The sequence below is a fragment of the Salarias fasciatus genome, unplaced genomic scaffold (assembly GCF_902148845.1).
Source record: "Salarias fasciatus unplaced genomic scaffold, fSalaFa1.1, whole genome shotgun sequence".
NCBI lineage: Eukaryota > Metazoa > Chordata > Actinopteri > Blenniiformes > Blenniidae > Salarias > Salarias fasciatus.
This window is the reverse complement of record NW_021941241.1, coordinates 54,445-197,066: the sequence shown is the minus strand read 5'-3', so window position 1 is coordinate 197,066 and position 142,622 is coordinate 54,445. Positions and strand designations below refer to the sequence as shown.

The 142,622-nt window shown below is 46.4% G+C and overlaps 7 protein-coding genes across 9 annotated transcripts; 2 read left to right on the top strand and 5 right to left on the bottom strand.

Annotated features, from left to right (window-relative positions):
* The first annotated feature begins 29,323 nt into the window (after positions 1–29,323).
* On the top strand, positions 29,324–31,053 carry LOC115384445 (apoptosis regulator R1-like). Its single transcript, XM_030086721.1, has 2 exons — positions 29,324–29,956; positions 30,922–31,053. The coding sequence occupies exons 1-2, from the start codon at positions 29,474–29,476 to the stop codon at positions 31,051–31,053; spliced, it is 615 nt and encodes a 204-aa protein (XP_029942581.1). The 5' UTR covers positions 29,324–29,473.
* A 613-nt stretch (positions 31,054–31,666) lies between these two features.
* LOC115384447 (tubulin beta-1 chain-like) lies at positions 31,667–34,279 on the bottom strand. Its single transcript, XM_030086722.1, has 4 exons — positions 34,164–34,279; positions 33,154–33,262; positions 32,958–33,068; positions 31,667–32,858 (listed from the first exon to the last, which is right to left on the bottom strand). Exons 1-4 carry the CDS (start codon positions 34,218–34,220, stop codon positions 31,801–31,803), a joined length of 1,335 nt encoding a protein of 444 aa, XP_029942582.1. The 5' UTR covers positions 34,221–34,279; the 3' UTR covers positions 31,667–31,800.
* A 16,302-nt stretch (positions 34,280–50,581) lies between these two features.
* On the bottom strand, positions 50,582–53,535 carry LOC115384448 (tubulin beta-1 chain). The gene is made up of 4 exons (XM_030086723.1): positions 53,421–53,535; positions 52,075–52,183; positions 51,879–51,989; positions 50,582–51,779 (listed from the first exon to the last, which is right to left on the bottom strand). The coding sequence occupies exons 1-4, from the start codon at positions 53,475–53,477 to the stop codon at positions 50,716–50,718; spliced, it is 1,341 nt and encodes a 446-aa protein (XP_029942583.1). The 5' UTR covers positions 53,478–53,535; the 3' UTR covers positions 50,582–50,715.
* A 9,702-nt stretch (positions 53,536–63,237) lies between these two features.
* On the bottom strand, positions 63,238–68,959 carry LOC115384455 (Golgi-associated plant pathogenesis-related protein 1-like). 3 transcript variants are annotated; one of them, XM_030086731.1, is made up of 6 exons: positions 68,848–68,959; positions 68,324–68,341; positions 67,937–68,146; positions 67,372–67,449; positions 67,064–67,207; positions 63,238–64,238 (listed from the first exon to the last, which is right to left on the bottom strand). In XM_030086731.1, the coding sequence occupies exons 2-6, from the start codon at positions 68,328–68,330 to the stop codon at positions 64,063–64,065; spliced, it is 615 nt and encodes a 204-aa protein (XP_029942591.1). In that variant the 5' UTR covers positions 68,331–68,341; positions 68,848–68,959; the 3' UTR covers positions 63,238–64,062. The 3 variants fall into 3 exon arrangements, with proteins under 3 accessions (XP_029942591.1, XP_029942592.1, XP_029942590.1); XM_030086732.1 differs by having other exon boundaries at positions 68,324–68,338; positions 68,848–68,902; XM_030086730.1 differs by lacking the exons at positions 68,324–68,341; positions 68,848–68,959 and adding an exon at positions 68,231–68,323 and having other exon boundaries at positions 67,937–68,183.
* Positions 68,960–70,250: 1,291 nt separating this feature from the next.
* Positions 70,251–71,549, bottom strand: LOC115384444 (uncharacterized). Its single transcript, XM_030086720.1, has 2 exons — positions 71,501–71,549; positions 70,251–71,135 (listed from the first exon to the last, which is right to left on the bottom strand). The coding sequence occupies exon 2, from the start codon at positions 71,124–71,126 to the stop codon at positions 70,251–70,253; it is 876 nt and encodes a 291-aa protein (XP_029942580.1). The 5' UTR covers positions 71,127–71,135; positions 71,501–71,549.
* A 6,112-nt stretch (positions 71,550–77,661) lies between these two features.
* On the bottom strand, positions 77,662–78,706 carry LOC115384454 (uncharacterized). The gene is made up of 2 exons (XM_030086728.1): positions 78,658–78,706; positions 77,662–78,546 (listed from the first exon to the last, which is right to left on the bottom strand). Exon 2 carries the CDS (start codon positions 78,535–78,537, stop codon positions 77,662–77,664), a length of 876 nt encoding a protein of 291 aa, XP_029942588.1. The 5' UTR covers positions 78,538–78,546; positions 78,658–78,706.
* A 9,295-nt stretch (positions 78,707–88,001) lies between these two features.
* LOC115384456 (doublesex- and mab-3-related transcription factor 2-like) lies at positions 88,002–92,636 on the top strand. The gene is made up of 4 exons (XM_030086733.1): positions 88,002–88,104; positions 88,777–89,125; positions 90,540–90,642; positions 90,750–92,636. Exons 2-4 carry the CDS (start codon positions 88,808–88,810, stop codon positions 91,751–91,753), a joined length of 1,425 nt encoding a protein of 474 aa, XP_029942593.1. The 5' UTR covers positions 88,002–88,104; positions 88,777–88,807; the 3' UTR covers positions 91,754–92,636.
* The last annotated feature ends 49,986 nt before the right edge of the window (positions 92,637–142,622 follow it).

Sequence of the window (142,622 nt, the reverse complement as noted above, 5' to 3'; positions counted from 1 at the left end):
ATTCAACCTAAACATACGAGCTCCACCGTGAGCCACCTCCGACTCAGACGCTACGTCACCTCCGGCAGCCTCCCAGGCTGCGGCATGCACAGCGCAGTGTGCGGACAGTTTTTCTGAATTTCTCCCAGGTGAGGTGCGTGAGGATTGTCCATGAATGAGTCCTCGATGCTGCAGTTTGCAGGACAGCTGAGGGGCGTCGGTTCCATGTTGACAAAGTCTGATTTGTGTGTGTTTCAGCCGTGATGTCTTTCATTACTCATGCTCTATATATTCCAAACAAACCAGAGGATTTTTGACTTTGAGGAAAAGGCTCATGCTGAGTGCTGAGAACAGCAGCGCTGCTTCCATCGAGCGGCAGATATAAAAGCAGATGTTTGCTTGTATGGAAATGCCATGGATCATTACTTTGAGCCGTTTTAAGCTCTGAGATGAGCTGATGAACAGAAGCGGCTGGGAGTGAGTGATCCCGGTGAGTTTGTGCTCTCCATGAATGCTGATAGACGGGTCTCGTCCACCCCGAGGCGCCCGGCTCCAAGTAAGTATGTTCTGCTGTAAACCCACCATCTGGCTGTCACTGTTTTCAAAAGCCAAGCATGTCGATTCAATGGCGGCGCGCTGAAAGATGTCTGCGGCGTTTAGCCGCGCTGACAATCCTCCTGAAACCCGCCCGGGCTGCCCAAGCTATTTCTGGCCTGCTCCGCTCCCTGAGCGGCAGGCGGCTGTTCGGTAACAGGGCCACTTCCAACAGCCCGTCTAATTTGTCGTAAAGGGAAAGTGTGTGCTAAACGTTAGCGGTGATTCCTGAATCCACTCGGAGGGCTCTGGGGTGGGCCGGCGTGAAACACGAGACGGCGGCGGAGCGAGCCAGGCGCGTTGCAGCCATAACTCAAGGCCTTCAGCAGGGGAGGAGAGGAGCGTAATGACAAAGAGAGCGACTTTACAACTCCGAGCCTCATTCAGGAATGTCAGTGAGGGGAGGAGGGGGTGAGGAGGAGGAGGAGGAGAGGGAGGGAGGGAGGGGGGATGGGGGGGGGTAGAAAAGTTCTCCTGGCCAATCGGAACGCTTTGAATAATTAAAGTGATCGGCTTAATTAGCTCAATTACGTTAATTTGACCACGGAACACGGCCATATGGTGAAAGGAAACAAAAGAGGGGGGAACTAATTAAAAGTAAAATAATGAGGATTTTAATTAACTGGCTCCCCAGACAGCAGAGCGCAGGGATCAGGAGCCTGCTACCATAATTAAAGTGCTGTAACGCTGGCAACATCTCTCCTCTCTTTCTTATATCTGTGAGGGCTCTATCCATCTAATTAAATCTGTAAATAAATTAGCAACATTGAGGGTTCCTGCTTGACTTAACACTGCCTGCACCCCCCCCCCCCCCCCCCCCCACCCCCGCACAATCCGCCACCTCCCCAATAACACGCTCACCTTACTCCCAGCCTGCCATATGTAGGTTGAGCTGAGGTCTGTCATTAATGGAGAGGATGTTGTGCGTCATGTTTGTGCAGGCCGACACTCCTGTTTTGCTCCCTTTCATGACTCCCGTCTCTTTTTGAAGCTGCGTCTGCAACGGAGGGCCAGTTGATCACTGGGGGCCGGCGGCGGCGGCGGCGGCGTCACCTTCATGTGTTACACGTGTCCGCACTGCAGCCGGCCGCCACAATATGTGCCATCTGTGCTGCCTTTTTTTTTTCTCTCTCTCTCTCTCGCCGGTGATAACATTAAACCTCAGTGTCTGCCTTTTATCCTTCAGCTGCTTGGATGTGTGTTCCTGTAATCACATCACAGTTCTCCGACACAACCTGTTCAGGCATTACATTTCTAATCTTTCCCCAAAATTTATCAGCATTCAGCCTGAAGTTAATTATATCAGATATCAGCCCAACAAAACACCAGCCTAAAGCCCCGTTTACACTACTTGTCAAGGGAAAACGCACAGTTTTTACAGCAACGAGGGAAACGCTGAAAATAATGTAGTTAGCATGAGTTGACAATGTTGCTTGTTCTCATAATGACTTGTTCTCGACTCTAAAACTACCAAGTCCTTTCCACTTGAAGTCACTCCTTATTCATATAAGGTCAGTTTAGGTATAGTCTGGTGTTACTTGGGAATGGAGGATACACCAGGTGAAGGTTACAGTAGCTGACCCCACAGACCTCGTCTTCTGCTGCACCAATGAGGTCTGTCATTAGCTTCAGGATGGACTGTGTATGCGTGATATTATGTGATGACAGACTGTTTAATGCACTTTCTTGACCCTGGTGTGTGTTTCAATGAGTGTAATCAGATTAAACTCTGCATGAGGCGAACCGACCGGTGCCTCATATCTGAAGACTATACAGCAGGAGTACTACCCGGCGGACTGATCCCAAGTCCATCACGAGGGGTCACAAGGTGTGTGTGTGTGTGTGTGTGTGTGTGTGTGTGTGTGTGTGTGTGTGTACACTACAGCCTAGCATGAGTCCTTGCCTGTGCATCAGTCTCTTAAACATCTCAAACAAAAAAGCATTTAAACAATAAAAAAAATAAAACAGTAGGCTGTTAACCTCGTCGTCTAAGCAATGGTAGCTTGTTTCATGCATGACAGAAACTTAACAGCTGCCAGCAGTAGCTAGCAGCTAGCAGCTAGCGATCAGAGTGGCTTTGCGTTCCTAAATGTTAGCATGACTGAGGGGAAATTAGCCAAGACCAACCATTTTCACCCTGAACAGGAGGAGGATTTTTTTTTTTCATTGACTCTCATTCAAAGCCCGTTCGCTTTATCTGAAATGCAGGGTTAGCGTTGGCAAAGAAAAAGAATCTGGAGCGGTATTTTAAAGCGGTACATGCGAGCCACGAGGGGGAATTTCCCTGCGCCGACGCCCTTAAGCGCCACCAAAGTGTTTGAAGGCTCAGTTTGCAGCACGCCAGCCAATCTTCACCAAACCGGAGACCCAGAGTCACGCTGCAGCTACTGCTTCCTACTGCATCAGTTGTGTCCTTGCTAAACACAAGCAGCCATTCTAAGACGCAGTATTGAGAAGGAAGCCTTTCTGGAGGCAGCGAATAGCCTTTTTGATGACTTTAAAAAAATGAAACAGAGATCGTTAAGGCCATAACAGATGTGCAGCTCTACGGAATGGCTGTGAATGTGAAGGAGCAACCAAGGAAGGATATCAAAGCGTGTGAAGTGCTTTTCCCTCCAGTTTGACGAGTCGACCGATGTGGTGGATGTGGCACAGTTGTGTTTTCTTCAGGATGGTTTTTAACAACAAGCGCTGAGGAAGAGCTGCTCACCATCCTGCCATTGAAAGGATACACTGGAGGTGAAGGTATTTTTGTGGCATTGATGAGATTTGTCAGGAAGATGAAACTGCTGATCTCCATTACAGCAGGCTGCACCAGAGGGTTCAGTGCACAGTGCCAAGAAAGTCAATCATTCACACAACTGTTGAATCAGAGGTGAGTCTTTGGCCAGAGTTATGGAGCTGTTGCCTGAAATCAAGGACTTCCTGAAGCTTTCAAAATATATAAGCCAGGGAACCAGCCGTGGCTTTCAGGTTGATCTTTTCTCACTGATCTCACTGGAGAGCTCAATTAATTCAATTTAGAGCTGCAGGGTAAAGATGTAGTCGGCATGATGAGTTCAGTGAAAAAGTTTAAAAACAAGCTCCAGCTGATGTGAAGCCGGCTGCAGCGTGGAAACCTGCACGTCCCTCTCATGCAAGCCGAACCACAACGTCAAGATAAAGGTCTGACGCAGCTTGACTGTGCACGTTATGAGGCGTGTGTTCAGAGCATCTCGTCAGTTCGAGAGGTGTTTCACTGACATTGCATCCATGGAGCCGGTAGCCAGCTATATGTGTTATCCATTTGGTGCAAGTATTGACATTGGTGACACTGCTGCCAAAGTAAAAAATCACTTTTTGACTCGGAAAGCTCTGCTCTTGAAGATGAGGTTCTGACATTGCTCAGAAACACTGAGATGGAAGCCAGATCAACACCCAGAGAGCATGTAGTGCTCCTGAAGCCGCAGGTGGAGGAGACAAGTCCATTTCTGAGAATATGTGCCTTGAACCTGGCTGCTTTCTCACACATGAAAACTTGAAAATCATGAAGTCCAAGTAAAGGTCAACAATGACCGACGACCACCTTGCAACCAGCTCCGACACTCCTAACGACAAGAACCCAGCCTCCTCTTCCCAGTGTCAGGTCTCCCACTGGGAGAGGAAGTGAGCCTGTTTCCAAAGTCAGTCAGTGATGGCTATTGCTCATCATGCAAATCAGTGTGTGTGTTTGTGTGTGTGTGTGTGTGTGTGTGTGTGTGTGTGTGTGTGTGTGTGTGTGTGTGTGAGAGAGAGAGAGCGAGAGAGGGAGAGAGAGAGAGACAGGAGCAGAACAAGAGAGTTTGTGCACTCTGCAAAAGTAGATTGTGGGTCAGGAAGGTTGGCCCCACCTGCTCTACAGTGACATCTTTCTCCAGAATCCGGCACCCGGGCTGTTAATGGACCAGACGATTGGATTGGGTTGATCTTCCAAATGCAGTGTGAGTGGTTTGATCCACATTTCCACCTGTCCATGAGCCACAGTGTCGTCAGGATGCTGCTATCAGAGTGTGAGCATCTTGCACGGCAGCTGTCAGCGTGTGTGTGGGTGTGGGTGGGAATTTGTTTGTCATTGGGTGAATGTAATGGATTATGTGGAGCGGAGCGTCATCTGGATTGTGCTGCATTGGTGAAGTCCATTTTCCACAATCCTCCATCCATCAAGCAGGAGTATGGTATCTTCTTTTTGGTGTTTTGGGTTGGTTTTGAATATGTTATAAAGCAGAGGTCGGCAACTGGCGGTCCGCGCGGTAGCGTCACTTTCCCCAGCAAGTCACATCACGTGATATGCTTTCAATGTAATAGATTACTTTCTGTGCATAATGTCCAAGACCACACCTTCTCCTGTGTTTGCCTTTCAGCTCCTGGCCTTTTCCACTTTCTCCAACTGCACACGACAGCCACAATTAACCTGCAGCACCCCTCTCCTCACCCCGCACCCCCCCGCCTCTGTGAGCTTTTTCATTAAAAAGCATTCAGATTGACAAGAGACTTATTTGCATATTAAATTAACAAGCACTCAAGAGTTCTGAGCGAACTGTTACACTGCCAGCTCCGAGAAAATGAGGAGCGAGGAGCGTTCGACTGTCATTACCCACGGCTGTCAGCGTCGGACACGGTTGAGGAATGGTGTGTTCAGAGATAGACACACACACACACACACACACACACACACACACACACACACACACACACACACACACACACACACACATTGACAGAGAAATGTGACAGAATCAACCAGTGTTTCCCCTTTTTCTATCGCTACTGTCTCAAAAATATCAAAGATTAAAAGTTTTTAGCTCATATTTGCAGTGGTGGCTTGGTGGGCTGGTTAGTTGGTTGGTTGGTTGGAGGGTTGGTTGGGTGGTGGGTTGGTTGGTCGGTAGGTGCATTGATGGGCTGGTTGGTGGATGAGTGAGTTAGTTGGTGGGTTGGTTTGGTTGGTGGGTGGATTTGTTGGTTAATTAATTAGTTAGCTGGTTGGTCGGTTTGTGGGTGGATTTGTTGATTGGTTGGTTGGTTGGTTGGTTGGTTGATTGATTGGTTGGTTGTTTGGGTGGGTGGTGTGTTGGTTGGTGGACTCGTTGGTGGGTAGGTTGGTTGATTGTTGGGTTGATTGGTGGACTGGTTGATGGGCAGGTTGGTAAGTTGGTTGGTGGGTCGATTGTTGGGTTGGTTGGTTGGTTGCTCAGTGAACAAAACAAATAAATCATGTGGATGGATCTTGCCGTAAATTAGCTGTAAAACACTAACAGATGATGGGACACGAGGAGCTGATGTGCTTGTGAATTGTGAAATGTCTGACACCACGGTTCTGTGGAGAACATGGAGAGCCTGCAGTGTGTGGATCCTGCCTACACTGGGCTGCAGAGTCTACCAGATCAGTAGAGTCCTGATGAGTCGTGTGTGACGTCGGTCTGGAAATGCAGCTTCATTAAAGGTGCTGTTAAAAAGTAGCTTATTATAAAAGCTTCATCAAACTTTGGGAGCCTTAAAGTCTGATAAATAGTGAAACTGAATGTATGAGATGAATCTAGCTTCAATTCTCCACCTCACCATCTGTGCGGTTGCGTTCTCCTGTGCCCAAAATCTCTATAGAGCTCTATCCAGAGTTAAAGTTAGCGTAGCAGTGCCTCATTCCCACTTTGCGTAAACTCATTTAGATCCCAATGCTGGCGTAGGAAGTGGAGTACGCCACTTTCAGAGCCTGTTTTGGGCGTAAGCAACGTTTAGAAATGAATCCCCGGGATTACATGGACCTGCTGCTGTGCTATTGGAACAGGAAGGACCCGTCTTCAAACTGTTCCCACAGAGTTTGGAGAATGAAATAGTCCCAAATTTCTCCATCTGCTGAAGCTTTCGGAGTTCTTTCTCTGGAACTGAGGGGCAGAGTCCAACTCGCTAAAATCAAGTCCCGACCAGAATCCAGAATCCTCCTCCACCAAACCTTATTGGCACAATCAGTCCGACAAGAATCAACCTCCAGGAAGCCACTAAACCCAGACTGTCCTTCAGACTGCCAGACAGAGACATGCGATTGGTCCAGGCCTGAGAACTGTCTGCACAGTACGGACTGGGAAAGCAGTGCAATTAAAAAAAACCTCCATAGCTAAATGGGCCTTGTGGGAGTTTACCTGAGAACCAGGTAAAACCAGGTTTAGGTTGAATAATAGAGTGCTGTAATTCTGGTCCTTAGCTCCTTCAACTTGTTGTCAAGAGAATGCATGTTGGCTAGCAGGAGGCTGGGTACCATTCATCTGCTAGCGTGAGCTCTTAGCTTAGCATGGAGTCCTCCCCTCTTGCCTCACTTCCTGCTTGAGGAACTTCCCAGTGGCGCTGTGACTTGTAGCTCCAGTGGTATAAACCCAGTAAACTCAAATGAGCTGCGTAGCTCGGTAATGTCCAACTGTCTGTTTGTCGGCAGTCAGCCGTCCACAACATGCGAAACACGCGAATAATACGAGTAGTACATCCACCAACAAAAGAAGAAAGTCCAGCATTCTCAAGTGGAGCCAGGAAACACATCGGGCACATGAGGCCAAGCTGCTTGACCTGATACACCCGAGGACATGGAAGTGATGAGAACACCTCCAGTCAATGATTTGGAGAGTGAGCAAATACTTTTGGCAATAAAGTCCAGGCAGGTCACGCAGACAGATGTTCTTAATGTCATGGCTGGTGTGTGAATGTTTCCATTTGTTGTGAAGCTTGGAGATGCCCGGTTGCAGCAGTGTGTGTGTGTGTGTGTGTGTGTGTGTGTGTGTGTGTGTGTGTGTGTGTGTGTGTGTGTGTGAGAATCCCACCCTGAGCAGACCCTCCCTGGGGGGTTTTGGGGTCGGCGGCGGCTGCGAGGCGACAGCAGAAGGCTGTTTTTAAAGCGACTGAAGCTCTGCTCTGCACCACTTCTCCCTGAAGCTCTGTGGTGATAGAAAAACACTGCATCAGCTGGATTTCCAGCACGATGGGGAGGATGCTCCTCTTCCTCTCTTCCCCCAGATCTGGAGAGAGTTAATCTGGGGAACTAAAGCTCCGGTTCCCTTCTGTTGTGAGAATCTTCTCCAGTCAGTCTTATTAAATTAGAAATGTTTGCAGTAACGGGGTTTAGAAGGGAAGCTGTTCTTCACAGTTCGGCCTCCTCCGGCTCTGTGCAGTTCGCTGCCAAAAACCTTCCTCGTGGCCGGTCCAGAGAAACTTTGCTTTGGTCTTTGATTGATTGCGATCATCTCTGTGATTGGCATTTTATTATGTTTTCTTTTTATTACTGCTCTCTGTGATTTATAATCTGCTCACTTTGTCACAGCAGTTTTATTACTTTCTCATTCTGGGTGACATTTTGCAACTTTGTCTTTTTAGAAAACTGTTATTTTCCTCTGTAAAGTAAAAGGAAACGAAGCACACGTCCACCATAATGTATGGCACATCACTGTACGGGGCTGGTTTGAATAATGTACCGTTTGTTTCTGCTGTTTCCTGACTGTAAATAAACCCAATCTTCACTATTTGTGAAGAACAGAGGAGAAAGGAAAGATTAAACTGCTAAATTTATCAAATTCATTTCATCGCTTTGTGGGAATCAGATGGTAATCACTGTATTTTAAAACCGGTGTTTGGGCTCCCAGGACGTGAAACTGAACGCCACAAACATCACAATGTGGATACACCTTTTTCCACTGTTCTCCCCTTTTAGACGTGATCATTTTCACATCAGAGCGGTTAAAGTCTGTCTCACCTTCAGGCCTCATTTACACCACATTTCACATGGAAGCACCGTTTTGTGTTTTCCTTTCAGAAAGAATTGTTCATATTGTCCATGCGTCAGTTTGAATTAAATCTCTCATAGTTTCAAACTATTCTACACATTCCCCATCTGGTTTGACCCCACATCGCTCCCTGTACCAGCTGAATCCAGAGACACACCGCTGACTGGGCCTGCGATCGCGAATCGATGGGGCCGACCACGACGGACGTCACGCTGCGCTCAGCAGCTGTTTACTGTGAATCGCCGCTTCCCCCGTGGCTCCTCTCCTCTCCGGCCCCCTGGCCGCCGTCTCCCCGATGAGACTCTTATTTTCCAGGTCTCGCCGCCGAGCATGGCCCTCGTCATTAGAGGAGGAACCGCCAAACTGCTGTCAGATGAGCGTCTGGGGATCGGGCTCCCCTGGTCGTCTTTACGAGGGGAGAGCTGGGAAAGGCCAGGCCCTCATCGACCCCCCGCCCCCCACCGCCAGGTGGAACACACGTGCGTTCATTAGCACCCTGTAATGAAGAGCAGATGCAACAATGCCGCCTCACACACACACACACACACACACACACACACTGGACCAAACACAGCGATGCTGCTGCTAATGCTATGGAAGGTGGCGTTAACGTGTATTTATATGCGTGCGCACATCCACTGGCAGTCATTCACGCAGACAGACTCTCTCACATTAAAATAAATGAAAATACACCCCCGCCCCCTCCAGATGCACACACACATTGACCCATTCACTCCCACCGCAGCGAGGAGGAGGAGGTGGTCTTTCGCAGCTCAAACCTGTGGGCCTCATTTGTCCAATTTAGATGAATGACTGAGAGCATATATCACCCCCCCCCTCCCCCTCCCCTTTCCCCCCACCTCCACGTCAGACTATTTTTATCTGGGAGGAAGTCGGTGCAGGAGGGCAGAAATGCCCCCGAGTCTGTGGACGTGGGTTGAGACGGGCTGAACTTTTCCACAACAAAAGCAGCTGGGAGGGAATGTTTTCTGTGTGGCACAGCCTGCTGATGGTTCCTGTTAGCGCCATGTCAGCGGAGTCTCTTCAAACCCGGAGGTAAATTCTCTTAATCCCCAAACTCTGCAAAAGCCCGTCTCCCGAATATCTACCAGAGCCAATAAATCTAATGGATCTGAGCTTGAAAGCAGCCGAGCATCATCGGTGTTGCATTCAAATGCTCCTGGGATGCTTTCATTTTCTCGGTCGTAAAATGTTTCCCCAAATTTCTGCGGCTTTCAAGTCAGAAAGTGTGAACGAATAAAGATGTCAGAGCCTTTAAAAACACATTATGACTTGTTTACAACGTATGTGGCTTTTAATGAGGATTCTTGTTAAAAAAACAGTTTTTCTAAGTAGAGTTTCAGCTAATCGAAGGAATGCACCAGAGAGCTTACGACAGTGTATTTCTTTCCAAAAGTGAATCTTTTTTTTTTTTTTTTTTTGGTATTTTCACCTTTATGACAGCCAAACATCCTTAAAAAGTCTTTCTGTTCACTGCGACATTCTTCAGCTTCATCAGCCGCTGAGATCTCGGCCACCGTACCTTTTGGCGTCTCCTTTTCCAACCAAGCGAAGAGCTGACAGAGAGTGACTGCATCCTTGATGTCATGGTGTGGAGATATTAGGAGCAGAAACAAAGCATGTTACTGGAGTAAAGTACAGATTGTTCTGAGTTTTTCAAGATTAGAACTTTAAAATGAGCTATTGGGCCATGTTTGCACAACACTTACAAATGAAAATTGGAAACTTTTGTTGAAGATCGAGGGCACAACATTTTTTAAAGCAACTTTTCTGGAACTCTGCTCCTGGTTTTAAGCTCCACAGCTCAGGAGACGGGCATTAAGAACAGTGTCATGACTCCCAGTCCAGATTCTCCTGGTCCTGGTTCTGGTTCCAGTCCAGATTCTCCTGGATTTGGAAGTTTTAGAGTTGACAGTCACCATAACAACAATCCAACTTGGTGTTCTGCCCGTATGAATGTGTGTATCCTCCATTGTTAAGGTTTAGTATATTGTTTTCTGCAGCACGCGTGTGTGATTTCATTATAAAACCAATGAACAGCACCAACTAGTGGCCCAACATGCCAACTACACTGTTTTCAATTCAAACTTCAAAAAGTTTCCACCTGTGAAATTTCAAATCCTGACACTTGGGCTTTTGTTGTTATAAATTTAATATTTTCTATTCAAATATGATAATCAAAAACCTCACATTCAAACTCCAAATCCATGGATTTTCTGAGGGAATTAGCTTGGAGGCTAATAAAACAAAATTGCTAACCCAAAAATGGTGGTAAAAAGTGTGAGCCATCCAGCCATGGTTTAATTCAGTTAACATTTTCTTTCTATGAGACATGAGATTAATCAGCGAGTGTTTGTGTGAGTGTTAAGCATCGTGCTAATCCAGCCGTCAAGCTGAGCTGATTACCGCTGATCTTCTCATTTCACTCTTGAAAAGACAGAACTTTCCCAAAAAGGAGAAACTTTCTTTTTAACGGTAAAAGCTCTTCTGGATTAGACGCCAGCGCTTCACCCTCCAGATCCCTCCTCCAGAGACCCAAACGCCCTGAGAATTCATGCCGAGCAGCCGATACGGCTCAGGTTTTCGTTACATAACAAAGCACGCTAACAACGTCGTTTTCAATGTTTCTGTCGTTGCCGTGTAAACAGACAGGTTTTCAGAGGGTTACTGTGTAAATGTGAAACTTTCCTTAAACGAAAATGCAAAAATGAAGCTTTTTGACTTTCGTCGCTGTCGTGGCCTCACTTTTGAATCAGACTCATGGAAACTAGCGGCGGTGAACACACCTTCTTTACACACATCTGTTTTCCAAACTCGACGGTTGTTTTGTCTCGAATCCACGTGAGTTCTCCAAACCCGACCGCGTCCCGCCACACCACAGGGCCCTGTTTTAAAACTACCATCCCCTTATTGGCCATTAAAGTTAACTCACAACATTCCCAGCCTTGTTCCCTAATTGAGGCCTCTGAACAGGGAGAGCAGGTGGGGTCAGCTCTGCCACGTCGGGCTTTCTGTCAGCGGGGGGGCTGGAGTGGCTACCGCTACCCAAAGAGACAGGAAGGACTACAGAGGATTTCTTCCTTCCTCTGTCACGAATGGAGACCAATCAGGCCCAGTTCACGTGACGTTTACACATTCTGAAGTGTTTTGTGCGTCTGTTTACACGGCAACAGTCCTCAGCCAAAAGGCAAGTTTCTGGAAACAGCTCCCAAGGTGAAACTTTTTGTAAATGCTCCCACTCTATCTCCATGGAAATGGAGGAAAATGCACCTTTTTGAAAATGCTTTGATGCTATCTCCGTGAAACCAGAGGAAAACACAACTTTCTGTAAATGCTCCCACTCCATCTCCGTGAAAAACCAAAGGAAAATGCAACTTTTTGAAAATGCTCAAACTCTCCATGAAAACATGTTCAGTAGATGGATAATAACTTGGCAGCTGTTCTGTCATGAGTTATACAGTCTGTTGTCTCTCTGCTGTCGTCTTTACTTTCTCCTGGGGTCTGCTCTTTCTCTCCTGTATTTTCCTGCTAGCAGGAAGTCCTTTCTTTTTGCCGTTGCCTCATCCGCTCATGTGGAATCGTTGAGTTTGTTCTGAGATCAGTCTGACGGCTCTGCTGTAATTGATGCTATTTGGGTAACTCTTCACGGTTTGTGTAATGGATCAGAAAACGTGACAGTTCTTGTGTTTCCAGTGTGGATTTGAGGCCATGAGAATGGAGGCGCCGCCACAGCAGCCTGCAGGTTCACAGTGAATTTCATAACTCAACACCATCTCATCACCAGGGGACCAGTTAGTAAGCTGACGCTCACTGGTGTGCCGTGATTGCCGAGCAGTAAATCACATTTAGAAATGTGTTTCATTATATAACGAATCAGTGATTGTGTGTGTGTGTGGGCTGAAAATAGAAGCGCGATGAGGGGGGATACCGGCGGACAGCGCGGCACAAGGAAGGAAATCTACGTAGGGTGTAATGACTGATTGTCTGGATTCCTCTGGTTCCAGATTAATGCGACGTTGGTCACATGGTTGGAGAAGTGTTGTCACTCAGATTTAACTCAAGTTCAACAGACTTGTCTGCTCCTCGGTTGGTGGAGTGGTCTGTTCACACCACAATGCTGCTCGGAGCCACTTCAAACACAATGTCTGGAAAACGCTGGGGCTCTGTCACCGTGTAGACAGACAGAGACCACATTTCCTGGACCTGCCTTCTTGGTGACAGTGGAAGCGCTGGAGCTGGTCGAACACACCAACACTGCAGTCAACAGTTCCTCTGCACAACCGCGAGAAGATGGCCAGTAAGAACAGTGGCCCAGTTTACATGGGTTTCTTTTTCAATCCGATTGAAAGGAGTTGTATTAACTGCTGATGAACCAGTGATGTATGGAACCAGACCTCCTCTTTAGGGTCTAGGAGGAGGTCTGGGCTGGACAGGTTCTAGGAGAACAAAATACATTTGATCAATTTAAAATACATATATGAATATGTCCATTTATTATGACCATGTCATACAAGACCAAGATCAAAGGAGACAATTTAAGAAATAGAAATTAACATACAGTATCTTTTTTTGTTCAAGACTGGATAGTTTAGATCGAAAAAAAAAAAAAAAACATGTTTAGCTTCAGTTAAGCAAAGCTTCATTATGTGGCCACTCTGCCTCCTCTTGTGTGCGTTTTCAGTTTATATCTACATTCGATTACAAAGCAAATTGGCTTTGTGTAGCTTTTTCTAGACATTGTTCTTCTGAGAAATGTGTTCTGAATGTAGATATTTTATTTCTGCTACTGACGAAGCAGTAAAATATCTATTGGTTTAAAAGTAATTAGTACTTTGAGTAGTTTTTTTTTAGGAGGGTCATTTGTAGTATTTTTCTAACACCAGTACTTTTACCTGTAATTCTGTACAGTTTAAGCGATGTACCTACCCATGAGTACAAATTTTCAGTTCTCTTTCCACCTCTGGTCAACAGACATCGTTTTCAGAACGCTGTCCTGCAAAATGGGGCGTCAGTCTTGAAGCTGCTTCAACCCGTCACTCCGAGTTGCAGCGTTCTTGATCCCAGACCGCCGGAACGCGGCATCACTCAGAGCCCAGGACTTCAGCAAACCGGCAGGAACCCGGTTTCCTCGCCCACCTCCCATTGTGGTGGCGGTGCAGGTGTGTGGCTGCTGATAAGCAGCACGGCGCCCCGCGGTTCATGGAGGTGAGGCCACGATGAGCTGAGCTCTGCCCTCGACCCCACGCTGGCATTTCAGGCTGAGGAAGGGGGGGCTTCGAGGACCAGGCGCCCAGAGGAGCCGCCGGCGTCACCGGCGCCCACTTCCCCGACATCTGGCCCAGAGTCTCCCGGAGCCCCACGAGGGTCAGGGAAGACCACCATGAACCTCTACAGCCTCCCTCCCCCTGCACACACCTTCCACCGCAGTCTGCTGTGATATCTCTGTCTGAAATGTCAAACCTCAAACACACACTGACATTTCAGCCGCTCTCGTCCTGATCGGCCGTCTGCAGTAGAGCCGGCCGAGCGGCTCCAGCGTCCACCGGGTTCAGATATCCACCATCACACCGGAAATCTGAGCAACGGAGGCCACACTCCTCCACAAAAGGCCATTTTTGACCCATATCTGTTCCAGAAAGGTGAAAATGCCTTTATCAGTGTTTGTTGTTAAGTGGGCTGCACATGACTTCCATTCAACACAAACTAAAGAAGAGTTTAACACAACAGCATCCACACAACACTCCTCTTCTCACTCTTTACTGTGAACTACGGCAACTAGAGATTATATAATCTATTCAAACAGGACAACAGAACAATGCGGTCCTCCTCAGTCTCTTGATTCCCAGTCCATGTTCTCCTGGTCCTGGTTCTGGTCCTGGTCCCAGTCCACATTCTCCTGGTCCTGGTCACAGTAATAACAGTCCACCTTGTGGTCTGTCCATAAGAATGTCCGTGTCTCTGCTGTATTGCTCTCTGCTCCAGGCCCCTCCAGACACACCAACTACTTCATGTTCAGGGTTTCTGCTGTGAGGGTGAAACCTTTGCAAAACGAAAAGTGAAAAGCAATGTGTTTCCACTTGAATCATTGTCGTGTAAATGGGTTAAAAGAGTTCAAAGTTTGCCAGTTTGAGTTTTGTCATCTCTCGCTCTGTCTGCACTGCAGTCAACCTGAGATTCCTCCAGTTGGAGGACGTTTGTAAAGGTGCTGCTAGATAAGAGATCGGCGGCGCACCAATCTGCGGCCTCATCTTCTGCTCTGTTTGCTTACTCTGCTGGTCGTGACCTCGGCGCGAGGGAGGCGGGTTTCTGGGTCCGCTGGGCGGATTTCTCTCCTGTTTCTTGGTAATAAAACTGGCGTGTTTGTCACTGTCTGTTAGGTTTGTAAACCTCGCGCTCTAATGGCCTGTGCAACCGCTCCGCTGCCTCCAGGAGGTTAAGTTGATCTATTTTGGATTTAAGTGGGCTGCTAAATGCCTCTTTGTATGCGTGTGTGCATACGTGCACAGGAGCGTATGCGTGGCTACACACTTCAGTGTGTGTTTTCTATAATTGTGTAAGCCAATGAGGAACTGATAAGCCCAGTGGAGCCAGACGGCAGACACTTGAAGATGTCGGCCTTGATAATAAAGGCAGAGTTTAGAGCAGACGACCCCTCCTGCAGCCTCGTGAAGCGCTGCTCGTTTCTAACCTGCTGTGAACTGTATACACAGTTGCACGAGTCTGAATAAACATTCCTTTGAGAAAGCAGGTAAACAGATTAATCTCATCACTGCCGGGATGCTGGGTGAAGCTGGAGGTGAATCCTGGCCTGCCAGATGTTATCAGGATGCCATTTGTTGTCATAACCACGGCAGTGCGGTGGCGCGGCATTCTTCTGCTCGCACCGGGAAGAAGTACAGCAATGCAAATCTCCATATTGGGTAAGAGGAGCCCGGACACGTGAACGACTGCCGAGCCTCTCGTTCCGGTTGTGGCAGATCAAAGCACAGGGCGGACCGTACTGAAGTGGGCTTATCTGACGGCTGTGGTGTGTGACGGGGGGGTGCAACCATGATCTCAGCGCTCGTTGAGGTCCTGTGTACTCAACATTCCAGGTGAAAACACATCGGGTTTTGCATTTTTGTTACAGAAAAGTTTCAGGTTTAAGTTTTCACGGCAATGGCAGAGACACCGGAAACCATGTAGTTAGCATGCCAGGCCCAGAGGTGGCGCTGAAACCAGACAAACACACACTACACGTCAACAATCGGACATCCGCCAGGACAGACAACCAAGTTGCATTACTGTTACAGTGACTCGACTACAGGCCTGTTTCCACCTGGAGTGAACACACGTTTCGACTGATCAGATCGCAACTGGTGAGCATTAAAGACAAGTGTAAACAGGCACCAAAGTGCTTCCGCTCAAACCGCTTCCCGAGGTGATCTAAGGAAGTGCAAACTCAAGTGGTTAGCCTAAAATTCAACAGACAAGAGAATGCAGTCTACACCAGACCACCAGACCTCGCCACGCCTGATCTGATCCCTCAGAATGCTGATGCCAGGTGGAAACGGGCCCACGGGAGTCACGACACCCTGGAGGCCGCCATTGTTGTTATTGTCTACCATGTGCATGTGCAAAACTGTTTATTATGGCCGTGGAGCGCACGGCCAGGAGCAGAGTTTCTGCCGTTGAGGAGGAGACTGAGCCTGAGCCTTTTCAGAAAAGTTCATTATCAGTGACTCTGAGTATCGTTGTCGTGGAAACGAACACCCAAAACGAAAGAAATGCTTTCCGCTTTCACCTGAAATTGTTGCTGTGTAATCGGGCCGTGACATGAATCCTCCGCAGGAGAAGGTTAAAAGCTAATTGATTGCACGTTGTCAGAGTGCACGGATGGGGCGCGGCGAGCGTGCACGCCTCGTCCCTCACCCCCATCCCTCCTGTCTGTGTTTTTGAACTTGGAGATGAAGCCATCTGCACGGCCCTCTGGAGACACCGGGCTCCCTCGCCTCTCCTCCATTTGCTGCTCCCGCTGTAATGGGAAAATTGTTCTGTCTTTCCGCTCTAGTTGGGATTGGCAGAGCTGATAAGCATTGCAGGGACAATTAGAGGTAGGAGTTTTCATTGAGAGGCTTTCAAATGATGCCGAGCCGTCATTGGTTGCTGATGCCCCCCCCCCCCCCCCCCCGGGATCGACCATTGCTCCTGAACATGATGCCCTCCTCTCAGTGGAGGTGAAGTCCACTGTTCAAGTGTAGAAACAAGCTTCCGATGAGGGTCTTTTATAGTTGTAATTGCATTGATCTGCACAGCGATCACCTCTCGGTCTGTTCTCAGACAATAGACGTGTGCAGCAGCTGGTCGCTCTCCCCTTTTGTTCCTTTTCACGTAGTTCCTCAACAACAAAAAGACCTTTTTTTTTTTTTTTGTTCCGCCAACAAGTCTCGGCTTTGTTTGGGAGTGTATGATGAGCCTGCCATTATCCCAGCAGGCTGCAGCCGCACACAGCTCTGCCTCGCCCAGAGACGGGGACGAATTAGGGAAATATCTGGCTGTGCTGCAGTCCCTCGACTAATTACTGTTAAAAGGTCTGATATGACCGGGAGGCAGCCAGAGACTGGATCTGAAATGTGAAGGTGTGGAAGGGGCTGGGGGCATTGTTTATGAGCTAAGTGAAGTGGACCATCACAGAGGGAGTCAAGCAGAGGCCAAGTAAGTGATGGAGGGAACGATTAGAGGGGGAGTGAAGAGTGGGGGAGGAAGGGCAACATTCCTGCGCAGGACTTGATCTCCCCCTTTTTGGTAACAGGACACTCCTGTCTCTGCACGCCGCCCCAATGCAGCCAGAAGCAGCCGTGCTGCCCTCTGCTTTCACTGGAAGTGTCGACTTTTCACATCTGCCACCAGCTCACGTCGCTCTCCTCCACCGTGACCGCCCAGCATCAAGGCCCGTTGACACGGCGGCGATTTCGAGGGAAAGCCGAAATCTTTTGTTGCGGTTTGATTGTCCGTTTAAAAAAATGGGTCCCAAAGTGGAACTTTTTGAAAACACCCAGTTGTCGTGAAAATGATTCAAAATAATACTTTCTGGAAATGCTCGATGCCTGTCTCTCTTTTGACGGCAGACACACTGCTGCTGTGCACCATGGCCATGTAGTTCTTTCTGCACATGCTCAGTCGATGGACAATAACACTACATTTTCGCCATGTTTGGGCCCGTTAACAGACAGCGGCACTGAAAGACACTGAAAACGCAACTTCTTGGAAGTGTTGTGGCTCTTTCTGTGTGGAAACGGAGAAAACAACTTTTCTGAAGCACTGCTACTGGTCCTGCACACCAAGGCCAACATGCTCAGTAGATGAACAGTAAGAACAATGTTTCCTCCCATCATTCTCAGTGTTTCTGCTGTTGCCGTGGAAACAAACATCATTATCAGAACGTTGCTGTGTAAACATGAACCTTTTTTGGAGCAAAAATGCTAAGACAAAGCGTTTTTTTGCTTTAAATGTGGTAAACAGGGCCTCAGTCCTACACACTCTCACCGCCATTCATCGCACTCGGCCTCAAATTCTCACAACTGGGAGTCCAATTTCCTCGTGCAACCGGGGGGGTCAAGCAGGCATCAAAAAGTCCAACTCAGTGGCCGTCGGGTTTCTGTTGAGCTCAGATAAAAGCTGCAATAATAACAACACGAGGTGAGTCACAGGCGCTCCCTTCACGTCGCACTGCTAATTGGCCATAAACGAGCCCATCTGGTTTGATTTGCCGTCCGTTGAGGCAGCAGGGTAGCAGCTCCCTCCCGGCTCAGCTCCCCGAGCTGCTCGCTCGGTCCTGCGGCCCGGCCGACCGCCGAGACCACCAGAGCTGAACTCATAACGTGAAACTTGAACTAAACCTCTCTGCAGCAGCACATTAAAAAAAAGCTCAAGGTACGGCCTGGCCCCTAAGCCGTTCCTTAATGGCTGCATTATAAATAAAGCCCAGGGCCGAGGCCTTCTTTGAGCTGTTGTCTGCAATGAAGCAGCGTGTGTGTGTGTCTGTGTGTGTGTGTGTGTGTGTGTGTGTGTGGGGGGGGGGGGGTTCCACCAGGTGCTCATGTGGGTGGGGGCTGGTGTGAGTGCATTACACAGGGCCACTTCCATCAAATTACACCAATTTGTTGCAACGTTTGCACAGTTAATCAATAAGCTGATTGAAAAAAAAAAGTGAAGCAACTGAAAACTTTCCCTATGCTTTGGTGTCTGTTTCCATGGTAACGGTGCACGACAACGCAAATTTTCGAAATTCTGAAAACTGCTTTCAGTGTGCCACTTTTAGATAGCAGCCAGACTCTGTCTCTGGAGAGAAGTGGGAAGGACGTCACTTTTTGAAAATGTTCAGGATCTGTCTCCTTGTAGACGTGGGAAACGCTGCCACGTGCACGCGCACCACAGCCGGAGTAAACTGTCCAACAGCGCATGGACAGCAGCAACAGCAGCAACAGCGTTTGCCTGGCATGCAAACTATACAGTTTTCCGAACGTTGCCGTGTAAATGTGAAACTTTTCTGAACCAGAAACAGAAAGAAGTCATATTTTCATTGAAACATGGTGTGAACAGGGCCTCAGATCAGCATTAGCAGGAACAGTCATAGATCCAACATCCTCAGGAACGACTGTGGAGACAGATGTAACTGGAGACAGTAATGGAGCCTAAATCACAAACTTACTGACAGATAAATGATCGTTTGTTACTTTTCAGCTTCCAGGTAACTCACAGTAACAGAGATGAGAGGGACTTCACTGCGACATGCAGGAACAAACTCAAAGTGCAGCTTTCCCACTCTCAGTACCTTCTCCCTTCAACATCTACCACAACAAATAATAAAGTCACACTCCCAAAGTCACAAACTCCATTAACCTTTGCTTAGTTTAAACTCAAATCAGGGTAAATTTGAGCGGTTCCACTCTGTGGGGTCCAGACCTGTTGGCACCACTTCCCCACCTTTAGCATCAGATCAATCGCTGCACATCCTGCAGCCTCTGTTTGTACAGCTTGCCGGCCAACGCTCATACTGATACAATACATAACCTCAAAGCAGAGCAAACTCTGGTGACCTGTCATAACGTGAAGTGGACGCAGCTGGACCATCAAAAAGGTGAACCTGCTGGCTCTGAAGCCACCTCAAAGTCCTGTGATGTGCAAAACCGACGGGATCTTATTGTCTCTGACACACTATCAGAGGTTATCGGTCAGTTGAGCCAGTTTCACTTCACCCTGTGGGGCAAACACAGACCGTTTGGCCCCCATTAACCCCCGTTCTCCTCTGTCCCTCTGCTCCGAGTGCAGAGTTTCTACTACTGGATTACTTCAGTCGAAGGTATGCTGTTTGATCGTGATTTTATGCTAGAAATAAAACTTTGTAATGTAAACTTTGGCAGCAACGTGACCTGTGAGTGCTTTATTCTTCCTGATGGGGAAAAACATTTGACATTTGGACCGCATTTACATGACAGTGATTCCAGTGAAAATCCATTGCTGTGGAGTTTTGTTTCAGAAAATGTTTCAGTATATACAGAAACGTTCTGGAGACAAAGTCTATTTAGCCTTTCAACCCGCTTCCACTGAGGCAGAGTCGGCACATTTTCAAAAAGTTCTATTTTCAGTGACTTTGAGCACCATGAGTTTGTTTTTGGGCCTTTTTTTTTGTTTTTGTTTCTTTTTTGTAAATTTCTATATATTTTAAATGAACAAAAATCCAAAAATCGTCCAGTAAAATGATCTACCTGGTACAAATACTTCCCAAAGACAGTTTTAATGGAATATTGTAACCTGAAGCCAGCGTTAAGGCTCAGCCCTGCTCTTCAGATCTTATCTTAAGTAGGGTCATCCAGGTCAGTGGCTCTCAACCTGAGGTCTTGGCCCCAGGCACCAGAGAGTATGGAGATCATTAAAGATAATTACTCCTTGATTAGAGTAAATTCCTTTTAAAGTAATGGACTTTCTACTGGTGATTGTGAAGAAAAATAGACACTTAATTGGGAAAGTAACTCGTGTTCCTCCTAATGTTCTTCCTTGGCTTGTCCTGTCTAAATAATGTTCACATAGCTGTCTTAGCGATAGAGTTAGCATTAGCATTAGCTGAGCTGTCAGCAGTATGAGGGTCACTTTTAATCAGACTGATTCACTCATTAAACTCTATAATCTGGATGTTAGTGGGAGGAAGATGCTTTATTATCCAGATGTACGTGATTTCACAATGCATTCTGGGCCGTGGTTGCCATTGTTGTGGGCATCAGAGTTTGTGTACATTGCCAAACAGGCTGTGCTACCACACACGCTAAAACATGAGCGAAAAATAGAGGCAGTGAAGAAAACCCCATCGGTGGACCTCACTGAGACAAGCTGGACTCTGCTCTGGAGGCTCGGTACCAGGAAGACATGAGTGAAATTAGAGCATGTTTATTGGACCAGAGATTTAACGCCTGCATTTTGTTTTCACTTTGCTACCTCAATTGCAGTTTTATCTGTAGACATTATTTTCCTTAGTTAGTGTTTTTCTTCTATTTGCTGTTGGCACCTTATTTACACTTTTACTGGAACTTTAACAGGACCAGTGCTCTGCACAACCTCTCTTTTTAAATAAACAAAAGACACTTACAACAAGAAGTGGTCAGACATTATTATTACATGTAAGTAAATTGATCATTTGAAAGCCTGCTGTAAAGTCCAGAGTAGTGTTTGACCTTCTCATCATCCTCACTGTAGAAGACCTCGCCCGCCCTGGCTGCAGAGAGCTCGGCGCCCATGGACTTCCTGTCACCATCCAGACGGCTGCACTCTCTGTAATATAGTTCTGTTGATCACACCTGGCACCTGCGATGTAGTCTGTGTTGCTCCATCTTCATGCACAGCTGGCGCCGGAGGTGCAGGTGTAGCGGCCCCACTGCTCACGGCCGCTACACCCTCCCCGTCCCCTTCTCCGAAAGTGATATCTGTCGTTGACTGCAATGAAATCACAGCCCATGGTTTTGTTCATGGAGCGGTGGCGTGAACGACCGTCGCACTTGTTAAAACAAACGAAGAGCACAGAAGGACGGCGCCGTGCAGGCAGCCGGCACAAACTTTTCAGCTGCCCGCAAATCCCAGCATGCACTGCGGGGTGACATCACCCTCGCCAGCCCTGATGGACAATGACGACGCTTTCCTCCAAAATGTCATGACTCTCTTAGTCCTGGCCCTGATGCCAGCCCAGATTATACTGGCTCTGTGTAAATGCATATCGTTTTCAAAACATTATCATGTAAAGGTGAAACTTTTTGGAAACGGACTCACGGAAGCGACACGTCTTCACCCAGAATGTTGTCGTGTATTTGGAGCTTTGACTGAACCGCGACGTGACGAACCATCTGGAAGCCTTTCAGTCAACACAACACGAGCGCTGCCTTCACGGTGCCGTGCCGTCGCCCGGGCCGGCGTTGTCTTGGAGCAACGAGGTCGGAGAGGGTCGAGAGAAGTAAGTCCAGGTGAGCGAGTGTGACGGGCATTAAAGCGGGAAAATGAGGAGAGCGATTTCAGTCCCATTCATTTGGGTAATCGCTGTAGTGCTGTGGAATGTTTCCACTAATGCATCACTTGCAGGTACCCAACTGACAAAAATAGATTTGTAATCTCATTATCTCCCTGGCAGCTATGCAGGTAAGTGTGTGTGTGTGTGTGTGTGTGTGTGTGTGTGTGTGTGTGTGTGTGTGTGTGTGTGTGTGTGTGTGTGTGTGTGTGTGTGTGTGTAAAACGGAGCTGCGGAGTGTGTGTGACTGTTCATAAATGAGAATAGAGGGAGCGAACAGGAGGGGGTAGACAGACCTGCACCCTCCTTCCCTCCCACCCCCGGCTGCTCTAATTGAGACGAGGCTTTGGTTATATAAACAAGACGTACACCTCAAGTTGAAAATTAAATGTTTGAGGAGCGTTTTGAAAGTGATATATATTCCAGTGGGTGAACGCCGGTGTCAAAGGGGTGAAGATGAAGAGATGGTTATTGGCATGGAGAGTCGCTGTCTCACCTCTCCTCTCCTTCACAGCCTCTGAAGCTCTATTTCTGTACGCTCCAATTGGATCACGCCGCCGCCAATTGTTCTACATCTCAATAGGCTGTTAGCGCGCTAATCTGCCAGCTCCTTGTTATGATTCTTCTTCTTCTTCCTACTTTGTCTCCGTGTTTGGTTGCTAAGCGCTCATTACTGCAGTTTTTTTTGCCGGAGATCAATCGTGGAGTCTCGTACTGCGACGTCTTCCTCGCCGGGGTCTTTTTGAAGCTGGAGTTTCGCTCTAAGTGGTGCGCTGTCGTGTCTTTTCGGCTGCGTGGCTAGCGCCGCTCTTCGCTGCTTTGAGTTTCAGACATGGCAGGAAAGTTGGGAAGTTGAGGAGATGAGTCGGAATCACAAGCAGCAGCGAGCAAGGTTTTTTCCCCGGGTGCAGACACTAAATGTAATTACCCAGATGGTGTGGAGACAGGAAGATGAGCTCTCGTAGGTATTACATCTTCCATTCATCAGGCTTTTAAGGAAACAAGGAATTAATTAAGCAACCGGCGCAAAATGAGAGGGGAGGTACTTTCTGCAGTCTGATGCTCACACGGAGACTTTGATGGAGCTCCCCACCCACAAATTTAGCCGTTTTTTTAAAGAAGTGTCTAATGCCGAGCATTTGTCTCATACTGAGTAGGCCTTTCTGGGTGGAGTTGGCATCTCCACCATTTGACACTGAGACAAAAGAGACAAGAAGTTTCAAGGTCAAACTTTTGTTTTTCTTATGTAAGTTTGATTCATAAAGAGATGGAGGCCGTTTATTCCCGATTACGACAGACCCAGCAATTAAGGAGGAACATTTGAACATAGAGCAGCTTTAATTTGAGATACTGGAGTGAAGCAATGAGAATGCACCAATATTAGCACTGTATCAGGTATCGAATCCAATACTGTATGTAGCTCCCAGCCATGCTACATGCTAAACATGGTTAAAGGCTGATTGATACAGTCATTAACAGCAATTCAGCCCCTCAGTGTGTAGACAGATGCATGCTGTAGACTGGGAGGCTGTTGGAGGTGACGTGGCGTCCACATATGGCCTTCACATATCATTTGCATATGCAGTATGAATTAGGCTTCATGGCATTCAATAAGTACGCAGATCTGTACTCTGTGTCAGCAAGTAACTCAAGGTTAGTCCTCGTACTCGTCCTTTAAAAAGTGCTATTGGAGCATCTCTACGCCTCAAGGTTTCTGTCTGTGTCCACTGATCAGACATACAGGAGGGGGAAAAAATGACAGAAAATGGTGCTTATGCATCAGTAGAAAAGAGTGATACCACTTAACAATGGCCACCTCTGCAGGTACAGCTGCTATCTAAAAAGCCTGCACGGCGTAGCAAAGGGTAAATGGGAGCTGGAGAGTCTGGTGTGAATCGATAAAAGCCATCAAAAACCTGAGGGGTCCCCCAATTTTCCCACAAACCACTCCACCCCCTGGGCAGGGGGGAAACAATGGCGGAGCATCAATACCTGCAATTGGGGAAGGCAGGGCAGGAGACAGCGGGCGAACCGCACAAGTGGGTCACCTCTCCTCCAGACGGCGAACGGGCGCGCGGTCGTTTGCATCAATTCAGTCCGGTGGGAGGCGGAGGACGGGCTGGGAAGAGGTGGTGCCGCGGAGGGGGCGGGCTGTGGAGGCTTTCAGAGCAGGTAGGGACGGACACGCGGGGGGATATAGGTGTTTTCAATTACCCACAAATTCAGAGCAATTTCCTCTCCTTTCTGACCACACCTCCCGCTGTGGGGCTGATGGGAGTCCCGAACAAAGAGGTGTGGGGATCGCGATTGTTTGACTGCGGGTTGGCGGGAGGAGCAGGAGGAGGTCGGTTTTCATCTGTCTGCTTTGTTCAACCTTTCCCTGTCACCTTGCAGCTTTTATTTGAGCCTTCTTCTTCTTCTTCTTGTTTTTTTCTCTCTCTCTCTCTGTGCAGTGGATAGGAACTTCAAAGTGCATTTCAACTTCTGTGCAGATGTTGATAAGAGACTTCCTGAGATACTCTTGTGCTGCAGGAAGATAAGGCACACAAACGGCATTGTTTCCTGCAGCAGGGCTGCCGCCTAAATTTACTCGAGGCAGCCACGTTCTTGAGAAACCAACTCTGCAGCTCTGCTCGTTTTATTAGCGGAGACGCATGGGATTTAATTATAGCTGATCCTTTCTGTGTGTGTGTGTGTGTGTGTGTGTGTGTGTGTGTGTGTGTGTGTGTGTGTGTGTGTGTGTGTGTGTGTGTGTGTGTGTTTTGTCGTGAAGCAACCACATGGTGACTAAAGGCCCAGTTTACACTGCAACAATTTCAAGTGAACACCAAACTTTGAGTGAGTGCTGTTGGTGTGTCTGTTTATGCTCCAGCGGTGCTCAGAGACTCTGAAAACAGAACTTTATGAAGAATCTCTGTCGTCGTGTAAACCAGTGAAAACAACACATTCTGGTCCTTGCACTGGTCCCAGTGCATAATCTCCTGGACTTGGTAGTTTTACAAAAATCTCCATTTCTGGCTACGTTACTCAGATGTTAATACTAAAAGTTGCACATTGAGTAACAATTCACTTAATTTCAGTTTAATTTATGTAACGACACATTTAACACAGTCATTTCTAGGAATTTTTACAGGAAGAAAACCATCAGTTCCACCTGAGTAAACACAAGTTACTGTAGAACTTGTTAATCTGCTGATCATGTTGGGGTGATGCGATAGGAGAGAAAAATACAGGAGACGAGAGAGAGAAGGGGCCACAGGGGAGAGACGAATGTTACTGACATTTGTTCAAAGTGCCACATGGTGATAGCCTCGTAAATCAGACCCGCCCACTCCTCATCCACATTTGGATTTGGAGTTAAGCTTAGTCTGGATAGCAGCCCATTGAAAATTCTTGCAGGGGGTGTCGGTTCCTCCTTTGACTGACAGCGTACTTCAGCCAATCAGCGCTTCAAAACAAATACGTCATCAAAATGCGTTCTCTTTTCTAAGGGTTAGCATTAGCTCATTAGCTCTAGCTTCCCTACATGCAAAGACACGCGAAAAAGTCTTTTCCTGTAAGAAACTCACCAAGCGCAGACTCTTGCTCTTGCTTGATTGTTGTAATATTTGGTATTTTGGCTATAACTTTACTGATTGCAGCTTTCAGACGATGGTGAAAGTTAAAGTTCGTAATCTCCGCTACGCGCAGTGATGGTGTCACTTCCGGTTTACCCACCGGAATTCGCCAAAAAAATTTGAAAACAAAAAGTGGCAACGCTGATTGGCTCGGCCGTTTCACGACCGAGTGAAATCCCCTTCTATGGGCTCCTACCCAGACTGAGCCCAACTCCAAAATCCAAACCCGGATGAGGAGTGGGCGGGGCTAGTTTACAAGGCAAACATGGTGAGTGACAAAGGAAGGAAGCTCAGTGTGGATCCACCAGTCTGAACCTAAAGCAGCGTCACCAGAAAATGGTTCAGAGCCCAGAACCAGCAAATGACATGCAGCTGTGACAATGACATCTTGATGACGTGTGGCCATCAACTGAAAATTCAGGATGCACTGATGCCACTTCTTAAACCGGACAAGTACAAGTAAGAGTATTAACCTTCAGCGAGTTGCCAATACCGAGTACCGATAGCAGTACCTACAGAAGACAGCTGGAGCAGCAGAGTTTGCCCAAAGTTGCTTATTAGTTTAATTGCTCAGCATGTAATTCTGAGCCATGCTACATGCCAAAGGGTTTCAGGCTCACACACCAGTGATGCTACATGCTAAAGGGTTTTTCAGCTCGTACTCCAGTGATGCTACATGCTAACCATGATTGCAGTCTCACTGATGCGGTCATGAACAGCGAGCCCGGCCCCTCGGTACCGCCTGCAGTCACACGGTGACGGAGTGTCTACCAGGAGGCTGTGTGGAGAAGTCAACACATGGACTTCACCTGTCATTTGTGTATGCAGTACAAATTAGGATTTATGGTATTTAATAAGTACCGGTACTCAGTTTAGGCAAGCGGTTAAAGCTTAGTACTCATACTTTTCCAGCAAAACTTGCAATGGAGTACCGGTGCATCCAGCACAAATCCTAATCAGACCCACTGTGATTTATGCATGTAAAACTGTCAGTTTAATCCAGTATTATTTAAGATTCCAGTTTAATAACAGCAGGCAAATGCTAAAGTTAGTGGTCATACCTGCAGCATACTTCTGGCACGTTGCACTAGAAACAACGCTCAGCGCTACAGCACGTTTCCTGTTAACTTGCACCTTCCTTTCATATGTGACCACGTGGAAAGACACAAAAAGCCTTTGCAGGAGACAGGAAATGTCCCCCGCTCGCAGATGTTGCCACACGAGCATATGAGAGGCCTGATAGGAGCCTCTATCATCCATGTCACTTCCTCTGCTCCTGGATCAGCGATGAGGAACAACTAGGTAGTCATTTTACACAGTCACTCAGATAGTGGAGTGTGTGTGTGTGTGTGTGTGTGTGTGTGTGTGTGTGTGTGTGTGTGTGTGTGTGTGTGTGGTTGAGGTTAATTCTGGATGATTAGCCTTATCTTCCCTCCCATGCACATTCACAATGTATGCTGCGCCAGATGGCCGGAGAACAGAGAACAGAGTCACTAATGGCAGCACTTGATCATGTCTTTGCTCCGCTATAAATCAGTATGTTAACAACGAACATAAATACCATACGCCGAGCTTTTGATTGATCCCCATGTGGTGCATAGAGCCGTTTCATAAAAGCAAACACTAAAAGGACAACGTAGACCTATCGTGCCCCAGCGCCAGCCCACAGTCGGCCATATCACAGGGAGTCGGCCACAATTCAACCAGGTTTATCTAAATGTCATGTTTTAGAGGGCCGATTCCCCGGCTCGGAGCCGGGTTCATGTGGGGAGATGGGACTGACCCACATGTGAGGCAATTCTGGAAATGCTGCGATGCTCAAGTTCAGTGAAAACAAGTGGTTATGAGTTTAAATGCAAACAGGAGCAATCAGATTCCACATGAGCACACAAACACACGCACGCACGCTCACAGTCTTGTATTTCTATCCTTGTGGGGACCGTCCATTGACTCCCATTCATGTCTAGCCCCTAACCCTGACCCTTACCCTAACCCTAACCTACACCACAACAAAGCCTAACCCTAAAGAAATGTTTTTGCACTTTTACTTTTTTCAGTAACAACAACATGGTCAAGAAAACACTGTTTCTCCTACTTAGGACCGGAAAAAGGTCCCCACAAGGCACGTCGTTCCACGTTTTGCTATCCTTGTGGGGACATTTGGCCCCAACAAGGATAGAAATACAAGAACGCGCGCGCGCACACACACACACACACACACAGACACACACACACACACACACACACACACACACACACACACACACACACACACACACACACACACGCGCTTTGGCGATACATCAGTGCTCCCATGTGGTGAGACACAGGCCCAGTCACACTGTTCAAGAGGAAATTCTTTGTAGAGTCTGATGGGGTTTTGTTGTTGTTGACACACACACGCACACACACACACAGAGACACACACACACACACACACACACACACACACACACACAGACAGTGTGTTTACACAGTTACTTTAAAAAATTCACAGCATACATTAGGGCAGATTTAAGTGCGGACGCTTGCTTTTAATTTCTTTAGAAAATGAATGGCTGTAAAGGGCTATTTCTATAAGCATGGGTTTTAGAGTAGAGTAGAGTGTTACTTTATTAATCACGAAATTGTGATGTTACAGCAGCTTTGGAAAAAACCACACAAAAAAGTATATATATATATATATATATATATATATATATATATATATATATATATATATATATATATATATATATATATATATATATGTATATATAGGTAGAGAGAAAGAGAGAGAGTAAACGAAGGACATGCGGAATGTTAGGATGTTAGGTTAGGACTGCTATCCAGAAAAATGGACCTAAGTAGCATAGAGCTGTGAGTTTCCTCTCTATCAGCCAGGAGAGAGTTATTGTTCAGAGTGATGGCCTGTGGCAGGAATGACTTCCTGTATCTGGCCTTGTGACAGCGGAGCTGTAACAGTCTTTTTGTAAGGTCATTTGAATTTGTTAAGAGACTAAACATTAAAACGGTCTGTTTTTGCTTTGTGGAATACAGTCTATCAAATGTTCAGGAAATTTAGGGACAATAAGGGAGATTAGAAAGAAAATCACTTAAAATTTGGTGTGAACTCACAAACGGTAGCCAAGCGGTTTGGGTCCTGTTTCAAGTGAAAGCCACACACACACACACACACACACACTGCAGAGAACAATACAGTATACACACACTGAGCATGTGCAGAAGAAGTGTTTACTACGGCTGGTGTGCAGAGCCAGGAATGGAGTTAAAATCGTCTACCAGGAGGAGGAGTCAGAGCGTTTCCAGAAAGTGTCGTATTGGCCGGTCTGCATGATGACGGAGCCGGAGTGTTTTCCAGAAATTGTGTCTTCAGTGGCTCCCAGCACGATGGTCTCGTAACCAGACCTAAAACTCTGCAGAAGTTTGGCGTTTTCACTTGAAATCTGCTCTTAGTGACAGCGCTCCAAATTTAAGGCACAATAATAAAATGCCTTCACCTCTGTGGAAATAACCTTTTGTCGCTATAGAAAAGCTGAAGCCGGTGAGGTGCATGGCGCTGGGCGCCCTCAGCAGTGATTCCCAGGATTATCGGCGCTGTGTGGTCAAACCTGCCTCTGAGCCTGCTCCGTCCTCTTTATTTAGATTGGGCTGCCTGTGTTGGAATGGGGATGTGTGTCAGGACAGCTATGATTATGCATATGAGGTTGGAGATCAGTGTCAGTTTCCAACAAGAGCTCTATATTTAGGTGTGGAGAGGACTGAGTGACCCACTCCGGCTGCAGCACACACACTCCGCCGAGCGTCTTTCACCGGAGGACGTGAGTCACTTCTTTCCTGCTGCAGTTGTGTTTATTTGGTCTTCTGTGTGCTGAGAGGGTTGGAAGCGTCTTCGGAGCCGTCATGAGCAGAACGCAGCTCGCTCCGTAGAGACGTGGCAGTCAGAGGCGGCCATGTGTCAGTCGGAGGAGGCCGAGGCCAGCCTGGGCCTGAACAGTCCCGACCCGCTGGTGAGAGAGGCTTTCTTCATGGCCCACGACTACATCGACTACGTGACCACGGGGGGGGCGGGCGGCAGCGCGGGGGCCGCTCCCTCGGCCGGCGCTGCCGCCCTGAGGCACGCCGGAGACCAGCTCCTCACCCGCTTCCCCATCTTCTTCCGGCGCTGGCCTCGCGTCTTCCGGGACGTGACGGAGCGCACGGCCTGCCCCGTGCTGGTGGGCATCCTGGACGAGCACTTCTTCCCGCCCGTCCACGGGAGGCGGCGCAGAGACCTGGCCTGGAGCGCCGTGCTGTCCGTGTACGTCCTGGCCGGGCAGATGGCTCTGCACTGCCACCAGAGGGGCATGCTGCCGGTGCTGCCCCAGCTCAAGGAGTGTGTGGGGGGCTACGTGGAGAGGGTCATCTGCCCTGAGATACGGGACAAGGGAGGCTGGGTGAGTGAGGAGCCACACAGAGGATACGCTCTGCTCTGCAAACCCTGAAATCCCACTCCACGCCAACTTCTCAGTCCATTGAATGGTCAGGGTGAGGTCCAGTTGTCCCCTTAGATCTGGGCTGGACGGTCCCGCCGGATCAACCCAGGTGTCGCTGGTTCTTCTGAAGTGTGGGGGGATGAACAGAGCTTCAAGCACAATGCACACATTAGTATTTTGCTTTCTTCTTTTCAAGCAACTCAGTTTTTAAAACATACCTTCAACATGTTTCAGCAAAATGTGTCAAAGGTGTGTCGGTTGGTGTATATCCTACAAATCTAGTTACTTTGTCAGTGTAGAAATTTACAAGAACTGATTAATTTTGGTTTCCAAACAATTCTGAGTGAAAGTTTTAGTCTGTAATTTGACAGAATTTGCCCTCCTGTCACTCTAAGTTACCCCACAGACCTTACTTTCTACCTGCCGGTGGTCCGGCTGATCCTCAGGGGTCTCAAACTCTGGGCCTCCAGGGCTGGTGTCCTCCGAGTTGCAGCGCAACTGACTGCAACTACGGCTCGTTACTGGGCTTTTTTACAAGCTTCACAAAGATGTCGACATCAGCTGAAGCAGGGAGAGAGCTGAAACAGGAGACTGAGCCTGGAGGAGTCCAGTCTGAGACCAAACCACTCTCCACCTCCTGGCATTGCCATCAAAAGCCAACAAATCAATGAACTGTGTTTTTGACCCATACCTATACCGTCGACAGTTGAAATTGCTGAACAAAGTTCTTCTATACTTTGATGAAAAGGATGTCATCATTTACCTGAAATGATCCAATTAAGGACATTTGAATTGATCAGAAAGTCCTGTAAACGGGGCCTGGATGCCGCTCAGTTCTCCCTGAAGTTCTGTAGAGTCAAACCGCGGCCCGGAGCTGCAGGCCGGAGCTTTCTAACGGGGAACGTTTGCCTGGTTGTTCTCCACAGAGCGGGTTCGTGTCACGTTTCGGGCCAAAGCCGGACCTGGAGGTCCAGGTGAAGAAGGTGTGCTGCTGGACCCTGCTGGTGCTCACCATCAGCATCCTCACCTACTCCCTGTGGAAGAGGAGGATGTGTTAGGAAACACTGCCTCCTGCTGGAGCTCCACAGCACTGCACCCTGCAGTCAGTCCACGGGTCAGATGGAGGAACGTGGAGCCATTGAAGGCTTTCCAGCAGTCACGTGCTGCTGAGAACTGATGCGATTTCAGCTGTGAGAACTTTGATCTGATATTAGAGATGAACCTGCTCCCAGGTTAATGAGCTGTACTGACGGTGTGCGTATTCAGAGGGTTACAGAGTACACTGACCAGGCTCAGCTCTGATGCTTCGTTTTCGTTACTGCCACCGGAGCCTTATTTCTGTCACTGAGATGTTTCAGTCCTGTGAAGCCTGGTTCTGCAGGTTTCTTCCACTTCACCGTCACTCCTGTTGCCTCCTGTGGAACAGCTGGTTTGTCTCTCTACGGAACCTTCAAGCTTTTCATCAGGGACTCTGAAAATGTGTCTGTTCAATTGAAATAACTTGCTCTGATTTGAAGTTACATTATGTACAGCTGTAAAAAGGGAGAAAACTGAAAAATGTGCCGATACTATTGTGAAAAAACGAATTAAAGTGAAGATGAAGAAGAGACATGTTTGGAACCAGAGCATCATTCGTACAGAGCCAATATGAAGACTCCAAGCAGGAAGAAATAAGCTTCATAACTTTTATTCAACAAACAAACTTAACCAAAGACACTTGAACAGAACAGGCCGTCCAAACACTTAAACCAGAACAGTGGAGACCGGCGAACACACAGGCCTTCAGTCCATTTTGAGCGGAGCCCTTAAGCCAGCTCCTCGTCGCCCTCGTCGAACTCGCCCTCCTCCTCTGCGGTGGCGTCCTGGTACTGCTGGTACTCGGACACCAAGTCGTTCATGTTACTCTCGGCCTCAGTGAACTCCATCTCATCCATTCCCTCGCCGGTGTACCAGTGCAGGAAAGCCTTGCGCCTGAACATGGCGGTGAACTGCTCGGAGATGCGCTTGAAGAGCTCCTGGATGGCGGTGCTGTTGCCGATGAAGGTGGCGGCCATCTTGAGGCCTCTGGGCGGGATGTCGCACACGGCCGTCTTCACGTTGTTGGGGATCCACTCCACAAAGTAGCTGCTATTCTTGTTCTGGACATTGAGCATCTGCTCGTCCACCTCCTTCATGGACATCCTTCCTCGGAAGATGGCGGCCACGGTGAGGTAGCGGCCGTGACGGGGGTCGCAGGCGGCCATCATGTTCTTGGCGTCGAACATCTGCTGTGTGAGTTCGGGCACGGTGAGGGAGCGGTACTGCTGGCTGCCTCTGCTGGTGAGGGGAGCGAAGCCGGGCATGAAGAAGTGCAGACGGGGGAAGGGCACCATGTTCACCGCCAGCTTGCGCAGGTCGGCGTTGAGCTGGCCGGGGAAGCGCAGGCAGGTGGTGACGCCGCTCATGGTGGCCGAGACCAGGTGGTTGAGGTCTCCGTATGAGGGGGTGGTGAGCTTGAGGGTGCGGAAGCAGATGTCGTAGAGCGCCTCGTTGTCGATGCAGTAGGTCTCGTCCGTGTTCTCCACCAGCTGGTGGACCGACAGCGTGGCGTTGTAGGGCTCCACCACCGTGTCTGACACTTTGGGGGAAGGAACCACGCTGAAGGTGTTCATGATGCGGTCGGGGTATTCTTCGCGGATCTTGCTGATGAGGAGAGTACCCATTCCGGACCCCGTGCCGCCACCCAGGGAGTGTGTGAGCTGGAAACCCTGCAGGCAGTCGCAGCTCTCCGCCTCCTTCCTCACCACATCCAGGACCGAGTCCACCAGCTCGGCTCCCTCAGTGTAGTGACCTTTGGCCCAGTTATTGCCAGCACCACTCTGGCCTGGAGAACAGAAACAAGCGTTACAACACTGGAGCTTATCGGTTCTAACAATTAGTAAAAATAAATAAAGAACAGGGATGAGAACATTTCATTACCCACCAAAGACAAAGTTGTCAGGCCTGAAGACTTGGCCGAAGGGACCAGACCTCACAGAGTCCATGGTACCTGGCTCCAGATCCACAAGCACGGCACGGGGAACATATTTACCACCTGATGGAGAAAAGACAAATGTAAGGCAAGGAAAGACTAAGCTCATGATAAACGAGAGACTCATTAAGTCTTGAGATTCAATTACCGGAGGCTTCGTTGTAGTAGACATTGATCCTGTCCAGCTGCAGGTCACTGTCTCCATGGTAGGTCCCAGTGGGGTCAATGCCGTGCTCGTCACTGATGACCTCCCAGAACTGCAAAGCACAACAAAACACAATCAGTCGACTGACTTTGAGGCTGCAGTCCACATATAAACCCACACACACCTCCATCCACACCAGTGGATATTAACCCTTTACTGGACTGACGGTATTGATCCGACTTCTTTAATTAACACTGACGTTACTTTCCCGCCGTTGGGGGTTCTGGGCGCGCGCCCCCCGGCATCTTATTGGCTGCTCGGTGTTTGAATTGGAAAATTCCTGCCCCGTGACTAACCGCCCTCCCCGGACAGAAGCCGGCCTGCCGGCAGACGAGGCCGCAATGAAAGAAAAAAGGAAGACGAAGGCTCAAACTACGGTGATTCACGTTTGAATGACATAAAACAAAAACTAAAGCACACGGTAATCCATGCCACGTATTAGGACTAAATTAAATTTGACACTGGCATCTTGGCTTCATGAATATATATATGAGTGTGTGTGTGTGTGTGTGTGTGTGTGTGTGTGTGTGTGTATGTATATACACACACACTAAGATTCAAATCACTTGCCAGGAGAAAAACGATTTTGTCAGAACTGTTAGAAACCGTGAGAACACTTCCCTCCAGATTACATCTAGTTAATAAAGCGAACCATCAAACACTGACCTGATTGGGTAAAGAAATAGATTATTGAACATTGAAATAATAGATTTAACTGATGTTAATTCAAATAACCTTTGACATGTTTCTCTTGTAAACGCGCTCAAGTGTTGATGGACCGCTCAGATTAACGGATAGCGGAACTATAGTAAAGTAGGACACGGTGATCGTCTCAAGGTGTGGCGTCTCCCATGCAGGGAGCACAAAGCGCCGGCTTCAGCAGCAGCCGACTCGATATTCTCAATGAAAAAACTCCAACCAGCCTCCTCGGCGAAGAGCGAGTATTTACTAACCTTCGCGCCGATCTGATTGCCACACTGGCCGGCTTGCAGATGAACGATTTCCCTCATAACTTTTGGAAGATGTTGCCGCTTAGTAAATGAAAAACAACAGTCTGCTATCAGAAATGGTGACTCACATCCCGCAACTTCAGCATTTATAGGCCAGAATTGAAGTCCCGCCCCCTCCCTTCTCATATTCTGATTGGCTATAGGGTGCAAGGGGCGGTGACTGACGTAGATCTCGACCAATCATTTGCACAAACACTCGTCCACAATTGGCTGAATCAAAGTGTCAATCGATGCCTCGATCTCGTAACTAAAGTAATGATGGCGGAGCTGAAGTGCGATGCTCATGACAAGAGCCTTCATTTTGCAGCGCCGCTCCTGAACTGTTTCACCTCACTGTTCTCACGACCAGATGAACATTTCTCCTCATTTTGAGAGCGACCTTTGATTTCTGCTCGCAGTAAAGCGTCAGGAGCAGCGAGTTCCTCCTTAATCCCGGTCCACGTGGCGGACTAACGGGACTCAGTGGTGCAGTGGAGGAGAGGTTTCTCTGCTGGGGAAAAAGAAAAGGCCACAGCAGTGATTTACAGTCATGTGTCTCACTGGAACTTTAATTCCAGCAGCTCATTTCACAGTCATTAGGCCTTAGTTGGTGGTTTGAAAAGCTGATTAAATGGCTTTAAAACCTTTACAAGCTCTTTCTTATGAATGAGTGATTCTGATGAAATGTTTAACAATGAGGAGCACTGATTCAATTCAACTTGATCTCTGTACCATCAAATACAACACAGTCATTAAAAAAAAAAAAAAACATTTAAAGAGGATTTGACCGATAGTCGAACCTCAGATCCAGGAGGAACAATGCGGTTTTCGTCCTGGCCGTGGAACACTGGACCAGCTCTATACCCTCCATAGGGTGCTCGAGGGTTCGTGGGAGTTTACCCAACCAGTCCACATGTGTTTTGTGGACTTAGAAAAGGCGTTCGACCGTGTCCCTCGTAGTGTCTTGTGGGGGGTGCTTTGGAATACGGAGTCCGGGGTCCCTTGTCAAGGGTTGTCCGGTCGTTGTATGACCGGAGCAGGAGTTTGGTTCGCATTGCCGGCAGTAAGTCGGACCTGTTCCCAGTTCATGTTGGACTCCGGCAGGGCTGCCCTTTGTCACCGGTTCTGTTCAAAATCTTCATGGACAGAATGTCTAGGTGAAGCCAGGGGCTGGAGGGGGTCCAGTTTGGGGACCACAGGACTTCATCTTTGCTTTTTGCAGTTTTGCAGATGATGGTATCCTGTTGGCTTCATTGAACCCAGACCTACAGCATGCACTGGGGCGGTTCGCAACCGAGTGTGAAGCGACAGGGATGATGATTGGCACCTCCATCCAGCACCTCGATTTACCGGTCAATCTATATTCCCACCCTCACCTATGGTCATGAGCTTTGGGTTATGACCGAAAGGACAAGATCCCGGATACAAGCGGCTGAAATGAGCTTCCTCCATAGGGTGGCTGGGCGCTCCCTTAGAGATAGGGTGAGGAGCTCAGTCACTAGGAAGGAGCTCGGAGTAGAGCCGCTACTCCTCCACATGGAGAAGAGCCAGCTGAGGAGACTCGGGCACCTCTTTTGGATGCCTCCTGGACGCCTCCCTGGGGAGATGTTCCAGGCATGTCCCACCGGGAGGAGAAACCGGGGAAGACCCAGGACACACTGGAGAGACTATGTCTCTCGGCTGGCCTGGGAACGCCTTAGGATCCTCCCAGAGGAGCTGGAGGAAGAGTCTGGGGACAGGGAAATCTGGGCATCTCTGCTTAGACTGCTGCCCCCGCGATCCGGCCCCGGATAAGCGGTGGAATATGGATGGATCATTAAAAGATTATGGCAATAACAACCAGAATGTCATGATAAAATTAAAATACAATAACATTAATTCTAACCATGGTGATTGTGACGAACAGGCCATTCGTCACTGGTGACATGCATTGCACTTTGCACAGAGACACTTTTTCTCTCACTCACTTAGCACTTTAATGCACACAGCACTTTTAAGAAAGCTAATTTGCACATAAGGAAATACATTGCACAAAGATTGTCATTTTAAATTATTTATTTATTTATTTATTGAAAGGTTGTTTGTCTGTGGGTCTGGTCGGGTGTGGCGGCAGGCCTGCAAATCAAATATATGACAAATCAAATTGGGTTATGTGCAATATATGTGCCTGTTTTAAATTGGCCTTTCTTTTAGGTGTGGACGTACATGCAGTGAGTGTGAGAGGGTGTTGGGTGTGTGAGTGTGGAGTGAAGTGTGTGCATGATTTTTACTCACCTTCTGCTCTTGTGTCCAGGAGTGGTGTAGGGCCAAAAGATTCCCTGGGGGATGGATGCCACTAAAGAAGGTTCCGAGCTGGATCAAGACTGGAAATGGGTGGGGGGTGGTTGCACAGATTTTGGATACAGTTTAGGATTTCATGCATTTATTTGGATCGTTGGTTTGGTTTATTCTTAAGTATGGGTTTTGTTTTCTTTAGGTTATTATTATGAGTTTTGTAGTGGAGGATTTTAACATAGTTTTAGTGAACTAATATTATGTTTTACACCTCTTGGAGTTTTATGGTTTTACCCTGTTAGGCTAAGTGTATTTAAGGGTCCAAAGACACTCAGTCATCAGTTTGTTGTGGTTGTTGTGGCTGCTGCTGGGGAAGCCTAGCTCCTTGAAACTCCGCCGATGCACCTTTTTGCACTTTATATATTTTGCACAATAAATGAAAAGGATGTGGACCACTCAACCTTGGACTCATCTCCTCTTCGTGCTCACTGTTTTTACGCCGCTCACGTCACACTGCTTACAGTGATGATAATATATATACAAGGCAATAATGATTATCTTAATCATACAATGATAATATCAGTAACAATCAAATACAGAACAAATCCTTAAACCAATTCTCTCAGTAAAAATCTCAGTCAGCCTGAAAAGTTTGAGTTCATTTTGTTCTATTTGTGCCTGTGTGTCCTTCATGTCTGATATTAAAAAAAACATGGAATAGAAGTTGAAAACAGATCGATTTATGATCACTTTTATGGTGAAACATCATTCCTCAAAGTGCTGTGGAAGCGAGGTCCATCCCTGCAAGCTGGCCGCCATGCAGGCACATTGGCTCCAATCCACAGCAGGTGAATGAGGCGTCTACATATATGACGTCTGTGGGTGAAACATCGTTCCCAGGTGGATGTCGACATGACAATCAGGCTTTCCCAGCAGCCTTTGAGACCTCTGAGCATTACCACTGGCCTTTATGTAAGCTTCCACTGCAGTAAAAATGTATTCCATACATTTTCATGGAGATTAATCCTTGTTGTGAACTTGTGAAGTTCATTCAATCCAAGCATTTCTATTTGATATTTTCTCTGCCTGAGCTCAGGTCTTTCAAACGTCATCTTATACAGCGACTGTATGTAGGTCGGTCTCATAGTTTCTGCTGTGCTGCATTGTAATGTGACACATAAAGGGCTTCTCTGTATGTTTCATGACAGAGTTAAGTGACAGAGGATGAGTCAGGATGAGGAGAAATGCAGACCGTCTCCCTTCTCTGCTGTGCTGTGGTGTTTTTCTTGACTGGAATTTGTTAAGTAGGAGGCATGCAGGTGGGATGGGCCCACAGGGTCCAGCTCTGGCACCCCCACACTGTAATCTGGTCTAATGGCTTTACTCTTTCAGTGTCTGATGAGTGAGAAGCTGTGAAGTGTGAACATATAGAGCTATGAGTACTGACCTTTAGCTACTTGCTGATATTGAGTATTCAAATAACTACATATTAAATGCCATAAAGCTTAATTTACACTCCATGTTCAAATGCTGCTGAATTCATTTTAATTCAGAATAAAAGTTTCATTTGGAATTAGGTGTCGTGGTGGTGGGGTGTGGTTGGAGCTGAGCTGTGGAGGAGAGGTCATGAAGCAGACCTCAGGAAAGCCGTGGGGAACAGGTAAGGACGGACACATGTGATCACTAATCATTGATTCTCCTTTCCCTTCTCTCCCAGTCAGATGCAGAGCGTGTGTCTCAGTACAGAGGGGCCGGAGCGTTCTCAGGCCCTTATGATAGTAATTTTACCATTCAAACAATACCTCATCCTACCATCAAACAACACACTAATACCCCTTTCCCACTGACCAAAAAAACCCGTTTAAACCCGCTAAATCATGGCAGTGGGAAAAGGTTTGACCCGGGATTTCGACCCAGGTCGTTCACCCGGTAAATTCCTGGGTCAGCTTTCTACCGGCTTTTAGTGGGAGGGACACATCCGGGAACTTACATGATGACGTCGAAGCAGCGCGGCTAAGTTAACGCGCTAGTTGTTGTTTCTGGACACAGCGTGAGATTTCCTTCGTCAACATGACCCAGCAGTGGCAAGATAGCGAGACCAGAGAGCTTCCCCTGGTCCGTGGGGAAAAGGAGATTCGTCTACAGGTAATAGGGACTGTTTTCCGCTGCATTGTTTACTTTCGTTTTGCTCCATTGCGCTAATGATGTCATCAACGTGGGACACCATCAGTGCGGGAAAACGCAGCGACGCGTCTCGCCGGAAGGAGGTGAGACGCGGGTCTGCAGGCGGTGGGAAAGGCGTCTAAAAAGGCGATAGTTAGCGGGTCGCAGACACGGGTCGACCCGCTAGTTGCAGTGGGAAAGGGGTATAATGCTCACTTTTATTGAGCCAAGCAAACCTATATGCCTCAGAAAGCAGAAGAAAGTCACAAACCCGTTCACCAACGTGTTCTGAAGAACAAATACACATAAGCACGCACGCACAAATACAAATGCAGCCTGACAGATGTCAGTCTCCGAGCGTCCGCTGTCCATGGTGCTGAAAGCTCATATAAAAACTCACTGGCTAAATCTGTACCATTTTTGATACAGCTTAAATATAAAATGAACACATCTGGTCTAAAATTACACAATCTATTCAGATAGATAGACACAGCTATCTATATCTTTTGGAATTCACGTATATTAGAAAAAAAAAAGACTCGGGGTCTCTTATAATTGAGAGCAACACAAAGCACATTCAAATAGGCAGGTGTTTAAGACCACAGCATTCTGATAAAGATAATATTTTTGAAGGTTTCACTGACTCACCAATGGCTCCGGTGATAGGTTTTGGGTAGTACCGCTAGCGGCTAGCATAGTGTTTAGCATACTGTTTAACTTCCTTCCAAAGAGTTCAGATCAAGTGTAAAGAAAAACCTTGTTCATGCCGCACAGCCAATCAGCGCTGGCTTACAGCTCTGATGCATTCATGGACAGTCGTAATGTAAGAATTGGCAAATTGGAGCCCACACTCAAATGTGTATACCTTCTCACACAGACTGCACATTTTATTATAATAATTAATTCACGATTAAATGTGAACACATCATATGAAATGGGGCCCTATGACCTTGTGGGCCCTGGGAGGACCGCCCCCTTGCCACCACTCTGACTCCGCTACAGCTCCCAGTAGCTGGCAGGGTTTATAAGGATCAGCTGCTCCCGGTGGGGGCGGCTGAGTTCCTGGACACCAGCGGGTCTGTAAACTGGTGAACAATAAACAGCTGGAACGACAATGAGCTCAGCGAGAGAAAGAGTTCTTTACAGGTGTTTTCAAAGCAGAATTAAGTTTTATTTAGAATTAAGGAGGAATTGAAAGTCCCATGTAAACCCACCCATTGAGAGATAAATCTTTTCAAAATGGCTTTGAAGGCCCCAGTATTTGTTTATCTGAGGTTCCATCAATGAGATAACTTGGCTGCACCCTGTGACTTGATGGATGCATCAATATTTATTCATAGTGCACTTTTCATATTACAAAAACAACACAAAGTGCATTACAATATTGAAACAAAACTCAATACATGATGAAATAAAAACAGCCACACCTTCACCACAATTTCTCTCTCTCTCTCTCTCTCTCTCTCTCTCTCTCTCTCTCTCTCTCTCTCTCTCTCTCTCTCTCTCTCTCTCTCTCTCTCTCTCTCTCTCTCTCTCTCTCTCTCTCTCTCTCTCTCTCTCTCTCTCTCTCTCTCTCTCTCTCTCTCTCTCCCTCCCTCCCTCCCTCCCTCCCTCCCTCCCCAAGGATCTCCTTCTGAGGACTCCTGTATTGATCCACCTGCTTCAAGTTTAGCAAAATTGAGTTGATTCAAATAATTAATCTGTCTATTCTATTCTTTTCTCTCTTTCTGTCACCTCACCCCAACTGGTATAGCAGAAAGCCGCCACCTCTGAGCCTGGTTCTGTGGGTTTCTTTCTTTGAAAAGAGAGTTTTTCCTTTCCACTGTCACTTATGCTTGTTGATGTGGATCTGTTGGGTTTTCTCTCTAAAAGCAACCTTGAAATCACTGTGTGGTATTTGGGATTACATAAATAAAGCTGAATTGAATTGAATCGAATCAATGAGGTACAGGTAAAATCACAGCAGGAGTGCTCTGCAAAATATCTATAAAATTTGCAGCCATGACAAAGCTTTTCCCACAGTGTGCTTTCCAGTCTCTGAGCCAGGGCCGCTTCCCATGACTCAGCATCTGTTGGAGCACTGCAGCATTCGGCACTCAGCCTCCAGCAGCCACATCAATATTACAGAGAGGAAACAGATGCTGCCAGAACAGACACACCCACAGAGGCTGCAGCGCTCTAACATGGTTACAGCTGAAAGCACTGAGGAAATCTGATCTCCAAGTATGACTGCACCGGAAAAAACAAGAAGGAAACATAATTCTGGATGCAGAAAGGAATTCAAGAGAAAGACCAGAAGCAGACAGTCAACTTTAAAGAATCATCAAGTAAATGCTAATTAATGGAGAATTTATCTCATGAACTCCCTCTAGAACTGCCAGCTTAACGTGGTGGGGGAGTTTGAGTGCCTGCATGATCCCAGGAGCTATGCTGCCGGGGGGCTTTATGCTTCCTGGTAGGGTCTCCCATAGCAAACAAGTCCGGGGTGATGGGCCAGACTGAGAGCAGTTCGAAAGCCCCTATGCATAGAAAATGAACAAAGGTAGTTACGTCGCCCGGTATGACGGAGCTGGGGCCCCACCCTGGAGCTAGGCCTGGGGTTGAGGCTCGTAAGTGAGCACCTGTTGGCTGGGCCTTCGCCCATGGGGCCCGGCCAGGCTCAGGCTGAAGGAGCGACGTGGGCCTGACCTCCGATGGGCTCACCACCCACCAAGGGAATCGCAGGGGCCGGGTGCAATGTGGACTGGGTGGCAGCCGACGGCAGGGTGCCCGGCAACCCGATCCCCAGACACAGAGACTAGGTCTAGAGACATGGAATGTCACCTCATTGGTGAGGAAGGAGCCCGAGTTTGTGAGGGAGGTTCAGAGATACCGGCTAGATATAGTTGGGGTCACCTCCACACATAGCCTGGACTCTGGAACCCAACCTCTCGAGAAGGGCTGGACTCTCCACTTCTCTGGCGTTGCCCGCGATGAAAGGCGGTGGGCTGGTGTGGGTTTGCTTACAGCCCCACAGCTCAGCCGCCATGTGTTGGAGTTTACCCCAATGAATGAGAGGGTCATGTCCCTGCGCCTTCGGGTCGGGGACAGGTGCCTCGCTGTTGTTTCGGCTTATGGGCTGAACAGCAGTGCAGAGTACCTAGCCTTCTTGGAGTCCCTGGAAGGGGTGCTGGACAGCGCTCCGACTGGGGACTCCATTGTTCTACTGGGGGACTTCAACGCTCACGTGGGCAGTGACAGTGAGACCTGGAGGGGGGTGATTGGATCGCACGGCCTCCCTGATCTGAACCCGAGTGGTGTTTTGTTACTGGACTTCTGTGCTAGTCACAGTTTGTCTATAACGAACACCATGTTCGAGCACAGGGGTGTCCATAAGTGCACTTGGCACCAGGACACCCTAGGTCGGAGGTCGATGATCGACTTTGTTGTCATGTCATCTGATCTCTGACCTTGTGTTTTGAACACTCAGGTGAAGAGAGGAGCACAGCTGTCGACCGATCACCACCTGGTGGTGAGTTGGATCCGCTGGCGGATGTGGCCAGGTCGAGTGGTTTTTACATAATAAATTATAATTACTTTAAATAACACTATAAAGTTGCTAAAATTGGAGACTTTTATATTTACAACGCCAGCTGGTAGAGACCAGCGTCCCCAAGGTTATCCTGCATATATAAAAGGCCGCAGATTCGTTAGACTGATGGACCGGAAACAGATATCAAAATAGACTTTGCTTTATTTAATTTTAGCATTCATTTATGATACAAATATTTTCCTTTTAAAAGATGAATTTCCATTCACACACTCATCCATTCAATTAAAATAAAGTTACAAAATGGAACCTGCATGCCTGGAAACTAAACTGCATTTAAAGCTAGGGTCGACGATCTTGGAAAACTAGCATGTAGCACGAATGTAGCATCTCCCCAAGGCTCCGCCCAGCTCCCACCCCATTGGAGGAACTCTTGTTGGGAGCGAACGCACTGGACGCGGAAGTGCCGCGCACGGAAGCGCCACGCGCACAGAGTTTGTGATCGCTTTCAATGTTATTAACCTTTCTGACTGCCCGCACACAACGCGCATAGGAGCGCAGTGCGCCCGCTCCGCTTCGTTCTATTTTTCACGCTAGCCACGAGCGCTGAGAGCGCCTTGGCAATGCGCCCGTGCTCTGAACCAGGGCCAGTGCACGCCATTGAAATGAACGCGCAGGGGGCTGGTAGAACGGCGAAGGGATTTGATTGGTTTCTTAAAGGAGCACAGCGCAGTTTGCTCGTTTTAAGCGAAACACCGACCCCTGCAGGCCTTAGGCGTAACTGTAGCTTAGTGAAAAGCTCGTGTCTGTGGCTTGTCCCCATGTACATGCACAGAAGAGGGGAACTCCTTCCTCGCTCTTTTAGCAGCGCTCGAGTAAAATGTAAGTTTCTTTTGCCTGGTGGGGTCTGTGCTGGAGCTGTGGCAGTGCTCGAAGCCGGTCTTTTCTTACTTTCTGGAAGCTCCAGCCTCAGTACTGCTCAGTTGTTGCTGCTAAGCGTCTGGCGGAGTAATGGCGGACAAATCGAAACTTAGGATTACCAGGCCAGCGGGAGCGTGCATTACGTCAAGCTCAGAGCGATTCGTACCCGAATCACTCATATTGCTGTGCCTTTAGTGCCCTGCACAGGAAAATAGGAGCGACTGCAATCTTGCAAAAATAGCTCTTGCTGCCCGTCAGGCAAAAGTGAAAACGTGTGTGGGTGTGAATAATTGATAATTTAATATTTAAAACTGCGCTGTGCCCCTTTAAGAGCGGTCCGCACAGTACGATTGGTCGGAGTTTTTACATGCCTGTGGCCGCTACAGTAGTCTGATTTTTTCCGCACCTTTTTCCGTCCACATAATGTATTGACTTCTCCCAGGGGGCAAGGAGCATTTCACTCAGTATGTCAAAAAATGCTTTTGGACAACATCGTCTACCCTAGCTTTAAATGTGGCCTCCTAAAGCAGCAGCAGCAGCAGCATAAAGGAGGAAACCCAAATGGCAGCAGCGGAAACCAGTCACGTGGAAGGAAAAGGCCCGTCTCTGCGACCCTAAAATATTATAATTGGAATTTAGTTTGAGCCTAATTTGATTAATTAAGATGGGGAGGTATATTGGACTTACCCAGAACCTCTAGGGCAAATCTCGCCGGATCCGCAGTGGCGGATGAATTGCCACACGACATAGGGATCTACACAGCAAACCGTGTTAGATCCCAAAATATTACTGAATTTAGAATGGAAGCACAGAAACCCATACTCACAGAACAGGTGCGCTGATGCTCGTGAGAGAACAGGAAGGGAGCAGTCAATATTAACTGCAGCGGCGCCTACGAACATGCACGGATTAGAAACGAGGCGAGTATTTTATGAATGAAGCGCCGATAGTAATCACTCACCCCGCCAGAGACAGCGTTCAGATCACCAACCGCGCGAACACAAGAACAGTGGAGAAGCAAGTTTAACTTGTCTTTAGCTGAACCGAGGGTTTCTTGGCAGCTTCTGTGCTCGCTGCAGCACTGCTTGAACTGACAAATGCCAGAGAGAGAGACGCGCAGGTGAGTTGAGTCTGCAATTAAAACTCCCGTGTGGCGCGAGGTGCTGCCCAGCGTGTGCACGTGCATGCAAGTGTGCATGCATGTGAGAGTGCACGCCTGTGCACCACTACACGGAGGAGGAAACCTGACAGACTTAGCAGACCCAAACGTGTTTTGAGGGTCTGCTGGGAATGTCTGGTGGAACCCTCTGTCACCATGGTTTTCAACTCCCACCTCCAGGAGAGCTTCTCTCATGTCCCGAGGGAGGCTGGGGACATTGAGTCCGAGTGGACCATGTTCTTCACCTCCATTGTCGAAGCAGCTGCTTGAAGCTGTGGTCGTAAGGTCTCCGCTGCCTGTCATGGCGGCAACCCCCTAACCCAGTGTTGGACACCGGAAGTAAGGGCCGCCGTCAAGCTGAAGAAGGAGTCCTATCGCGCCTTGTTGGCTCGTGGGACTCCCAAAGCAGCTGACAGGTACCAGCAGGCTAAGTGAACTGCAGCCCCAGTGGTCATGGAGGCAAAAACTCAGGTCTGGGAGGAGTTCGGGGAGGCCATGGAGGAGTACTACCGGTTGGCCTCAAAGGAATTCTGGCAAATCGTCTGGCGCCTCAGGAGGAGAAAGTAGGTCTCCGCCAACACTGTTTACAGTGGAGGTGGAGAGCTCCTGACCTCAACCGGGGATATTGTTGGACAGTGGAAGGAATACTTCGAGGACCTCCTCAATCCTGTCGCCACACCTTGCGTTGAGGAAGGAGAGGCCGAGGTCTCAGAGGCGGACTCATCCATTGCCCGAGCTAAAGTCACCAAGGTGGTTGGTAAGCTCCTCGGTTGCAAGGCGCCGGGGGTGGATGAGATTTGCCCTGAGTAGCTTAAGGCTCTGGATGTGCAGGGACTGCCTTGGTTGACACGTCACTGTAACATTGCGTGGCGGTCGGGGATGGTGCCTCTGGATTGGCAGACCAGGGTGGTGGTCCCCTTGTGTAAAAAGGGGGACCGGAGGATGTGCTCCAACTATAGGGGGATCACACTCCTCAGCCTCCCTGGGAAAGTCTATTCCAGGGTACTGGACAGGAGGATTCGACGGATAGTTAAACCTTGGATCCGGGAGGAACAATGCGGTTTTCGTCCTATTCGTGGAACACTGGACCAGCTCTATACCCTCCATAGGGTGCTCGAGGGTTCGTGGGAGTTTACCCAACCAGTCCACATGTGTTTTGTGGATTTAGAGAAGGCATTCGACCGCGTCCCTCGTGGTGTCTTGTGGGGGGGGGGGTGCTCCAGGAATACGGAGCCCCTTGCTAAGGGCCGTCCGGTCTCTGTATGACCAAAGCAGGAGCCTGGTTCGCATTGCCGGCAGTAAGTCGGACCTGTTCCCGGTGCATGTTGGACTCCAGCAGGGCTGCCCTTTGTCACCGGTTCTGTTCATAATTTTTATGGACAGAATTTCTAGGTGCAGCCAGGGGCCGGAGGGGGTGCGGTTTGGTAACCACAGGATTTCATCTCTGCTTTTTGCAGATGATGTTGTCCTGTTGGCTTCATCGAACCCAGACCTGCAGCATGCACTGGGGCAGTCGCAGCCGAGTGTGAAACGACAGGGATGAGGATCAGCACCTCCAAATCCGAGGCCATGGTCCTCGACCAGAAGAAGGTGGTCTTCCCTCTCCAGGTCGGTGGAGACCCTGGCCCAAGTGGAGGAGTTTAAGTACCTTGGGGTCTTGTTCATGAGTGGGGGGAAGATGGAGCATGAGATTGACAGGTGATCGTCCAGGTGCAGCGTCTGCAGTGATGCAGTCGTATCAGTCTGTTGCAGTGAAGAGGGAGCTGAGCCGAAAGGCGAAGCTCTTGATTTACCGGTCAATCTACGTTCCCACTCTCCATCTATGGTCATGAGCTTTGGGTCATGACCGAAAGGACAAGACCCCAGATAGAAGCGGCTGAAATGAGTTTCCTTCGTAGGGTGGCTGGGCGCTCCCTTAGAGATAGGGTGAGGAGCTCAGTCACCAGGGAGGAGCTCGGAGTAGAGCCGTTACTCCTCCACATCGAGAGGAACCAGTTGAGGTGGCTTGGGCACCTCTTTAGGATGCCTCCTGGACGCCTCCCTGAGGAGGTGTTCCGGGCATGTCCCACCTGGAGGAGACCCCGGGGAAGACCCAGGACATGCTGGAGAGACTGTCTCCCAGCTGGCTGGGAACGCCTTGGGATCCTCCCAGAAGAGCTGGAGGAAGAGTCTGGGCACAGGGAAGTCTGGGCATCCATGCTGAGACTGCTGCCCCTGCGACCTGGCGCCGGATAAGCGGTAGAAAATGGATGGATGGATTATCTCATGATCTGTGGAAAATAATTGTCCAAAAAAATAATCCTGTAGTACTTCAAATGTGCTGCTTTTCTCTTCCTTTAAAGATGGTCTTAGATATCTTACCTAGTCATTCTGCAATCCTGTCATGAACCTCCAGCCTTTGCATCAAGGCCATATCACCTCCAACAGCCTGACAGTCTACAGTACACACAGCACAGTGTGTAGCATCTACACTACAGTTCACACACTGCAGTGTGTGAACTGTAGTCTGTAGACTGAGCTCACTGTGAATGAGTGTATCTGTCAGACTTTAGCCATGTTTAGCATGTGACATCACTGGTGTGTGAGGAATTTCTTTTTGTCCCAATCAACAGCTCTGCGTATCGTTTTCTTCACTTGTCTGCCTGAATCCAGCTGCTTTCTATTCCCTGGTCGACTGAACTGGTTCTGCGTGTAGCTGAGATAAAGAAGGCTTTATCGGCAGGAAAACAGGCCAGAAGTTATCAGTGTCATATATCTGACAGCAGCTGAAACAATGATTTAGATGAAACCTTTTCTTCTCTTTTATCAATAAAATTCAGTTCATATGAAAATCAAACTTTCAAAAAGACATTTTACTCAGATTAAGGATTGAAAAGTAACCTCACCCAGAATATCACCAATTCTGACACTGTGGTTTGGTCTATTCAACTACAGGACGTATCTCTAACGATTAGCTTTAGTTTGAACATTAATTAGTTGAAACTGTTCATGTTCCATTTGATAGACACTTCGTCTGTGAGACTCAATCAATGTGAGACTTAATTTTTCTCACTGTAAGAGCAACAATTCCTATGTAATAATAACAATGGTGCAGCAACAGTCGTCTGTGTGTGTGTGTGTGTGTGTGGGGGGGGGGGGGCTCACTGTTGAATGAATCAGAAGGAAAAGCAACTTTGGGGTTGGACAGGTGTTTGATGAGAACAGCTGAGTTCATGTACAGAATGTCTGCAGAGATCCACTGATTCACTCTGAGATCAGGTTACTGACTCGCCCCTGTTGAAGCTTTCGGCCTCTCACACAACTACACACACACACACACACACACACACACACACACACACACACACACACACACACACACACTAGGCTGCAGTCCTCTGAGGCCACAGACAGAACCCATCAAAGTGTGTCAGGACAAAGTGTTGTCTGTTTGCAGGTTCCACCCTGAGCAGGCTTTGTAAAAGTCCGTGAGAAACACAACGCTCAGCTCAGCTCAGCTGGCAAACCAGCTCAATGAATAAGAAAATATACGTCTGAACAGATAGCAGATTAAGGTCACATTTACATTACGTTTATAAGTGAAAATGGAAAACTTTAGTAGTTTTGTGTGTCTGTTGACAGTAATGCTGCTCAGAGCCACTGACATTAATTTAGGGACACCTCCCAAGGTGGAAGTTTTTGAAAATTGTCCAACTCTTTCTCTGTAGGAAAACACAGATCAGAGATTTTATCATGGCAGTGGAGAAGCAGGAGACCGAGACGGAGGTGAGGCAATAAGCCAAACAGAATATGAGACAGGAAATCAGACAGGAGATGAGGCTGGACGCCAAGCAGGACATGAGGCAGGAACTCAGAGAGGATGTTAGGCAGGAAGTGAGACCATAGATATGTATATAAAGGCGAGACGTCTCACTCACACCCCTGGCCAATGAAGGCGAACATCTGCACCTGGCGGCCATCTTGCTCCAGGCAGCTGGCTCATTCAGAACTATGTGTTCTTCCACTTTAACAACTCCAACTTGATCATTTTTCTTCCGATCAAACGGCTTGGTTTGTTATAAACTTCAGAGATGTAGTTATGAAACTGCATACTGAATAATTACAACTAAAGAGCTCCATTCACAAGCACAAGTATTTATGTTAAATGAAAATATAGGCAACAAAACTCAGGTATAGAATAAAAACTTGAGATATTATGTTTTGTATATATATTCAAAATGTATGAATATCCCTAAGATAATAAAATGATGTGAATGAACATGTTTAGTTAAAAAAGTAGTAATTCAATCATATTTGTAACATTTCTATTTTTACTGTATAATGCATTTTTTCTCAAGATACCCATCATTGTCTTTCACAAATTGTTCATAAAAGTAACATGAATTCCATTTGAAGTCCTCTGAGTAACTTGATAAATTATTTATTTGCCCAATGCAATATTTAACTTTACACATTCACAGAGCATGGAGTGACAGTGAACTTCAAATGAACACAAACTAAATATGTCAATATTTAATCACAACAAGATTACTTGCTTTGTTCCCATCACTCACTTTACCTTCAGGTCACAGACCAGCTGACTGCTGCCCGGAGCAAGATGTCTGCTGGAGATGCCATTCCAGACTCCTCCATACAGCATTCAGCCTTTATAACAGGAAGTCAGACAGCGGGTCAGACAGGGGGTGAGGCAGGAGGTGATCAGTCGGGAAAAGCAATGAGTTATACTTATGAATAATTTCATGAAAAACTAACTGAGTTAGCAACGGAACTAGACTATTTAATGAGTAAGTAATTTTTAGGCAAAGTAACTATTGTGCGACTTTAAAAATGTTTTTAAATTTGTCAGAGAATTTGGATTCTTCTAATGGGACTTTAAGATGCATGTTATTGATTATAAAACTGAATTTATGATGAATGAAATAAATGGACACTACACATAACAAATTACAGACAGGAAACACGACTTTAATCTATAAATTAAAATTAATTACTTTTAATCCATAAATTAAATCTTAACTTATTCAGAAGTTTCTGTGTGACAATATGAGACAAGACACAATCACATTTGATTTGCAAGTGGAGATAGCATATCTATTGACATACATCTATCTGTCAATGAACTTCATTACTAAGATAAAAATTATTCTTCTTTCCATCTTCAAAGGTTGGAAGACCATCTTGGTTACTGTTATGATTATTACCATTATATGGACGCAGCATTTTCCTTACAGTCAGCACCAGCAGAGTTTGTCAATGAGAATTTCATGTTGGCTTTTTTTCTAAGTTGTGTGTTAGTATGAAAGGATAAAGTGTGAATGTGCTACTCGGGGAGGGTGGGACTGTGATAAGGGAGGGTGGGGCTTTCCAAAATACTTTTCTGCAACAGAACTGCTGTTTTAATGTCTGCTACTCTGCTCTGGTTCTGAGCAGAAATGATCCAATTAAGGACATTTGAACTGAATACAAAGTCCTGCAAACGGGGCCTGGATGCCACTCAGTTCTCCCTGAAGTTCTGTAGAGTCAAACCGCGGCCCGGAGCTGCAGGCCGGAGCTTTCTAACGGGGAACGTTTGCCTGGTTGTTCTCCACAGAGCGGGTTCGTGTCACGTTTCGGGCCAAAGCCGGACCTGGAGGTCCAGGTGAAGAAGGTGTGCTGCTGGACCCTGCTGGTGCTCACCATCAGCATCCTCACCTACTCCCTGTGGAAGAGGATGTGTTAGGAAACACTGCCTCCTGCTGGAGCTCCACAGCACTGCACCCTGCAGTCAGTCCACTGGTCAGATGGAGGAACGTGGAGCCATTGAAGGCTTTCCAGCAGTCACGTGCTGCTGAGAACTGGTGTGATTTCAGCTGTGAGAACTTTGATCTGATATTAGAGATGAACCTGCTCCCAGGTTAATGAGCTGTACTGACGGTGTGTGTATTCAGAGGGTTACAGAGTACACTGACCAGGCTCAGCTCTGATGCTTCGTTTTCGTTACTGCCACCGGAGCCTTATTTCTGTCACTGGGATTTTTCAGTCCTGTGAAGCCTGGTTCTGCAGGTTTGTTCCACTTCACCGTCACTCATGGTGCCTCCTGCTGAACAGCTGGTTTTTCTCTCCACAGAACCTTCAAGCTTTTCTTCAGGGACTCTGAAAGTTTGTCTGTTCAATTGAAGAACTGCTATTCTGGATTGAAGAGTTGACATTATGTACAGCTGTAAAAAGGGAGAAAACTGAAAAATGTGCCGATACCATTGTGAAAAAACGAATAAAAGTGAAGATGAAGAAGAGACATGTTTGGAACCAGAGCATCATTTGTACAGAGCCAATATGAAGACTCCAAGCAGGAAGAAATAAGCTTCATAACTTTTATTCAACAAACAAACTTAACCAAAGACACTTGAACAGAACAGGCCGTCCAAACACTTAAACCAGAACAGTGGAGACCGGCGAACACACAGGCCTTCAGTCCATTTTGAGCGGAGCCCTTAAGCCAGCTCCTCGTCGCCCTCCTCCTCCTCGAACTCGCCCTCCTCCTCTGCGGTGGCGTCCTGGTACTGCTGGTACTCGGACACCAGGTCGTTCATGTTGCTCTCGGCCTCAGTGAACTCCATCTCATCCATTCCCTCGCCGGTGTACCAGTGCAGGAAAGCCTTGCGCCTGAACATGGCGGTGAACTGCTCGGAGATGCGCTTGAAGAGCTCCTGGATGGCGGTGCTGTTGCCGATGAAGGTGGCGGCCATCTTGAGGCCTCTGGGCGGGATGTCGCACACGGCCGTCTTCACGTTGTTGGGGATCCACTCCACAAAGTAGCTGCTATTCTTGTTCTGGACATTGAGCATCTGCTCGTCCACCTCCTTCATGGACATCCTTCCTCGGAAGATGGCGGCCACGGTGAGGTAGCGGCCGTGACGGGGGTCGCAGGCGGCCATCATATTCTTGGCGTCGAACATCTGCTGTGTGAGTTCGGGCACGGTGAGGGAGCGGTACTGCTGGCTGCCTCTGCTGGTGAGGGGAGCGAAGCCGGGCATGAAGAAGTGCAGACGGGGGAAGGGCACCATGTTCACCGCCAGCTTGCGCAGGTCGGCGTTGAGCTGGCCGGGGAAGCGCAGGCAGGTGGTGACGCCGCTCATGGTGGCCGAGACCAGGTGGTTGAGGTCTCCGTATGAGGGGGTGGTGAGCTTGAGGGTGCGGAAGCAGATGTCGTAGAGCGCCTCGTTGTCGATGCAGTAGGTCTCGTCCGTGTTCTCCACCAGCTGGTGGACCGACAGCGTGGCGTTGTAGGGCTCCACCACCGTGTCCGACACTTTGGGGGAAGGAACCACGCTGAAGGTGTTCATGATGCGGTCGGGGTATTCTTCACGGATCTTGCTGATGAGGAGAGTACCCATTCCGGACCCCGTGCCGCCACCCAGGGAGTGTGTGAGCTGGAAACCCTGCAGGCAGTCGCAGCTCTCCGCCTCCTTCCTCACCACATCCAGGACCGAGTCCACCAGCTCGGCTCCCTCAGTGTAGTGACCTTTGGCCCAGTTATTGCCAGCACCACTCTGGCCTGGAGAACAGAAACAAGCGTTACAACACTGCAGCTTATCGGTTCTAACAATTATTAGAAATAAATAAAGAACAGGGATGAGAACATTTCATTACCCACCAAAGACAAAGTTGTCAGGCCTGAAGACTTGGCCGAAGGGACCAGACCTCACAGAGTCCATGGTACCTGGCTCCAGATCCACAAGCACTGCACGGGGAACATATTTACCACCTGATGGAGAAAAGACAAATGTAAGGCGAGGAAAGACCAAGCTCATGATAAACTAGTGACTCATTAAGTGTTGAGATTCAATTACCGGAGGCTTCGTTGTAGTAGACATTGATCCTGTCCAGCTGCAGGTCACTGTCTCCATGGTAGGTCCCAGTGGGGTCAATGCCGTGCTCGTCACTGATGACCTCCCAGAACTGCAAAGCACAACAACATTAAGGTGAGTTCAGCAACGTCACGGCACATAACATTCTTCTCCCCTCCCCCTCATCAGGGACTGTCACACAGGTTACCAGTTGGACATGGTTTCATCCAGGGGTGTCCTGCTCAGACCTGGAGGACCACAGTCCTGCATGCTCTCCATGTCTCCCAGTTTCAATACAGCTGACTGTATTGAGTGGCTCATTACCAGGGTCCAGCTGAAGTCTTGACAAAATCTCTTTATGAGAGTCGGGTGTGTCGAAACAGGGAGACATGGAAAACATGCAGGCCTGGACCGTCACACTGCGCACGTCCAGCAGTGCAGACATTCATAATGCCATGCTGCAAATCCAGAAGCAGTGACAGGCTCGGCCCATCCACTGAGCTTGCTCCATCCCATACCTTTGATTATGAAAGAAGAAAACCTCAACCAAGACAGACTGAAGAGTCCATGTCCGCAGCAACAGGTGTCAGATGCCAATTTGTTAATTGAAGTTCTTACTTTTTGCACCTTCAAGCAAAATCAAGTGACGTCTGTGCATTTATATTTGACTGATCATCTGACCTTATTATTCAACAATGGAGTCAGATTTCCCGCCGTTGGGGTGAGGGGCGCGCGCCTCGCCCCCCTATTGGCTGGCCAGCACATGAATTTGAAAGTTCTGTTACGTCACTAACCGCCCAGAAGCGTCGCCACGATCATCGGTGCTTAAAAAATAAAAAGGCGCAAAACTAACAAAACTTCACATTCAAACTACATCAAAATCCATGTAATCTGAACCGTAATGGGGGTACATTAAATCGTAAACTAATTTTGCCGGCGTCAATTTCTTCTCCGCATTGCGGTAAATTCTCTGCGGGAAAAAAAAAAACCGGATTTGATCAGAAACCGTTACATTCCCTCCAGATTACATCTAGTTAATAAAGCGAACCGTCAAACACTGACCTGATTGGGTAAAGAAATAGATTATTGAACATTGAAATAATAGATTTAACTGATGGTAATTCAAATAACCTTTGACATGTTTCTCTTGTAAACGCGCTCAAGTGTTGATGGACCGCTCAGATTAACGGATAGCGGAACTATAGTAAAGTAGGACACGGTGATCGTCTCAAGGTGTGGCGTCTCCCATGCAGGGAGCACAAAGCGCCGGCTTCAGCAGCAGCCGACTCATGTTTCTCAATGAAAACACTCCAACCAGCCTCCTCGGCGAAGAGCGAGCATTTACTAACCTTCGCGCCGATCTGATTGCCACACTGGCCGGCTTGCAGATGAACGATTTCCCTCATGCTTGTTGGAAGATTTTGCCCTTAAGAGAGGAAGAAATAACAGTCTGCTTTCTGAAATGGTGACTCAACCCGCTCAACTTCAGTATTTATAGGCCAAGTTTGAAGTCCCGCCCCCTCACTTCTCATATTCTGATTGGCTATGGTGTGCAAGGGGCGGTGACTGACGTAGATCTTGACCAATCATTTGCACAAACACTCGTCCGCGATTGGCTGAATCAAAGTGTCAATCAATGCCTCGATCTCATGACCAACGAGTCATCTGCAGACATGATGGCGGAGCTGAAACGCAACAGTCATGACAGAAGCCTTCATTTTGCAGCGCCGCTCCTGAACTGTTTCACCTCACTGTACTCACGACCAGATGAACATTTCTCCTCACTTTGAGAGCGACCTTTGATTTCTGCTCGCAGTAAAGCGTCAGTAGCAGCGAGTTCCTCCTTAATCCCGGTCCACGTGGCGGACTAACGGGACTCAGTGGTGCAGTGGAGGAGAGGTTTCTCTGCTGGGGAAAAAGAAAAGGCCACAGCAGTGATTTACAGTCATGAGTCTCACTGGAACTTTAATTCCAGCAGCTAATTTCACACTCATTAGGCCGTCTTTTAGGTGGTGGTTTGTAAAGCGGATTAAATAGTTTAAAAACCTTCTTTACAAGCTCTTTCTTATGAATGAGTGATTCTGATTAAATGTTTTAACAATGAGGAGCACTGATTCAATTCAACTTGATCTCTGTACCACCAAATACAACACAGTCATTTCAAAAAACATTTAAAGAGAGAGAAAAACAAAACACCAGCATTTCCACCTGAGCAAGTGGAGGAGACGGTGGAAAGGGAAAAATTCCACATGAACAGGAAGAAACCTGCAGAACCAGACTCAGAGGAGAGTTGTCTGCTTTACCTCTAAAACAAGCTGGCTGTTCATTGCTGCAGAGTACTTTAAGTGTGCCTGGAGGTTTTTAACCCATTACACACCTAATATATTGATCCAGACCAGCATATGCTGTTGATTCAGAATAAAACGGATGAAGTGGAAGATTCATACTCAACCTGAGAGCTAGATTTTAGCTGAGAACTGCCCCTCGAGCTGCCTCCTTCAGTTTAAAGTGCTGTTTTAGTGGAGTGAGGCCAGATGGGCTCATTAATAGTTAATCTGAACGCCAGGTGAGAATGTGGCCGTGACGCTGGCTCTAATGTGGGATACAGTTGCCCCGGCCCGGCCTTCAGAGGGGGTGAAACATCATTCCCGGGTGGATGTCGCCATGACGATTAGGCTTTCCCAGCAGCCTTTGCAGACATCTGAGTACCAGTATTAACACTGGCCTTTGTGTAAGCTTCCACTGCAGTAAAAATGCATTCCATACATTTTGATGGAGATTAGTCCTTGTTGTGAATTTGAAGTTTGTTGAACTCAAGTGTTTCTACTTGATATTCTGTCTGCCTGAGGTCTTCTAAACGTCATCTTATACTGCGACTGTATGTAGGTCGGTCTCATAGTTTCTGCTGTGCTGCATTGTAATGTGACACACAAAGGCCTTCTCTGTTTGCTTCATGACAGAGTTATGTGACAGAGGATGAGTCAGGATGAGGAGAAATGCAGCCCGTCTTCCCTCTCTGCTGTGCTGTGGTGTTTTTCTTGACTGGAATTTGTAAAAAAGGAGACGTACAGGCCTGATGAGCCCTTAGTGTCCAGCTCTGGTGCCCCGACACTGTAATCTGGTCTAATGGCTTTACTCTTTCAGTGTCTGATGAGTGAGTGTGAACATATAATATGTTCAAAAGCTGCCACTAAAGGATATTTGCACTGATACCACTTTTGTAAAGGACAAGTAGAGCTAGTACTAATCTTAACTACATGTCGATATCAAGTACTCAAATAAACACATTAAATGTAGTTCTGTACTTTCAAGTCAAGTATATTAACTTGAAATGTCACGTAAAAACGCGGGCTTATTAAGCTCTGGTTTACAGGGAAAAGGCAGACTAAGACAGGTTAGCTCTTCCATTTACACCATATGCACAATTTCACATCTGCCAATCAACCTCAAAACCATGTTTTTGGACTGTGGAAGAATATCAGGGTAACGTAAGAACATCTCCACACCCAAAAATCCTAACTCGACTTAGAACCGGGGACGTTCACATTGTGAAGCAACAGTGCTAACCACCACTCCTCTGTGCCTTGTCGTCAGTGGCGTTCAGAAACATTCGAAACTCATATTCATTAGAAACTCATAAGAAACACACCCTCCTAGAACTCATCCTGTATTCACCCAAAGGGGTGCACAAGCTCTGAAAACCCACATTGATGGAAAAAAACTGGTGAACAACAAACGGTTGGACCGACAATGGACTCAGCGAGAGCAAGAGTTTCTTTACAGGTGTTTTCAAAGCAGAATTAAGTTTTATTTAGAATTAAAAAGGGATTGAATGTCCCATTTAAACCCACCTATTGAGAGATACATCTTTTCAGAAATGGCTTTGAAGGCCTCACTATTTGTTTATCTGAGGTTCCATCAATGACATAACTTGGCTGCACCCTGCAACTTGATGGACTGTAGATATTCTCTTCCATCCCACACTTTTTGTGCCTCTGCAGTCTGTTCCCTTTGTGCTCTGCTTAATCAATTATTCATTGATCTCTCCTCCTGGGAAGATGATGTGTGTGCACTCAGTGGCTTGTGGTGACAGCTTGACACAGGTCAGCTAAAGCTTAATGCATGGGGGGCAGTCTTGTTTTATTAAAACATTTTCCCACTGACTGCTGGGTTTCATGAGTACGGTGCTGCATGACGACGCCTGTCCCACAGTGTGCTCTCCAGTCTGAGCCGGAGCCGTTTCCCATGACTCAGCATCTGTTGGAGCACTGCAGCATTCAGCACTCAGCCTCCAGCAGCCAGATCAATATTACAGAGAGGAAACAGAAACGGTTAGTTAACTTTAAAAAGTTGTCAAGCAAATGCTAATTATTGGAGAATTTATCTCCTGATCTGTGACAAATAATTGTCCAAAATCATAATTTTTTAGTATTTTTAATTTTAAATGTGCTGCTTTTCTCCTCCTTCAAAAGTGGTCTTAAATATCTTACCAACTCATTCTACAATCCTGTCATGAACCTCCAGCCTCTGCATCAAGGTAACGTCACCTCCAACAGCCTGGCAGTGTACAGTACACACAGCGCAGTGTGTAGCGTCTATCTACACACTGCAGGGTGTGAACTGTAGACTGGAGACTGAGCTCACTGTTGATGAGTGTATCAATCAGACTTTCAGCATGTAGCATGACTGGAGTGTGAGCCTGAAACTCTAGCATGTAGCAGGATGTACTGAGCAGTTAAACTACTGACAGACATGGTTCTTACTCTGCTGTTCCAAATGTTTCTGCTGATGAAGTTTCTGCTATCTTTCTCCTCCTCTTGATATTTTGTCAGAACCTAATTTCAGTCGGTCTGTTTTACTTCGGTTGTTCTCATAAACATTAAAGAATCTCCAAACCGCAGACATCAGTCGTGCTCTCTCATCTACCTGCTGCAGATAAAGTCACCTAACTCTCTCTGGGTTGTATCAGAGAAGATTATCAGTCTCAGCATCAGAACATCCACAAGATAAAAACTCATTGTTTGCATTATGGAAGCAGAAAAATATATTTTCTCATCAGGGTTTTTCTTTTTGTCCCGGTCAACAGCTCTATGTATCGTTTTCTTCACTTGTCTGCCTGAATCCAGCTGCTTTCTATTCCCTGGTCGACTGAACTGGTTCTGTGTGTAGCTGAGATAAAGAAGGCTTTATGAGCAGGAAAACAGGGCAGAAGTTATCAGTGTCATATATCTGACAGCAGCTGAAACAATGATTCAGGTGAAAAATTTCTTCTCTTTTATCAATAAAATTCAGCTCTTATGAAAATCAAACAATCAAACAGACATTTTCCTCATAGATTAAGGAAATTGAGACGTAACCTCACCCAGAATATCACCAATTCCGAGACAGTGGTTTGGTCTGTTCAGCTACAGGATGTATCTTCAATGATTAGCTTTGGTTTGGACACTGATTAGTTGAAATAGTTTCTTGTTCATGTTCCATATGATAATCTGTATGTGAGGCTCAATCAATGTGAGACTTTATTTTTTTCACTGTCAGAGCAACAATTCCTCCATCATAATAATAGCAGCAACAGCCATCTGTGTGTGTGTGTGTGTTGGGGGGGGGGGGGGGGGGGGGGGGGGGTGTTCAATGGATCTGGAGGGAAAGAGGCTTTGGGGTGGGCAGGTGTTTGATGGGAACAACTGGGTTCATGTTCAGAACGTCTGCAGAGAGAACCACTGATTCACTCTAAGATCAGGTTACTGACTCGCCCCTGTTGAAGATTTAGGCCTCTCACTCACACACACACACACACACACACACACACACACACACACACACACACACACACACACACACACACACACACACACACACACACACACACACACACACACACTGGACTGCAGTTCTCCGAGGCCACAGACAGAACCCATCAAAGTGTGTCAGGACGAAGTGTTGTCTGTCTGCAGGTTCCACCCTGAGCAGGCTTTGTAAAAGTCCATGAGAAACAACGCTCAGCTCAGCTCAGCTGGCAAACCAGCTCAATGAATATGAAAATATACGTCTGAACAGATAGCAGATTAAGGTCACATTTACATTACGTTTATAAGTGAAAATGGAAAACTCTGGTAGTTTGGTGTGTCTGTTTACGCAGTAATGCTGCAGAAGCGAAGCAGGGTCGGGCCTGGTCAGTACTGGGGAGGAGGAGAAAGACTTTTTACAGCATCAGGAACTGAGTCCTGAAACATAATGCACGATCTGCTAACAGTGAATAATCGACCCTGCTGGGAGTCAGGGTCAGGGCCTCAGCAGTCATGACCCTCGCTACATGTGACTGGTATGACCAGCGCTATTTCAGCCATAACAACATAACTGAAGTGTCTGTGTCTGTGCTCTGTGAGGAGAGGAAACGCTCCCTCCATTGATTCTCCCTGAGCGTAATGTGTCTTTAAGAATGGTGCGTTTGGCCGTTCTCCAGCCGGCGGAGTCATGAAGTGCCTTCAGAATGGGATACTCAGCAGCAGGCTATGCACAGCCACAGCCCCTCAGTGTGATGAGCGCCCAGGGGAAGTCCGCACTGCCTCCGCCCACGCCGCTGCTCAACAAACACACACCAAACACACCAGCGTCACAACGCCGGGACGCCAGAGACTGATGCCCTTCTGCCATCTGTGAGGACGTCTACAAATCCTCCGCATCCCGCAGAAGTGATCAAGAACCCGTCACGCTGGAAGGTCTGGAGGAAGAGGAGGAGGGTTCAGTCAGAGGGAGGGTTTATGGGAAATGTGGTTCTCATTCGAGGCTGGAGGGCCGGACAGAGGAAATGTGTCGGCACTGAGTCACAGCTCGCTGACTTTCCACCCAGTCTGTCACTGTTTGTGGCAGAGTTTGGTTTTTAGAATTACTTATTTCCCCCTTAACCCTGAACTAACAGCAGAAGTCCAGTCCGTTCCCGACACGTCGGTATCTGGGTCACTTCTGAGAGGAAACACAGACTTTTATCCTATTTTCACAGTGGTTAAAGCGGTTAGCACTGTCATTTCACCGCAGCATTGTCTCTGGTTCAGTGTTGAGGTGGCTGAGGCTTCGTTTGCACAGTGGCGGACCCTCAATGGCAGTGTTGCAAGTTTGATTCCCAATTACCCACGTCTACATGTTGAGTGTCCTGGAGCGAGAATGAATGAAGCCGTTTTCTCTTTCCATTTTTTCCTTTTGTTGTTTTATTTTAGCCTTTAACCAGGTCAGCCCCGTTGAGACACAACGATCTCGTCTTCTTGGGAAGCCTGGCCAAGACAGCAGCTCAAAACAAGCATTGGTGTATTTATGTAACGTGAAGCATAAAATTCAGATGTAGATATACAGTTTAACTCCCATCATATTTGTTGATATAAATGGTATCAACATTCAACAATCCCAGGCCTCATCCAGACTGCTTTTGTTCTCCACACAAAAAAAGATTGGTGAACTGTATCAGAGGAAACCACAGAGGAAGCATGAAGCAATCGAATTTCCTGGATGAGGAGGAGCTCATGAACTCTTTACGAAATGACAAAACAAGGGTTTACAGCCACAAGGAGGCGCTCTGAGACTCCAAGACTTCAGTTCCTGATATCTTGTGTATTTCAGTGGCATATTGATCATTTAAGTGGTTGTTTCCAGATCATGCAGTCGAGATATCTCTGATTGTAACTGGCACAGGTTCTCATTCGGACTCTCCTTGAATCCATTCTCCGAGTTTCCAAATGATTACAATGAAAACTGACTAAAGCTGTAACGGGGTAGTTTATGAGTCTGTTCTATGGTCTAGAACAGGAGTGTCAAAGATAAGGCCCATCGGCCAAAACTGGACAGCAGGAGGCTCAAACAATCTGATCCGCCCAAAAAAAATAAATAAATAAAAGGAAAAATCTCAAACGTGACACTGATTTTTTTTCAACAGATTTCTTCAGAGCTGTCAGCACAACACTGAGGCATATGCCACTGTGATGCATCGGACAGGGCTTGATCTTGAAATATCTGCATTTGTGAATAAAGATTTTTCCAAATAGCAGACCTGCTCCGACGTTCTGAGTTTGTCCAGCCAAGATGTTTGTCTTATTGTGTTTGGACGCCACCCAGTGGTGTAATTGTAGAAGTGTTTCCATAAAGAAGGTCAAAGTTGAAACGTCATAATAAAGAAGCTGTACCAATGCAGTCAGCGTCCCTAAACTTTTCAATATGTCCTTCGCTAATTCTGTAGTGCCTACAGCTTGGAAATCTGCAAAGGTCATTCCTTTGCATAAAGGGGATGATCCTCAAAATGTAAATAATTATAGACCTATTCTATTATTAATAGCGTTGTAAAAACATTTGAGAAAATTATCTTTAACCAATTATCTGATTATCTCATAAGATACAATATATTGTCTCAATGCCAATCAGGATTCAGGAAGAACTTCTCCACTAGTTCTGCTCTTTTATCGTTTACAAATGATATAGTTCACGGTTTTAACAATAATATGTGTACTGGAGCAGTCTTCTTAGATCTTACGAAGGCATTTGGCCTTGTTGATCATTACCTACTTTTGGATAAACTTCATGCAATAGGCCTTTCCAGATCATCTTTACTATGGTTTAATTCGTATCTACATGAGCGTCACCAGTGTGTGTCCTTTAGAGGTAGCCAGGCGGATTTCATCAGTATTGAGAAAGGCATTCCCTTCTCTTTATTATTTTCCATTTTTATTGACTTGCCACTTTCATATATTGACTGCAACATTCATCTTTACACTGATGATACTATTATTTATTGCTCAAAAGAGAATATTTCTGATATTGATCGATCTTTACAATCTGATTTTAACTCTGTACAGTGGTGGCTTTCCCTTAACAAATTAGGCTATTACTTAATAAAACAAAGTCCTACTCAATGCTATTCCAGAGAAGACAATGGTCTACTTGGGGAACTAATCTCTCTTTGTATTTGGTTTGACTTTTCTCCCTTGGAACCAACTGAGAGTGTTAAATATTTAGGTGTATGGTTGTGTAGCAGTAGAGAGGTGTGTGTGCTCTGTGCAGGGTGCTGCTGATCGGCCACCTGGTAAGGTGGCCCAGTATAAAAGCAGCCCTACTCCCAGCAATCATCCTTTTGCACTTCTGCTGGTCTTGGCACGTCACATCCAGGTCAGAGGCTGCCCGACTGAGAGGTACGGCTGCACGCTGCTTCAGCTTGCTGGCTGCTTTATTTCCCTCATTGTGCTTACAGCGTCGGTGCTCGTTTGCAGGCAACTGTTTGTGTGCAGTTCGGCGCTCCATTTTGAGGCTTCGCTGCATTGTTCAGCTTTGGTAGGAGTCCTCTCTTCAGTGTAGTAGATGCTACCACAGGTGGCTGATGCTAGTGTGGTCACAGGTAAAGCGTTGGTGGCTGGAGTCCTCTCTCCCTCCCTCTTCTGAGTGTGCGTTTGTGCATCTGCTGCAATCTCAGGTATGCATGTGTATAGTTGCAGTCCCTCGGCATGAATTAGTCTAATAATAGTATTTCATTGATCCAGGCGCCGCTGTGATCGGCTGGTAGTGCTGGACTGCTGCTTTGTCTCCAGCTGATTGTCTCCAGCTGCTGGGGTTGAGCTGCTTTGTCACAAGTCTTTGTTTCTGATACCCCCCAATCTGTATAACGCCATCTGCCTGTGACGCTGAGGAGATCCGACGACGGCACAGCAGCTACGATGGAGCCAAATCCCCCATGCCTTGTGCAGGCCGAGGCACGGTCTTAAACGGGGGCTCTCCGCCCCCACCTTCAGTATGAATGAGTGTGTGAACGTGTGTTTTGTGTTATGTGTATCTTTTGTTAATTTTCATTTCTTTTGATTGCAACCCCACTGTTTTATTCCCTTCCCCTTTTTCAGTGGCTGGAGGCTGGTGGTGGCGGTGTTGGTGACCCGGCGATGGTGTCCCTCCATTTTCTTTGCGTGTTCCTGGTGGTGGGAGTATTTTTTGTGTGTATGCCACAGGTTGGGTGATTTCGATTGATTTATTTTTCTTTTGGATGGTCCCTCCACCTCTCGAACCCGGGCCTACTCACTAGGCCTCAGCCAAGGTAAATTCTCCCTTTCCCCTCCCCCCTGAGTTTTATGGTGTGAATGTTATTTTAAACCAATTTGTTAATAAAATTTTGTTTTTTTATCAGTGCAACCACGTCTCAAGCCGTTCTTCCGGGCAACGAACCAGTGCGCCTTCGTACTTTGAATAATTCCTTGGGTGAAATTCCCAGGGTGGCGTTGTCGGGTTCAATAATATATCTTCATTAAATTATCCATCCCATCATTGCCACAGTTAGAAAAAGACTTTTCCTTTGAAACACATAAATACAACTAATGAACTCAACTATAGTCTAAGAGCCTTGTATCAATCTGTGAGCTGTTTTAGTTATCGGGTAAGAACAAGAGTAGCCAATCGGTTACTGCTACCTATTCTTGACTATGCAGATGTCTATTTTAATGCTACCTCCACCTGTTTACATTCTCTAGATGTGGCTTATAACAGTCTGTAGATTTATCCTCCGCTGCCCCTATAGGACACACCTCTGCGTTTTATATGAGAAGTTGTCTTGGCTCTCACCTTCTGCTAGAAGAAACTATCACTGGTTGCTGTTTATCTTTAGATGCATCTACTTTAACTGCCCAGAATACTTGAAGCAATATCTTGTGCCTTGTCATACTCTGTATAGCCTTCGACACACGGATCAAGTTCATTTTACAGTTCCTAGAACCAACACTGTTTCCGGAAGATGGAGGGGGGGGGGGGCTATTTATTCCGTTGCTTTTTGTTGTTTCTAGTTTTGATGTTCTTGTTTTTGTACTACAATAGATTTGTTGCTCTGACTGTGCACCTGTACTATTCATTTTCAGTTAATGTGGAGGTCCCCCTCGAAAACGAGATCACTTATCTCAAGGGGCAATGCCTCCGTTTAAAATGTAAATAAATCAACCTAAATAATAGAGAGATGGCAGTTTTTTTTTTTTTTTTTACACAGCACCATTCAGAAACCGTTAAGTTTGCCGATTGGATTGATTTGATGAGGGTGGGAGTAGCAGGTCAGATGGAGGGACAAACCGCCACGTGGCTACATGGTTCCACCACCAGATAGCTGAAGAAGACATGCGATGACGGTAACGATGTAAAAAGTACATTTGCACATTGAAATGATGATGTACAAGCAGAAAGTGTTTATTTCAAAAAGCCATGATTCAGAAAAGGTCAATCAGTTAATCGAAAATGTAGGACAGTGAAAAACAAGCACCTCTGTGTCTAGAAAGGCACTGACATGGTTCACGTAAGTCAAGTCAAATTTATTTATATAGCACATTTACAAACAGTATAGCCGTGCTAAAGTGCTTCACAAAAGTGCAAAGAATAAAAGCAATCATAAAAGGTGAAAAGACAAAATTAATAGACAATCATTAAAACACATCTTGAACTCGAACACAAGAGACTAAAGACAAGGTAAAACGTAGCTGAAGGCCAAAGAAAAGAGGTGGGTTTTCAGCAGGGATTTAAAAATTCCCACAGACTCTGTGGGTAAGTGACAGGCAGTAAAAGCAACATCCTATTCCCAAAGCGCTTCTCTCTCAACCATAGAAAGAAGTTAAAGACACCAATTTCAGGTCAAAATGCTTATACTGTCAATGTTCAATGGTGCTTGGAGCTGGTTTTTGAACGACTCTTAAGGTGGAAACTTTTTCAAAGACGCTCGGGCTCTGCGGTTGTGTCAACGGCAAAAACGATGCACTTTCACTCAAAATGTGTCGTGTCAATGGAGCCCAAATCTAATCCTCACAATCTGTGTTCATCAACTTTTCCACACAAAAATTGAAGTGGAACAGAGGTGGAGGCTGCACTTTAGGCAACTCAACCAGCTGAACAACTTGTTTAGATCTCAAGTTGCTTGTAATATTTCAGGATTGGCACTTTGGGGTGTTCTCCATGGTGAGGAACAAGGTATATACAGGCTCCAGGTACAACTTAACTTTACTCTTCATCTTCACATTCCTCTTCATCTTCATATTCCTCTTCATCTTCACATTCCTCTTCATCTTCACATTCCTCTTCATCTTCACATTCCTCTTCACCATCACATTCCTCTTCATCTTGTTGTTCCTCTTCATTCTCTTCAGCAGACTCCTGATCACCCACCAGTTCTTCTCCTTGGAAAAGAGAACAGGGATACAAAAACATGAGAATGGATCATTGTCAAGCAATACACATATATGTGTACACATATTATTGTCTATATAGTTTGAAATGTTAATCAAGCGTCTGACTATCAGCTGACCTCCTAATGGGTCCTGACACCTGATTCACTGTTCTCCATTATCTCTTTCCTACTCAGCATCACTGTCCTCCTTCAATGTTTTGGCTCTTCCTTGCATCTATGTTTGTCCATTTCCTCTAAATATGAGTAGATTTCACCAGAAACATTGACCTTGTTGCTGGTTGAGGGTGGGTGGGGGTGTGATGGACCTGTCTTTCATTGGGGGAGTGCTGGTAAACGGTTTGGTTCTGTTTTGGCATATGTGATTTTTTGTTTAGCATTTTGAATTCTATTTTGTTTATCTGTTGGTGTTTTTTCTAGTCAGCTGATTTTACTGACGTCTGTGTTTTTGTAGGTTGGTAATCCTGAATTGTGGTCCACATATTCATGTTGATAGTAGTGTAACGACGTCAGTGCCTATGCAGGAATGAAGAGGCAGATTGTGTTGCTCAGGATGCCTTTATTTTGAACCACACACATACTGTATGTCTCACTCCAAGGGGTGTGCTCACCAGCCGCTTCACATTGGCTCAGGATGTCACTAAGGCAACACACAAATAAAGACAGTACTTCCCATTGACCTTTGCGCCACTCGTGTCCCCTCAGCAACCGCTACACAGGCCCCTCCCAAGGGATCAGCTGTCCCGGCGACACCCACAGCCATCACAGAATTGTCCAAGTGGGGGGACGTCTAACCTCCGTGTACCCCTAACCTCCGGCAGAACTCATCAGACGCCTGTGCCTCAAAGTTCCTGCCCTGGTCGCTGTGGAGCTCGGCGGGGAACCCAAAGCCTGAGAACATCACCTCCACCAGCTTCTCTGCTGTGGTGGCTGAGCTTTGATCTGGCACAGCATACGCCTCAGGACACTTCGCTTTATAAAATAACCCACAGCCACAAGGACATGGCGGTGTCCAGCCTCCGTCACTAGAAATGGCCCGAGGATATCCACCCCCACTCTCTCCACTGGGGCCCCCACCAGGTACTGCTGCAGCAGGGCGCGGGAGCATTGGGACGGGCCTTTCAGAGTCGTGCAGTCATCGCAGCAGTGAAGGTAGAGCTCCACGTCACCAGCTCAGCCAGGCCAGTAGAACCGCCCCCGGAGGTGGTGAAGAGTCTTAGCATTCCTGCAGTGACTCGCTGCTGCTGAACCATGTGTCATCTGGAGGACTTGAGAGCAGAGTGCACGAGGAACCAGCAGCTGGAGGATGTCGTTGCCTCGCCACGCAGCTTGCCATCATCGATACAGCAACCTGTCGCTCACTGCTGCCCAGTTGAGAGTAGTATGATTTCAGCTCCTGGCTCTGAGCTGACACCTCCGTCCACTCTGGTCACCGTTCATCCTCCAACCAGCTCTTTACTTCCGTCAGGGTTGGGCCGGCCTCCTGCTGCTGTTTTAGCTCCTCTGGGCACAGCGGAGTCATGAGCTCAGTGGCTGCAGTGACTGCCACTGATGGCAAGTGGTATCTGTCCTCCTGGTGGTGGCCGTAATGGCACTCTGCTGTCAGGGAGAGCACATCTGCGTTATCATGGAAACTCCCGGCCTAATGCTGCAGCTCAAAGTCATAGCTCTGCAGTGTCTAACCACCACACCACCTGTCCTTCTGCCTGCTTGAAGATTAGCAGCCAGGTGAGGGAGGTGTGATCAGTCCAGAGGGTGAGGCGACTGCCCTGCAGATATGGCCTGAAGTTCTGCACAGCCGCAACCACAGTCAGCAGCTCCAACCATGTCACACAGTAATTCCTCTCCGTGCGACTCAGGGAGCGGCTGAAGTATGCCTCTGTGCGCTCCCCCTGTCTACCAGCTGTGCCAGCACCGCCCCAACTCCTGTGTTGCTGGCATTTGTGCCCGGGATGAAGGGTTGGTGAGGATTTGGAAAGGCCAGGACTGGACCCTCTGTCAGGGCCATCCGGAGCTGCTGGGGGGTGGCGGAGCAGTTGTTGTCCCACCGGTAACGGCTGCCCTATGTCCGTCAGGTGGTGGAGCAGGCTGGTGGTTGTGGCGAAGCCCTTGATGACGCAAGTCCCTGGAAGCTCCACAGCTCGCTAACATTCGTGGGTGAGGGCCAGTCTTTATCTATGGCCACCTTGGCTGTATCCATGGCCACCCTGTTCTCACTGACGACGTGATCAAGAAACTCTCCGGTAAGCAAGCTGCACTTAGCTGGTTTAATTTTCAGCACAGCCCGGTGGATGGCTGTGAAGACCTCTCTCAGGTTATACAAGGTTGGATGCATCAGCTGCCATCCTGATCCCACTTCTGACACCAATATAATGCCGTCACAGGAACAAAGAGGCAGATTGTGTTGCTCAGGATGCCTTTATTTTGAACCACACACACATCTCACTCCAAGGGGTGTGTTCACCAGCCGCCTCACCTCAGCTCAGGGTGTCACTCAGGCAACACATAAAGTCAGTACTCCCCGTGGTCCTTTGCTCCACCCCCGCCCCATTACTCTTCAGTGGCTGCTACAGTATTTTTGTTTTTTTTTTGATCATTTGTTTTTTTTTGTTTTGTTGATAATGCTAATTTTCAGTTTGTCATCTCCCTCCGACCCACTAGTTGGCAGTACTGAGTTTTTGTTGACACACAATAGTTGAATTGCCTTCTGAAACCTTTGTCCTGAAAGACTTGCTTCTCTGACTCTGTATTCTCCCAATGCGCAGAGATGTATAGCTCGCTAAAAAAGCAGCGGGGGAAATAAATGCGACGCATTACCTTTTGGGCGAACGTTGTCCTCAAAGCGGTTGCTGTAGTTGCCAGGTGGGAGGTACTGGCCCACCACAAAGACCCTGTGGCCATCGGTGGCCACGCCCACGCCCAGGTCAGTGCTGGACCTCCACACCACCTGAGTGAAGTGACCTACAGCAAGAACAATAGCAGTCGGAAAGCCTCAGCCACACACAGTAACCAGTCCGACGGGAAAACATACCAGAATAGTGGCTATCACTCAGTGATCATCGAGTTAGCATTAGCATTAGCATCACATTCTATATGTGTCTACATGTGCTTTCTTCGTGCTTTACCGGTGTTGTATCTGAATCCAGGATATCTATAGTCGTAGTCCTTGATCTCGCTGTACCATTTGTCCACGGCTTCTCTCCCTGCACGGTCACAGACAGACAATTAGCCGGGGGAGCTTCTATGAGAGACGTTCACTACAAAAATGAAGCTTCAACCAAAAATTTTGTTGGTGTTCGCACAGCGCTTCTGTTGGTCTGACACAAAGAAGAAGGAAACAGTGAATGAATCTGAAGATTTGAGTGTTGGCGTGTGCACTAAACTTCTGTAACTCCCTCAACTTTCTCATGATACTAATCTGTTCAATTTTTATCATCAAAATCGCCAAACTTGCATTCTTCTTGGAGACAAGCAAAATGTCCGGCTGCACAATCTCCCACAAATGAATCTTCTTTGTTAATCACTGATGTTATGTTTGGCATGCTTGCCTGCATGGCGGCGTCATGGTTGGCAGGGGATCTCTGAGGCTAGCTGGTGACCCAAAGGTGTGTGTGAGATTTCCACCCCTATGATCCAGTGACATTAAAAACAAAAAGCACTGTGCGCCTGCAGGACCAGACGGTAACTGACCTGTTAGAGCCTCAGACGAGGAGCCCCACTTGCAGTAAATGTTCTCTCCGGTGCCCATGTTGCTGTGCTGCATCTGGCCCAGCTGCAACAGGTAGTCGGCCCACCTCTGAGCCGAGGCCGTCAGTGAGTCGCTCAGGGTCAGCGGCGGCGCGCCGTGTGCTGCCCTGTAGGCGTTGTGGCTCTCGAGGAACTCCTCCTGAAAACTTAGGTCTGCAGCGACGCACATTAGGATTTGATGAGCCTCATGGGTGTATTAACATTTGTACGAATGTCAATACACCCATGAGGCTCATGAAATCCTAATGAGTGTGACAATGGAAGAACACGGACATTCGGACTTCCTGTGTTCATGTGTTTTTCCGTGGGCTGTGAAACGAAAACTCTTACCTGCCATTTTCTTAGCTGCTGTGGAGAATGAAACGAAACAAAAAGCCAGTGAAAGATGATAAATAACATGAATTATTTATATGTCATAAATTATCCTTGAACAAAAAAGGTCCAACTGGCATTATGGTGTCCAACTTTTTTGGACTCCCTTAAATTGAAATAAATATTGATTTAAAATAACCCAAACAACGCTGTTTTCACAGGTGAGCAGCAGTTCTGTGATCTCACACATAGAAGGACACTCAAATCAAACATAATTTACTTAATATTTAAGAGCTTTATGAAGCATGTTGAATGAATTACATTAATTACATTGTTTCAAATTACTGGTGTGTGAGAATGGCCTTCACCTTTGCCAACTTTCTAGGGTGTAAAAAGCTGGACTCAACCTCTGCGCTGATCTGTGAGGACACTGGCAACAATACCGATTATCGAAATTCACCGCGATCAATTAATCTCACGTGTTTTTATGACAAATGGTTGATCAAACGGCGTATCGTCCCAGACCAAGCTGAAACACTTACTTTGCTCTCAGCGTCTCCTGACAGTCCAGTGGAGATGAGGTTCCTCCCGCCGTCTCTGGTCGGGCGTTTATGTCCAGGAGCTGGACTCCTCCTCATCTCCACATGGAGGAGGAGACAGACACCTGGTGCTCACCCGCCATCTTCTGTCTTTGAATCATGTACTTCAGCAATGAGCTCACTGAATTCGAAGGTCATCGGAAATGCTGGCAAACCTGTTCTTCTGGTTTGATGGTATTTCGTTGCTCACCTGACAGATACAGACCAGTGCTTTGGTTAGTCCGGGCGAGTCTCTCATGAGTGTAAGTAATTATTATTAGTAAGAATAATATTACACATTATCATTGTCACTTTTGCATCACATCAGTTACACATGAGAAGAGTTTAACATCAAAAACAGAGACTCAAAGAGAGGACATCATAAATGAGAACGTTCTCTGTGAAGTCCAGTGGATGGGTTCTGTTTTGGTTCTGTGTGAGAGAGCCCAGTGGATGGGTTCCAGATGAACCTCAAACACACACTAAACTTCCACTGTGGACCAAAGTGTCAGCTGTCGCAGCTGTAGCCCCTTTATTTCAGCCTCAACGAACCCCTCTTCAGATGAGACCTTGACTGTGGTCTTAACTCCCGAACTCCAGGAGATGAAAACCTCCATTTTGGCCTGAACTAGTAGCTGTAACCTCCACTGTGGCTGCTGTAGCCTGCAGTGTGTCTTCAGGTCTTGGGGGAATGTCTTTTCACACTCATGTTTTGCTTGTATTTTGTTGTATTTTTTTGTCACGTCAACATCTACCAATGCAATAGGAATGTGTGATCTGATCATTTGTGTTCAGGACCTCAGAGGACCTGAACCTGACCTCTACTTTTGGGCAAAACATGCTCAGTGACAAGTCCATCGTCAGTAATGACAGCGGTGTGCTTATGGAGTCTGTGCTCAGTTCTTGCCTGTTAAAACTGCAGGTTGAAGACTGACAAGACTTTACGAAGACCTGTTGAACATGTTCACTCAGTGTTCCTTTGATTCAAGGTTTTTGATTGTGGTGTGATGGCTAATATTGGCATGTCTGATTCTGCTGCTGCTTGGTTTTAGGATTCGCTTTCAGAAAGGACTGTCCAGCAGGAGGTGCTGCAGGGCTCGAAAGGAGGAGTGTGTTGAGGTCTAATGAGACAAAAACTGATTTGAGATGCAAATGAGCCTTTTATTGAAGCAGGAAGTCATGAAAGAAAAGCGATTCAGAGCCATTTGTTCAGGTGTCAAACATCTGGACTCATGGCATGATTTAAATTTGAATTCAAACGGTTAAATGTTGTGGCATTAAAGAAGAAAAAGTGGTTGGAGAGGAATCTTTTAGACAGGTTGCACTGTTGCCAGAGAGCAGGCTCAGCTCGGCCACCATCACAGCTCTCAGTGGTGGAAATACAGGTACAAGGTGAAACTTCCACACGGGCTGCTGGCTTGAGTGGTCTCCTTGATGCGGGCCCCGACCTCCTTGTACTGCTTGACGGCTCGCTGAGTGATCAGCCCCATGCCTTTTACGGGGCGATTCCCATCCTTCTTGTACCACAGGAACACCTGGTTTCTTCCGGTCCCCTTGTTCAGATCCATGTTGACCACGTCGTGTCCTTGTTGTTGGATGTTGTTGTACTCGTCATCACTGGTGGAGACCTGCAGATCCTTGATGGCTTCCTGCTGGTCGGTGGTCTTGAGGTACCAGATGTAGACCCGGTCCCCGTTCACAAACTTGTTGGTGTTGTCGTCCATCCTGGTGTAACCTCTCTGAAAGAGGTCAACGTCACTCTTCCAGGTGGAGGTGGCAGTGACGTCCCTGATGTAGACTGGGACTTCTCTCTCCACCCACAGGTAGACCCAGTTTCCTCCAGCGTGATGGTTCAGATCACAGGTCAGCCTCTCCCAGCCGAATCGAACCCTCTGGGCTTCGTCGGCGGCGTCTGTGGAGACGTAAAGGTCTTTGATGGCAACATCAGCATCTGTGTCACCCTTGTAGTACCACAGGAAGACGTTGGCTCCGCTTGTTCCAGCGTTGAGGTTCTTGTTGACCTTGCGGTACCCTGCATCAGAAAGGCCCTTTGCCATGTCATCAGTGTAAGAAAACTGAATCCTGGTGAGAGCCTGGCCTTCACACTCATCTTTGTACCAGAGGTGGACTTTGTTGCCTCCTGCTCCTTTGTTCAGGTTGACTTCATCCTTTCTGAAGCCATTTGCACGGAGCTGACTCTCTTCAATTTCATTCAGGGAAACGTCAATCTGAGTGATCGGCATGTTTGGTTCCTGCATCAGATCAGAAGAAAAGGTTCACGAGTGAACATCGAGTCAAACAGAATGTGAGGAAACAAAGATGACGTATCAGAGTTCAACGCTGTGTATTGTATGAGCTCTGTCAGTGTTTCCTGTTTCTCTGCTGACTCTACCACAAACTGTCCTCTTGAGGACAATAAGCTCCACCTGGACCGTGAGCTTGATGTGAACGTACAAACTGTGAAACATCAAACTGCTTCATTATATTGCAGACAAGGATCATTTTTAAGACTTTCACATCTCTGAAGAAGATCCTGGACCCGCATCAGGTTCCTGGATGTGGCTGGCCACCGCATGCGAGGAAACAGGACGAGTCAACATGGAGGAAAGGAACTTACGTGAAGACAGACTGTGGCTGCTGGTCTGAAGTCTGCTGTATGCTGCTGGTCGCTGCTGTATGCTGCTGGTCGCTGCTGGATGCTGCTGTTCTGTCAAAGAATCACCTGTCTTTATATAGAGACCGACACGTGGATGTTGATTGCCAAATGACCGCCCATATCCGTGAAATTCTGCAGAAATCCCTGTGAGTGATGCAACACTGCCATCATTCAGTCCCACACAGTTATCAGTACTCACCTCCTTGTTCCACACATTCCATCGTCGGTTATCAATCAAGTCGATTTCACAGCTGACAAGTGTCGGCTCCTTCTCTTGGCCTGTTTTTTTGTGTCTCGACTCAACATACATGTCCTGTCCACAAGACAAACAGTGAGAGTCACGGTGGAAACAAGATGCGAAGAAACTCCAGAGACAAAAGCTAAAGCAGACCTGAGAGGACTGTGGCCGTCAACTGGACAGCAGACACGTGGAGATTCGTCAACGTGGACGCAGAAACCGACACTAGCCGAACTGATATGAGCTTATTTTCAATAAAAACATTTGTCAAACGTGAAACTGATCAGATGTGTGAAGATGTGCTGAACTTTATCAAACTCAACCTGGGAGATTCATACTGTCAGCTGGAGGAAATAGAACATCGATGTCCTCTGGACCCCAACTACTCAAGTTAGAGTCTTTCCAGCGGGGCCAGTGAGCTGAGGATGAGAGTGGAGCCAGAATCAGCTGAGAGGTCCAGGTCGAAGATCAGCTGAAAGTCAGAGGTCAAAATACGATGTTGAATAAGCATATTTGGATGCCTGGTCACCAAGTCCTTCAAATTTATTGTGAAATTCCAGTTAATACAGCAGCACTGATAATTCGTCTCCGCTGGTGATTCCACAGAATCCCTTATCTCTGAATGCTCTGAGTTGATTACACGTCAGTCCAATGTTTTCAGTTTGTGTTGAGTTCAGTCTTCCATATTCGGCCTTGTGTGACTGTCAGGACGCTTTTGAATCCAGCTCTAGACGTTCAGTGTCACAGTGCTTCACGACTGCGGAGGTTTTTAGAAACGAGGACAGCTGTGAGTTTGAGCCAACAATTATTAGTTATTTGTGCATACTTATTAACATTTAGTGTGTGTGTGTGTGTGTGTGTGTGTGTGTGTGTGTGTGTGTGTGTGTGTGTGTGTGTGTGTGTGTGTGTGTGTGTGTGTGTGCGTTCTTGTATTTCTATCCTTGTTGGGGCCAAATGTCCCCACAAGGATAGCAAAACGTGGAACGACGTGCCTTGTGGGGACCTTTTTCCGGTCCTAAGTAGGAGAAACAGTGTTTTCTTGACCATGTTGTTGTTACTGAAAAAAGTAAAAGTGCAAAAACATTTCTTTAGGGTTAGGCTTTGTTGTGGTGTGGGTTAGGGTTAGGGTAAGGGTCAGGGTTAGGGGCTAGACATGAATGGGAGTCAATGGACGGTCCCCACAAGGATAGAAATACAAGACTGTGCGTGTGTGTGTGTGTGTGTGTGGCGCTAGGGATTATGTTTTGGACACTATGCACCAATAAACTGACTCAAAAGCCTCAGTCTCATGTGTCCAAAGACCATTTTCCCCACAGACTGTGGTGCATCTCTGACTCTTGTCAGGGTTGTTTTGTGTGTTTTTCTTTTGTCTTCTGGTCTTCTGTCATTTTGTGCTGTCCTGCTTGGTTCTGGACTCCTGCTTGGTTTGATATTCACTTGATTAAATCCATAATGATCCAGATCAGTCTGAATGTTTAGACATATCCTGTGTTGATTCTCTTACATCGTGTTCAGAGTTTCTCATGAGCTCCCATCTCGTGTGAACCATTAAAAACTGCATCTCCCCAATAAGTTGCTCCAGGGAAGTTTTGTTTCGATCATTTTCTGTGCCACCACTTTCTGGGCAGTGACCTCAGTCTGGACACCCCAGTCAACATTTGGTTTCAGTATCTTCCACTATAAAGTGTTGAAGTCATTCCTGACTGACTGTCCTTTCAATTATTGTGTGAAATTCCACCACTCTGTGCTGAAGGAGTTCATTTACATGCTCAACCATTTCAAATAATGAGTAACATATTTAAATGTGTTTATTGTTTATTGTTTATTTATTAAGATCCCCATGAGCCACTGAATATAAGTCTCTATTCTTCCTGGGGTCTAAACTCATCTTAAACAAAGGCAAATACATCAACTCATTCGAAAGAACAGGATGCACATACAGCATGCATTCAGACAATACAACATGGCACCTTCACACCTTCACAAAGACAATCAATAACAAACAACACAAACGTGTGTGTGAATATGTTCAGCTTTTAACGCTCCCATGCAGCACTGAACTGCAGTGAACCACAGACGTGACGCATGAAGCTGAATTTATAGTGACTGATGCCTTTATTGCAGAGATTGCATCATTTTTTGCTGAAGGGCCGACAAACTCAGAGTTGATATGGGGGGTCTCCCTCCGATTGGTCTTGCTGCAGACAGGCCTCTCAGCTCTGGCTCTGAGCGGACTGGTTCTCTGGGGGGTCCTTGGTGCAGAAGTCTCTGATCTGGAGGTGACTGTAGATTCAGACCTGAAATTCAACAACCACATGAAGATGAGAGCAAAATCAGCTCAGATCCATCTGAAAAATAAAGCATGAAAGGATTTCTGACCAACCGAGCTTCAGACAACTGTGTTCATGTGTGTTTTTCCAGTGGTCTGGATTCCTGAAACGCGACGTTTCTCTGTGTCATTCTAAATTCTGTCAGACGGCTGCAGCTCACCCAGAGCCCTCTCATCACATTATACCTGAGCTCACAGGATTGACTTCAGCCTCTGGTTCATAAAGTTCTAGATGGTCTGGAGCCTGAATACGTCTCAGATTTACTGAAAGAATATGAAGCCTTCAGAGTCTGAAGTCCTCAGGAAGAGCTTCACTCGGTGTTCAGGGTCAGACGAGGTGAAGCAGGTGTAAGTTCCTCCACTCCTCACTTGAGGAACACACTTCCTGCTGATCCTCTCACTTCTTCTGAATCCGGACTTAAAACCCCTTTATTTGCTCAGAATTTCTAGAAAATGCTAAAATTGAATTCTACTTCGTGTGGTGCTTAGACCACCTACGGGCTTCGCTATTGGAACCCTCCTTTGGCGCCAGCCAGACACTGAGACAGATCAAAAAAGTTGCCGCGCCAATCAGGCCCGGGCGCTGGCACACGCCCTGCCCCGCTCCAAGGGGATATAACCGAGCGGCTCACTTCTTCTTTCTCAGCCCGATAGAGCGTTCCTCAAAGACAAAGACAAAGACAAAGACAAAGACAAAGACAAAGATGGACAAGCCGGCCTGAACCGAGTCGCCTTCCGGCGTGGGGCCCCTCAACTGCCGCGGCTGCGGCACACCGCTGCTCGAACAAGACCGGCACGTGTGCTGCTTCACCTGCCTCGGCTGGCAGCACCAAAGCCAGCGGACTTCCTGCCCAGCCTGCCTCGCTCTCCCGCTCGAAGAAACCGAGTGCCGAGCTGCCTCTGTGGGTGCCGTTTCACCGGCTTCCGCAACCAACGAGATCGGCGGTGACTTTGCCGCCACTCCCCCCGCCTTCACCAACTGGGCCGATACGGGTGGGTACCTGCAGAGCTGTCACGACTCTTCCAGCTCTGGGAGGTCCGAGCAGCACGATGATTCCCTGTTGACTGTATCCAGAACTAGCCGTCTGGGCACACGCTGTGAACCTGTGGAACATCTTACGGCACTGTTTACCACCGCTGTGGACCGCACCGGGTTGGCGCTTCCACCTCAGTTTCCCGAGCCGGCACCGCACGACTTTGCACTCGGGTTAGCGATCCAGTCCTGGGCCAGGTCCCGGACTGCGGTTCTATGCCCTGCCGTGCCGTCTTTCCAGAACAACGTGCAGCGTGATTGAGGTACGCCTCTCACCGCCAAGAGACTGGTAAAAGGCTACCGTGAGTACTGCTGTGTGGATGACTGGCCCTGTGTCACCGGCGTCCGATCATCAAGGACTCCGTGAGACTCTGCCTGTTGCCCACCTCCACTCCCTGGCCCGGTGATAAGCCCATGCTGCCCTCTGAGAGAGACAGGTGCATGGCTTCCTTTATGGACCGCTGTTATGCTAACGGAAATCAGGTATTTGCGTTGGCTAACAATATGACATTCCTCCTAGGCTCCATTGACAAACTCTGCTACGAGCGTTCAGAGTTGTCACCCGAGGACATTGCAGAGATCCAGAATACAGCCGAGGTCCTGATGAGGATGTGCCGGGCCATCGCGATCGACGGAGGATGTGCCATGGCCAGCGCTCAGCTCGGTATGAGACACCTGTGGCTTGGCCTCTCCTCCCTCGCGGAACGGGACCAGAAAGGTGTTTTGGGGTTGCCCCTTTCTGCTGCCTCCCTCTTCGGGCCCGATATCTAGGTCATCATCAGTTCCACCCCCCACCCTTGGTAGCCTCTGGAGCGGCCTTCGACCAGCGACGCATCATCTCCATCTCCACTTCGTCGAGGTATGGGGCAGATGTTGGAGGGGCAAGTGGGTTTCTGCTTCAGTGCAAGTTAGTTTTTGAACAGGCTCTGGAGGAGTTCCCTACCGATACGTCCATTGCTCAACTAACCTTCCAGACTCACGGGCGCTAACCTCGGCCTGAGCCATCATCGGAAGTGCCGCGTTTGTGAACTATTCCTTCTCCTGTTTCTTATCTGAGTTTAAGAGGGCCTTTGACCACACTGAGGAGGGGGATTTCTCCCGACGGCTGCTGACAATGAGACCTGGAGGTCGTTCCATTGCCAACTACTTGGTGGACTTCCGGGTGGTGGCTGCCACAAGCGGGTGGAATGACATAGCACTGTGTGGAGTGTTTTTGTTTGGGCTACGTTCGGAGCTCCAGGCCAAACTGGCACGCCGAGAGGATATAAGGACGCTTGACGATCTGATATCCCAAGCGATTAGGCTGGATAACTGCACCCAGGAGGTCTGTCCAGGTAAAAGGCCGCAGCCCGCCACAGAGCCCCGACGTCCACAGTTGGGGAAGACCCAGATGCCATAGAGGTTGGTGTTGCCCACTGGTTTTTCATATGCATTATTGCACTTTATCTGGTATTATTGGTTCACTGAGTATAACGGTATATATGTTTATTTGGAACTTCTGCAATTGTCATTACATTCGTTATAGTCAGTTTCATTTTGATACATCTCAGGAAACCCGTGTCACGTGACCGCCCGGTCCACGCCAAGCTCGGGGTGTGGTCTTGTTATGTAGCGTAGGTCCACAGCCGGTTCATGGCAAGCTGGCGTGTTATCAGTTATCAGGCTGTGGCCTGCAGAAATGTGATCGTGGCGAAGACGTTGGACTTTTTCCTTGTTGACATTTGTACAAAAAACCCTTTTAAAACTGAGCTCAATATAAAGACTTCAAGGGACTACGGACTACGGTGTTCATTTCGAAGGGGCAACATTAGCCGTATCCAGCTCACTGTCTTCGGGTCTCGGGGGAATGTTTTTCCACACTCATGTTTTGCTTGTAGATATGATGTATTTTTTATCACGTCAACATCTACCAGTGTAATAGCAATGTGTGATCTGATCATTTGTGTTCAGGACCTCAGAGGACCTGAACCTGACCTCTACTTTTGGGCAAAACATGCTCAGTGACAAGTCCATCGTCAGTAATGACAGCGGTGTGCTTATGGAGTCTGTGCTCAGTTCTTGCCTGTTAAAACTGCAGGTTGAAGACTGACAAGACTTTACGAAGACCTGTTGGACATGTTCACTCAGTGTTCCTTTGATTCAAGGTTTTTGATTGTGGTGTGATGGCTAATATTGGCATGTCTGATTCTGCTGCTGCTTGGTTTTAGGATTGGCTTTCAGAAAGGACTGTCCAGCAGGAGGTGCTGCAGGGCTCGAAAGGAGGAGTGTGTTGAGGTCTAATGAGACAAAAACTGATTTGAGATGCAAATGAGCCTTTTATTGAAGCAGAAAGTCATGAAAGAAAAGCGATTCAGAGCCATTTGTTCAGGTGTCAAACATCTGGACTCATGGCATGATTTAAATTTGAGTTCAAACGGTCAAATGTTGTGGCATTAAAGAAGAAAAAGTGGTTGGAGAGGAATCTTTTAGAAAGGTTGCACTGTTGCCAGAGAGCAGGCTCAGCTCGGCCACCATCACAGCTCTCAGTGGTGGAAATACAGGTACAAGGTGAAACTTCCACACGGGCTGCTGGCTTGAGTGGTCTCCTTGATGCGGGCCCCGACCTCCTTGTACTGCTTGACGGCTCGCTGAGTGATCAGCCCCATGCCTTTTACGGGGCGATTCCCATCCTTCTTGTACCACAGGAACACCTGGTTTCTTCCGGTCCCCTTGTTCAGATCCATGTTGACCACGTCGTGTCCTTGTTGTTGGATGTTGTTGTACTCGTCATCACTGGTGGAGACCTGCAGATCCTTGATGGCTTCCTGCTGGTCGGTGGTCTTGAGGTACCAGATGTAGACCCGGTCCCCGTTCACAAACTTGTTGGTGTTGTCGTCCATCCTGGTGTAACCTCTCTGAAAGAGGTCAACGTCACTCTTCCAGGTGGAGGTGGCAGTGACGTCCCTGATGTAGACTGGGACTTCTCTCTCCACCCACAGGTAGACCCAGTTTCCTCCAGCGTGATGGTTCAGATCACAGGTCAGCCTCTCCCAGCCGAATCGAACCCTCTGGGCTTCGTCGGCGGCGTCTGTGGAGACGTAAAGGTCTTTGATGGCAACATCAGCATCTGTGTCACCCTTGTAGTACCACAGGAAGACGTTGGCTCCGCTTGTTCCAGCGTTGAGGTTCTTGTTGACCTTGCGGTACCCTGCATCAGAAAGGCCCTTTGCCATGTCATCAGTGTAAGAAAACTGAATCCTGGTGAGAGCCTGGCCTTCACACTCATCTTTGTACCAGAGGTGGACTTTGTTGCCTCCTGCTCCTTTGTTCAGGTTGACTTCATCCTTTCTGAAGCCATTTGCACGGAGCTGACTCTCTTCAATTTCATTCAGGGAAACGTCAATCTGAGTGATCGGCATGTTTGGTTCCTGCATCAGATCAGAAGAAAAGGTTCACGAGTGAACATCGAGTCAAACAGAATGTGAGGAAACAAAGATGACGTATCAGAGTTCAACGCTGTGGAGGAAAGGAAGACTTACGTGAAGACAGACTGTGGCTGCTGGTCTGAAGTCTGCTGTATGCTGCTGGATGCTGCTGGTCGCTGCTGTATGCTGCTGGTCGCTGCTGGATGCTGCTGTTCTGTCAAAGAATCACCTGTCTTTATATAGAGACCGACACGTGGATGTTGATTGCCAAATGACCGCCCATATCCGTGAAATTCTGCAGAAATCCCTGTGAATGATGCAACACTGCCATCATTCAGTCCCACACAGTTATCAGTACTCACCTCCTTGTTCCACACATTCCATCGTCGGTTATCAATCAAGTCGATTTCACAGCTGACAAGTGTCGGCTCCTTCTCTTGGTCTGTTTTTTTGTGTCTCGACTCAACATACATGTCCTGTCCACAAGACAAACAGTGAGAGTCACGGTGGAAACAAGATGCGAAGAAACTCCAGAGACAAAAGCTAAAGCAGACCTGAGAGGACTGTGGCCGTCAACTGGACAGCAGACACGTGGAGATTCGTCAACGTGGACGCAGAAACCGACACTAGCCGAACTGATATGAGCTTATTTTCAATAAAAACATTTGTCAAACGTGAAACTGATCAGATGTGTGAAGATGTGCTGAACTTTATCAAACTCAACCTGGGAGATTCATACTGTCAGCTGGAGGAAATAGAACATCGATGTCCTCTGGACCCCAACTACTCAAGTTAGAGTCTTTCCAGCGGGGCCAGTGAGCTGAGGATGAGAGTGGAGCCAGAATCAGCTGAGAGGTCCAGGTCGAAGATCAGCTGAAAGTCAGAGGTCAAAATACGATGTTGAATAAGCATATTTGGATGCCTGGTCACCAAGTCCTTCAAATTTATTGTGAAATTCCAGTTAATACAGCAGCACTGATAATTCGTCTCCGCTGGTGATTCCACAGAATCCCTTATCTCTGAATGCTCTGAGTTGATTACACGTCAGTCCAATGTTTTCAGTTTGTGTTGAGTTCAGTCTTCCATGTTCGGTCTTCGGTGTCTGTGTGTGTGTGTGTGTGTGTGTGTGTGTGTGTGTGTGTGTGTGTGGCTAGGGATTATGTTTTGGACACTATGCACCAACAAACTGACTCAAAAGCCTCAGTCTCATGTGTCCAAAGAGCATTTTTCCCACAGACTGTGGTGCATCTCTGACTCTCGTCAGGGTTGTTTTATGTGTTTTTCTTTCATTTTCTGCAGTCCTGCTTGGTCCTGCTTGGTTCTGGACTCCTGCTGGGTTTGACATTTAGTTTATTAAATCCATAATGATCCAGATCAGTCTGAATCTTTTGACACATCCTGTGTTGATTCTCCTCCTCATGTTCACAGCTTCTCATGTGCTGCCATCTAGTGTGGACAGAAAATATTTGCTCCAATAATCCCACCATGCAACAGAAACTGGTTCTGCTCCTCCTGTCTGTTGAGAGTGTGTAATAACAGCTGATGCTTCCAAAAACCTAAATGTTTTGATTTAGTAATTGAAAAAGAAACTATGCACATATTTGGTAAATATGTGGTAAAGTGGATCTAAACCCTGCAGCAGAAGACGAAGATGACATAGACTGCATAGTTTGTGTTTTACCTTCAGGTCAGCACATCTACAGATAAGTGCAGAGTTACTCAATGTGGAGTCCGGGACAGAACTGGATCAACAATTATTGTATTGATAAAGGATTTTCTTAGTCTGGCAGGTACAGAGAGACTGAGTGGCCATGAAAAACTGCATCTCCCCAGTGAGTTGTTCCAGGGAAATTTTGTTTCGATCATTTTCTGTGTGTTTTCTGTGGGGTGCAATCATCCGTCATCATCCATCATCCATTCAGTTCTGTGAAACTCCTGTGTATATGTTTTGTGTTCCTAACATTTTTCTATGATATTGTACAAATGTGTCTGTCTTAACTTTAATTGTATCTGTCTTAGATGTACATGTAAATTATATTTGATTTATATCTGTTAGTTTATGTCTGTTGTTTAATTATATCTGTCTTAAATTTATATTTAAATTATGTTTAATTTCATCGGTTAGCTTGCATCTGTTATTTAATTATGTCTATCCTAAATTTATATTTGAATTATATTACATTTTTCTTTGTATGGTTAGGCTTTGTAAATTTTCACATTCCACATTTCTATTCCATTTCTATTTCTTTTTTTTTGTGCTGCTGGAACGCTGCATTTTTCTGCTGTGGGGCAAATAAAGGACTTTCAATCGATCCAAATCAATATAAATTATTCAAATGTCGCTGTGTGATAACATGAGACAAGGCACCAATCAATTTTGATTTAGCATTTCTACATTTGCAAAAGAATAATGAAACATAAGTATGACAATAGATATCTGTCTTCCATTTAATGATCAGGACTCTATGGCTGTAGCGCTGTCACGTCACGTGACTCACTTTGCACCAATCAGGTTCCTTCTCTCTGAATGAAGACGTCATTTAGAACTTCCCTGACTGAGTTTGCGACAATGTATCGTTTTAATGACGTCATCATCTAATTTGACCTAGATATGCAAACGAGCCTCTGTACGAAATTAGAAGATGACGTCATTTAGAACGTTCCTAAGTGAGGAGTTGGCAACAATGTGTGTTTTAAAGGTATTTTTTTAAACGCTATGAAGTGCATCATATTTAATTTAATCATTAAGCATTTTATGTAAATATTAACATTATTTCAAATGATGCACTTTCATTTAAATCATTTTGACACTGTAATATGTAAAACAACTCACCATTTCAATTCGATTCAGCACCAATAAGGTTCCTTCTTTCTTTGCACAAACTTCATGTCGGCTCAGGTGGTCATCACAGGAGGAAAAACCAGGCTGACAGCAGAATTCTTTTCTCTGAAGGTGACTGTAGATTCGGACCTGAAATTCAACAACCACACGAAGGCGAGAGCAAAATCAGCTCAAAATCCATCTGAAAAATAAAGCATGGAAGGATTTCTGGCCAAACGAGCTTCAGAGAACTTTGTTCATGTGTGTTTTTCCAGTGGTCTGGATTCCTGAAACGCTGCGTTTCTCTGTCTCATTCTGAACTCTGTCAGATGGCTGCAGCTCACCCAGAACCCTCTCAACACATTATACCTGAGCTCACAGGATTGACTTCAGCCTCTGGTTCATAAAGTTCTAGATGGTCTGGAGCCTGAATACGTCTCAGATTTACTGGAAGAATATGAAGCCTTCAGAGCCTGAAGTCCCCAGGAAGAGCTTCACTCGGTGTTCAGGGTCAGACGAGGTGAAGCAGCGGTTAGTTCCTCCACTTCTCATCTGAAGAGCACACTTCCTGCTGATACTCTCGATCACTTCTTCTGAATCAGGACTTAAAACCCCTTTATTTGCTCGGAATTTCTAGAAAATTTTAAAATGTAATTACTATCACAATAAAGCTTTAACAAACGGTTCTTCTCTTCAATGCCTTTTTTGAACGTTTTTAATGTGTTTCCTGGTAAAGCTCTCTGAACTGTCTTGTGCATGAATGCTGCTGAATCAGTCTATGATAAAGATGCTGTGCCAAACCAAACTGAGCCAAAGGTTCAGCCAGGGGTGCATCCAGGGGGTGGCGAGTGGAGGCCACTGCCAGCATGGATTTATTCGATTTGACTGATTATATTTCAAGAACACAAACACTCCGGGTCAAAACTGTAGTTTTAATGGAATATCAAATCATATCAGTGTCATAAATTAACATAGTTATCTCTACTGACAGGTGAAAATAATGATGCAGCTCACAGACACTGCAGAGACGCTGATTTCAGTGGAGTGTCCAGAACACAGTGGAGCAGGAACTGAGGACTTCTTCTTCCCTGCCGAGACCTCTCTCCAGATGTGAAGATTTAGGTCTGGTTCAGTCATGTCCAGATGTGGAGGTCCAGTTCAGCCACATATGGCTGTTTCCTGGAGCTGCTCTGGGAGACAGACAGATGTTTCCAGGACTGCTGGTTTGGGTTGTTAAAATGCCTGTGTAATGTTGTTACATTAAAGTTTGTTTTTCTGTCCTCCTGTGTTGTGAACTGTAATGTTCTTGTGAGAATTATTATCAAATGAGAATTTTTTTTTTGTCATTTTCAGATCTGGTTTCTTCAGTTAAGTTAAACTTGTAGAGGCTCATTCTTCATGTCTTCACACAGTCGGCATTAATCAAGTTTTACCTTCTAATTCAAGCCGGTGAAATATGATTTATATTGCCACAGAAACAAGCATCCAGATTCTCGGGTACTTTTAATTGTTGTAGAACATCAAAAATCACTCATTTAGCGTTTATTAGGCAGTTTATTTTATTTGAACTCTCGGAGTCAGATGAAGAACAAAACGCTTTCAGATGATGTTGAGCTGCAGCAGCCTGCCCTCCAGTGGACATCAGTGGTATTACATCTTCCTCAGGAAAACAAACTCAGACAATTTAAAACAAATATATGTAGACATTAAATGACATTCATGCTAAGTACTAACCTGCAGATTCATTTGATAGAATCTCTGTCAACTTTTTCAATCAAGCACTGGTAAAGACACGATGGAGCATCCTCCAGAAAATCATGACTCCTTTAAGACAGGTAACAGGTTAAATGGAATAAAGTCCTCCAAGTAATATAATCAATTACTTGATCCACTGCTGGATTACATTTCCACTAATAACTCAGGAGACTGTTATCATGTGTTATCATTAGTTAAAGTATCATTACAAAATCTTTATTTCCTTGAAATTGCATTTCTTCCCACTGGAATTGTCCAATATTAATATTGTCTGGTTGATCTTTATTACTGTCAGGTTATTGTGCCACTGTCATGTGTCACGTCACTAAAAGCCCTTAATAACAGGGATACACAGATATGAACATTTTTGACCAGTTCTAATATTCTATATTGATTGCTAATACTTACTGATATTGATCTCAGCATATAAACAAGGTTTCTAGGATGATTTTTGTAAACTTTACACTATGCAAACACTGAATATGAAGCAATGAATTTCTTTATTTTCCAAAACTTTAATACAAAATAATAATTAGTAACAGTAATTAATTAAAACACTAAAACTTGCATCTAGTTCCTCCAGGAAAGTTCAGTTAAATCACAAATCTAAATACTTTGTCAAGGTTTAATGATTCAGTCTATTTCAACTCAAATCAGTCAAATAGGTTAAATCAGAAATATCAAAGCATGTCCTGACCACATCCTCACTGATCAAACTTATTGATAACAGACACTTTAGCTTCAGTTGTAAAGTTAAAGGGAATGTTCAGACACTGAAGCAATGCTTTGAGGAAGCAACCAGAAAAAGGAAAAAAAAAAACAGTTGCACACTATTTTTTCTTTATTCTGTTAAAGTTCAAACCAATAAGAGTCAAATCAACTCACATCCCTGAAATCAATGAATTAAACTCATCAGAACCAGGACTGAACAAGAATATGATTTTGCACAATGCCCAAGTTAAATCAACCCAAACCAACCTAAACCAACTCTAACCAGCCCAAACCCCCAATAACGCTGATTAGGTGGAAGGAAATATCAGCTTTATTGATCGCCGCGATACTGAAGAGTCAGGAACAGATCAGAGTCCGGAGTGTGGGAGACGGACATGTCCTCCTGTTTGTTGCACATCAGCCACGAGAGGTCGAGGTGTCAGAGCCCCGCTGACCCCCCCTGACCCCCACCCGGCCTGTTTTTGCACTCAGCTGCATGTGCTGCAGCTCCATCAGAGGCTAATTAACATAACAGGATCCGCAGCGATCTTCTGTCTCTACGCGGCTCCTGTTACACTTTACGGCCTCCTCGGCGGGACACGCCCAGCAGGACGCTGCTGCGTCTGGATTTGTCCTTCTTACGCCGGACCGCGAAGCCCGGATTGAAGACAATCTCACAGAACATCCAAGTGTCACGAGAGGATCTGAGTGTGGAATCATTCCAGGTGTGTGTCGGTGCACCAGGCCTCGAAACACCAGCCTGAGAGCCGACAGGAACAGGAAGGAGAAAACTTCTGGAGAAAACAAACCCTCAAACAGCAGGCCGAATTCCCCTCAAACACACATGGAAGCTCTTCAGAGAGCTTTACAGGCTGGAACACCTGGAACGCCTCACATCGCTCTGGACCACCGCTGCCATCATGGAACCTGCTCACAGATCCACGGAGAACCTTGATGGAACCTGCTCACAGATCCCTGGAAGTCTTCACTTCATGCTTCGAAGAAAACAGATGATATCGAGTGTGCAAAGAGCCAATGGAGTGTTTTCAAACAGTCGGATTCAATTCATGATTTATGAAAAAGGAACGTAAAGAGAGCAGATTATCAACTCATGAAGAATTAAATATGCTGGAGAACAATTTTCTCAACCCTTCAAAATGTCTATTTAAAAACAAATTTGTGAAAAAATGTCAATCTGGTTTGCTCCCTTCCTTCATGTGACCTTTTCCCTCCAACCTCCACCAAGTGTCCCAAACCATGTCTTAATAAACTCAATAACCTCCCAGAAGAAGGAATCAAAGACTCGTCCAGGGCTGAAACCGGAGGGTGGTGGAGGTGGGGGTCGCCAGGGTTTGTAGTGGTCACAATTTGGGGGGAAAGATGGTGGAGTGGGGGCCCCTAGAGCCCCCCCAGAGCCCCTCTGGACCCCCCTCCTCTCTGTTACTTCTTAATGAGCCTGTGGACACAGACAACACTTTTCACCTGGAGGGTCCGGCTCTGGATCCTCTGCCTTCCACTTCAAAGCATTCCTGCAGGGGAAACGGCAGTCGGGGGTGGGGGGTGGGTGGGGGGGGGGGGGGGGGGGGGGGGGGGGGGGGGGGGGGCTGCTGCTCCTAACCCACCCCCCCCCCCCCAATAAATTAAGACAGAGGGGCAAATAAAGCTGCACCTGCAAGGCCTGACGTCTTCACCCTGCACACATGGAGCTGCAGTTAACACACACACACACACACACACACACACACACACACACACACACACACACACACACACACACACACACACACACACACACACACACACACACACACACACACACACACACACACACACACACACACACCATACCTATCATGATATTTATTTTACAGGCTGAAAGCTGAGCTGGGCCTGTTAATGAGGATTTAACAACCTAAAAGAGAAGGACTGCACAGGACTGCCATCTTCATCATCATCGTGATATTAAAATGCAGAATATAAGAAAATAAACTGCAAGAAATGTCTCCATGCATTCTGCATTTATTCCCTGCAAACTTAGAGCAGATAAATACAGAAAAATGAAGTGATGTTGAAAAAAAAAAAGCACAAATATCTTGACATTAATGGGTAGAATGTAGTAAAATAACTGCAACAAATCCTGTCCAGATGTATTGTGCATCCATGTTCTGCAATATGAAAAAACACAGGGAAGAAAAAGCTTTTTTTCAACAAAAATGTGCAAATTTCTTCATCAATTTTAGTTATATCAAGAGTTCAATGTTCCCATTCATTATGAATTCAAGCCCTGAAATTTAACAAAACAACAGAATCTTAAATATGATTGAAGAATGCACAGATATCTCAAGATCAGCAGAAAAAAGCAAAAGAATTGCAACAAGTCATGCCTATGTCTTGAGTGCTCTCTGCAAATAAAAAAAACAAACAAACAACGTTTTTATTATAGTAATTATAAAATAATAATAATAAAAAAATTTCCAGCATTGCATTCTGGAGAACACACGGATATCAAGGTGTCAACAATGCCTATTTTAGCAAAACTGTGACTGGAATTGTGTCTCAGAGTTGTTGAGCACCCCTGCAAAATCTTAGAAATGGAAGAAAATGCGCAAGCAATATGAGTAATTGCTAAAAAGTCTGCAATGTATGACCAATTCCTGCAAATGCAAAAGAACAGAATATTGAATATGGAAAAAATCTCATTATTTCACCACCACGCTCAAAGAATCCACAAATAAATATCAGCAGCAAAGTAAGTGGAGCAGGTCTTCTCCCCTTATCGATGAACAGAAAAAAAATAATAGAAGGAAAGAATAAATACGATTGAAACAGAACACAACTGTGCAGATTATGAGCCCGTGGTTTGTACATATGCAGATTTATAATAACAGATGCTTAAATTTATAGAGAAGAGCGATTGTTTCACAAATAAATAAATAAATAAATAAATAAATAAATAAATAAATAAATAAATAAATAAATAAATAAATAAATTGCAAAAGCATCGATCTGAAATGCTTCAGTCAGTCAGCAGGTGAATTCCAGATTCACTGAGATTAAAGGAAAGCGGGAAACTTCTGGCTGACAAGGAAAAATCAAGCGGATTTTTGATGTGAGTTTAAAACATGCGTGAACTTAGTCGGTTTGATTTTCCTGTGAAGGTTTGTGCTGAACTGTCCGGTTTGTGCTTCAAGCAGAGAGCCTGGGCCCGCAGCTCTGCTCCCGCTCTGCTGTTTCACCTCATGTGCACGAGCTCAGCTCACACGCGTGTCCGCTCGGAGCGCGAGATCCGAACGCAAACTGGGAAACACAACCACGAGTCAAAGGTCAGGAGATCAAACCTCACCAGAGGCTGAACAAATTTTGAGACGCAAATGTGTTGTGTTTTCCAAAGGTTTTATTATTGGTGGAAAAAAAGAAAACAAAAAGAAAAAGGCAGGTCTAGAGCGGGACTCCAACCCGCAACCAGCTTTCCAGATTCCAATTAAGCCAATTAAAGAGGCAATCCCCCGTCATTGATAATAATAATAATAATAATAATAATAATAATAATAATAATAATAATAATAATAATAATAATAATAATAATAATGATGATGATGATGATGATAATAATAATGAGAGCTTGAACAGCTCTGTTCTATAACATGCAGCACATGAAATTGTCTTTATTTTCAAAATGTTTCAAAACATCTGGATTGCATCCAAACCACAGATTAGGAGAGACTGCTGTTGCAGGATTAACACTTTTCATGGACAATAAATCCGTTTGACAAAGTCAAGTCAACTCAGTGTATATCTACCAATTAGATGACTAAAAAAGGGGAAATAATACACCTCTGTCTGTGTCCTTTCACTGGAATTTCTTTCACTAGAATTGGACAGAAAGAAGTATAATTAATAAATGAAATAAAATATAATAAATAAAAGTAAACGTAATAATAAAATATTAAAACTCTGCTCTTGTTTAAATTTTGATAATAATCAACAGTCCGTCAGATGTGAGCATTTTCATTCAAATTAACCCTTTCTAGTCAATCAGAACATCTTCAGCAGGCTCCGCCCACTTTACTATCCTCCGGCGATCCTATTGGTCGGCGCGTGTGCGGCGGCAGCCAATCAGGGGGCGCGCAGCGGCCGCCGCGGACACTGATAGGCGCGGCGCTCCGCGTGCCCGCTTCACACCAGCGTGCGCAGCGTGAGAGGCGCGAGCTGCGCTCCAGACCCTCCATCTGCGGCTCGTGACGCACAGAGGACGCTGCGCTCTGCGGGAGGAGGTAAAGCCCCGATCGATACAGCTCTCCCCTGATCAATGCAGCTCTCTGACGCTTCACTTTCTTTACAATTCAAACCATCCATCCAGACCTCTCAGCGCGCGCTGCTCAGACTGCAGACTTGGCGCTAAATTGAGAAAAATCCAAACTTTTTGGACTAATAAATAAAGCGGCGCGTCTTCTTCACGCCAGGATGGATTCAGTGTTTCACTAACTCCACGTTTAAAGCTTAACCTCTCTCTTTATCCTGAAATTTGTCTGATTTCTTGTAAATTTCTTCTGAGCCGAACCTCCAGTCAGCGCAGACGCTCTTGTGTTTTCCTGCTTATTTCTCTTTAACGACCACTTTGGTCAATTTAAAACAAAACGACACAAGGCGAAAGTTCAGCGCGTCTGAGTTTATCTGGAATATAAATTATCTTGGCGTTTTGCGGATGGATTAAAGATCAAGTAGAACACGTTCATTTCTTTTCTAGATTTGTTATTTAAATCGAAATAATGCTGAAGATCCTGACAAAACTATTATCTTTCCCTATAAATAGTTTTTGCTGTGTTTCGATTCATTTCATCCTTTTTGCGCATAAAATTCTCCCTCTATTTATTGAGTTTCTACAGTGAATGCAGGATTACAAAAACAGTTAAATGAAGAAACTGATGTTTTGTTCGTTGCTCCAGAGGGAAGCTCGGAGCCCCCCCGCTTCGGGACATGTCGGACGGCGGCGGCTGCGAATATGAGATCGACGTGGAGAGCCTGGAGGCGGAGGGCGACGAGCCGGCGGAGGCGCAGCCCGACGCGCAGTGCGCGGCCGCCGCGGCCGGCCTGCTGAGCCCGGGGGACCAGAGGAAGCTGAGTCGGACCCCGAAGTGCGCCCGATGCCGCAACCACGGCGTGGTGTCCTGCCTGAAGGGCCACAAGCGCTTCTGCCGCTGGAGGGACTGCCAGTGCGCCAACTGCCTGCTGGTGGTGGAGCGGCAGCGCGTCATGGCGGCGCAGGTGGCGCTCCGGAGGCAGCAGGCCACCGAGGTCAGCACCCTCTCATAATAATAATAATAATAATAATAATAATAATAATAATGATAATCCTAATAATGATAGGGCAATCGGCTCCTCCTATTATTATTATAGTAATTTCTTATAATAATTATAATAAATATTATTACATGTTTCGAGCAGTAATGCAGGTTAATTAAAAGTTTTTGCATAAGTTTAAAAGCCGTTTGTCATTTTCAGCACATTTTGAGACAATTCAAAGTGCTCCACAAAGCCAAAGAAACGCGTCAAATTACATTACATTTATTAAAGATATGAGTATTCAAAAGACAAAAGGAAATTAAACAGGAGAAGTTGGGAATTAAAATGCATTTAGAAAAGTGAGAAATTAGAATAGTGATGAGATCTGGATCGATTCCGAAAGTGATTTATTTTAAAGAGAACGAGACTACTTTCTGTTGCATCGCTTTGTTTTTCAGAGCTGATTAAAACGTAGCAGTTAAACATCTTATTGCGCCTGTAATTACTGTGAGTTTTTCCACTTTAATTTTAATTCCACTAAATTAAATGTTTTTTTTGGTGCCACTACATATTTGCCCCTCCTGCTTTGTGTTGGAGGTTTATAGTTTTTTCTATTCATTCATTAATTTATTTATTTTTTACAGAATCATTTTCAGTGAATGTTGTGATGTTTTAATGAAACGGCATCATGTGAGGAGCTGAATAAGTGTCTTAAACTTAAAGTAATTATTTAGACACGTTATTTGACTTTTTTTTTTACTACTAAACCAAAAGTAGCTGGAATATAAAAATGATCAATATAGCCTGATTTTGCTGTCAACTTTGTTTCACAGGATTAATATATATATATATATATATATATATACATATATATATATATATATTTATTCTTTTTTTTTTTGAATGATGATTTATATTATAATGAGGCCTTTTGGTGAACTTATGCTATTATGACCTGGAAGTTGAAATATGTTTAAGACAGTTTGAGCTTCATAAATGCAAATCAAAATTGTCCCTTTTTAATTGAAACTCTTGAGAAGCTTTTTATCTAGATTATGCTGTGAACCTTCAGAATATCTTCTGAGATGGTTTCTCCAGCCGTTGGACTTTGTGTCAGATGATCATCATTATCTGAAGGAAATGTCTTCCTCTGGCTGAGCGCCGCTCCGCTGCACCACGCGTTGAATTAAGCCTTTATTATCTCAGCCTTTCCAGTGACGGACGGGCTCCACCGTCTATACAGACCGCTGCACACGGCGATCAGGCTCTAAGCCGTTTAAAGACAGAGTTTAACCGAGAGGCAGCGCCGGGACTCATGTTTCAGGAGGATTACTGCCGTCAGGGTGCCGGCCTCATGCCGTCAGGCCGGCCTTCGCTGGAAGTGAGGATCATCCTGACCGCCGCCGGCCTTCTGCTTCTTTCACAGGACAAGAAGGGAATATCAGGGAAGCCGATGCCGTCGGAGAGGAGGACCATCTACCAGAGACACATCCGGCCGTCCACCATGCTCGCCAAGAGCATCCTGGAAGGTAACGCCGCCTCGTTCTGAGAGCAGACAGGTTTAAAGCACAGTTGAGCCGATGCCTTCCCTGGCTGGATGTACTGACCCCTGGTCTGACTCTGGTCGTCCCGGCAGGATACCGTCCGGTGCAGGCGGACCCCTTCCTGTCAGCCAACCCGCTGCTCCCGCCGCCGCTCAGCGACCGCATGAGGAAGAGGCGGGCCTTCGCCGACAAGGAGCTGGAGAGCATCATGCTGGAGCGCGAGTACAAGGAGCGCGAGCTGCTGGAGGGCGGCCAGGGCCTCTTCCCCGGCGCCGTGGTGCATCACGCCGCCGAGTACAACTCCTACAAGACGGCGTACTCGCCGGCGGAGCCGCCGTCCAAGGAGCTGTGCGTCCCCGGGTTCCTGGGCCCGGGCCGCCTGGAGCTGCCGGTGCAATACCCGCCAGGCCCGGCCAACGTGGAGCTCATCTCCTCCAACGTCAGTGTGGCCACCACCTACCGCCACTACCCGCTGCAGGCACCCCGCGGCGGCTTCGTGGTGTGGCCCCGCGGCGCCGCCGGCCTGGGCGACGCCCTGCTGTACCAGCAATGCCTGTTCAACGCCACGGCCGTTCAGAACCGGAAGCCGGGCGCCGTGTGGGAGCCCAAGGCCATGCCGGCCGAGAGCCAGCCGCCTGAGCAGGAGGCCGCCGCCGCCGCCGGCCCGCAGGACTCCTCCAACCCCCCCAAAGCCCCCGCCGGGCCCAGGGAGCGCTCGGCCTTTGCCCCTCCTAAGAGGGTCTTCGGACACACATTCCAAGGCGGCACAAATTCCCAGAACTCCGGCCAAGTCCCCGGCAGGCCGGGCAGGGACGGCACCAAGCCGCCGGCCAAACTGAACTCCTTCCACTCCCTCGTCCAACACTCGTCAGGCGAGAAGGCGGGCGGTGCGCCAGGGCCGGACCCCCGGGCCCCCTGCTGCAGGGAACTGTTAGAGGAGACGGCCCGCCGGTTCAGGGAGGGCTCGGCCAGGGACGCCGCTGACCGCTACGCCAAGGACCTCCTGTCCAAGCAGGCGTCCGGCGAGGCGCTGTCCTTCTCCGTGGAGGCCATCCTGAAGCGGCCCGCCGCCCCCCTGAGCCGAGCATTCCACTAGCCCCCGCCACTCTCTTGCACTATAGACTTCAGGTGGGCCGGGACTCGAACCCTCCATCTCTGAACCAACATGGAATATTTATGTCCACTATAGAATATTTTACATGTGCATGTTTTCATAACTTTATTCTTGAAGGTATTTGTCTCCAGTTTTCCTTGTGTCAGTAAACTCCATTAGACCTTCGCAGAAAAGTCTCTGCTTTCATTTGAAGCCGAACTGAGAGCAGCTTTAGTTCAGGTCTGATTAAAACTACACACCTCCCTCACCAGCTGGATTCACTCTGTCATCTGCTGTTTATGCTCCGTACTGAGAAATTAGAATGATAGTAACTTCTAGACTTTTTTAATATATTTGTGTGTGTGTGTGTATCAGAACATGTGTAGTGTTTAGAACTGCAGAAATGACCAAAATCAAACAAATTTCAACATTAATGTCATTTATTCTGGATTACTGTGGAGATAGAAGCACTGTGGTTTGATCCCACACTTTGCAACTGTTCAACGGTCTTATTGCCCTTTTTTCCCCCTCAAGTACCCATACCAACCTTTAGCTGCTAGCGTATCGATATGAGAACTTATTAAAAGCCAGGAGGATCAGACCTTTAATACAGAACGACCGAAAATCAAACAAACAAACCAACAGTTTAAGCTGATCTTCAAGTCATTCCTTTCTCATTAAGACTTCCCTGACTGAGTGTCTGTGTGTGTGTGTGTGTGCGTGCGTGCGTGCGTGTGTGATTGTGTTGTGGGAGTACTATGATTGGATCTATCCCGATGGTGACGGGGTGACTTTCATCACAGAGCGTTTCTGTTGGATGTACAGCTGGCTCTAATGTGTTCAGTCCTGCTTGTATCACACAGTAAATATGTTACAATGACGACTCCACTGTCTCATGTCCTACATATAAAATCCTCTGTTATCCACATGTCATCTGATGGAGTCTTATTTATGTCTCACAGTGGGATTTTTTTTTTTCACATTGTATATCTATTAATGCATATTCATATATATATATACACACACACACACACACACACACACACACACACACATATATAACTTATTACAATTTCTTTTTTATCTTTATCTCTGTAGTTTTTTTCTGTGCTATATCCTGCTGCAACATTTGCAGTTTTATAAACGGATTATTATTAAAGGAATATCTAGTCTCACTAATATAATCTAGTTTAACCTCATCCAACTAATGTTCTGACAGATCTAATCTAATGAAACTAATCTGTACTAGCTAATCTTATTTTGCATATGTAATCTGATATGATAAATCATGATCATTTTAATCTAAGCTGATCTAATCGAACTGATCTCGTTGAAACAAATCAAACTGAATCAAACTAATCCCCTTCATTCTGACCTATTCTAATTCCATGAGTTTAAAGAACACCTCATTCTGAAGCTGTTGGTGTGGAGCTGCTGGTAACAGATGCTAAAGCTCACAGATAATTACTGTATTTTCTGGACTATAAATCAAATCCCTGGAAAAATGTGTCACGAGAGGAAGAACACATCCAGATGTCGGTGCAGCGTTGATAATCCAGATCCCACAGTTCTTCTGGAGCCTTCAGTGAATCTCTTCCACTGACACTGGCTGCTGACACTCTTTATTTTCTGAGATATTTTTCAGTGGTAACGGGGGTTTCTGTGGCGCTGTAGCAGCGTTCTGTTGGCGTACAGTGACCCCGAGTGGACCGGCGTGGATGATTCATTGTGATGGTGGGTCACCATCCAACCAGCTGAAGAAGGGGTGAAAACATGGAGCTCATGTTAATGATTCAGCTGTCATTACTGTAGAGCGTTCAGTAAAACCGGGAAACACTTTATTCTGACTGGTGTGGAGGGAAACTGACAGCTTGTGGTATTTTGGTCTTTTGATTTTCCCAGGCGACGGGCAGCCATGAAAAAAGTCACGTGAAAACACAATTAATCTTTGTTGTTGTTTTTTTGACTTCCTGTCTCCTAAGACAGACTCCTAACTCGTTCATTTTCTCAGTTTTAATCGATCTGTCAGTTCATTTTTATGCTGTCCAATTTCATATTCAACGTTCTTTCGATTATATTCTGTGTGGAGCGATGCTGAAAGGAATTCCCTTCTTGGATTAATAAATTAAAGTATTTTCACTCGATTCAATTCTGTTATCAAAACTGTCTGAAAAATGGAAAAGAAGCACGAAACCGCTAAAATCATGGTGAAAAACAGCCGCAAATGTCACGAAATGTTCGCCATCCCAAATTACAACTGAAACTTCATGAATACAACTAGAGATGCAGTTTTTTGTGCCTGTTTCAAAAGACTGTTTAGAAGTGGAGTTGACCGTATCTAAAGGTTGGATGTGTTTTGTGGCTCCAGGTAAACTTGATCTGAAAAACAAAAAACAAAAAAGAATTTGTCTCTTGTATCGAGAATGTTCCAGATCCCTGGTCTGGACTGGTCCTGAGGAGTGGAGGATCAGGGCATCCTGGAGACGATCAACAGCTCAGGCAGAAACAAAGAGCAGCTTCATCTCTTCTGTTTACCGTTGAACCAGTCGGCCGATCAATACAGAAGGAAACTGTCAGTCCGGGAAAGTGTCTTTCTGGACTCGGTTCCTCTCCATACCGCCCTGTCAGCCTGGATTATGGATCACCTTAATCCATCCGGGCTCCTCCTCCATCTCCATGAGAACTTCTTCACATGGTTGATTTGAAATTGTATTTGTGGTTTTCTGGATCCATGTCTGCTCTTTGTTTCTGTGTTTTTCATTTCAGTGAAGTTCCACAGCTCTTGTCCATCCTGGACATCCTTTTCATTTTGACGTGCACGTGAATGTTTCACTCTGGGTGTGTCTGTGAGGTATCTGAAAAGGATGAAATATTCAGTCCAAAGCTTTTGGAGTCCTTCCTCTTTTTTTTTTCTTTTTTTTTTAATTTTAATTAAGATAAAGTAGAAATTTTAACATATTCAGCCTGTCTTACTGCATCAATAGAATTATGAATCATGTCATTCAACCTGAAATATAAACTGATTCCAGTCCATCCTCCTCACAGCCTCAATTCATTCTCCTTCTGTAGCTTTCAGGAATTCCTCATGAGGGATTCCTAAAAGCTACAGAAGGAGCCTGGAGTGAACCGTCCTCTTCTCATGATGCCCATTCCTCTATGGGAGGGACGCGTTGTCCCAGCTCCTGCTGAGCACTCATCCATCTTCTGCTGATGGAGGTCAGTGTGGTGGTGGGTGCTGGATGGTTTCCCAGATCCCAGATCTCAGATTAAAGCATCCAGAGATGTTTCCTCATTGACTGCAGCGTTTTGGACGTTTCAGAACAACTGATGGAAAATGTGCTTACTTCACTTGAACGCCTCTCTGTGTGAGCATCATATGAGCAATAAGTTTACAGTCTCAAAGTGTCCAATCAGGAGATAAAAGCAGAGCACAAAGAAGACACTGTTATATCGCTGACTTAACTCTGTGTGTGTGTGTGTGTGCGTGTGTGTGTGTGTGTGTGTGTGTGTGTGTGTGTGTGTGTACAAACCGCTCTGACAGCAGTTGGCTGCTGAGCAGAAGGTGACAGTGTTTGTCTGCACTAACTGCCACTGATAAGTATCTGCTGAAATCCTTTCTCCAGCGTCATTCCCAAAGTGTGAGATTCAGCGTGTCAGCAGAGTGAGCGGGGCTGTTGACTCACCCCCCCCCCCCCCCCCCCCCCCCTACCCCACCCCACCCTCACCCTCCCATCAAGCAGTTGTAATTCACACAGTAGCATTTTGTTTGGGGTGTGCAGGCAGCAATTGCCATTTAGGGAATTCAGTGACTTTCCTTCATGCTGGGATGCAGGGAGGAAGGAAAACACACGTGCACGCACGCACGCACGCACGCACGCACGCACGCACGCACACACACACACACACACACACACACACACACACTTGGGAACACAGTCTTTGGTGGCTCTTGTTTCGGGACTTGCTAAAACAGCAGCTCCGAGGTGACTGACAGTGTTTGTTGCTTATACAGACTCACGTTAAATGTCACTCAGCTGCTCGTATCCAGCAAAAAAAAAAAAAACAAAAAAACAAAAAAAAAACCAGCTATCGTGGAAATCCAGCCAGTTCTATCGATTCAAAGCGCCATCTGTAGTACCAATTATTCTGCTGATTGAGTGAACACAGATGTGTTTTATTGATGTCAGTTTGATTGATCTGCTTCAAGACGCATCAACAATCAACTTTCTCTTTCCCGTTCAGACATTTAGAAAACGATGGCTGAAAACACAGAAGGCCACCAGTCGCTTCAACACAAACATCACAGCTCCTTCAGACTGTCTGTTGTCGGAGCAGTCCGCTCAGTACCCGTCTGAAGAAACGTGTCTGAACTTATGCAGATGATGCTGTGGTATAGAAACACTGAATCATTCACTCCGTAAACACTGTACTGGCATCTTTAGAAGTCTGGGTTGTTTAGTTTTACTAACTCTTCAGGCTGCCCCTGGTTCTGTACTGACCGGTAGAAGGCAAATAAGACCTTTGTTTTCATAGATCCTAGTTGATTTTGATGGTTTTCATCCATATCTGATAGTTTTCTGTGACATATTTTGGCTTGAGTGCTTGTGAACTGTTAATGTGAACCTCTGATATTTCACCACGCACCAGTTTGCTGTTAACTTTTGCAGTGCATTTTCCTAACTTCCCACTGTGAGTAGTCCCTCTTTGTGTCGACTGGCTGAGGGAGACCTCATGATTATTAGTTCTGGTTCCATTGCTCTTACAAGAACCAAGAATCCCTCATTGTATATCGGATTTGGTGGCGTCTTTTAGGAAGACAACACCTCGTCGCACATTGCAGGAAACAACTCAAGCTCATAAAGTTAACCTTTGAACTCTGAATTCAGAAATTCAACCTGACCTGGAAGATGCAACTGATCAACTTCCAAGACTTCCCAGATCCTCCTGTAATGCCTGGGCCCCTGGGGAAGTTGGTGGACTTCAAAAAGTTTTAGCTGTTTTACCAGGGATGGGTGCTTCATGATGTTGTGTCCAAACAATGATTTGACTGTGATTCAGAGGAATAATCCCAAAGCGTTTTCACGATCAGAGAACAGCGATGGAGCATCCATCCATCCACTGGGTAAACAGCTAAATGACTAGAGAAAGATTTTCGGTCCATGTCTTTTGTGAGATACACATATTGGCTGATTGGTAGATGTGCCCAAGAAACTGACTGTACGTTACGCCACCAGGTCCTATCGGGAGTGTATGATACGAGTCTACTGAATCTCCTCCATCTGCTGCACTGTGTTCCCGTTCTGCTCTCCAGAAAACTCTGAACACCCTCACTGTTTTCTGGTTCTCTCTCTGATCTGATTGTGTTGTTCGGAATCCTCCCGCTCTGATACAACAGCTCCATTCTTCTGCCCATATAGCAGCTCTTCAGATTTGGCTGCCCTGCCGGTGACTGCCTGCCTGGCTTGTTGCTTTATCGCCGTCAGAGCCGTCTCGTCCCACAGTGCTCGGAGGCACGTCCGAAGCCCTCTCCAGGTGTCGAACCAAGCCAACCGTCCCTCTGTTGCCATTGTCACGCCAGTGACTCTCAGCCCATCTGATATGCTACAATCCTCTGCACATTAAGAATCTATTAAGCGCCGCAAACTCAAACAAAGACACACACATTCAGGCCGAAATCCCACGGTGGTTTATTTTGACTCTGGAAATAAATGGCACATGCAGTATTTTGCCTTAGCGGGCAGCGGGCGTGAAGAGAAGGGGAGGATCTCTATTCATCTGCAGCCGGGTTGTTTCCAGAGCCTGTACCAGCAGCAGGCGGACTCTCTGCATTCCTTCCCAGCACCTTGTAATCCAATAAGAAATGTGTAGCTCTGAAGCTTTTTGACAAGTAGCTCCCACTTAATTACCATGTTATCGGGGCAGACGGGCAGGGCGAGGCGGGGGTGGGGGGCTCATAGGGGCAGAAGGCGGCTGGTTTGTGGTTGAAAGCCGCTGGGAATACACAGTCGAAGTGTTATGACCCAAGTCATTAGTGTCAGGAATCTACAATCTCATAAGGTGCCTGCTCTCCTTCTGAGTGATTGATTGATTGATTGATTGATTGATTGATTGATTGATTGACTGATGCAGGGCAGGTGGGGAGTGCAGCTAGAGCTGGCAGGAGACCTCTGATTGGCTGCTGTATGTTTATGTGTATTCCTGCAGACCAAATGTCGATCACTGGTCTGATCAGAAGCAGTGAGTGGAGTGAGGATCCATTAGCATAGCATTGTCCTTTAGAACTGATCAGATGGATAATTTCTCTTCAGATGCGTCTTCAGAAGGCCTTAAGAAGAACAGCCGGATCGGGCTTGTAAAGGCTCAGATTTCACAGCCGTACCTGAGCGTGCCTGATTTGTTTTCTTCTGCTTGTGTACCAGTCAGTGAATTTGCAAGTTGAAGCTACTTGAAGGCTTGTCTCGTCTTCCCTGGAGTCATTTTGAAACATTCACGCAATGATCAAGTTGAAAGGCAAATCGGTCCAGTTGAAATCCAGATGATAGCCACATTTGCAAGTGTATGCAAATTCTTGTAAATCTTTGTTCTGTCAGAGTTTGGGAAAGTAAACCTTGAGACTAACACTGTCTCCTTCGGCTGGAGATGGAATCTGTTTGTCAGGTCAGACTTTCAAATTATTGTGCTCTCTATTATGCCCTCGCGACTGCTCTGTTGGGTTATTCTTGATTCAGTCCAAGTGTTCTCTAAAGCTAAAAAATATATATCAAAAAATCCAGCTACTTCTGCGACTTCCAGAAACGCCGGCGTCTTCTCCACCTGCTTAGCTTCTGCAGGACATTTGCCAGTCTAAACGTTCATGTAAATGCTATGGAAAAGTTCTTTGTGCTGCTTCGTCACCCGGAGAAAGTGTCCCAGTCCTGCGCCGTGCTCACGGATTCCCCGGCCCTGGTCTTCACGCTGTCCCCTTCAGGGGCTTCGCTCGCAGCTCCGACAGTGGAGACACACATCGGCGGGCTGGCGGCGAGCGCCACGGCTCGTAGACGGTGCCGTTGTAATCCTGCGGTGGTGACTGACCACCGCACCTGGCTCGCTGGTTAACAAGAGCAAACACCACAATCGCTAAGGCTAACACTTAGGAGATGTGATTTGCATGGTCCTATAAGAGTGTATTCAAATATAACTCCCTGTGTGAGGCCTCCCTACAAACAGATCTATGTTTAGAGCACAATGTGTGCTCAGTCCATCGCCTCCATGATGCTTCTTTTACATAGCAGTAAAATCAATGCCTTTTTTCTGCACAGTGCGGCAATGTCTGCACAAATTTTGAGTACTGTATTTGTACAATCTATTATGTTCTATGTTAATAATTTTTTATTGCATAATGTTCTATGATACATATTTCTACATTGCATTATGTTGTATGCTCTGTATATCAGAATACCACAGGTTATGCACTGCAGCAGAGTCTGCATGCTGTATTATGACATTAGGTTTCAGATTTTTGCTGCTTTGTGCTCGAACAGCAGTTCAGGTGTTTTCAACACTCTCTACATGACCGAATCTCTGCTCCAAGTCGCTTCTGTCGCTCACCCGATGAACAACCCCTGCAGCAGCGTGCGCTCTCCAGGTTTTCAGCCCTCACGTCAGTGGAAACATACTAACCCCTGGAGGTGCAGGGCGAATCTTTAACCTTGGAGTTGGTCTCACACAACCTGTTGCCACTGTGACACTTTGGCCGTGTTTAGTCAACACGGCCTGTGCTATTCTCTCTGTTTGCACATCAACACATTTTGTTTCCTGTACAATGCAGGGTGAAGAAACTGGTTTCCATTTCTGACGTGCTGTTTGAAGAGCCCGGTGGCTCACAGAGGACTGCAGACAGGCCGAGCGCAGGGCCTCTGCTGTTTCTCAGACTCCTTATCTCATCCATCTCTCAGGTGGTGTTTCTGCTTATCGCATGATCACAGAGAGAATCTGCTTATATCTAAACTTTCTGCGTAGAAGGAAGATTGAACGCTGCTGATTCACTGTAACATCTGAGATCTCACATAAACATGGCCTGCTGGTTTCAGTCATGGGGATCTGTTATTATTGACGTCACTTTGTAGTGAAGAAAGCGTCTAGTTAACATGAACAATGAGGAGCAGTAAAAATGCAATCTGACAAAAACAGCATTTCTTCATGTTTGGGAATGGAAAGTCATTTGAAGCTGAGACGGTTCTCTTGTTACACCTGTCAGGCTGCCCGTCACATGTTGTTTCACATTCACAGCCGTTAACGAGGGTCTAATATACGACCTGTTTTTTCTGCATTGCTTTTGATTTCCTGACAAAATACTCAAAAGCTCTCATAATTCTTTTTTCTTTCTATTGAGTTCTGTCATTTAATGAATATTTCATGAGAGCAGTGGTTTCTAAGAGGTGAGAGAACGACAACTGTGGACGGTGAAGAGGAAAAACTCCCTTTAACAGGAGGAAACCCGTAGAACCGGGCTCAGAGGAGACTTTGTTAGTTTTCTCCAATAAGTTGAACTCAGCAGGGCATTCTCGGGGTTAATACTGAAATCTGAAGCCGGTCGAACACCTCAACATGTGAATCCACCTTCAGAGAGTTTTTTTACAGGACGTCTCTGTTTTTTACCGCGCTGCATGAAAGTGTTTTACGAGGATCCTGCGTGACAGGAGGGTCCGCCACCTCTGAAGTGCAGCGAGGACACTTGACTCATCCTACACATCGGCCGTAAATCGATCTTTGGCGGAGACAGTCGAGCGGCCTTTGATCGGGGGAGCTGCTTCAGTTTCAGTCAATCTGCTGTGGCTTATTTCATGCTTACAGTACGGAACAATGGAGTCACTCAGGTCACAACCTGTCCAGCGTGTCCTCACTGTGATCCCAGAACCTGGAGAGGTTAAACCCTGGAGGGCAGAAATGATGCAAATTATGCATTTACTGACAAGATAATGAGATTAGTATAAAAAATACAACAATTGTACTAAAGTGAAATACCTTTTGGTATTTATAACAGTAGAAAAGTCTTCTACCTAAATTGCATGTGCCGATTGTACAGTTTGCATGTTTTATGGGTGATTTACAAAGAATAACACTGTTTAAAACAACAGGAGCATTTAAATGATGATTTTGCATGTTTTCAAGTCTGTTTACACAAGGACATCTTTATGATGACAGAATGTGACTGTATAACCTCAGCACCAAACAAGTGGACACACACACGGCGGTCGTGGAAAACGATTAGACCAATCAGACATTTAAACAAAGACACCAGAAAAAGACAATAATCCAAATTCAAGGTACAATCCAGAAAATATGTCATAATAAAGTTATCAAGTAAAACAACGTAGTTAGCATGCCAGGCCACAGGGTGGCGCTGTTGGTCGTTGCCATGTAAACTTGAAACTTTTCTCTAATGAAAATCTACAAGCAGTGTGGTTTCACTTGAAACGCTGTGTAAACGTAGTCTGTAATTCATGCAGATGTGTGTCTGATGTACGTTACACCAGTAGAGGAAGAGAATTCAGCAGCAGAAGAAGAAGAAGGCAGGGTGGATCTTTCCCATCATCAGTCGTAAATCAGTACTAAATCTGCACTTTCCAGGAATCTTCCAGTGCTCCTGCCATTGAACAAGCTGTTTCAGGCGCAGCGTCATAAAATATTTCACTTTGCGCCCGACGGCAACGTCTGAAGCCAAACAGCGAGAGCGGAGGAAGCCAAGGCTCGGCTGGACGCTGGTGACTCGACTGGAAACAGCTCGGACAAACCATCCCGACGCTCCATGAAATAATCACCACAGTGTGGAATATCAACACTGAAACCAGAGCTGCAGCTTCCTGCTCAGCGGGGCGTTTAATGGCGTTTTGATGTGGCCTCCGATGGATCTCAGACTGCAGAACTCATTATTAAAAACCATCCAGACTTAAAGTGTTCTAGCCGTTAGAAACAGGGTAGATCTGACCACGGTCCCTTTCTTAGAGTGTTATGTTTCCTCTTTGAGGGCCTTTTTACAGGGCAGGGATTTCAAGTGAAAACACAAAACTTTCACTGTGTTTTGGTGAATGCTCACACAACTACGCTGGGATGATGCAAGGTTTTGAAAAATGGACAACAGCGAGACTTTGTGGAAAGACCCAGACTGGTTTCCTTATTGACGGCACAACCAGGAGATGGACAAAACGATGCGTTGTCATTGAAACCTGGTGTAAACAGGACCTAGGAGCGATCCAGGGAGCAGCAGACAGTCATGCCCGCCCACCAGCACTGTACCTGAAATGTGTTATTTGCCTGTTTCCAGTTTGGAGAGATCAGAGGTCAAAGTAAACTCCAAGTTCAGACTTGCTCCAGAAATGCTACAGGGTGTTCGGCGAGCGCAGGTTAAACTGCTTCACCTGCAGGACATTAGTCCGGAGGGTCTGAGAACATATGGTGCTCAGCTGCTGGCTTCACCTCCGCCTGTTTCACACCCTCAAACCTGCACAAGCGGAGATTCACACTCAAGACAGACCTTTATTTCACTGTTTCTGGTGGTGATTATCACTCACACTGAAGAGACTGTGTCACACTGAAGAGTGTAACTGTATATATAGCTGCGATGCTAATGACTTGTGTTTTTTGGAAGTGGTCCTGGAGTTCTCATGTGGTGTCTCTTGGAAATCCTCAGCAGTGGTGCGCTGTAGCTGCGCTCGTTCTTGTACACCATCATCAGTAATGCATGTAGAGAGTGACAGAAGTGGTTGGATAAACCAGGGCAGGAAAAATATCCGCTTCCTTTGGGCCCGAGAGCCGAGTGTCGACAGCTGAAGTCAGCGGCTCTCAGTTCTCATGTGAACGAGAAGCTTTCACTCCTTCAGCGATTTTTGAAGGAGAGCGTCCCCGAGGAGCTTCCAGGTGAAATACACATGCTAAAAAATGATGCCGACGTTTCCAGGTGACCGCGTGTTGATACCTTTAATAACTCATCGTCAGGCAGATTGAACTGGAAGGGCGCAGAATGAAAACGAAGAGTGATACTTCAGCAGCAGAGCAAGCCACTGGTTTAGCATTCTGTTCATTCTGTGCTGCTGTAACACCTCAAGGCTGCGTTTCTAACAGGAGCATGAAGTCATTTTAAAACTAAATACACTTTATTAATCCTGTTGGGGAAATTCCAGATTTCTAAGTCGCTGACAAGGCTCATGGGTGGAAATCGAACCCGTGATCCAGCGTGGAGGCCACCATTGCCCACAGATGAGACAGGTGAATCCACGTCTTTCTTTCTTCAGATGAGGTTGGATATGTTGGTTATTAAACCTACTGGAAACCTTACAAGCAACTAATTATAAGAATCTATCCATCTTCCAGTGGGTTTGAATTCCTGGTGCTGCTCTTGGGTTGTTCTTCTTGCTCATACGGCATAAATTCATAACCCAGGGCTCAGATTTCATCCAGGCTAACTGTATCTGAGTCTTATAATGAAGGTGGACTGTTGGAAGGACTTGAATTACTCCAGTAATCGTCTCGGCCCGGGTTTGTCCGATGGATTCTTATCTGTGTGTATCTGCACCTGTTGTTTCTGGGTGACGCTCTCCGTTCGGTCGGGCTACACCGATGGGCCGGCGGCTCTGATTTCCCCCCGGCCGGGGCTCAGGTGAGCCCGGCTCGCCGGCGCGGCCGCACGCTCACAACAGCTGCAGGTCTCAGATGTAAACACTTCATATGAAACTGGAAATGATTCCAGCTGTAAAATCCCCATCAGCAGCATGAAGGCTGGCGATGTGGAACCACATGAGATTTATTTGGATTAGGACGAAGCTGAAATGGCCTTCGGATTCCGTCACAGTAGCACATGGCTGAAATCAAGAGCAACGCTTTTCCATACAAGTTATGGTGTTGAATTTTTGTCTTCAGACACTTTATTTTGACATTTCTGAACTTCAGATCAGAATCACTACAAGTACTTTGTTTTTCAACGATGACAGTAAAGACAAAGGAACTGAGTGCTGGCACACCAATAATTTCAGCTCCAAGCAGTCAATTGATGGGTTTAACTTTGTGTAAGCAACAACAACACCTTCTGGAAAGTTTTTGAAAAGTTCCACCTTGGGAGCCATTTATAAAATTGTCTTTCATTACAAACAAAGCAAAGTTTGGCGTTTTCACTTGAAAAGGTTGAATCCCTCCCCACAACGTCAGCAGGTCAAGGGTCATCTCTTCTCCGCCCCTGGACCGTATCTCGGACTGGAAACGCTCTTCAGGAGATGCAGTTCTCCTCATTCAGGTCTTTCTTCACATGACCTACAGACACAGAATCCAGTTTCGGGACAAATCGTTCTCCAACTCTTCACTGATGGGCGTCGTGATCAATAATCAGGAAGCTTCACTCACCCCGTCTCTCCTTCTGATATTTTGGGCAGTCACAAATCACAGTTCTGGAATTGAGGAACCTGCCACTCGGCGTGGAGCAGCAGCGAGCGGCGGTCCTCATAGGGTGCAGGACAGGCGTGGAGCCACCTGAGACTGGCCCGTCCTGTCCCGGGGATTGATGTGAAAGCCAGACAGCATGTGCGGCATTTTTACTGTGAGCTGTTCTTCTGTTGTCTCACTGGAAAAAAAAAAAAAAAAAAAAAAAAAAAAAAAAAAAAAAAAACCCTCTCATCCATGAAACAGCGGTCGGAGCTGCCGGGCCGAACAGGAAAGGGGGCTATGGAGGCTATAGCATGACACGTGTAAGCAGATCTCGCTGCATTTGAAGTTTTAAAAGCTTCTGCCTGAAAGATTTAGTATTAAGAAAGGGGAACTGTATACGACACCCTTTGCAGGACCCCCTTATAAATTGGAATCAATTTTTCAAAGGGAAATCATAAAAGACCCCCTCACCTCCCCCCCTCCGGCCGTGCCATGCTGATGGCTCCATTTAAAGAGGGCCCATCCACATTCTTTCACTGTTACCACTAAGTATATGCCTTCAGTGATGGGGGGGGGGTTGAACCGGGGTTTGAGAGTTTTAACGACCCAATTTGAGACCGTTTTTACATTACATCAGGATATGTTGTGGTATTGTTTGGGAAAAAAAAGAAGCTCAGAGGTAAAACTAGGCCGGGGAGAACGACAAAGCCAGTCACTTCCTACCAATCTGACCCGCTGATGAGAAAAGCAAAGCGCGTGTGACGGCTCCTTAAAGCAGCCCATCTGTTTCAGGAGGATGGTGAAGCACTCCGAGTCCGTCACGCCTGGACTGGAGGGCTTGTAACCAAACGGACGGCTGGAGAGAGGGAGGAGTGGGCTCTCTGGAGGGCCTCCGTCCACTGCCGACCGTCACCAGCATCCGTGGCGTCCCCCGGCAAGGAATAACCTTCCTGAATAGACCATTTAAATGTGTATGGGTTTCAGAGGCCGTCGGTCCTGTCGGATCGGTGGCTAAAAAGCAGACATTGATGGACTGACAGCAGGTGTCACGACTGAAAACCTGGAGAGCCACACTCCATTCCTGCCAGGCGATGGCTCCTGATTCAGGATGTCTGCAGAGCTCGGTCATGTTTGCTGGATTGAAGAATGTTGTGAAAACCAGCTTTTTGAGGTGAAAATGTCCGTTAGGCTAGGATTTCCTCATGTGAGTGTGTTTGGTGGAGGACTGGTGACCTCTGTTAGATCTGAGCTGATAGAAGCTAAAAACCCTCAGGATCTTCTTTTTGATGAAGTAGGTGTTAATCTGACCCTCAAGTCAGCTGTGTGTAGCTGATGATGTTGGTTATTTGTATGTCTGTCAGACTTGATCAATTCTGATTGTGTTTGTGAGTGTTTAATGAGCTCGTTCATGACCTTCAGTGAAGGAACTCGATCAACTCTTCAAACTGATGCATCCGTTTGATCTATCTGTGTCGTACTTTATCAGATAGTGTTCAGCGCTGGCTGTTCGCAGACTGAATCATGATGGTGTTACTTTTGCGTCCATCCAAACCTCCAGGAACTCCTCCGCCCTCCGCCCTCAGCATCTGCTCCGTCCCTCTCTGCCTCGTTCCCACAGGGCTGTGAGGGTTAAATGAGGCAGACGATGAGCTTCACCTCCTGTAAAGTGTGTTAGTGAGGGGACCTGATAGTGCGGCGAGCGGGTGGTCTCTGGAGGGCCGAGGCCTTGTAAAACACCCAGACCTCCCCATATGCGCGCCGCCCTCCGCAGGTCTGCTCCATGATGACCCACCCAGCTGGAGCTCCAGCTCCCAAAACCCAGTGTGAAGAGAGCGAATTCTGACTTTTTACTGGTCCGTCCTGGATCGGGTTTCCTCAGGTGTGCTCGTTCGCGCTCTGATTTGATGGTGTCTGCAGTCACAGATTGGCGGGAGGCTTTGGGGATCACTCGGTTGGTTTCAGCACAGTGAATGTGACCCACAGTTTTCAGCACTTTGCTTCAGTCTGAAAGGTTCGTGTTGTTTGGACTTCAGTCCCAACAGAAAACGCTCACGGCGTTTCAGGACTCGGTTTAACAGACAGCCGTGCTCAGTGACGCTGAGAAGTCAGGAAGAGTAAATTAAACGTGTCTGATTTTCATTCTCCATCAACACCAAATTCAAACAGTCGGCAGGTGTAAAACATCGTGATAAACGCAGATACCTGTGACCTCGTGTGACCCCTCAGCCGGGCCGCGGTGCGACCTGGTGGTGTAGTGTGTCGCTCGGCCTTTGAAGACGCTGTTTGCTTCTCTGTGTGACAGCTGGTCGTCCCAGCAGCCCTGCGGAGGACTTCCTGCTCTCTCTCCCTCCGATCGCCCTCCTCGGGCCGCTGCTACGTAAACACCGCTCACCAGACGCACCAAGGCCGACGGGCCACAAATCAGCCCGGAGGGAGCGCTCCGGGTCAGAGGTCAAGAGGGTTAAGACAAGGAATGTGATTACCCTGAAGAGAGCCGCTTTCCATCACCATCTGCAGGGATCACACCACTTCTGGTGAAAAAAACATCGAGATTATAGAGCATCTTCCTCCTCTAACACCCAAATTATGGAGCATCGTTCTCCTCTAACATCCAGATTGTAGAGCATCTTCTTCCCAGTAAATTATCTTGCTTCAGACACCTTTCTGTCTCTTTTTTTCTGATCTTAATCTAATATAATGCCACCACAGGAAAAAAAATTAAACTATGAAACTTTTTAATAGACTTAATCTCAGTACAGCAAACCTCTGATAAATTACAGGTGAGGGAGGAGGTGCATCAGATGAGGGTAAAGGATTAATGAGTGACGCAGGCTGCAGAAACCGAACACTTTCAGACAAGACTAATGGAACAAATGAGCAGAACTACTGTAGAACAAATGTCAAGTTTCTCTCTCCTTTGAAACTAGAAAGTCTTGAAACCATCCTACAGTTAGAACAGATCATGCAACGGGCAAAATGCTCTGAAGCATTTTATTTGTCAATTCTATGAGAAATCATAATGCAATAACCTAATAATAACCTGCTCTCTTAGAATGCTCTGAAATATTAATCAGAAATCATTCAGCTTTATATTTCCTCCTCATTGTACGACATTCAGTTACCCCTACATGGTCTCCATCGAAAAGATTTCAGGGGAAAACTTTCAGTGTTCTGAGTTTGCTTACAGCCGCTGAAAATGTAACTTTTTGAGAAGGCTCCTTTTCCATCTCTGTGGAAACAGGTGTCAACCTGCATGAAGCAACATGCTAACTACATTGTTTTCTGTCGTTTGTTTGTAAACGGACATCCTTATCAAAACAGGAAACTTTTTTTAAACAAAATGAACGTTTTCACCTGAAACTGTATGGTATCACCTGAAGGTCTGTCCATCAGCGACCGGCGAATGCTTTTACCCTGGAGGAAAGCCAGCTGCTGAAGATGAAGAGAAAACAGGTTTAAAACAATAAAAATAATAAAAAAAAGAAATAGTAAATAAGATCTGAAGAGCAGGGGAAAGCGAGCGAATATTCCCAAACAAGATACATTTCCATCTGACACATGTGTCCCTCCAACCCGACATAAAAGAAAGGTGTAAGTCAATGTGCATGACCTTGCATAAACACTTGCCATAAAAGTTAACACGGAGGATTTGAAGTGGTCGGGAGCCTTGATGTGGCTCCGCTGATGACCTGCCCAGATCCGCTGCTGCTGCCGGCGGAGGCCAGCTGCTCCGACGGCTCCTTCAAATCATCGGCTCGGCAAGAATGACGCGGCCATTTCCGTGCGAGCAGGTTACAATAGGAACAGGAATGCTCGCAAAGCAATAAAGGAAGCGCAACGGGATCTGGAAACTAGATTGGAACATATAAAGTAGTGCATTAATCTCAGCAGGAGGTTTTCCTCCTGGGCTCCAGGGCCGCCGCTGACCTCTTCATCGCTCCGCTTCCAGGTCTCGTGTGCAGGCTTCGCCTTCCAAATCAAAACGGTGTCCGTTTACAAACTCACCATCGGGACAAACGGACTTACGCTACGACACGTTTACTCTTTCAAAACATTGGAAAAAGTGACCTGCACGAGGCTGAGGAGTCGTTTAAATGAAACCACCTGAGTTCTCTGCAGAAGAGCTGCAGCCGTCAGGAACTCTGGAAGAACTTCAAGCTTAAAACATCCAAGCTGGCAGATTCACACAAAACTTGACAATTTGGAGTGAAGCGCAGGCAGATTTCTTTGAAAGACTGTTCAGCCTGTGTTCAAAGAAGAAACTGGAGGAAAATAAAAGTGTTGGAGGACTGTAGAGCTCACTGAAGAAGCTCATCTCTCAGTAATTCAGAGTCCGTTTTCTTTCCGATCATATTTAGGTCCAGTTTGCACAATGAGTTCAAGCAGAAAGGGAAGACGTCTGTTGCGTTTGGGTGTCGGCTTACAAGGCAGTGCTGCTCAGAGTCACTGATAAGACAAGTTTTTGAAATGTTCCGTCTTGTCGGCCGAATCCGTCTCGGTGGAAAAGGCAGGAAAACGCAACTTTTTGAAAACCCTCTAATACTTCTTCTTCTCTCTGGATCCACCAAACAGGATCTTCTAAGAATGGGCCTGTGATTTTCAAGAGATCTGATTGGTCAGGAGGCGGAGCTTCATACTGGCTGATCTCTGCTCTGGAGCATCACCTGCTCCGGAGCAGGTTAGTGGAAGTTACCATGGTGATTTACCCGGTAAGACGCTGGATGGAGGACCAGGAATCCCCTCCAGAAGAGGAGAGTTCAGGCCTCTGCTGCTTCCCAACACGGATCAATACATCAGAATCTGACCAGAAATGTCTTTCCGTGACTGGTGGAGCCGCGTCGAGGTGAGTCGGATCCGCGGGGATGAAAATGCGAAAAGGATGTGAGGTGATGTGATCTACTGAACTGATCTTGTTCTCGGATACACAAGCCTCCAAACCCAGAAGAATAAATCAGAGGAGCCTCCCCTCTGCCCTCCCTCTCCACTGCTTTTTTCTTCATCCTCTCTCTTTTCCTTCCAACATCCCACATGTGCCCAATATATCACAGAGACTGTATCACCTTCTCCATTTGCTGATCATCTCCCCGGATCAGCATGTGGAATTCCCATCTCATCCCCTCCGCCTCATCTCCAGGACTCCCAAACGGTACTTTACAAGCCACCAGTTGCTGAGCCTAATGCTTTGCAGCAGCAGAGCTGGTAGCACACATGATATCTTGAATGTAACAATCAAAGAGGCATGCAAGATTTTGGTATTTCCGCTGGCTTACAGATGTGCTGCAGCTTCCAGCTCCAGAAGCTGTAATCCAAGTAAAAGACTCAGACGAGGGAGACAAAGAGGGAGGAGGACAAAAACAAACTTCAAACAAGCGAGCGTCTTATTGTGTCACTTTAACAGATAATGAACGTGAACATCCTTCTGTTTCTCTTTCAGGCCCCTTAGCAACCAGCATAGCAACCAGCAGAGCGACTGCAGAGAAAGCTGTCAGAATGCACGTCCAAACGAAAAAACTGCAGATCACATCCACAAGCTGAATGGATGCCATGAAGATAAAGTGTATAACCGTGTCTACAGAAGCATTGTCTAAATTACAATACAGTACCTCCATTCTATAGATTTTATTGTGGTTCTTCCTTTGATCTGTTTCAGAAACCATTTCACAGATTTTGGTGTATTTAAAAATCAAACTGAAGTCATTATTCAATGCAGAGAATTAGTATTTGTAGTCAAATGTAACTATTAAGTTCAACTCACTCCACTCGGGGGGGGGGGGGGGGGGGGGACGGACACTCCGTCAGTCTTTGATGTGTCCATGACATTATTTACATGGCCACAAGGGGGCGCTTGACGTCAAAATGAACCCCATGGTCATAATTCGAGGCATTATTAACAACCACTGTGGTTGTTTTCTTGGGGAGGACAGTCTGGAAAAAGCACAAAGAAGTGCTGATACAAGCTGCAGACACATCAGTCCGTGTGCCGATCACTCAGTTCAGTCGATCAGCTGATCAGCAGCTGGTTCTGCTGTCATCCGGATCAATATCCTCCCTAATCGTTCCTTCCGCAGCCTCCACGACGCTACATAATCCGGCAGTCCCAGAGATAGATAAAACTATTCTGAGAGGATGGTGGTGATATCCGTGGTCCCCTCCTGCACCCCCTGCTGCGTGCTGCAGAATAAGTTGGATTTGAGGAAAGGATGACGTAATGTGTGATGTGACGTCATGTTGACCGACATCCTGGTGTGGATTCATTGGAACCTTCTCCTGTTTAAGCATCACGGCGTTGGATGAACACCAAAACAGCTTGTGTGGATTGTTTCAACTGGACCTTTGGTTTGGACAAATGAATGAAATCCGATGGCGAATGTGATCTGTAGAAGACATGCTGCACAGATTATATTCCACACAAGTTTTCAGATATGTTATGTTAGCAATCATGGGTTGCACTGAAGCAAAAGGTTTTTTTCCCCCATGAATTATTAAGAAAATGAAAAGTTAAATTACCACTCAGCCATATTAACTGAAAAACAAACACTGAAGAACAAAACCCACTGAATTCATGTCAACATTTTATTTGATTTATTTGAAATTTTCCATTTTGTGACACAAAAAAAAAAAACAAACACTGCTGAAGGTGGATCTCGTCCTCATGTGGACCGACAAATCAGTCTATTGACTAAAACTATTTTCACATGTTCCAAACAAATATGGCTGCTAACCTGTGTGAGTCCTCATGTGGACTGACAAATTATTCTTTAAACTGAAGCTTTTTCCACATGTTTCACAAGAGTACAGCTTCTCGCCTGTGAATCTTCATGTGGCGCGACAAATTGCCCTGCACACTGAAACTTTTCCCACATGTTTCACAAGAATACGGTTTCTCACCTGTGTGAGTCCTAATGTGGCGCGACAAAATACACTGTTGACTGAAGCTTTTTCCACATGTTTCACAAGAATACGGCTTCTCACCTGTGTGAGTCCTCATGTGGAGCGACAAATGACCCTGTTGACTGAAGCTTTTTCCACATGTTTCACAAGAATGCGGCTTCTCACCTGTGTGAGTCCTCATGTGGAGCGACAAATGACCCTGTTGACTGAAGCTTTTTCCACATGTTTCACAAGAATGCGGCTTCTCACCTGTGTGAGTTCTCATGTGGACCAACAAATTGCCCCGCTCACTGAAACTTTTCCCACATGTCCCACAAGAATATGGCTTCTCACCTGTGCGTATCCTCATGTGGACTGACAGAGAACTCTGTTGACTGAAGCTTCTTCCACATGTATCACACGTTTTCCTCTTATCAGTGACCTTTCTTACCTTCTGATATAGTTTTGTTTTTTTACGGACAGGTTCACCACATGTTTCCTCACATTCAGCCTGCTTCTCTGAAACTGGAAAGTCAATCAGTTTGTTCTCATGGTGGACTTCAGAGTCCTGAGACAGGAGCTGCTCAGTGTCTGGTTTTTCTTCTGGTTGACTCAGGTCACTCTGCTCTTCAACAGAAGGACCCTTCCAGGTTTCACTTTTAAACGTCACAACAGGCCGAGCTCCCGTCTGGCTGGTACCGGGATCCCCGTGCTCCTCCATCTCTGGAGGCCCTGGTCCTGGTAACTGAAGAAGCCCTGGCTCGTCTTTTATCTGTGGGGGTCCTGGTTCCTCCGGTTCCTCTTTAACTTGTGGAGGTTCTGGTTCGTCCTGTTCTGGGCAGTAGTTTGTTTCCTGCTCCTCTCTACAGTCACGGTGCTGTTGGAGCTCTGCAGGGACAAAAAAGGACAAGATAAAAGATTACTTCATTACTTGTACAGTTCAGGCTTAAAAAAAACTGGCACTGAGGTGGTTAAACTGAAAACGTTAATTCAAATTTCAAAAACAGCATAAAGTCGTCATATTATTGCTAAATGAGCACCTTTAGTGGTTGAACGAGTCATTTCATGGATGAACTTCTTCTGGGTGGTGTATTCACTCACCTTCTCTCATTTTCTCACAACATTCAGTTTCAACTGTTTAAGTTCCATCAAGCACCTCTGCAGCTGGATGAAGGAAGCAGCGCGATATTGGAAAACGCTTGACATCGAGATTTTATTTCTCATCCTGATATATATACACACTGCCTCGTGGAGAGTGGGAGCCCATCGTCTTCAAGGAAGAAATGTGGCCGGAAGAAAATCCTGAATGGTGGAACAGTGGAACTCGGGGCCACGTTTAAAAATGAAAGCAAGAGCATTTCCACAAACACAATGCCAAAGAACCTCAAGGGATAAGGACTGAACAGCTGGCCATGAGAAGACCAGTAATCAGTGAGGCTCACCAGAAACAAAGGCTTCAGTTTGCTGGGGAGCATAAGGATTGGACTCTGGAGCAATGGAAGGGGGTCATGTGGTCAGAGGAGTCCAGACTCACCCTGTTCCAGAGTGATGGGCGCATCAGGGGAAGAAGAGAGGCAGGTGAAGTGATGCACTCATCATTGTGCCGACTGTACAAGCCTGTGGGGCAGAGCCATGATCTGGGGTTGCTGCAGTCGGTCAGCTCAAAGTTCAGAGGTCAGCTGACTGCCTGAATATACTGAATGACCAGGTCATTCCATCAATGGATGTCTTCTTCCCCGACGGCTCCGTCATCTTCCAAAATGACAATGCCAGGATTCATCCAGCTCAAATTGTGAAAGAGTGTGTCAGAGAGCATGAGACATCATTTTCACACATGGATTGGAACCACAGAGTCCAGACCTTAACCACACATCGCAGGCCAGTGAAGACTGTTTACACTCATTGTATTCTTGTTTAAAGTCATTAGAGATAAATGTTAAAGACATTTAGTGTTTTACTTTCATGTTACACAGTCAATGCACATTGTTAAAGCTCTGGCTTATATTCCCTTGAGGAAAAAGGACATGCTGTGTTTCCTAAAGTGGAATACGGTGCTGGGATTAAACTTTCACACCAGACGGAGCCCTGTGTGGTGTAGTTGAAGTAGAAAGTGGAGAAGAGGAGTGAAAGTATTTGGAGTTACCGGTCTGCTAAATGAAGGTGAGTAAAATATTAAAAACATAACACACACAGCTCCTGCTTCCTCTGTGGTGGATAAAGCAAACAGCCGTAACGTTGGAGATCCTCCAGCAGTCACACTCGTTGTTCATTCACAGTTTAACATACCGATTCTGTGCAACTTGATTTCCGGTTTGAAGATGGCTTCCAGCAGTCCGTGTCGGGAATCAATCTTCTCCTGGTACTTTACGATAAGATGTTCAAACAGGTTGAAGATTTCCACAGCAGCAGCAGTTAGTCTGTAGGTGGTGACGTCGCTCGCAGACTGGTGGGAATCGTCACTTCCAGCATCAGTAGCACTAATCTCAACAAGATTTTCCTCCTCTTCAATGTGTGGAGCGTCATGCTCTTCCTGCTTCACCCTTGAACTCGTCTTCTGGGTACTAACGTGTTGCTGTGGACTCTCTGGAGGGAAAGAAGACAAAGACCCTGATGAGATGGATGTGAATGTCTCACAGTGAGGCAGGGATGAGACAGGACAGGCTACATTGAAAATAGAGACATTTAAAAACAAATCAAACTGCTCCTTTATATAAACCTGACAGCAGCTGTGAGGTTTAAAGAATAAACGAGGAAGCAATGGAACACACACACACACACACACACACACGCACAGTCTTGTATTTCTATCCTTGTGGGGACCGTCCATTGACTCCCATTCATGTCTAGCCCCTAACCCTGACCCTTACCCTAACCCTAACCCACACCACAACAAAGCCTAACCCTAAAGAAATGTTTTTGCACTTTTACTTTTTTCAGTAACAACAACATGGTCAAGAAAACACTGTTTCTCCTACTTAGGACCGGAAAAAGGTCCCCACAAGGCACGTCGTTCCACGTTTTGCTATCCTTGTGGGGACATTTGGCCCCGACAAGGATAGAAATACAAGAACACACACACACACACACACACAACATAAAATGCCCAGTTAAAGGACGTAGCAGCATTTTGAAGCTCTTTTCTGGGGACAACGTGAAAGGTAAGCCACAACGTAATGTGTATCAGAAAAACATTTCTTAAATCTTTGTCATTAAACAAATTAAAGCACCAGATAACAACTCATAACTGACAGTGTGTCAGTTGTGAGAAAAAAGCGGATTGGCTCTACATTAATGAGACTGATGTCGCTATAGTCACGTGACGTTCGTTGAGGAGCAGGTCTTTACAAAGGCTCTTTCAAATGAACGTTGTTCCCTTCAAAGAGCCAGAAACTCCAGCTCTACTTCAAAAGAAAAGGAACGAGCCTCCAGCAGTCAGAATCAGTATTCATCCACACTTTAACATACCTGTTCTGGAGAACAGGATTGGAAGTTCTCCTGCGATTTCCAGCAGTCGGTCCTGAAAATTTATCTCCTTCTCGTATTGGCTGACCGTTTGTTGAAACGCGGTGAGGATTTCTCCAGCAGCAGCAGTTAGTCGCTGTTGGATAAAGTCTTTCAAAGCCTCAACTGAAGTCATTGTTGCTGCAGGAGATTAAATGTTTCCTCTGGGAGACAGAAACACCTTGTAGTCAATTTCAACGACTTCACTTCGGCGCCAATGTTTCTTCTTCTCTCTCTTTTAGGGGTCGTCACAAACAGCGGTCAGCGTTATACTGACACCCTCAGGACACAGAGAGAACTGCAGCTTATAGGCCCTTTGCCTCGTAAACCAAATCCACCCAGCTCCCAGCTGGTTTACGAGGCTACCTCATATTTGCTGAAGCCATCGACATTACAATGTACAATATAGAGTGTGTGTGTGTGTGTGTGTATATATATATATATATATATATATATATATATATATATATATTGTGTATATATATATATATCCATCCATCCATCCATCCATTTTCTACCGCTTACCCGGGGCCGGGTCGCGGGGGCAGCAGTCTCAGCAGGGATGCCCAGACTTCCCTGTCCCCAGACACTTCCTCCAGCTCCTCTGGGAGGATCCCAAGGCGTTCCCAGGCCAGCCGAGAGACATAGTCTCTCCAGCATGTCCTGGGTCTTCCCCGGGGTCTCCTCCCAGTGGGACATGCCCGGAACACCTCCCTAGGGAGGCGTCCAGGAGGCATCCTAAACAGATGTCCGAGCCACCTCAGCTGGTTCCTCTCGATGTGGAGGAGTAGCGGCTCTACTCCGAGCTCCTCCCTGGTGACTGAGCTCCTCACCCTATCTCTAAGGGAGCGCCCAGCCACCCTACGGAGGAAGCTCATTTCGGCCGCTTGTATCCGGGATCTTGTCCTTTCGGTCATGACCCAAAGCTCATGACCATAGGTGAGGGTGGGAACGTAGACTGACCGGTAAATCGAGAGCTTCGCCTTTCGGCTCAGCTCCTTCTCCACCACGACGGACCGATACAACGACTGCATCACTGCAGCCGCTGCACCGATCCGCCTGTCAATCTCACGCTCCATCCGTCCCCCACTCGTGAACAAGACCCCAAGATACTTGAACTCCTCCACTTGGGCTAGGGTCTCTCCACCAACCTGGAGGGGGCAAGCCACCTTCCTCCGGTCGAGGACCATGGCCTCGGATTTGGAGGTGCTGATCCTCATCCCTGCCGCTTCACACTAGGCTGCGAACCGCCCCAGTGCATGCTGTAGGTCCGGGTTCGATGAAGCCAACAGGACAACATCATCTGCAAAAAGCAGAGATGAAATCCTGTGGTTCCCGAACCGGACCCCCTCCGGCCCCTGGCTGCACCTAGAAATTCTGTCCATGAAGATTATGAACAGAACCGGTGACAAAGGGCAGCCCTGCCGGAGTCCAACATGCACCGGGAACAGGTCCGACTTACTGCCGGCAATGCGGACCAGACTCCTACTCCGGTCATACAAAGACCGGACGGCCCTTAGCAAGGGGCCCCGGACTCCGTATTCCCGGAGCACCCCCCACAAGACACCACGAGGGACGCGGTCGAATGCCTTCTCCAAATCCACAAAACACATGTGGACTGGTTGGGCAAACTCCCACGAACCCTCGAGCACCCTCTGGAGGGTATAGAGCTGGTCCACTGTTCCACGACCAGGACGAAAACCGCATTGTTCCTCCTGGATCCGAGGTTCGACTATCGGTCGGATCCTCCTCACCAGTACCCTGGAATAGACTTTCCCGGGGAGGCTGAGGAGTGTAATCCCCCTATAGTTGGAGCACACCCTCCGGTCCCCCTTTTTAAACAGGGGGACCACCACCCCGGTCTGCCAATCCAGAGGCACCGTCCCCGACAGCCACGCGATGTTGCAGAGACGTGTCAACCAAGACAGTCCCTGCACATCCAGAGACTTAAGGTACTCAGGCCGAATCTCGTCCACCCCCGGTGCCTTGCCACCGAGGAGCTTGCCAACCACCTCAGTGACTTCAGCTTGGGTGATGGACGAGTCCACCTCTGAGACCTCAGCCTCTGCTTCCTCCACGGAAGACGTGGCGACGGGATTGAGGAGATCCTCAAAGTATTCCTTCCACCGTCCAACAATATCCCCAGTTGAGGTCAGCAGCTCCCCACCTCCACTGTAAACAGTGTTGGCGGAGACCTGCTTTCCCCTCCTGAGGCGCCGGACGGTTTGCCAGAATTTCTTCAAGGCCGACCGATAGTCCTCCTCCATGGCCTCCCTGAACTCCTCCCAGACCCGAGTTTTTGCCTCCACAACTGCTCGGGCTGCAGTTCGCTTGGCCTGCCGGTACCCGTCAGCTGCTTCGGGAGTCCCATGAGCCAGCAAGGCTCGATAGGACTCCTTCTTCAGCTTGACGGCAGCCCTTACTTCCGGTGTCCACCACCAGGTTCGGGGGTTGCCGCCACGACAGGCACCGGAGACCTTACAACCACAGCTCCGAGCAGCTGCTTCGACAATGGAGGTGGAGAACATGGTCCACTCAGACTCAATATCCCCAGCCTCCCTTGGGACATGAGAGAAGCTCTCCCGGAGGTGGGAGTTGAAAGCCATGCTGACAGAGGGTTCCGCCAAACGTTCCCAGCAGACCCTCACAACACGTTTGGGTCTGCCAAGTCTGTCCGGTTTCCTCCTCCGCCAGCGAATCCAACTCACCACCAGGTGGTGATCGGTCGACAGCTCTGCCCCTCTCTTCACCCGAGTGTCCAAAACACGCGGCCGGAGGTCAGATGACACGACAACAAAGTCGATCATCGACCTCCGACCTAGGGTGTCCTGGTGCCAAGTGCACTTATGGACACCCCTGTGCTCGAACATGGTGTTCGTTATGGACAAACTGTGACTAGCACAGAAGTCCAATAACAGAACACCACTCGGGTTGAGATCGGGGAGGCCGTGCGATCCAATCACCCCCTTATATATGTATATATATATATATATATATATATATATATATATATATATATATACACATATATAAGGGGGTGATTGGATCGCACGGCCTCCCCGATCTATATATATATATATATATATATATATATATATATATATATATATATATATATATACATATACATATAATACATAATGTATAAACACATTATAATACGTCTATGGTGTTTATGTGTCTTCTTCTTCTTCTTCTTCTTCTTCTTCTTCTTCTTCTTCTTCTTCTTCTTTGGGTCAGACAGACGGTACCAGCTGTGAAGGTGCATTCTGCCACCTTCTGCACTGGAGTGTGACCCAAAGTTTACGACATCCCCTGAAATTCTGTTTCTGATGGCCATCTCTTTCAGATACTTGAGTTGATTGTTGCTCTCGTTGGTTCGTCCCCATGAACTCTCCTCTGCGGAGGCAAGGCATTGTGCTCTTGGAGTACTGGTTGAAGAATCTCATCTTGATATGTGCATAGAGAGTGGCAACTAGGGTTGGGCAACAAAAAAAATGTATCCCGAATATTTCTGGCATTGATCCCAATAATGATAAATGTTGCGCAAAAAAAAATTACTAATTAAACTCCATCTTTTGGACTGTTATTCCATCACCACCTCAGTCTTTGGAGCCACAAAAACACTGCTGTAGAATAACACCAAATACTACTCTACTATAACAATTAAAGCAGAACATAGTGGAGAACTATGCAACTATGCAAGATTTGCTTCAGCGCTCCCCCTACTGGTCTCCTGTGAAAGCTCACTGTCGTAAACGTTCTCTGCATCACCCCCCCGGCCAACCCTCGCCCCGCGTGCAGGGTGCGTCCCACTCCCGTTTCCTTTATTTCCGCTCGTCAAAGGTTTTTTCTGTCTTTTTGGTTCTGCCATCTGTGAGCACCTAAGGGTCGCGTTGCTAACGCTAGCAAGTGTTTCATGTTTGTTTTACGCGCTTTTATACTTTTACTCCCGTATGAGTGCCGTAAAGCAGGTTTGTTCTTGCGAGATGTAGTCGGGTCGGGTCCTCTGAAAGTTGCAAGTGCTGTTTTCAGGACACAGACCCCGGGGGGAGTGGAGGGACCGGCGAATCACTGTGACAAGTCTTTGTTTACCCCCACAGGGATTTTGAAAAACATTTATTGAGGTAAAAAAGTTGCATAATTCTGCTTTAAGTTTGTTTCATGAGTACACCAGTAGCTACTGCAAAACTGTAATGACTCAGATCAAACAAGTTTGAAATGTGAGAACAGATTTTCAATTTCAATTTCAATTTCAATTCAATTCAATTCAGGTTTATTTATGGAGTGCCAAATACAACATATTCGTTTCTCGACACTTTTACAGAGCAGACCCAACAGATCTACATGAGCAAGCATAAGCGACTGTGGAAAGGAAAAACTCCCTTTTAACAGGAAGAAACCTTTGCAGAACCAGGCTTTGAGGAGGAGGCTTTCTGTTATTCCGGTCGGGGTGAGGGGACAGAAAGAGAAGGAGAGGACAGACAGTTCTCGTATGTACATACATTTCATATATAAACAGAGAGTACATATTCTACAAGAGGAACAATCATCAATGAGACGTGGTAATAGAATGAAATTACATTGAAACGAGAGAAAGGAGCAGAATTGGGAGCCGGTTCCACATGGTAGGAGCCCGGGGTTAAGTAAACGCTTGCACCCACTGGGTCCAGGTTACCTCAATTAATCAATGGATCCCCTGTTAGATTGATGCCCAATTAGAACTGAGCCACTGAGTCCAGGTTGTCTCATTAGATCAATGCATCAGCCGCGATTGATGTTCTGTATGTGATCCCTCAATCGTGGCTCTAGTCCACCTAAGAGACAGCCTCTTCGTCCACGGTTTTGGTGTTCTGACTTTTAGTCTCCTATAGTGGAATCGACCATCGATCCCAGAAAGAGAGAGGGGGAGAGATCATTTGATTTCCATTGAAGTGGACACAGGTTCACAGATTTATACAATAAATCAACGAGTCATTTTCCCAACGTCACCTTACAGAACATTTACATAACAGTTCCTGAGATATATATATATATATATATATATATATATATATATATATATATATATATATATATATATACACACACACACACACACACACACGCACAGTCTTGTATTTCTATCCTTGTGGGGACCGTCCATTGACTCCCATTCATGTCTAGCCCCTAACCCTGACCCTTACCCTAACCCTAACCCACACCACAACAAAGCCTAACCCTAAATAAATGTTTTTGCACTTTTACTTTTTTCAGTAACAACAACATGGTCAAGAAAACACTGTTTCTCCTACTTAGGACCGGAAAAAGGTCCCCACAAGGCACGTCGTTCCACGTTTTGCTATCCTTGTGGGGACATTTGGCCCCAACAAGGATAGAAATACGAGAACGCACACACACACACACACATACACACACACACACACACACACACACACACACACACACACACACACCAAATAGCATCGGCAGTCGAAAAAACACACACACAGCAACACTGCGGCTTCCGTAGCTCCCGCTTACATCACACTACCACCGAGACATGTAGACACAGATATCTAGATGTAGGTGTCTAGATACACGTGCACGCCAAGTAGTAAATTCAAATCATACTATTGGCCATGCCTCTTGATGAAACCATCTCAGGGATGTGTTGTCTGGTCAAAAGTGGGCTTTGAGGATATGTTTAACTTTGACAGGGCACACAAAAGGCGTGAAAGCTAATAGAATATACATACACATAAACAGACCCATGTTACAATGTAGGCTGAAAATGAGCTTCCCCTCCTTGGAAGACCAGCAACTGCCACTGCCTCAGACAGGTCCAACTGGTGTGTTGTTCTGCATCAAACCATCAAAAGTGTCGAAGAGAAAAGAAGAACTGATTATCTGTCTGCTCACGATCGCCGTCACACTGTTCTAAGTGCCAGTGATTTCACCTGTGGCAAATGCGGGCGACCATGTAGATCAAGAGCCGGTCTGATGGCTCACCGACGTGCATGCAAGAGATAACAAAAAACACTAATCATTCAAAACACCTCTTCACCTCACTTGTCCTCATCGAAATTGATGGACTGCTGAGGATGACATAGACTAAGTAGTTTTTTTTTTCCAAAAATACACACGTTCAAACATTTTTTTTAATTGTTTCAGCACTTCATTACTTTTGAAAGACCAACATATAAAACAATAGTTTTAGATCACATTGAAACATAACATTTGAATTTTGCCCTGATTCTTTTCTGGGCTAATCTAGCATAATCTGGCATTTCTGACACACTTTTACCTCCAGTTTGACTGTGGGGTCAGACAGACCCGAACAGTATCTCTGTGATATAAACAAGCAGGGGGTGGTTGCAAATATGTGAAATCACCCATTTTCATTTCATATGTTGATTACACTAATTAAGGCAAGTAGAAGAAGTTTCATACTGAAAAAATAATTCAAATTTTTTTTGTAGATGTTCAAACTTTAAAACGGGTCAGTTTGACTCGTAACATAATAGGAGGGTTAAAGAGATCATGTGAAGTCAGGCTGTAGCACGTCTTTCAAAACTATTATGGTTACTGTCTTCAGCATATTTCAATTCAGAAATTCTAAGATATCAAGCAGTCTGCATTGATCAGCAGTTTAGCCAGAAAGGTGGAAAATAAATCCAAAACAAAACAAACAGAATGAGGTAAGGTAAGGCTGATGGAAAGCAGACAGAAGCAGCTGTGGTTCAGTCCGCCCCGTTCACACGGCAACGTTTCACCTGAAAACACATCGTTTCAGAAGGAGGACAAAATGTTCCTCACAAGGTGCATAAGGCCCCGACCTCACCTTCGCCCCCTGGTGACTGGCTTGCCAGTGGGACCTTCATATGAAGCTGAACCTGCATTTAAAGTGTTCATTTCATCATGATCATGTGAATTCAATCATGTCAGCTGATAAACAGGCCCTAAGATTCCAGCCTGGACTCATTTCTGCTCACATCAAGTAGTGAAGATTATTAATAAACTTGGGCTCATGTAAAGTTGGTCTGACCCTTTCTGAGGCAGCCTGGTTCTGGATCCACACACATGACTTCAATTCTAGACATGCTATTCCCTCTGTCCTGATCTCTTTCAGATGCACAGACAGTATCTGGACGGTGTGCTGCTGAACAGAGGGTTCTCATTATTGTCTTCAGCACAAATTTCAGTGAAAGAAACAATCTTGAGAACAATTTGACATCAGTACCATGCTGTACATGTCAGAAATTCTCCCCCACGTTGACTTCCTCCTCTGGACCTGGAAGACATTTTCTGACAATCTTACAGCATAAAGCTCTAAAACAAACAGCTTGTTTCCAGGCTCCACTTTCTCAGTCTCCAATAAACTACAGGTTGAAATGAGATCTGATAAGTTCCAGTTCCACTCGTCATAGCGGCAAATAACGTCCACAAGACGGAAGCATCATCACGCTGTGGGGCTACTCACAAGTAAAAAGTATATTTTAAATATTTTTAATCAACAAATCCATTGTGTGATATCTATTTATCAACTGTTTGATGATTTTAGCAAAAACAGTGTTTTTCAGATAGAGCTTTACTAAAAAAAAAAAAAAAAGAAATATTTATCAATTGCGAGAGTCATACAAGGTATTTGATAAAAATAAAAACGCAGTGTTTTTATTGTTTTTAATTTGTTTTTTGAATGATTTTTTGGGGGGTGGATTTTCTACTCTAAATTCCAAAATTTTTGACAATTTTATTTTGACTTTCCAATGTTATATTGGCATAAAATTATACATTCCCTTACATCTTTTGGGAAAAAAACTAAATCTGGAGGTTTTATTCTCAAAAATGCTCTATAAAGAGTTGAAATTGACCCAAAATGGATGCTGATTCTTCCCACGGGTAAAAAATGTTATGTTTGGCTTTCTCCTCCCAGACCTTTTTATTTAGGGTGAAACCATTTGCAGAAATGTTTCTGGAAATTTCTCCCAGATTTCAAGAAAAGTTGTTATTTGTTACAACCTGGATCTCCTTTTTCTGCTTCTGGTCATCACACAGACCTGTTATGATGACATTTGTCTCTCCAGGAAAACTGCTGAGCCGTGGAGACTTCACAGGACGGTTCCATGAGGGCGAGAAGTGATACGAGCCACGGTAAACAAACCCGCCGCCCATTATCCAGACTGCTCAGGCGTTTTCCACTGCCGGGACGTTCTCAAGCAGCACAGTCCTGCTCACCATCGTCTGAAGACAGATGACACAGGAATATATGTAAACAGTTTGTTTACAAGGAAACAACCCGACCAACAGCTCTGCAGGGTGGAGGAACCATCATGCTGTGGGGCTGCTTTGCTACATCTGATCTTTCTTCTGAATCCTTGGTTTCTGCTTCCTTTCATCACCATTTTGAAGAAATAGTGGCAAAAAAACAGTGAGACTGATGAGTGAGGTAGAGCAGGTAGAAGTTGTTTTTCCTCCTTTGAAGAGGATTTCAGTCATGAAAGCAACGCAGCAGAGAAGCTAATAAATCCCTCTGCTTAGAGATCCCAGGTCTGAGCAGGAAACCTGGAGGTCACTCTGACTGGCCGCCAGCCCTGACAGGTAAATATGCTTCAACATGAAGAGATCTTAGATCAACAAACCTCAGCTTGGACACATCCTGTTGGCTTGTTTTGATCCTACTACTTCAAATGAAACAGACCAAAAGCTTTTCCAAACATCCAAGGTTCTTGGAAGTATAATAATAAATCAAATAAAAGAAAAGTGAAGGCTGTCAACACTTCTGGGTTACATGAGACGAAAAAGTTCAGGTTGCTCTTTTCAGGGTCGCCAGCTCTGGATGGAGAACCGCAGCTCTTTCTCAGATGGTTTGATAAAATATAGATTTAAATAAAGGATAAACTCTGCTTTCTTCTGAATCTGTACCGTGCCTAAATTAGTCTTCTTATTCTACTAGACATCCGATACTAGTAGTATCAGTTTTGGGGCATCCCAACAGAAAACCCAGAAACGCTCAGGGACAACATGTAAACCAAACTGAATCAGATCTGAAATCCGGGCTAACGAGGTGGTGCTTTCCCCCGGCCGACATGTGAGACGAACCCAGCGCCGTGGAGCTGGCGGCACGGCGGCGGCGAGGAGGCGGAGCTCTCTTTATGGAGTGCTAATGGGAGCAGGAAGCGCAAATATCTGGGTTCTCTCCCAGCGGCTCGTGTTTCCCTTCGCTCTGAAGACCAAAGCCCGGCGCCTCTCGTGTTTCTGACCCCGGCAGACCTCGTTCTGTGGTCCTCAGCTTCTCCGGCGAAGCCATGCTGTGGTTGGCCTTGGGGTATCGGGGTATTGGGGGGCATCAGCGCTGAGTTTCTCGCGAGAACACAGGAGATGTTCTTATATTTAGGGACAAACAGAAGGTGACGGCGAGAATTTCCCATCAGTGAGACTCAGTCCAGGACATCAACATTTGTTTTGCAGCGGGGAATAATGGGCGAGGCTGTGTGATTATATCAAACACCATGTGTCACATTAGAAGAGGTAACGATGCTGAACCTGTCGCCGAGAACTCTATTTCCAAAGCAGCCTTATCTCCAAAGGAGGCAAAAGATGACATTTTAAAAGAAGACCTGCAGTAATCTAGATGATGGTGACTGAGGCTGTGGGAATAAACAGTCAGGTAGAGCAACTTTCAAGTTTCTGTCCAGGAGACCAAGTTAGCTCAGGATCGCTGAGACGCTCCTGGTTCAGCTGAGAGTTTAGTGGAGCTGTCAAAGAACTGGAACAGGACACGAACGCTTCTGAAAATGCTAACGGCTAAAGCCAGGACTCAGACATGTGGCTGAATCTGCCCAGTGGAGGAACCAGTCCAGACCAGGAGACGGTCAATGAAATCCTCATAACTGTTGCTCCTCATGATGTTCCCACCATTTCAAGAAGAGTGGAATTGTTGACTCAATGTCTGAACACAAAAATGAATAATCTGCTCTCACTTTCTTTGTCCATCCCAGCTAATGTTCCATTGGGACTGTAGGTGGCCTCTGAGCTGAGAGAGTTAATATGTTTTGACCAGCGTTGAGAGAGATGGTCGTCAGAGCGGAGAAACACTGAGGTTAACCTGCAGCAGGAGTCTCCAGACTCTCCTACAGCAGCTACACAGAAATCCCATCTCACTCTCTTTATTGGTCAATAAAGTATGAATGGGTACAAAAATCTTTATGATTGAGAGCTTTGGCCCAGCAGGACGTTTGTTCTCACCCAGAACTAATCAGAGGAGGCCAGAGAGCCGTTTATGAAGTGGGGGACTTGTCTTTAAGATGCATTTAAACATTTTACTGACATCAGGTTCAAAAGACCACCTGATAGAAATTAGCTATAAATGAATTTTTTTTTTTCATTTGACTTGAAGAAGAAATGCTGACAGGCTCTGATGTGGATCCACATGATTCTTCGACTCCAGAAGACTCTCAACAGGAGCTTGACTATGGAAATGAGCAAATCATGGAGGGTCCCACCCTCAGAGCTCAACATTTTAGGGAAATTAGCACAAACTAAACAGCTTTCAGCCACATTTCCTCCAGAGCGTCATGGCCTGGCACGTTCTTATTGTGAGACCTCTAAATGGGCGTCGTTTTCAAAATGCTGCCATGTAATCAAAACTATTCTGAAATGAGGCACTTTTCCCTTGAACTCAGAAAAAAAACTTTTTCAACTTTTTCAATTCCTCTCATGTTGCTGTTGTTTTAGCTTCTTCAACGCATCATCTCCGACACGTTAAGCTAATGTTCAGAGCAGAGGCAGAACTTCGGCGGTCGTCACTTTCACTGGAGAACAAAGACCTGCGTTTCAACGTCGGAGCCCGCGCTTCCGCACATGCTGGAACCATTCCTGTTGACTGAGCGTCGCATCAAAGCAGCACTGACAGTCCTCATATAACTCAGTCCTGAGCTGCAGGAAAGTAAAACAGCTCTGCGGCTGGAGAGCGAGAACGACGCAACCTGGTCAAGTGTAACTGAGACGGCCATGTCTGGTAACCCCCAGGTGCAATGGAGGCGTTAAATGATGTGAGGAAATAAGCAATAACCAGGGAGTGTGTGTGTGTGTGTGTGTGTGTGTGTGTGTGTGTGTGTGTGTGTGTGTGTGTGTGTCCCTCTCAGTGGATTTGAACAGCTGGAAACAGCGAGCACTCTGACAGCAGTGCTGCAAAAGTCTGCTCCACATGCAGAGTCTTTCTTCTTGCTTACAGCACATCTGATCATGAGGTGAAGGTGGGGTTTTGCTGTGGTGGCAGAGGTTCACAGACCCTGTCTGTCCCTCAGGTGCCTGAAAGAAGGTCTCTGAGCCAGAGATGCTGCTGCCAGGCGTTTTCTCAGCTGGCCCACCATGACTTTTATTTGGAGTCTTTATTGTTACATTTTTTGGAATCTTTGCTTTTATTCTAGTTCCACAGATTTTCATTTGGGACAGATCATCTTCCACCTCCTAAATATGGAATAATCCATGTTTGAGAACCTTCTTCAAACACATCTAACTCCATGTTTTGGATCATAGAAAATCTGTAAAATTTTCAAAAATGTCCAAGAAAGCCTCCACCACCATCGTGGTTGGCTTTCGAGAGGTGGACTGAGGATGTCGAGCACTGTTGTCATGTAAACAGACCCAGAACACAACAAAAGGTTTGCATTTTCACTCCAGAACTTTGTTCTCCTCCTCCAGCAGAGCAGTAAATGATCATCATGTCCAATATATGAAAATGCCACATAAGCTGGAAGAAAAGGATTTCCTTCATATAAGTGGCCTCATGTGTTTTTTGTTTTGGCAACGTACTCTTAAAAAATCCATATTTATGATCATGTCCTATTAGAATCCTTTTAATATGTTTTAAAAAAACCCTGTCTGACTGACAGTGTGGAGGCTGACAGGTCCGCTGATGCTTTCACTCGATACCGGTGGAACCGGGAAGTCCTCTGAAGCCTCGACTTCATGTTCTCACACGGTTCTCCCCGGCGGAGACGGACCTGACGGACTGCCGCGCCTAATGATGCCGAAACAAGTGAAGCGAGTCTGGGAAGGGAAGGCGTCTGGGCGCTGGGACGGGAATCAGCCTGGTCCGTCTAATAACTGATGGGTGTAAAGTTACGGCACGTCGGTGGACCGTGACGGAGGGCGGCGGGGGAAACACAACTGCAGTTACTGAGTTCAGAGGACATTTCAAGACTCTTCAAAACCACAAACCAAACATGTGATTCAGGGCCCATTCACAAAATGCTTCAAGAGGAAATTCGTCAGTTTTGCTTTTTCATTTCCGAAAAGTTCCACATTCACATGGAAATGATTTGAAAACGACACACAGAAACAGCAGAAACACTGAAAGAGCTGTGGTTAGCATGCCAAGCCAGGAGGTGGTGCTGTGATGTTTTTTTTTTTCTGCAGCACTAACAGAAAGTCTCTTTTTCAATAAAATAAGAACCAAAAAAACCATCAATGATGAAACGGCAAGGAGAGAAAAAAAATATTTTAAACTGATATAATGTGACTGAAATCAATGAAAGCTATGTAATCAAGTCAAATACTGAGTAGTTAGCTGTTTAACCTAAACATAACTGTTAAAAACCTATCTGTTCATGTTCTTTCTCAGGATGTGTTTAGCATTTCTACTGTTAGCATTGTTAATCAGACAGCAGGAAGACGTTCTGTCAGCAGGAAACACGACCTTTAAAACTCACTAATGTTGATTTTTGATTTCCAAACCAAGATGATCCAAAAAATAGTCACTTCACTATAAAATAATGATATTTTAACATGAGAGTTCGACCCATGTAGCATCTGAAGCATCAATACTTTGATGTGGTTTTTGCATTTGCTTCTTTGTTTCCAAGTTCTAAACGTCTCCTTTAAACTCCAGTTTCCAAACTTCTGGATTCATGCAGTGAAAATGTTCCTGTAGGAGGACCAACAATCATGGCAGTGGAACCAGACCTCAGCAGGAAACCAGGAAGCCCTCCTCTCTAAAGAAAAACCCATGCCAGCTCCGCCTGGCGACACTTCCTCTCCTTCAACCCACTGTCCCGCAGAATGATCACTTCGGTGAAAACCGTCCCAGAAATGGAGCCGAGAGTTTGGAACATGACCCCGATTCTGCAGAAGTACAGTGAGATGAGCTAATAGCAGTGAGAGCTTGAGAGGAGGAGCCATGGCAACAGATTAACTCAACATGAGGACGTCTTTATGAGCCATGATCTCATTCTGTAGGAAATACGGTTACAAACTGGCAGAAGCATTTACATCGGAAATAAAACATGAGATTAGCACAAATCGTTTCATCCGAATTCAAAGCAGAGGAAGAATCCCACCATGGTTTCTGGGAGGTTCTGATACGTGTTAAAGCCTCAATAGATCTGGATGCATTGGACGGGATTGTTGTATGAGTTTTATGAGGCTGTGAAATGTTACCATGGCGGTGTTTTTAATCCTCATGTACAAGCATTACGTGAGGAAAAGACCCGCCTGCACGCTCTGGGAATCGCTCTTTTAAACTGTTAACTGTGAGCAAACGTCACTAAAAACTTGAGTGAATGGATGACTGTCTGAACAGAGTCGTACAACCTGAGCGCTAAAGCTAGCAAGCTGATGGGGAGCTGAAAGCTCTGGATTCAACACTCAAACACACAAAAGGAGTCTTTACGAGGCCAGAGGTCTTTATGCTAACGTCCAGATTTCCTCCATTTTTCTTTTTAATAAATGGGTATCGGTCATTAAATGAATCAAATATTCATGCTTTAAAAAAAGAGCTCATTCATTGCACCATTGCTTTAGCAAACATCTTTTTCACATATAGATCCACACATCAGTACAAACATAAATAAATCCATGATATTTTATATTTATGTGTCTCATAACCGTTCTCTAATTAACTCGCCATGACTTGAAGACAAACTAAACCCTCATCAAGATGCTGAATCTGAATGTCTCTTCATATTTCTCCCCACGTGAAACTTGTGTGGATGAATCCGAAAGTGTAATCTTCACTTTCCTGCCCGCCGCAGCTGGAAATAAAACAACACAGGAAGCAGTGAAGAGGTGAAGGTCGTCCGTGACACACGGCTTTCTTCTCCACCCGACGGTCGCAGGAGGACGCCTGCTAAACAGATAAAGCCTGCCGTCCTGGAGCTTCTGTTACACTGAGACCCCCCTCCAGCGAGACACACACACACACACACACACACACACACACACACACACACACACACACACACACACACTGTTTGTTTGCTTACACAGCTTTCAGGAGGCGGGGCTCGGCCCCTCCAGGTCACTGAGCCCGCCACACCTGTCTCAGTCAACACTAAGTGGAACAAAGTCTGCTGCTTTGTTTTTAAGGACAACACACACACGCACATGCACACACACACACTGAACCTGTCTGCTTTCGTGCAGTATTTATGGTGAGATGAGGTGGGTTGACACAAGGGAACCCGACACCAAATTTACAGCCGATCGGCGTGCGGTGATGAAGTGAGCCATTTGGTGGAGACGCTCTGTTTGTCCGGGACGGCCTTTGTTCTCCGGAGGCCTTGAGGATCCATCATGAGCCGCAGGCAGCAGTTAAAGTCATATTCATCACACTCTCCTTGCTTCGTATCAAACACTTTTAACAAGCAAAGCTCAACTCAAAAAGTTTACAGTTTATGTTTGATTAAATGAGCCATGAAGTTAACAAGTGGCTGGTTTGTAAAACCAATCTGGACCACAAGGGGGTGTCCTGAGTCTAGTCTTTCTCCAAACTGAACTGAAATGAAGACGTTTGACATTATAATAAATATTGTCTCGTTGGATGTCTTCGAAAGACTCTTTGCTCATACTTGGTTGGGAATATTGACAGTGAACATGTGGTTAGAGAGCAGCGCTGTGGTTTGCTTGTATTCAGTAAATGAATTCAGATTTCACAATACTTGTGTTATCGCAGCAGGTTTTCTCCTCATTTCCTGCACTTCTTCACCAATGAAAGCAAAGCTTATTCAGCTCAAAAGCAGCTCATTTGAGAATTTTGTACATATATGTGTGCACATTTTATCAAGAAGCTCACTGCTACCAGTGTAAATTAAACAGCTGACCTATAAAAACAAAAGAAACTTATGAAGCTCACAAAAACCTATAGAATTTGAGAATTTTGTATTTTGACCTCAACATTTCATGAACAAACCTAAATTTACAGGTTTTTGAGTGTAATTTAAGCAGTTTTTATACATTTCCTAAAATTTTTTACAAATTAAAAATGAGCGTTTTAGACCCAATACTTGCAAATACTACAAGTATTTGGGAATATTCTGCTTTAGTTGGACATTTTATTCATTACGTTGCTTTTATTGGTTTTTAATTCAATTTAAACCATTTTTATCTACATTTCCAGCACATTTTTATTTCATTTAATTAAAAGAATGATGAGAAATAGTTCACAGCGCTCATCGAACATTTGGAGGGAGGTCTATGTAAATATGAACCATGAGCTGAATGAAATGTGTTATAGAACGATGAAGAATCAGTTGTGAAAGTCTTTAAGTGACAATGAAGAAGAAGAAGAAGAAGAAGAAGAAGAAGGGAGCAATCAGTGCTGAAACCGAACCCCGATGCTTTCCTGTGCTGCTCTCTGCTCCGAACATAATGACGTCTAAATCAGCGTTGCTGCTTCTGGTTTTACTGCCGGACAGGGTCTGGCTCTGGTCCCCCCCCCCCCCCCCCCCCCCCCCCCCCCCTTGGCCCAGGCCCACAATCTGCACCAAATGTTTCACATTAGCCGGTGTGAAAACCCTCCCGTTCTCCAGATTCTCTCGCTCTCCCTCTCTTTTTTTTTTACAAGTCCACACATCCGTGGAAACTCGATATTTCATATTTCATTCTGGTTTGTGGATGTCATTGCAAGCGGACGCCGGTTCACATGCGAGCGCCCGAGCGCCGGCCTTTGATCGGCCCGGCCGCGACTAATTGGGGACGGAGAACAAATGGAAGAAATATCGGTAGATTTCATGGGAGCTGCCGCCGCGGGCCGAGCCGCCGAGAGGGGAGAAGCGGCCTCGCTCGGGAAGCGCCGCGTCCCTGCCACATGGAAACATAACATTTACTCACGTTTACTCCTTTTAAAAGCTTTAACAGTGTGAGCACAAGTCGCCCCGACGTCAGAGCGACCCGCTAATAAACCGGGAAACTCAATACCGCCGCCACAAAATCCCCACATGTTCTGAAGAGGGATTCGCAGCGCACGGCCCGATTGTTCTGGCAAACAGAATTCATTCCCCGGACCGAATATCAAGGGAAAGAAAAAAAAATTTTAAAGCAGCATAAATGTTCCAAATGTTGAAGAGTGGCCGGCGGGTCTCGGGGGGCTCGTTGGGACCGCTCTTTGTTCCTCGGACAGGATGTAACTTTGCAAGCTGGTTTTCATTCAGCGCTCTTTACAGCGATCCCGCTCCTCGCTGGCGTGAAGAAAACGGCCACTCTTCTCAGTTTGGGCGCACAAAACATGTGAAAAACTTGAGGTATGTGTGAGGTGACCTGAGCGGCGTTTATAAAGAAACAACAAGAGGAGGGAGAAGGAAAAGGGCGGCCGATTTTCCGGTTAGGAGGGCAGGTTAGCTACGGTCCCAGCAGCAGGTGACTGGAAGGAGGTCAGGACGTGGTCATGGAGGGGGGCACGCTTCAGTGGGTGTGTGTGTGTGTGTGTGTGTGTGTGTGTGTGTGTGTGTGTGTGTGCGTTTCTGTGTTGAAGCGTCGGAACAACTGCTGCGAGGGAGGTGAAGCCCTTCAGAGGGGCCGGTGTGTTTTCCTCCCGGCTCAAGGTGTCGTTTCACGCCACCAGCTCCTCTCCTCTCAGGAATCCTGCACTGACAGCGCCCCGTTGATTTGCCCATCCATGAAAGAGGCGGACCGCCGCTACGAGCCCCCGGAGACGGCGGCCAGGAGGACCGCCGAGACGCACCTGTGTCACATTTAGACTCCGCCGGACAGCCGGACTCCACCGCCGGGCTTCTCTCTAGCACAACAAGCTAACGGCAGCCAATCCTTCGCATGCGGGACTCGATCGATCGGTTCGGCCGCCGCTGTCGCCACATGTTGCTCCTCAGCGCCGCTGCCTGCAAACAGTCTTTCAAAGCAAGTACAAAATGGGACACTTCAATAAAATCCTTTTTAACTGAGGGGAGGTGAAGACTGGGATTGTTTTTATCCTGTTTTTTACATTAATTTATTTTCAGATTCTGTTCTTTTACACATTCCCTGATGCTAAATGCTGACAAACAGCTGCAATTTAAACGATTTTACAAACAGATGTGATGCAAATGCGATGTGGAAGAGTAAATAATTAGGGCTGTCAGAATTAATTGCATAAATCATGATTAATTATTGAGTAAAGATTATTTTTTGAAATTGCGATTAATCACATCACTAAGCTTAGGGCTTTTTTTCAGTTTGAAAATTGTATTTTTAACACAGATATTGTAATAAGTTGGTCTATGGTGCTTTATTTTGAAAGAAAATCCAACAAGGTGAAAAAGGAAATTCTTTCTCTGTGTTTCATTCCCAATCAAGACACTCTGGTCAGAAATCAGTGGCTGCAGGAAGTCTCCAGGCTGAAACTTCAACAATGACTTTTAATTCAACTTTTGAAGTGATTGACTGGACGGATGAATGCTTTATGTTATGGGCTGAAAACGCCTTCAAATGCAAAACAACACAATTTAAATAATGCAATTCAAAGTGTGATTAATTGTGATAATCTATGGAAATAATGATTACTCATGATTAAAAGAAATTCATCTTTTGACAGCCCTATAATTTTTTTTTTTTTTTTTCAAAACAAGCCTTGTATTTACCATCTGGTGGTTTGTCGGGCCGGATTGGAGCTTTTTTGCAGGCCAGTTTTGGGCCACGTACCTTATGTCTGTCTGCTGGTTTTGGGTGAACATGTGAGTTTCTCTCAGACGGTCCGGTGGTTCTAACGGAGTCTGACGAGTCCCAGCGAGTCTCCCTGGGCGTCCAGGCAGACGTATCGCCTTTCAACCGTTTCCTTCCCCGTCACATTCACAGCAACGGCCAGGGCAACAAAGCAGCGCAGATTTCCTCAACTACCTGTCTGAGGGTCGGCCGGGACAGGGGTGGCAAGAGGGGGGGGCGGCTTGCTCCAGCTCATAATGAACCTAAAAGGAAACCCTGGAAGAGTCAGAAACAGAGCGAGTGTAATTACTGAGGAATCAGATCTGGCAGCGCTGCATGTCTTCACACTGCAGCCTGTTACAGGATGTGATTCATGGAGTGTGTTGAGAAAGACCAACGAGTGTGAAACCTCCTGCGCTCGGCGTCTCCAGCCTCTCGGACTGGACAGGACGGAGGAGCTCCGTGAGATCTTCGGTCTCCAGCCCGATCGGGCCACTTTGCAGGAGTCAGGAGAGGCGGGGCCATCAAAGGAGGACTGTCAGGACATGATGAGCCGTGTGAAGGAAGAGAAGAGGCCGCTGGTAATGGCTCGTAAATTAGACCCTTTAACGGAACCGTGCGATTTGATCTGGGTGTCAGGCCCTTCCTCCAATGATCGGAGCTGAATCCAAGCCAGAGGAGAGCAGGCGGAGGAGACGGAGGACAGCGGGGCTCAAGCGACGGGGCCAGTCCAGCCAGAGCGCAGCGCTAATGACAAACTCAGATGTTAATGTCAAATCCGATTGACTCGTTGGTGGACGCGGATCAAAAGCACGCGCACATCTCCGTGTGGGAAGACTCTATAAAAGAAATCCCTGGTGTCTCCCCAACATCCACAAGCATGGAGGAGGACGTCATGAGATGATTCAGCGCAGAGAGGAAGACTTTCCCAAACACAACTTTATCCTCTCTGTTTCCTTTACACTTCAGATTTATTCTGCTTGTTTATGTGCATACTAATTCACCTCAGAAAATGTTTAAATTTCTGATTTTTTTTTCAAAAATAAAAGAGTTGAAAGATCTTCTCTGATTGAAATTACAATTTCAGATTAGGATTTCAGGTTGCATTAGCATCTGCCATCCCTGATGCTAATGCTAAGCTAGTGGACAAACTCAAACAGTGAAGAAGAGACTTTGGTGATTTATATGGGACTTTATCTTGTGGCTTTGCTCCTGGCACGCCGTTTTGCCACTTTCTCATCTCAAATCTCTTAAACAGTCCAGAAACAACAGAAGTGCCGCTAGCTCGCAGCACTACAGCGCTTCAGCTAATATGCTGAGAAAGACTGAATGGGCATTTTCAGGTAGTTGATAGTTGAATGCAATTGGTTCATTTCTTCAAAGATGACTCTTTCACTAATAAATACAGCAATTCTTACTTTTTTAGTATGTTGTTTCATCAAAGTAAAAACCATTTTATTTTTTAATGTGATTTCCTGTGAATGGCAAAGATTAATTTGAAGAAATATATCGAATTGAAATAGTAATGTCTGCCACAAACATCACACATCTGCATGGATAGATGACCAGGACCTGGACCAGGAGAATCTGGACAGGAACCAGGACCAGGACCAGGAGAATCTGGACAGGAACCAGGACCAGGAGCAGGAGAATCTGGACAGGGAGTCTTGACCCTCTGGAGGAAGACGTTGTTCTCACTGTGCGTCTGCTGAGCATGGTGCAGAAGAACCACTACAACTGCTGTGGTGCTCAGCAGCTGCATTCCAGAACAGTTCTGGTTCCCTATTTGATTTAATTGTGTCTTCAGTCAGTTCGTCTGTGACTTAAAATGTGGAGGAAATGTCAAACAAGAGCAAATAAATAAATCAACTAGCGATGTATATTTTCTAATGAAGGTCATTAAAGTGAAGCGTGATCCACTGTGTTTGATGGTTTTCTGAAGATAACGGTCCGATTCCTCCAGGAGGTGAAGTGGGCCTGGCTCACGGCCGCTGCTCGCTTCCTGCCAGAACTTCTTTTTTTTCCTCCTGCAGCCCAGTTTTGATACACTGAACAAAATGGACGTGCTTTTGTTGTGTGAGTTTTGATTGATCATCTCTCAGTGTCAGTCCCACTGATCCCCACTGAAACTCCAGCCAAAACCTGAAATTTACAGCTGTATTTGCTTGGGTGGAACTCGGAGCTCGCCTTCTAATCCTGGGCAGAGCGGGAAACTGCCCTTTCCATATAGCTGATTTTCACCTTCTCTGCTTCTCTTTTCCTGATCGCTCATTTTTCAAAATGTTATGACCTTACTGTAGCGAAAGCGTCCATGTGGAGAGTATCAATTCCCCCCGAAGTGAGGAGCAAAACATCAAGAGGCTCAAGAAGACTCTCAGCAAGTGCGGCCGCCTCATTCCACATTTTAACAAGTATCTTACCACACTCACGCTGTAACCAAGCCGAACCATATGGAGCGAAGAGGAGGGGCAGGGCGGGGCGGGGGTGAGGCGTCCCATCTCAGGATCAAGCCATAAGTCATGTCCAAATACCTCAGCGGACAATAACCATGTGGACAATTACCGTCCCGGAGGTGGAAAACAAAAAACAGACAGCCGGTTAACAAAGAGGTAACAGCCTCTTCCTCAGTCCTGGAACCAAAACGGCCATTCTCAACACACTGGGATGAATCCTCCAGGATCAGGTTCATTTCAGCTACCAGATTTTAGTGGGTTTTTTGTAAAGAACAGATGATTTCAGCCATGAGATGTTGTCTCCATGACGAGTTTAAACTTTCATTGAGTTGTATGAAAAAAGGATGAAAATACAACTTTCTGATAATACTTCATGGAAACAGGGGGAAAAATTCTTAAAAAACTAACAATTGGTTCCACTATGATAAATTGTAAATCGGCGCCTCTCGCCCCCTGGTGGCTGTGACTGGTACAGAATCCCTCATAAACAGAACATCTGCTGGTGTTTCGAAAAGAACACTCCGCCTGTATTTCTTCGTCCAGATTTGATCTCCATTCCTGACGCTGTCTGGAGAATACAGAATTCAGCATGTAGAAAGCTGCTAATAGTGATGTTATCCTGAATAAACGCAGGTTGGGGTGAAGATGAGGAATGAAATAGCGGAGGAAGAGCCGTGCTCTCAGCATTCCTGCTCCAGGGACACGCTCAATGCTTTAGTTCTACTCAGCGTGAGCACATTCTGCTCAGCCACCTGGCTGCCGCTCTTTTTTTTTTTTTCCTTCATGTGGGAATCCCAGACTAATTCATCCAGGAATGTCAGATGTGTTCTCAAGATGATGCACCTGATACTAAAAAGCACTTCACAGAGGCTGCAGTGGAGACGGATGGTTCCCTGGAGAGAGCTGCTGCTCCTCGCTCCGCTCTGGAAGACTCTCCTGTCGTCAGAGATGACTGACCCCCCCTCCACCCCCCACCCTCATCTCCATCTTCGGTCCTGAAGATGATGGGCTGAGACGCTGACGGGGCCATGCTCAGCGGGGGAGCCGGGTCCATAACCCTGGGTCTGGATGGGGGGGGGGTTCTGGCAGACACTTCAGAGGAGATGGGACACCTCGGGATCAGCTGGATCAGGGTCTGCGTGCAGGAGTCCAGGTTTACAGTGGCTCTCTGCTGGAATCGATCTGAGCTGGACCGAGGGTGGAGGCAGGTGCCTCCACACCCCCACCCCACCTCCACCCACCCCACCCCCCTCCACAACAGAGGCGTCGCTACGAGGTAGGCAACACAGGCCCGAGTGACTCCTGACATCAGTCAATTTCAATGACAAATTAAAGGTGCTACACTTGATGCTGCAATGACAGTGTGTTGAAAATCCCCCGCATGGGGCCCTTTCCGAGTGCTCACCGTTGAGTTGCTATTAGGGGGCCCCGACAGACGGCGGACAGACGGCTGATACCAGCGACACAACTTCAAACCCCCCGGACACATTACAATGACACGTCGGGAACCTTCCTAATGGAGCCCCACTACTACCAGGCTTGCATCGGGATACTGTCAAGTCGGCACCAAGCCAAGTCGGTCCCGACCAACTCGACCCCAAGCTAAGTCGGCCAACAGCCAAGTCGGCACCATGACTCAAGTCTCATGCACTGAGCGTGACAGTCATGTATTTCAGTCTTTTGTCACGCATTCACGACACCCATTGTATTTCTGACGCTGAAAAAAAAAAAATACTGGTAAATTTGTGTGATGCGCTGCTGCTATGGAACTGTCATTCACTGCTGTCAGCCTGGTTTTTCCTTCTGTGATGACCACCTGAGCTGACATGAAGTTTGTGCAAACAAAGAAGGAACCTTATTGGTGCTGAATTGAACTGAACGGTGAGTTGTGTTACATATTACAGTGTCAAAATGATTTAAATGAAAGTGCATCATGTGAAATAATGTTAATATTTACATTAAATGCCTAATGCTTCAATTAAATATGATTTACTAACTTTATTGCGTTTTTAAAAAAAAAAGAGCTTTAAAACTGACACATGGTTGCCAACTCCATACTTAGAAACGTCCTAAATGACGTCATCTTCTAATTTGTATAGGGGCTCATTTGCATATATATGTCAAATTAGATGATGACGTCATTTAAAACGATACATTGTTGCAAACTCCTCAGTCAGGAAGGTTCTAAATGACATCTTCATTCAGAAAGAAGGAACCTGATTGGCGCAAAGTGAGTCATGTGACGTGACAGAGCTACAGCAGTAGAGTCCTGATCATTCAAAGGCAGCTTTTAAATGGAAGTACAGATATCTATTGTCATACATCTATTGTGTTTCATTATTCTTTTGCAAATGTAGAAGTGCTAAATCAAAATTGATTGGTGCCTTGTCTCATGTTATCACACAGCGACATTTGAATAATTTATATTGATTTGAATTGATTGAAAGTCCTTTATTTGCCCCACAGGGGGAAAATGCAGTGTTTCAGCAGCACAGAAAAAAGAAATATAAATGGAATAGAAATGTGGAATGTGAAATTTACAAAGCTTAACCATACATAGAAAAACTGAATATAATTCAAATATAAACGTAGGACAGATATAATTAAATAACAGATGTAAGCTAACTGACATAATTAAATATAATTCAAATACAGATTTAAGACAGATAACAGATACAAACTAACATATATAAATGAAATATAATTTACATATACATCTAAGACAGATACAATTACATAAATAACAGATATACACTAACAGATATAAATTAAATATAATTTAAATATACTTTTAAGACAGGCACATATGTACACTGTAATAATAATAAGAAGAATGATAATAGAAGATATAAATTAAATGTAATTTAAATATACAGTTAAAAGTGTAATACAAGATTTTCTATTTGCTTTGAGTTCCGGGTGGATCATCAAAATAACTGGTGTGTCTGTTAGTCATCATTCTGATGAGCTGCTTTCATCAAGCCCTTTGTGTGCTCGCTCCCAATCACGTTGTACGTATTGCGCATGCGCATTCAGAGTGTTTATGTAGCTGGTGAGCTCCCGTTTCAGCTAGTAGCTACTTACCGATGGCGAGTCTGACATAATGAAACTGTAACTGTTTCGGAAAATGAGCTGTATGAGCAAGGCCGATCGCAGAAACTGTAAACAGAGCCGTGCGCGCCCGGAGAAGATGAGGACGCTCTCGCACGCTTCCGCCATTATAGGCGTTTCCTGGGAGAAGCAGGAGAGCCGGGCGGATGGTCTTGCTCATGCGCGTTTTTCAAAAAGTGAGTAACAGACGTTTGGCTTTGTCTTTTCGAAAAAATCCTGTATTACACCTTAAGACAGACACATATGTACACTATAGTAGAAAAATGTGAGAAGCACAAAAAATACACACAGGAGTTTCACAGAGCTGATTGGATGATGGATGATTGCCCCCCCCCCCCAAAGCATGGTTTGTTTTTCTGTCCATCGGTTTGTCTGTTGACAACATAACTTCCAGACTATGGCACGGATTATGACCAAATTTTCATCGTTATTAATTCAAGCATTTCTTTGTTGATCCGTTGACTTAATTCATCATAATTCTGGGCATGAGAGTCTCCATAGTCCCTGTTGCCTATAGGGCCCCCAGGGGTCCAGAGACACCCCTGCTCCACAGATCATATAACCTCATGAATGCAAGGATGAAACCAGCTCCATTCACACACCACAGCTCAGAATCATTTGGCGGGTGTGTGTTTTTAATAGTTTTTCATCTTTAAATCTTTAAATCATCTTTGCTGAAATTTTCCTGAAATGAATAGCACTGTCAATCTCTAATAATAAAAAAAAAAATGAATTAATCGCAACCTGACCACAATTAATTGTGATTAATCGCATCATTTGTGAACTTGAAATCAACACACAAAATCAACAATTTAATGCAACCAAAAATGTCTTTCTCTGAATCTTTTAACTTCAGACGGTTTTAGCAATCCATCAACAAAATGCAATTAATTAAAAGATTCCTGTCAAGAACAAAGGCAGACATGCAAATCGTGGACAGACTGGAAGGTTTAGCTTCCAGGGAAACGCTGGTCTCCGTCCTGCTTCTGTACTCGTCAGCAGGCAGAGCTGATTGAAGCATTTATGCAAATAGTACGCAGTAAAGATAAACAGTGATCTTTATCTTCTTGATTCATGCAAAATGGAAACCGTGGGAACGGCCTCCAGGCTCCACAAAGCTCCACTGCGCTCTGCAGACCTGAACCAGCAAGACAAACCAAGACGTATTGATGGTTACTGTGGCTGGATTCTGAAAACGCTACTCGTGGTGCCAACTGTGTTCTCCATGATGCTCCATAACTGCCTCCACCCATGACTTCACTCTGATAGAAAAACCAGACAAACAAAAGCGATCAGTCTTCAAGTGGACTGTTTTCATGCAAACAAAACCTCAGGCTTCCTTCACAGCACAACGTTTTGTTTTTATGTTTCTGATTCAGAAAGGTCTCTCTTTTGGAACGGACCTCCACTGTCCCGTTAACTCATGAGGCCTCGAGTTTCCACTGATGGTTTTGGAATATTTAACAATTAACTTTGACATAAAATCAAATGTGGGACCAACTTATAGGTTTTTCAAAATAAAGTGTTTTGTATTACACTAACCAGCCGCCATGTAAATTGTGTTTTAATCTGTGAAAAGATCTGTGAGATTAAATGAAAATTTAATCAGTAATACCCCCCGACTCACACACACACACACACACACACACACACACACACACACACACACACACACACACACACAGTCTTGTATTTCTATCCTTGTGGGGACCGTCCATTGACTCCCATTCATGTCTAGCCCCTAACCCTGACCCTTACCCTAACCCTAACCCACACCACAACAAAGCCTAACCCTAAAGAAATGTTTTTGCACTTTTACTTTTTTCAGTAACAACAACATGGTCAAGAAAACACTGTTTCTCCTACTTAGGACCGGAAAAAGGTCCCCACAAGGCACGTCGTTCCACGTTTTGCTATCCTTGTGGGGACATTTGGCCCCAACAAGGATAGAAATACGAGAACACACACACACACACACACACACACACACACACACACACACACACACACACACACACACACACACATTTTCACAAAGCGAAGCCCATCTCAACTGTTCATTCCAATAAATATCACCGTCGTGTGTTTTATTGACGCCCCCTTAAGTCCTGATTGAGTTCAACATTTGGAGGCAGCGGGGGGGCGATGAGAGGCCGGAGCGCTGGGTGGCCACATGTGAATCCAGACTGAGGCCGTCAGGCACATCGATGCACCGTGCGGCCTTCACATGTAGGAATACCAAGCTATCAGTCACACAGTGGGGGGGGGGGGGGGGGGGGGGGGGGGGGGGGGGGGGGGGGGGGGGGGGGGGGGGGGGGGGGGGGGGGGGTGTTCCAGCCCTCTGCCGACATGTGTGTTCAGAATGTGTGCCGCCCTGCCCTGGTTCTCACCCCTATTGGAAGTGCTGTTTGTAGCAGACTGGATGAGGCAGGCTCAGTGCCAGACGCTCACATCTGCAGGTAAAAGCTGAAAGAAGAGGGAATCTGGGAGGCTGGCTCAACTGAAACTGCCTCTCTTGGAGGAACTGGAATTTATAATGAAGGATGCGTCGACATCGACACCAGTGTCAGGAATGCAGAACACTAAAAGATCCCCGATACAACTGGAAGGCCGCGAGCGAGGACTAGCAGTGGAAATGGATAAAATATCTGAAACCTGATCAAAGGTGAAATGGGACAACAAACCAAAGTGTTTCAGCTGCTAGAACAGGCTAAAAATTAAAAAACTGACATACTGATGTCAAAACTGGTGAATCAGCTGGAAAAAAGCAATTAATTTTTTTTTTTAAGTAATAAAATTTAAATTAAAAATAATAATACAGCTCAATTTAAAGCCTAAATCAAAGGGTTAAAAGGCTTTAAAAAAAAACTATTAAAACTTATAATATTACAAAAATTACAGCAAAAGAATAAAACATCTGACAACTGCAAAAAAAGAGAAAACACACACACACACACACACACACACACACACACACACACACACACACACACACACATCTGAGACCCCTTATCTTCATGGAGCCCAGAACACAACAAAAGTTTAGCATTTCCACTGGAAGCCGTTGCCGTGACAACGGGTCCAAAGCTGAGAACGACCTTAACCCTGAGAAAACCCTTGGATCAACTCGTCCTTCTTCCTGCACGAGGACCCACCGTTTGCTGAAAACATCGGAGCAGAACCAGAACTGGGCTGACCGCTGTCAGACCTGCTGTCCGACAGCTGCGCTCCGCCTCCACGACGCCTCCACGCCGCCTCCACGCCGCCTCCACGCCACCCTCTGATCTCCTGCCAAACCCCTGCGATCGGCCGTCACACGGCTGAGGGACAGACGCCTGAAGGACGCCACCGATCCTCCAGTTGTTCCCATGATCAGACTTGTGTAACGTGAGTAAAAGCGGCATTGTTCCATCAACGACACGATGAGCCAGACCGCCACCTTCCTGCAGTACAGGCCCATGTAGTGTGATTACAGTTACATCCAGTGTTCAGCTACTGAGGCAAACGAGGACAGAGAGCAAAAGAAAGACATGTGAAAAATGCTTCTAAGTTACTGGTGAGTCATGAAATAAACTCTTAAATTAGATGGACTTCAGGACACCTCCACATGTCCGATCCTACAGATTCTTGCTCATCAGTAGATTTCCCAGCAGCTCCTGCAGGGTTTGCTTCAGGGCGATAAAATTTTAGCATCTGATGACAAACCACTTTCCTCTGAAGGTGCAGAACCAGGAGAAGAAATAGCCATTGTGTTGCCGTTCCCTCCGTATGGGCATGCAGGTATTTGGCTGATACCCGATCATCGCCGGCCACCACCAAGGCAGATATGATTGACCGAATGAAGGAACGATGGACTGTGACCACGCCGATAAGAACCAAACAAAGGCCCGATGGAGGAGATACTGGAGCGAGGTGTGTTTCATGAAGGAAACATCCCAAGCGTTATTTTACACCTGAGTAGAACTGTGTTAACGTTTTGATGGACGAGCGGGATCTTTATCAGACCCTCAAACATCATCCTATCAATTCCAGCATGAGCCGTGAAGCGGATCGCTGGTTCTCCCCACCCCGCCACCCCCTTCCCCCTCTTTGATCCGGACCTCGGAGATCTCGGATTGTACACCGCCAACACCTGCGTCCATGTTGTTTGGCTTCGCTCCATTGGCCGTCCGTCAACACCAGCGCCGATGGACCGCCGAGGTTTACCTTCAGAATAAATGATCGACCGGCCCGTGGGAACGACGGCGCCCACAAGAGACACAGTCCATGTTGTGAAAATACAGCGTGTGAGGCGAGTGATACACATCCAGCGGCTCATAACTCAGAGCTGTCGGGGCAGTCAAACACTCATTTTACACCAGTGACGAAGTACAAACTGTCTCCTTGTTGAAGTCTGTAGTTTGTTTCCTGTCAAGTCAAACAAGTTCATTCAGACTGAAAATGCTGTCATGTGAAATGACATCTTGATTAGACGTCATCCACAGCGTTGTGATGTACTTCTTGTCGGGGCCATACTGGTCCCCGTCCAGAGCCAGGGGTTGAGAACGTTGATCCTGCCTGTGTGAGCCCGTGTGTGAAGCTGAGGGATGATGGGACATCATGAAGATGGTGCTGAACTTCACCAATGAAGCGGCATTCAAGAGACGGCA

What these genes read in the sequence shown, in the direction of transcription:
- LOC115384456 (XM_030086733.1), top strand. Translation starts at nt 88,808, where the DNA reads ATGTCGGACGGCGGCGGCTGCGAATATGAGATCGACGTGGAGAGCCTG. An exon ending in GGAGGCAGCAGGCCACCGAG is followed by an intron (nt 89,126 to 90,539) that starts GTCAGCACCCTC and finishes CTTCTTTCACAG; the next exon opens with GACAAGAAGGGAATATCAGG. An exon ending in CGCCAAGAGCATCCTGGAAG is followed by an intron (nt 90,643 to 90,749) that starts GTAACGCCGCCT and finishes TCGTCCCGGCAG; the next exon opens with GATACCGTCCGGTGCAGGCG.
- LOC115384447 (XM_030086722.1), bottom strand. Translation starts at nt 34,220, where the DNA reads ATGAGGGAAATCGTTCATCTGCAAGCCGGCCAGTGTGGCAATCAGATC. An exon ending in GCAATCAGATCGGCGCGAAG is followed by an intron (nt 33,263 to 34,163) that starts GTTAGTAAATAC and finishes TGTGCTTTGCAG; the next exon opens with TTCTGGGAGGTCATCAGTGA. An exon ending in GCCTGACAACTTTGTCTTTG is followed by an intron (nt 32,859 to 32,957) that starts GTGGGTAATGAA and finishes TCTGTTCTCCAG; the next exon opens with GCCAGAGTGGTGCTGGCAAT.
- LOC115384454 (XM_030086728.1), bottom strand. Translation starts at nt 78,537, where the DNA reads ATGCCGATCACTCAGATTGACGTTTCCCTGAATGAAATTGAAGAGAGT.
- LOC115384448 (XM_030086723.1), bottom strand. Translation starts at nt 53,477, where the DNA reads ATGAGGGAAATCGTTCATCTGCAAGCCGGCCAGTGTGGCAATCAGATC. An exon ending in CTACTACAACGAAGCCTCCG is followed by an intron (nt 51,990 to 52,074) that starts GTAATTGAATCT and finishes TTTCTCCATCAG; the next exon opens with GTGGTAAATATGTTCCCCGT. An exon ending in GCCTGACAACTTTGTCTTTG is followed by an intron (nt 51,780 to 51,878) that starts GTGGGTAATGAA and finishes TCTGTTCTCCAG; the next exon opens with GCCAGAGTGGTGCTGGCAAT.
- LOC115384444 (XM_030086720.1), bottom strand. Translation starts at nt 71,126, where the DNA reads ATGCCGATCACTCAGATTGACGTTTCCCTGAATGAAATTGAAGAGAGT.
- LOC115384445 (XM_030086721.1), top strand. Translation starts at nt 29,474, where the DNA reads ATGTGTCAGTCGGAGGAGGCCGAGGCCAGCCTGGGCCTGAACAGTCCC. An exon ending in TACGGGACAAGGGAGGCTGG is followed by an intron (nt 29,957 to 30,921) that starts GTGAGTGAGGAG and finishes TGTTCTCCACAG; the next exon opens with AGCGGGTTCGTGTCACGTTT.
- LOC115384455 (XM_030086730.1), bottom strand. Translation starts at nt 68,287, where the DNA reads ATGAACACAGGAAGTCCGAATGTCCGTGTTCTTCCATTGTCACACTCA. An exon ending in CTCGTCTGAGGCTCTAACAG is followed by an intron (nt 67,450 to 67,936) that starts GTCAGTTACCGT and finishes GTGACCGTGCAG; the next exon opens with GGAGAGAAGCCGTGGACAAA. An exon ending in GGACAACGTTCGCCCAAAAG is followed by an intron (nt 64,239 to 67,063) that starts GTAATGCGTCGC and finishes CTCTTTTCCAAG; the next exon opens with GAGAAGAACTGGTGGGTGAT.